The sequence below is a fragment of the Vipera ursinii genome, assembly GCF_947247035.1.
Source record: "Vipera ursinii genome assembly, chromosome: 2".
NCBI classification, from domain to species: domain Eukaryota; kingdom Metazoa; phylum Chordata; class Lepidosauria; order Squamata; family Viperidae; genus Vipera; species Vipera ursinii.
Window position 1 is genome coordinate 199,539,459 of NC_139513.1, and position 140,674 is coordinate 199,680,132.

The following is a 140,674-nucleotide window of genomic DNA, read 5'->3' on the forward strand; positions in this document are numbered from 1 at the left end:
AAATGTCTGCAAGCAAACAGCCAAGCTCAGAGAACATCAAGGACTCCACAAACATTTCACTACGAAGTTGAGGAGCTTGTGAAAAGGATTGTACTGAGAGGAAGCAGGAAATTATCCGGCGAAGTGACTGAACCAAAAGATGAACGCTTAAATGATGATAAACATCGTTGGTATGCATCATCTAGTTCTTAAAATTTCCCTGGGGAACTTAAAAAAAACAACACTCACCAAGAATTCTGCTTCTAAACCATTTGGTTAGATGGCTGAGAAGTGGGAAAAAAATAATGAGCCCAAGAAACATGTATGACTGCAAGGAAATAAAGAGACACAAGTTTACTGACTATTTTTGCATTATTACTACAATGGCAATAAGTAGAAAAGGATACATTTCCATTTGTCCTGCTTGCCACGTATTGTGTGTTCCATAATTATTGTGTGTTCCATTTAGCAAAAATGGGTTTTAGAGGAACACGTCATCACAATGAACAATACTGGCAATTCAGAGTCATGTACTTTACAATTCCTTACACAGGACTCATCAGCTAAACAATGTCGGCTGGCGACCCCCAGGGGGAGGGCCTTCTCTGTGGGAGCGCCAGCCCTGTGGAACCAGCTCCCCCCTGAGCTTCGGATGGCCCAAGATCTCCGGTCCTTTCGCCGCGGCCTCAAAACACTCCTTTTCTCACCTGGCTGACCTGGACTGACAGGGATTTTAATTATGTTTTTAATTTTTAACTCTAACTTTTAATTTATTTTAATTTTAATTTTAATTTATTGTACAGAGGCCTTTAATTTTAATTTTTTATCTTAACTTCTGTATTTATTATATGTTACTGTTGTTAGCCGCCCTGAGTCCTTCGGGAGATAGGGCGGCATATAAGTCCCAATAATAAATAAATAAATAAAATAAATAAATTTCAGTGCTTATGGACCTCTTAAGCATACATGTCCCTGAGAAAGACAGCTGCTTCTTTTATGTAGTCTGTATAAAGCAACAATTCTTTCCAATATAATAATAAGGCAACTTTTTCTTGCAATTCATAAAGAATCCTAATAGCAAGGATGATCTTCAAATGCTTTACAGAGCCACAAGAGAATTACTCTCACATGAAGGAAAGCATCAAAAGGCTAGAATAACTCCCAAGTCTGAAACAGTAGAAAAACTGTAATGTATAGATCAGGGATGGGGAATCATGGCCCTTTCATGACTTATGGACTTCAACTCCCAGAGTTCCTGAGCCAGCCATGATTCCCTACCTCTTGGAAAGACCCTCAGCACATCTTATATAATCACTAAATTTAAGGCCCACCACAACATTTGGGAAACACTGTTCCAGTTCAATGAACCTACCAATGGAAAGAAGAAAAATGAAAAAATGGCAGCCAAAAAGCTCAGCGTTGGTCCTCTCAGGATGATCTTTAAGATATGGTATTTATAAAATGCCTTATTTTCAGATTCCTGTATCTGATGATTCAATAGATACGAATGTCTGAAGCCATATAATACAATCATCACCTGCAAAACAAGAAAAGCAGAGAATTGTTAGAAAGAATTTTTAGAATTTTTAGAATTGTTAGAATTTTTTGGCTGTAAATTCAAATCACAGTATGGGTGCTTGGAAGATTTCCCTTGAGCTCCAATAGGGATATGCTGCACTTTGGATCCAAAGCTGAATATTTTGGAGCAGATGCAAATACACATACCATACTTTTTGAGGCCTTCTTAAAGAAAGCAATATTACTTTTCTGGGCTTACAGAGCAACTGTGTGCCCACCCATGTCAAAGCACCTTATTGTAGCATCCTTAACTTAAACTGGGAGAATGATGGCTCAGAGATTAAAGATGTTGAGGTTGTCAGCTGACAAACTGACAGCCTGGGTTTGAGACCCAAGCGCTGCACAACGGGTTGAACTCCTGTTAGTTGCCCCAGCTCCTGCCCACCTAGCAGTTCAAAAGCATGCAAATGGGAGTAGATAAATAGGTACCACTTCAGTGGGAAAGTAACAGCATTCTGTGCTCCTCGGAATACAGTCATAAAACCAGAACACAGTTACAATGGTTGTTATGTCCCAGGATCATGTGATCACCATTTGCAACCTCCCAGTCAGCTTCTGACAAGCAAAGTCAGTGGGGTAAAGCTGGATTCTGAATAAGTTTAATGACTGTGGTGACTTGCTTAACAACCATGGCAAAGAAGTTGTAAAACTGGGTGGGACTCACTTAACAACTGCCTAGCTTAGCACTGGAAATTAGACTACCTGAACGTTCTCTCACAAAGGAAAATAGTGTTAATCTTGTAATTACTACCCATCTCATTTTAACTATGGTTTACTAAACTATGCAGTGCAGGTAGTCCTCAACGTACGACCACAACTGAGCCCAAAATTTATGTTGCTAAGTGAGAAATTTCTTAAGTGAGTTTTGCCCCATCTTATGACTTTTCTCACCACGTTTGTTAAGTGAATTTGTTAAGCAGTTCTTAAATTAGTAACATGGTTGTTAAGTGAATCTGCTTTCTCCATGGACTTTGCTTGTCAAAAGGTCGCAAAAGTTGATGATGTGACTCCGGGACACTGCAACCGTCATAAATGTGAGTCAGTTGTCAAGCATCCAAATGTAAATCACGTGACCATGGGGATGCTGCAATGGTCATAAGTGTGGAAAATGGTCCTAAGTCACTTTTTCAATGCCGTTGTAACTTTGAACGATCACTAAACGAACTGCTGCAAATTGAGGACTACCTGTACTGAAATATAAAACAACTATACCTGGATAACACCAATTACAACAGCACAGCTACTAAAGATAAAAAGGCCAAATGGTTCCTCAGGAAAAGACGCCATTAAGGAGAACTGCAAAATAAAAAATTAGATTCTTTCTGTATTTCAGAACATATTAAAGCAAGTGGTTAATCTGAGATCCTAGGACCAAATCTATCTCCCCAAATCCCTTTGGTGACTCTCCATGCCTTGCCTGCTTCAAATCAATCTGCAGAAAATTGGTGGCAGGAGTTGCTGTTGTTACATACATTCCATGTTTGGCTTATGGTCACTCACACAACCAGTTGAGCCCTGGTCAATTTCAAGAAACAACAAAACTTACTAGTAGCAATGTATATTTGCTCTTTCTCACACCCACACTTACCCAGGTCCATCACAACTAGCCACTTCATAGTACTTTACAGTCCTCTCTCAGTGGATTATAGGGTCAGCATATTTATTTATTTATTTATTTGTTTGTTTGTTTTTATAAACCGCCCTTCTCCCGAGGGACTCGGGGCGGTGTTTTACCGACCCTGGAAGGAAGGGAGACTGGGTCAACCTTGAGCCAGTCAGGATCCAACTCTTGGCAGTGAGCAGAATTAGCCTGCAATACTGCATTCTAACCACTGCGCCACCATGGGTCTTATAACTAAAGTAATAGGCTGTTAGGCACTAGCCAGAGGGATGGAAACTGCCAATTCTGGATCCAAGGATGACTCAAAGAGCAGGCTTCGGGATCTCTTTTATTCCCCCCCCCAAAGTCCTTGCTTTGTTGATTCACAATACTGTCAGGTATTCTTGCCTTGTTGATTTTCAAGTCAGGTAGCTGTTGATGGGGCTTAGATTTCCTATCTGCTCAGACCCAACTTCCTTTGTCTGGTTCAGATGCAGTTTTTTTCCCTTTGTTTTCCTTAACAATTTAGTTCCTTCTTAATTACCTCCCCTAAGCGATCTTTTAGACAAGATTCCTGGCTTACTCCATCTATAGGTATGGTAGCTTCAGCCTAGTCTCATATGATCATTTTGAGTAATAAATATAAACAAATTGTAGTGTTAGCTCTATAGTTTTTAAACATCAAAGAAAAAAATATCCAAATTCCATTCCAAACATAGGCAGTACGTGTGTGTGTGTGTGTGTGTGTGTGTGTGTGTGTGTAATACTTGTTAACTATTTAGATTGCCTTGCTAGGCCCCAAAGATGGGGCAAATCTTTATTTCCTGTTTTCAGCCTATCTTGAAGGCCATCGAACAGGCAGTAGTCACACCGGACAGCTCATATATTTATGTAAATTACTAACAAAGAATTAAGGGAGACTGAAATGCATTTCAAACTTATTAGTTTTCATCAGTCAGCCAACACATCACACACACACACACACACACACACACACACACACACACACACACACACACATACATATATATATATATATATATATATATATATATATATATATATATATATAAATTATAACTGTACATTATATATATTATATACATTATAACAATATCCATGCTTCAGATCCACCCATTCTACTTATTCTTCACTAGCTTCTACCTTATGGAATATTCACCAGCAAGTAATATGTGAAGCCTCCACCTTGTTGCAATTCTGGAAACAGTTCAAAGGTCTTCTGCTGCAATTTGTGTTTGATCCCAGATGATTGACTGCGGGCGCCTCTTTCGATTTTATTTGGGTGTTATCTTTGCTTTTTGTGGTTATTTTCTGTTTTGGGTTTAATTATTTATTACTCTGCTTCTATGTTTTCTTTTTGTCTGATGTTTGATACCTCCAAAGTCTGATCCTACTAGATCAGATAAGGTAACATCTATAGTTAATTCATGCATACTCTTACCCATTGTGGCTCCTTCATCTTCAAAATGCATCCTGTGTTGGATCAGCAGGTTTAACGTTTTACATCTACTCAGTTGATGTCAGATGTATCAAATATTGGCTCAAGATGCCAGCATGCTCCTAAACTCTATTAAATAGATCACATTTGCACAATGTATTGAACTACAAATCAGCACCTGCACAGGTGAAAAACACAGCTTGCGTGGTCAGTTTGTGGTTCAATGCAATGTACAAATCTGGAAATTTGGTAACCAATCCAGGCAGCAGTCTAAAGATGTGACATAGAGTGTTTACTTACTGTATATGGCAAAAAAGTAATGCTCATCATGCATGCCTAGGAAAAGGGAAAAGTGATTTAGCAGATGAAAAGAAACCGTCTCCTGTTCACATATACAGTAATTCAATTATCATTCTGTGGAGTCAATCAATCAATCAATCAATCAGAATAGAGCTGGAGTGGACCTTGGAGGTCTTCTAGTCCAACCCCCTGTTCAAGCAGGAGACCCTACACCATTTTAGACAAGTGGCTGTCCAGTCTCTTCTAAAAACCTCCAGTGATGAAGCACCCACAGCTTCTGAAGGCAAGCTGTTCCACTGGTTAATTGTTCTCACTTTTAGAAAGTTTCTCCTTAATTTGAGCTTCTCTCCTTGATTAATTTCCATCCATTGTTACCTATCTTTCCTTCTGGTGCTTTGGAAAATAAGTTGACCCCTTGTCTTTGTGGCAGCCCCTCAAATACTGGAATACAGCGATCACATCACCCCTAGTTCTTCTTTTCTCTAGACTAGCCATACTCCATCTTAGTTGCTCTGCTCTGCCATTTTTTTCAAAGTCTCAATATCTTTTTTTGCAATGTGGTGACCAAAACTGGATGCAGTATTCCAGATATGAATAATCTTACTGTTATGGCTTAGCATCCTACACTAGACCGTTGATCTGCTGAAAAATCCTCATTCTGAAACTACCTCACTTTTGATTTCTATACTAAGGGAAGGAATGGGGTGGAGGAGCAAGTCATTTTCCACACAGAATTCTGAGACTTGGCTTCCATGGTGTTTTTTTAAAAATTATTATAAAATCCTACAAATGCCGTTTTTATGTATGTATTATGTATACTATTAATCACAAATTAACATATAGTAAAAAGACAAACAGTATATTCTGCTTTCCAAATCTTATTCCCTTCATACCCAAATGGCCATTTTGAAATGATATGACTTGAATTTAAAACCTCTCCACGTACATCAGCACATTTCATTTAAAAAAAATTGAAAACTCAAAGCCCCAAATACCAACACTGTATCAGTACAATGATTTAAAAATATCAAGCTGCATTTCATCCCTTATTAAGAGCTGGGAATATCTATCATTAAAAAAATAGATTTAGGATTTTTTTTAAAAAAAATCACTCACCAAATTTGCAAGGGCAAGTACATCATCAATGAGTTCAACCACCTGAAAAAGTCTGGAGGAAAAACAAAACAAAACTATTGTCTTATAAAACAGATCCACAAAGTTTTGATTCATAACTAAACTCATTCAAACTGACAAGTCTTAAACTTGGTGATAGTTATCAAATATTCCACTGTGTGGCCAAAAATGGAAACAAGAAGAAGATGCAAAGGAAACGGCCAGTGAAAATTCAGGAATTTTAAAAATTCCTAAAATGCCTTTAAAGTCAGCAAATTAGACATCCTCAATTCCAATCATCAGGAACATCAAGACTTTCTGGTGAAGTCATCCAATGCATTGCTACTATTCTTGCTTGTTCTGTGATTTCAAGAAAGGAAAACACACTGCATTTTTTTTCCTGGTATGTCTTACCTCAGGGGTCTTCAAACTCTGACCTTTTATGACTTGTGGACTTCAACTCCCAGAATTCCTCAGCCAGCATGCCTGGCTGAGGAATTCTGGGAGTTGAAGTCCACAAGTCATAAAAGAGCCGAGTTTGAAGACCCTTGTCTTACCTTAAAGGAATTAGTATCTCCTTCCTATGTGAGTTTGCTGCAAAACACAAGGGTAATTCTCTGGAATCTTGCTTTCTCTCTCTCTCTCTCTCCCCCTTTGGCATGTGCAAAGGACTTATTATCTTACTTAAGTTTATCATATTTCACCTATAATGAGTTTCAGATGAGATAGCAGCAATCTTTCTCTATTTGTCATTTATTTATTGACCTACTCTGAGTAGATAAAGCCTTCTAGTCAGTGCTGGAGGCTGCCTGGAAAAGATCTTTTCTTACCAACATTTTTGGAAGTGGTTTGCTACTGCCTCCTTCCTGAGAGAGAGCTGGTTTTGAGCCCAAGGCATGACTCCTGATCATAAGCCTGGTGCTACAGTATAACCACTACATCAAACTGGTTTCTTCACTTAATTAATACAATAACATAAAAGAGAATTCTGTCTCTTCTGAAGAAGGAAAAGGAATCAAGTACAGATGTTGGCAGTAAATCAAGCAGATACTAGAGCAACTGTCATTGCTACCATCTGAGAAATTATTATTCTTCCTTGATTTTTTTTATCTTGTGTCTAGCTGATCTTGATTGGTTTTCATGTATGAACTGGTTCAATCAACAATGCCATCTGCCCAAAAGAATATGAATGACTGCATCTGCATATTAAGGTACATCATCATATCTCTGCTTCTGGCTACACATGATCCACAAATTCACTTGTTATGGTCTGAAAATCATGGTTAATGATTTATTATTACATGTCAAGAGGGCCAATAGAGCAGGATCAACAAACCAAAGTTTAATGCAAGCTGTGACAACTTGAAGGGTGATAACTCTTATATCCTAATGAAAGATTTGGAGAAGTACTTCGTGATTGCTTCCTTGAGAACTGGGATCCTGATGGAATTTGTCTGGGTTCTTAAATGGCATTATTTTGAAGACAAGTCTAACTGGTTGGGAGAGGCAAGTAAGCTCACTAATAAGGCTGAGTGTAGCAAATTTTGCAAACCAGTCTGTAAAATTCGCTTGGCAGTAATTTCAGCATGGAGCAGAATTGTGTAGAAAGAACAAAGTGGATCATAATGAAAGAAGAATAAATGAGAATTAGGTCAAGTGAGATGCCCATCATCACATCTACTTTCTTTGGCCACACAGACTAGTTATTGGTATCCTGTTGTTCCATTTCTAATAACTTCCGTTAGGTTAAAGGCTTCACAGATGTACAGTATCTAAAACACTCCAAACTGCATACCTGACATGAGCTGCCCAGGCAACTGTTACTATCAAAAAGGTCATCAGATAAACAGCAATTTTGGTGGCTAGCAGCTGCTGGACATTTTCTCCAAGTTTCTGGAAAAAAGGCACAACCTTCATCAAAAAGCTGACAAATTGTTCTTCTTCCATATGACACTACATAATTCCTTTTCAAATAAACAAATGCATGAAAAGGTCCCTTCCAGGTCTTCTATTCTATTCTATTCTATTCTATTCTATTCTATTCTATTCTATTCTATTCTATTCTATTCTATTCTATTCTATTCTATTCTATTCTATTCCATTCCATTCTATTTTAATTCTAATTCTAATTCTAATTCTAATTCTAATTCTAATTCTAATTCTATCCTATACTTTTTAAAGCAATGAATGTCTCTCCTCAATTGTTCCAAGGACATAAAGCTACTGTAACCTAGCTCACAAAATACAAAAATCAATGAATAAGAACTCATCCTGCCTGTAATTACTGGATAATATTTTAGGAATCACAAACTGGCTTATAAACTGTGTTTTCATTTTCAGGAACTGCAAATAAAGCTTATTGTTAATGATACACCTCTTTTGTTCAATCCTGTGTTATCCCTATGCTTTGGAAAGCAGACTCAAATATTCAGGGCAATTTCCAAATTATTTTATTTATACCTTGTGTATATACACACATATGTTTATGTATTTTATACTGTTATTCTACATTTATATTCTCAATTGCTAATTATAATTTCTTCTTGTCATGTATGCGTAGTTGAACAGGCTTTTTAGCATATTTCATATAATATTATCTTTTTGCCATTTGTTTGGTCTGTATGTATTTTTCTTAACTATCCTGGCATTGTCAATTTTGTTTTGAACATTTTGAATATTTGAATACCAATTTTCTTGGGCTGCTAAAAGACTGTAATAAAGTTAAATAAGTAAACAATATTATTTAAATTCTCTGCTTAAAATACCACACTCTTGTCTTTCAGCATCTGCTACCTTTTCTGTACAGTACTTTGAAATCTATATCACAAAATGCCCAATCTCCTGAAACAATTCTTCATTATATATTCAATTCCTGACATGCTCAGCCATGAACTCCTTGACATCCAAATTCTCAGTCCCCTTCCTAAGATTACTCAAATTTCTCTCAGGAATTTACAAAAGTGGTCAAGAATTAGGGGGAAGAAAAATATGTTGTAATCTATTGTTCTTTCCTATTATTCATAATAGACTTTCATCCCCCCCCCTTTTGGGGGGGGGGGAAAATCAGAACAGCATATATCAATGAGACAATAAACAAAGTTGGTTTCCAGGCTGATGATAACAATACTTACAGATCTCCCTTTGGGCTGACAAATTATGGCATTTTGTACTGCACCCACTAGAGCAGACATGTCAAACACAAGCCCCAATTTTGTGGTGGTCATCTTTGCTGAAATACATTCAGTCTTAGCTCCACAAGGCCATCTGGAAACAGTGAGGAACCGGCCCCTGCCGCATCCGCCCCGCTCCCTGGGTGCACGCTAGGGAGGTATCACCCTTCGTGAGGAATGAAGAAATGCACCATCACCTGGAAGTGGCCCTGCCTACTTCGGGCAGGCTAGGGGCTGGGCAGCGTTGTGCTTCTCTTCAGATTTGTGCCACCCAGCTCAGCCTCTCGGCACTGTGAGGAGAAGGCCATGTGCTGGCCACTTCCAGGCGATGGTACATTTCTTCATTCCTCATGAAGGATGACACTTTCCCAGCTGCGTTTATTGCCTGTTTTTCTCCCTCCCTCATCTCAAATATTTTCCCATCACTCTGTTCGAAGGAAGGAAGGAAGGAAGGAAGGAAGGAAGGAAGGAAGGAAGGAAGGAAGGAAGGAAGGAGAGGGAGGGTCTGAGGGAAGTCCTGCCTTAGTCCTTCCCTGCTGCCCTTTCACCATCCCCTTGCCCTCTCCTCCTGACCTAACCTGGGTGGTCTCCCATCCTATTGCTAAGGAAGCTTTGGATAGAAACCCGGGTCTCCTTACATGGAGAGGAAGTGGGCCTCCCTCTTGACGTTGCCCTCATACCCATTATGAGCAACCTGGCTAAGGACAGCAAGCACAGCAGCTGGGCACCTCCTTGGGGAAGTGGGGGTGGGCTTAGGGCTGCGGGTGCTTGAGGGCTAGGCTGGGCATTTGACCTCCGCATCACTGTCCAGCCTCCCCCACCACATGGCCTGAGAGGAACAGTGAGGCTCCTCCAGTGGACCATGCCTTGGCACTTGCCCCAGTCCCATCTCCTTCTGCCAGAGACCCTCAGATTTGTCCCACTCCTGCCCAGGCCCCCATAGGCACCCTTGACGCGAAGAATGTAGAGCTGGCCATGCTCACCCAGTAGGTCACACACACTCCAGCCACGCCCAACAAAGTAGGCCACACCCACACTGGCCACACCCACCCGGCCCCTTAAGGGTAACCGCAATGCTGATGTGGCCCTCAGTGAAATTGAGTTTGACACCCCTGCACTAGAGGCTTCACAAATCAAAAGAGGCTGAATTTCAGTGATCAATAACATCATGCTCCACTGTTATAACAACCTTACTGGAAATTCAAACTGCAACTTTAGTTATTAAACAGAATCAAAACTGACCTCTATGTAGAAATATGAAATAAGCAGTATTAGTACCTGGTCTGGATGTATCTTTGTATGTGCCACAGGTAAAATCTGAAACAGAAAAAATCATATAGCTAAAGTAACGTACAAATTTTAATTTGCAAACATGAAATATATGTGCAGAAAACATCTGTGCTTCTGAAAAGAAATCAAAAGCAGAAATCGTGCTGAGTTACTTCCATACCTTTCCAATGAAAAAAAAATTATGGAATATAATATTGTTTGGCAAGGATGTTGGACTTCATTGGAATTGCTGAAGATACTTAACAGTAATTATTTTCTAAACTGACAAAGCTCAATAGCTGAATTACAAAATAATATGAACCCATTTTTGAAATGTGCATTAAAAGATTTTTAAAAGAACAAAATTAACACAAACTAATAAAAAAGCAGAAAAGCAATAGAAAAGACTTTTAAAAATGTGTTTTGACCATGCAGTCCAAATATCAGCCTAAATTAAAGCCAACAATATTCCCATTGAGCACCTAACAGGTGGTATGTGACCATCCTAGAAAAGTAGCGGGGGAGGGGAATGAGCTGAACCGGTGGCACCGCACAAGCCTGAGCGAGAGATGGCTGGAGCTGCAGGGCTGTCAGGGCTCAGTGGAAGTGGCAGGATCAGCACCAGGCTCCAGTTAGAGCTCGGCGCTAATCCTGGCGCTTCTGCTGAGCCCAAAAGAAGAGCAGTTCAGCTGGAATGTTACAGCATCTCCAGGGTCTTGTGATTTACATTCACGTACTTGGCAACTGATTCATATTTATGACAGTCACAGTGTCCCAGGGTCATATGAAGTGACCAAAACCTGCTGCAACTACCCAGCAGACGGGGGGGGGGGGAATAAAAACCAAATACCACCCCACCCCACCCCCGCTGCCAATCCTCAACAGAAATGCTCACAATGAAAACCTCGGACAGGAGGAAGAGCGTCACCGGGCGGGCAGGCAGGTGTCTTGCTCGGCTGTGGCTTGGGGGGTAGTTTTTTCAGTGCCATCATAACTTCGAACAGTCACTAAGCGAACTGTTGTAAGTCGAGGACTACCTGTACTTCACTTTATTCCTTTTTTTTGGGGTCATCAAGTTTTTGACATCTTGCTAGGCGAGTGGTGGTACTCGCATGTTGCCATGTCCTAAAAGTGGTACAATGGGTGAAAAGGTTGAAAAGCCCTGCTCTAGTGGACTTCACCATGCAACATGTGGGATCTTTGTTAAGTGAAATATGGCTTGGTGATCTAACCCAAGTGCTTGGATTCACATACAGTATGGGTTCTCAAAACCTAAGTTGGGCATGATGATTTATTTACAAGCCTCTCCCTCTGAGCAACAGACACAGTTCTCATCTTTGTAAATGAAGATTGAAAACAAAAGCCAGAACATAACATCACTAAGAGCAGGGTCAATGTGCGACAGTCTGGGACAGAACTGAAGATAGCATTGTTTAAATATCTACTGTGAGTGAGAAAGCTGTATAATCTCAGGTCGGTTACCAGCTCTGTCTCAGCAAAAGTCTCACAGTTACAATGAGGGTAAAGAGGAAGATTTTTGCGTAGTATATGGATAGTGCTCGACTTATGACAATAATTGAGCCCAAAGCTTACGTTGCTAAGTGAGAAATTTGTTTAGTGAGTTTTGCCCCGATTTTACAACTTTACTTGCCAGGTTTATTAAGTGAATCACTGCAGTTGTTAAGTTAGTACAACGCAGACATTAAGCGAATCTGGCTTCCCCATTGACTTTGCTTGTCAGAAGGTCGCAAAAAGCAATCACATGACCCCAGGGGACTCCACAGCCATCTTTTAATATGAACCAGTTGCCAAGTGTCTGAAATTAAATCATGGAACCGTGGGGACATAGCAGTGGTCACAAGGGTGAAAAACGGTCGTATCACTTTTTTTTCAGAGCTGTTGTAACTTCGAACAGTCACTAAATGAACTGTTTGTAAGCACTGCATCACACTGTGCTTCCTGAAGAAACGGAGGAGAGAAAGAGACAAAGCGATTTCTTTTATGATCGACGGAAGCTAACCACCGCTTGATGCACTGCAGGAGAAAAGTTAATATTTTGCAGTGGGTGCATCGCAGCAAAAGTTGATACCTCCCTTCCCTCCTACCCACGCACCTACCTACCACCTCCTAGGATCTTTATCGGCCGTTATCTTCCACCTTATTTTACATTACTTATAAGCAGTGCTTTTTTTGTAAAAGAAAAAGGTGCCGGAACTCACACGTCATACAACCCCGCCCTGCCTACCCTACAAGGTTCCATCCAAAAAAGCTCAACCAAACTCAAGGTATGTATTTTCCTGGGGGAGAGCCAGTACTGGTACCGAAAGTTCCTTTACACACATAGGACCTCCTATGGCAGGGGTCTTCAAACTTGGCCCTTTTATGACATGTGGACTTCAACTCCCAGAATTCCTCAGCCAGGCACGCTGGCTGAGGAATTCTGGGAGTTGAAGTCCACATGTCATAAAAGGGCCAAGTTTGAAGACCCCCGTCCTATGGGAAACGAAGGCAGCGGCGTGTTTTAACCCCACGCCAGTCATTTTCATGGTTCCCCCGTGTGGATTCATTTAGGTCTAATGACCTAAGGAAAAAAAGCCCTGCTTATAAGACAGGGCAGCCGCCAGAATAGACGTTATTTTCTTTGCATTCGCACGACTGAGGGATTCAACCGAAGTCGCTTGCAACGCACAGGGAGGGAAAGGGAGAAGCCGCCTCAGCCACATCAACCCAGCTCTTTCGGCACGCCGTCCTGCCTGGATCGAGTTACACGCCCGTTGAACTCCTGCCTGCCGGGACGCAGGGCTCCTTTTCCCAACGCGAGAGGGCTTAAAAGCCTCGCCGGTGCGCAGCGGCCTCCTCCACGCTTACCATGACGGTGGCGATAATGGAGAAGAGCGCGTCGCTGTACGCCAAGAGCCGCTGCGAGGCTTGGGTGCCGCCGCCCAGCTCGCCCAGGGGCCGGTCGGGGCGAAGCGGCGTCGGGGCGAGCGGGGCACGTCCGCCCGCTTCAGCCATCGTCCTTCTGATTTTCGGAGGACGGGCAGAAACCGAGCCGGCAGCCACCGGCGCCGCCGCTTCCGCTTTCTCGTCTGCAAGGCGCCCGCCCTCCAACCGCTCCGCCTGGGCTTTTGCGCGAGGAGGCGCTGCCGGCCTTGCACATCGGGGAGCAGGGAAAGAGAGAAAGCGCGGGATTAAATTTTTGCTCGTGGGTCTTTGCTTGCTTGGACGAGCGGCTCCCTCTTTCGGCGACGGTTTCTTCTTGCTCGCGGATTGTAGTTATTTCATTTTTTTAAAAAAAAAAATCTGAAACCAAACCTTTGGGCGGCTCACAACCCAAGTAAAAACAACAACAAACTCAAAAATATTTTCAACGGTGAAATTAAAACCAGCCCACCCAGCCCCTAAAACATTGGCAAGGATTTGTGACCATTTGGTAACCCTTGTCACAAATCTTTTTTTCAAAAGACAACTTCTTGGGGTTGGTTTTTTCCCCCCCCTTGAAAACGTTTCGTTTCTCACCCAAGAAGCTTCTTCAGTTCAGCTTCTTGAATGAGAAGCGAAACGTTGTCAAGGAAAAAAACCAAGAAAGTCCAGTTGTCTTTTGAAAAGCACCTTCTGTCCTGGATGGCTGAGAATCTCCATAAACAATCTCCTGTTGTTGTTGTTGTTGTTTTCTTCTTCTTCTTCTTCTTCTTCTTCTTCTTCTTCTTCTTTTCTCTCTCTCTCTCTCTCTCTCTCTCCCTCCCCCTCTCCTCCTCCTCCTCCTCCTCCTCCTCCTTCTTCTTCTTCTTCTTCTTCTTCTTCTTCTTCTTCTTCTTCTTCTTCTTCTTCTTCTTCTTCTTCTTCTTCTTCTTCTTCTTCTTCTTCTTCCCTCTCTATCCTCATCCTCATCTTCTCTTTCTCTTTTCTCCCCTCCTCTTTCTTTCCTTTTCTTCCCCTTCCTCTTTCATCTCCTTCTGCAAATCCAATTCCAGTCCTTCAGTCTGGCAACCTTGGCTGACCAGAGAAGCTGATGAAGACTGGCCCAGGGTGGATGGGAGATCTCCAAAAATGTTCGGCACCTACAGGAGAGGCTGGGAAATTAGCAAAATATCCCAGAAATAAAGACAACCAGACAGCATTTTCTTATTGCTGCCAAGAAGACAACATGGACGTATCTGTATTCTCATCAAGAGTTGACCCTGACTGGAAGGAGACTTATGTGCAGCCAGGTCTTTTCCCATTCACATGGCCTCTCTAAACAGCTGAGTGTGGAAAGATGAAAAGAAGTAACAGCAATATTAACATGAAAATAAAATATATTAATGAAAAAACAAAATGAAATAAAATAGCCTTGCTGTTTAGCATTGAAACTGTCACTCTGAGGCCATCATATTCTTCCAGCCATTTATCTGGGGGTGGGTGGATGGGTATATAAACAGTTTGAATGGATCCATCCCATATTCCAAGAGAAAGCTACTGCATTCATAATGCATGATGCCATTGCTAAGTTGCATTCTTAGTGATGTGATCAGAGAAAACTGAACAGTTCAGAATTTAGCTATGAGCAGTTCTCATTACAACCCAGGTAACATCTCTACTCCATGAACTGTGCTGGCTACTAATCAGTGGTGGGATTCAAATATGTGAACAACCGGTTCTCTGTGTGGATGCCGCTTGCAGAAGTCCATTCTGGGCCTGGGCAACAAAAAATTAGCTACCAGTTCTGCTGAAGTGGTGCGAACTGGCTGAATCCCAGCACTGCTACTAATAGGATTTGAGGTGCAAATCCAAGTGGTGGATATAAAGTCCTATAAGCCATAGGTTCTAGTTATCTGAGGGATTGCTTGCCTCCCATGAGTTCTACTCATCCTTTAAGAGCAGAGTTAGGATCTTCAGGTCCCATGGACTATATATATTCAAATTACCTCTATATGAAACTGGAAAAACTGGCTATTCCTCCCGATTGGGTGTTTGTTTGTTTTGGGCTGCTATTCTTCTTTTCCGATATTATAAATATTTCTTGCCTTTTTAGTTTGTAAGCCATCCAAGTTTCATCTTTTCACATTATTTTTATCTTGTCCAAACAGAATATGGGCGATTATTGTGAGCCCCTCAAAATCACTTAGGAGATGAGCAGCTTCTCTCTCTCTCTCTCTCTCTCTCTCTCTCTCTCTCTTTCTTTCTTTTTTTCTTTTCTCTCTCTCTCTCTTTCCATCTATCCAATTTATTTGCTGACCATCTCATAGTTCGGGCCACTCTGAGCGGCTTACATCAAGGTAAACAAACAATAAATTTAAAAAAAATGTGTGAGTAGGGCCAGACAAAGCAATGCAGAGAAACTATACTGGATTCTTGCACCTAGCCATTTTGGGTGATGTCAGACCCAGCCTATCCACTCTCTTTGTCTGATTGGTAGAGCATTTCCCATTGGCTGCAGGTATGTTGAAGGGAGATGAGGGTGAAGTCAGATGAGAAGACCAAAGAGGACACATCTTATGCCACATCTTATTGGTTTATGGCATAAACCAATCAGGAAACATCTTATTGGTTTATGGCATAAACCAAACAGGAATCAATTTGACAGGGATTCACAAAAGAGGCGGGGTAAGGGTCAGCAATGTGGGAAGGTCAATTTTATGCAGAGGCAAAGTAGGTTGCATCTGTTAAATATATATTTATTTTATTTAATAAATATTTTAAATACGTAATACATATGTGGAAACAATTATATTTAATCAGGTGGCTAGTCTTCAGCAGACACTAGGGACACTCCGGAATAGAAACTCACTGGTAATGTTTAGCTGGCCATTCTCTTTCACCTCTATCTACCTCACAACATTATCGTTTGGGGAAAAGTAGGCCTACACTGTCTTGAGCTCTACTCTGAAAGGTGGATATTAATGTAATAAATAAGATTTTCTCTCAGTCAAACAGGAAACAGAATGAGAGCCCCAAACCATGTCACCTGAGAAATTATTTTTTTTATTAAAGAGTTTTAAAAAAACAACATTTTACAATATATCCCCAAATCCCCCCCACCCCAAACCCGCCCACTTCCCCCCCCCACTTCCCAGAGCTAAATACAGGATTATAGTTACAATAATCATATTCTAAATAAAAATTATGCATAATATACAATTAACCAAATTCATAATGTGCTTTAACTCCCCTTTAACATAACTACAAACAAAGTACCAATAACAATATCCCACTAAAATCTACTCATAAGCTAAATGGAACTTTTTAGTCCCATATTTGTTCTGAATATAATCTATCCATCTCCTCCAAACTGAAATATATCTTTCCTGTGAATGATCTTGCAAATAAGCAGAAATCTTAGACATTTCTGCAAGATTCGAAATTTTAAACACCCATTCTTCTATAGTAGGCAAACTATCCTTCTTCCAATATTGTCCCACCAGTAACCGTGCTGCTGTTATCATATTCAACATCAACTTAGTTTCTTTAACATCACAATCTACAACAATACCCAATAAAAACAATTGCGGAGAAAACTTTATCTTTCTCTTAAAAATCTTTTGAATGTTCCACCAAATTTTGATCCAAAAAGCTTTTATATTTCTACAAGTCCACCACATGTGAAAATAGGTAGCTTCTAAACTACCACATCTCCAACATTTAGACTGTAAATTAGCATACATGTTGGACAACTTCTTGGGATCCAGATGCCATCTATAAAACATTTTATAAAAATTTTCTCTTAAGTTTTGAGCCTGAGTAAATTTAGCATTTCTGACCCAAATTATCTCCCAGGTGTCCAACGAAATTGGTTCCTGAATATTTTGTGCCCACTTTATCATACAGTCTTTAACCAGTTCCATTTCCGAATCCAATTCAATTAAAGCATTATATATCCTCTTTATATGTGCACAATTTAAATCTCTAATTTGTTTTACTAAATTTTGATCTGTAATTGTGATGCCAACCTTTTGATCTGACTTCCACCTCGCTTTCAATTGGGTATATTGAAACCAAGAGTAACTTATGTTTTCTTGTCTTAACTCCTCTAATGATTTAAGTTGCCAATCATTCCCTTGCAATCTAAGTAGTTCCTTATAAGAAACCATATCCATACTCACTCCCATAGATACGCCCTCTATCGCGTGTCCAGGAATTCCCCAAATCGGTATTTTATAATTTAACTTATAATAATACTTTTTCCAGACACGCAATAAAGCACTTCTAAGAATATGGGATTTAAAAGCCCTGTCCACCTTCTTATCGTAAACAAATATGCATGCCATCCATATACCAAATCCCATCCCTCAAGATGAAGTATTCTCTTATTAGTTAAATTAAGCCAATCACTAACCCACGTCAAGGCAACCGCATCATAATACAATTTCAAATTCGGTGCCTTGAGTCCCCCTCTTTCCCTGGCATCTTGTAAAATCTTAAATTTAACTCTTGGTTTTTTCCCCGCCCAAATAAATTTATTAATACCCTTCTGCCATTGATCAAGGTTGGCATCCTTTTTCAATATAGGTATCATTTGAAACAAAAAGAGAAACTTTGGTAGAACATTCATTTTAACAACTGCAATTCTTCCCAGTAATGATAATTGTAATTTTTTCCAATTATTTAAGTCCCTTTGTACCTTCAACCATAGTGTTTCATAATTATTCTTATACAATTTTACATTTGAGGCTGCAATATATACTCCTAAATATTTAACCTTTTTCACTATTTCAAAACCTGTTAATTTAGATAACATATCCCTTTCACTCATAGATAAGTTCTTAGATAATATCTTAGTCTTATTACTATTCACCTTGAACCCAGAAACCTTACCATACTGAGTTATAATTTCCATCAAATCTATAACCGACTGTAACGGTTGGGATACTGTCACAACCAAGTCATCAGCAAAAGTTCTCAATCTATAATCATTCTGTTTTATTTTAATTCCCTTTATCATAGAGGACTCTCGAATTTTAATTAATAAAATCTCTAATGTTAAAACAAACAATAATGGTGATAGGGGGCATCCCTGTCTTGTACCTTTTTCAATTTTAAAGGTCTCTGTTAATCCCCCATTAACTATAATTTGTGCAGTTTGTTGTTGATATATAACTTTAATAGCATGTAGAAAACCTTCTCCAAAATTCATCTCCTCAACAACTCTCAATAAAAATTGCCAATTCAATTGGTCAAAGGCTTTCTCTGCATCCAAAAATATCAATGCTGCGGAGACTTGGTTGTTCTTATCCAAGTATTCAAGCAAGTTTACAATTTGTCTTACGTTATATTTCATATACCTCCCAGATAAAAATCCTGATTGATCACTATGAATCATTTGTTTCAAAACTTGCATTAATCTATTAGCCAATACTTTAGCAAAAATCTTGTAATCTGTATTTAAAAGCGATATAGGTCTATAATTTTTAGGTTGAGTAAGGTCTTGATTCTCCTTTGGAATCAACGATACAAAAGCTGTCCTCCATGATGGAGGAACTACACCTCCAGTCTGAATTTCATTAAACAAAATCTTTAAGGGTTCAATCATTTCAGGCAACAACTTTTTATAGTAAATTGCTGTTAATCCATCTGTTCCCGGAGCCTTGCCCAATTTCAACTGTTTAATAGCTAAAGAAATTTCTTCTGATGTAATTGGGCAATTCATCTCAAGTTGTTGTTCTTTTGAAAGTCTTGGAAAATGAGCTCCCTGTAAATACTTGTCTATATCTAAAGTTTTTATATTTTCTTTAGAATATAATTTCGAGTAAAAATCTAAAAAACTCCTCTTAATCAAATTTTGTTGATAGACTTCTTTTCCTTTATATTCTATTTTATCTATAGTACGTGATTTCTGTTTTTTCCTTAATTGATAAGCCAACCATCTACCAGGCTTATTAGCGTTGCAAAAAGTGTTGTGTTTGGCATAGCACAAATTAGTTGCTACTTGATCAGCCAGTAGCATATTAAATTGTTCTTTCAATAAATGTATTGAGATCCTTAAATTATTATCCAATAGATTCAAAATAAACTTTTTCTCCTTAGTTTTAATCTCTTCCTCAATATCTAAACGTTTTTGCATTTGCTTACGCCTATAAGCATTATTCATATAAATCAAAACCCCTCTCATATAGGCTTTACTAGCATCCCAAACCATTTCCATCGAGTTACCTTTATGCATATTTGTAACAAAAAATTCTTTCATATGTTCTCTACATTTCTGCAAGAACAAGTCATTTGTAAATAAATTCTCATTCAGCCTCCAGGATCTTCTACTAGCATCTTCAGCAAAGAACTCCAACCAAACAGGACTATGGTCAGACATTGTCCTAGGAAAAATCTTAAAATCTTACCTCACAACATTATCATTTGGGGAAAAGTAGGCCTACAAACACTGTCTTGAGCTCTACTCTGAAAGGTGGATATTAATGTAATAAATAAGATTTTCTCTCAGTCAAACAGGAAACAGAATGAGAGCCCCAAACCATGTCACCTGAGAAATTAATGTACAGTATCTGAAAGTCTGTTTGTGAAAAACTAGTTTACATATCCCTCTATCCCATTTTTTTCTTTTCCTTTTCCTTGTGTCTCATCAAGAGATTGCAATGTCTGATGTATTCCAATGTAGTTAAGTTACACTGGCTAACTAAAGTGCACATTGACTGACTTGGAATTCCTGGTTCATTTTATAGCTCTGACTGATACTATCCAAATAAAAAAGTGAAAGAGTGAAGTGTGTCAGAATTCTATTAATTCTTTTTCTTCCAGCCTCCAAAATCACTTTAAATGATGCTTGAAGCACATCAAGTTATCAGTATGATGATGCAATTTATCTGGAGGATATGACAAGCATTTTGTGAGTTTGGAAAAAGTATTAGTCAAGGGCAAACAAACAGCTACTTGGTGCAAAACACTGAATCACAAATTAACTAGCCAAACATAATCTGCCCTAGTTTGTTAGATAAATTCAGTCTATAAATTTACAATTCAGTATATCATATCAGCTGAGAAAACTGAGTTAACTAAATAAACTGTGGTTCAATTAACCTTCAGCTTGTCCTGTAAACCTAATCAAAGTGTTTATATAATACACTAAGCCAAATTTTCTACATTTTGGTGTAGAATGTTGTGTCTATCAGGCTAATTTGTTGATTTGTTTTATTAAAATTATTTTGTGATAGTAGGGAAAAAACCTGAAGCAGTGTATCAAAAATTATATAACTATAATTTATTTTAACTTATATTTATATAATTTATATTTATAATATATATATATAATAAAACAGTGAACACAGATTAAAACAAGGTAGTTTTACCTCTTGAAGTCTGTTGATTCTTATCTGGCTTCAGTTTGCTTTGACAGTTAGTAAATCAGATTCATGTGTATAAGTAACATGAAATAAACATGAAATAAACGTTCAGTGCTTTTGAAGAAATTTCTTCTGATTTCTTGTACCTGACATTATATAGTTAAATGGTTAAACACAGGCATTGGCTACCAAGCTGCAAATCACACCATTTTTTTTTATTGGACTGAACCATTACCCGTAGTTTCCCCGCACAATACTACTTTCAGAATATAAAACTGCTGAAGAGACTGGATTATACCCTCCTCTAGTTTCCTTTATATAGGACACACCTTATGGGAGATAAGTGAATATTTTAGTCACAGCATAAAATGATACTGTTCAGAACCTGTTTAACAATTTTAACTTTTTCTGTTAGTATGTTAACTGAGCATTCCCCATGACACTAAATTTTCTGTGTCATTTTTCTAAGGTGACAGGTACTGTATATGCCGGATACTATTTCCAAGAATGTCGGTGGATAAACAGCACGCTTTGTACCCACATCGACTATACAGTGAGTTGCCTAGGACTGTAATTTACTACTAACTTCACTGGATTAAATTACAAGACTTGCACTGTGTTTGTAACCTTGGAGCAGCAATGGCATAAAATCAAGCAGGCTGTCTCCTCTGAGAGCAAGGAGATGATATAGAAGCTGAAGTCTAGGGGATAATTTAAGGTTTGATTTGGTATGACGATGGTCTGGAGGCCATTAAAGAGCCTTCATTTTCCAAAGCACATAACATGATATTAAAACTGCACTAATGAATTTGAGACTAAGCTGCATTAAATTCAGTGGGGTTTATATGCATGCAAATCTATATAGGATTCCACTGTAATTCTAACAGTTCAAAGGCATGACTTTATAAGGTTAGAAGACTTTCTAAATTAACCCATCTACTAAAATTGATGTTGTCAACTTGATACCTTTATTACTATGTCATCATCCTGGGCAGCTTGCAATATGAATTTCTTAGAATTATAAAATAACAGAATTTGAAGTGGTCTTGCAGATCTTCTAGTCCAACCCCATGCTCAAGCAGGAGACCTTATACCATTCTGGACAAATGATTATCCAATTTCTTCTTGAAAATGTCAGTGATGTAGCATCCACAACTTCTGGAGGCATGTCACTCCACTGGTTAATCATTCTCACTATCAGAAATTTCTTAGTTCTAGTTGGGTCACTTTTAAAAATCTCCTATCCATTACTTCTTGGTCTGCTCTCAGGTGCTCTGGAGAATAGGTTGATCCCTTCTTCTCTGTGACAGCCCCTCAAATATTGGAAGACTGCTATTATGACACCCCTAGTTCTTCTCTCCACTAGACTAGACATACCCAGTTCCTACAACCATTCATCATATGATTTAGCCACCAGACCCCTTATCATCTTTGTTGCTCTTCTCTGCACTCTTTCTAGAGCTTTACAATCTTTTTTGTACTGTGACCAGAACTACCGGTAGATGCAGAATTCCAAGTGTGGTCTTACTTGTGCAGTATAAAGCCAGTTACTATTACTTTCTGTGACCTTGATGCAACCTAGGACTGTATTAGCTTTTTTGGCAACTGCAGCACACTGCTGGCTTATGCTTAAGTGGTTAGGGTTGTTTTAAATACATCCTTGTTGTGTTGGTTTTAGTGTTAATATTTGTTACTGAGATGCTATCAAATTCAAAGGCAATTTGATGGACTGATTTGTAATTATTCCACTTTTGGTTTTATACCATACTTGAGAAAGGTGCATTATTGTTATAATCATGTTACTTCTAGGATCTGAATATAGAAATGCAAAATTAGAGCAGCTGCATAGTGAAGCTGTTCCTGCTGCAGTGCTCCATAGATATGTGTATGTATGTATGTATGTATGTATGTATGTATGTATGTTACATCTTAGACATGAAGCCAACTGGATGACTAGGAAGCAGGCCAGAACTAAACCACTTCCAAAATCCTTCCAGGTAAACTGCAGGATCTAGTCTAGGAGGAAGTCAGGAATCAACATTGACTAGAAGGAACCAATATATTGTTCTGTCCCACCCTATGTACATCCTTGTTACTTCACAAAGACAACCCCTCTTTTAACAGTAGGCTTGAAAAATAAACCCTTTTTGAGTTACAGACCTGATAATTGTCCCCCAAAACAAAAGCAACAGAACACTTTTCCAATGGAGACCTTGTTCAAAAGCAAAACAGCATGAGTCAAACAGGAAATAACTCACAGGCAAAACAAACAGACCATGATCTCTTGACACTGAAGTTCTTTGCAAACAGTTGTCTGCAGCAACCAGCCCTGCCCACACATTCCCTTTTTGTTAAGCAGCCCCTAAGGTGTGGCTTCTCACTGCTTTCTCCTTCTCCCCTGGATTCACCCCATTGCCTTCCTCTGTCCTACTCGTGTGACCTGTCAGCATTTATGAGCATCTCTGAGGTCTTACAGCTGTGCTTCCTCCAAGTCCAAGCTCAGCTGGCTCTCAGCTTGAGCACGAGTGGAAGGACCAACCTCTTCATTAGTTTGTAAGTCCTGCAGCTCATCAGAGCCTCCCTCCAACTCTGATGGCTCTCCAGGCCCCTCCTCCTCCTCTGATTCCCCAGACTCAATTAACGGAATCACAGGCTGGCACGGAATCACAACATATATATACAGATAGTCCTCAATTTACAACAGTTCATTTAGTGACTGTTCAAAGTTATAACAACACCGAAAAAAGTGAATTATGACCATTTTTCATGCTTACAATCATTGCAGCCTCTCCATGGTCACGTGATCTAAATTCAGATGCTTGGCAACGTGCTTGTATTTATGACGGTTGCAGAGTGCCATCGTCACGTGATCATCTTTTGTGACTTTCTGATAGGCAAAGTCAATGGGGAAAGCAGATTCACTTAACAACTGTGGCATGGAAGCTTGTAAAATGGGGCAAAATTCACAACTCTCTTGCTTAGCAACAGAGATTTTGGCCTCAGTGGTGATTGTAAATTGAGGGCTTACCTGTATTGGCTTCATGCCTAAGGTGGGGCTAGAACTCACAGTCTCCTGATTTCTAGTCTGGTGCCTTAACCACCTGGATTTCCCTCTCACTTTACCATTCTATTGAATGGGGGGCACAGTGACGTTGTAGAGGAGGAAATCCTTCCTCTACTTTGTTCACATTGATTCCAATCTTCCTTGGTCCTGCATATATTGAGCCAGATTTGGAAAAGGTGAGAGACGTGGGAGCATGGGAAATGTCAGCTGATCAATTAGCTTCCTTAAGACCAGCATAGCAAGACTCACTTAGGCATCCTAAAGAACTGCTTAAAGCAGATTGCCTTTGGCTTGCGTTATGGCCACTTAAGATCTATTGGTTCAACAACAGTTTAAAGTTATGATGGCACTGAAAAAGGGGGATTTTACAATGGGTCCTTGTAATTTGCATCTGTCACAGCATCCTGGTTGTTAAATAGTGGGTTCTTGGGTGCAGGAATGACGACGCGAGGCTGAGTACAGGATAACTCATACTTTTATTTCTTGCTGGAACTGTACTGAAGCAAGGGCTGCAACCAGCCGCAATATATAGTCTAGCCCCTAGGCGGCAGCCAATAGGTTTGAACCAACCATTGCCGCCTGGGGCTAGCCAATTGCAGGGCAGGAGACAGTTAGTCTGGGTTGCTGGAGAGCCGTTAGCTGCTCCAGCAACCCATGTGGTGTAACACAAGAGCCCAGTACATAACACTGGTGATCACACGATCATAATTTGGACCCTTGGCAAAGATCTTGCAATTCAGGTGTTGCCATATCCTGTTCTCAACGTGACTGTTGGTGACTGTTGTTTCCAACCTTCTCCGCTGGCTTTCAACAAGCAAACTCAGTAGGGAAGCAGGTCACAAACGGGTGATCTCATGATCCGGAGACTTGCAACTGTGTGGGATTCACCTAAGGACCTTCAACTGGGATTGCACAAAACAGAGCTGCTGCACCAGCCAAGCCTTACCTAATTTCCAGCTGACAATCTACACTCCTCCCTGAATTTAATAGCCCGAGTATAATTTGCCCGTTTTGCACTTAAATGTCATTACTAGTGCCTGCCACCGGCAAGCTTTCAATCTTCATCCTGTACTAAAAGTAAAACCACCTCCTAGCCCTCCTGTAGTGAATGTAAGTTGCTTAAAACCTTCAGTTGGCCTCTTCACCCTTTTCTGGAGAACATTGGAGAATGTTTGGATTTACATGTTGGATTGTTTTGTCGGTGGTTATTTAGTACGTGTTTTACAGGTTGGGTCATTCTTGTGTGTTGTACAGCAGTGGCCCCCAATCTTTTGGGCAGCAGGGACTTTTCCACAGACCAGAAGGGACATGGTTTCTCATGCTGCCTGCATCCCCCACATGGAGCTTCACTTGTTTGCGTGGCGTGCTTTCTGGCATGCCGTGGTCCGGTGCCGGTCCATGGAAGTGGGTTGGGGACCTCTTGTACAGTATTTTTTGTTTTATTACGTGGGCTGCTGGAAGTCCTTGGTGATTATGGTAGCATTTACTTGTTAAATTTATACTCTCCCTTTCATTCACTGTCTTAATTGACATATACAGGGCTTCTTCCTCATGTTTTTTCCCCACCACAATCATCCTAGGAAGCATATAAGGTGAGCAAGAATGATTGCCCTGAGTCACCCAAATAAGCTTCATTCGCTGACAATGGATTTGAACCTGGCTGTCCCTATTCCTAGTTTAGGAGTAGGCAACCTCGGCTCTTTTAGGACTCATGGACTTCAACTCCCAGAATTCCTGAGTCAGCTATGCTGACTCAGGAATTCTGGGAGTTGAAGTCCATGAGTCCTAAAAGAGCCGAGGTTGCCTACTCCTGTCCTAGCCAAACCTTATTTTAGTCTAGCGCAGGGGTCGGCAACCTCGGCTCTTTTATGACTCGTGGACTTCAACTCCCAGAATTCCTGAGCCAGCATAGCTGGCTCAGGAATTCTGGGAGTTGAAGTCCACGAGTCATAAAAGAGCCGAGGTTGCCGACCCCTGGTCTAGCGTGTTGGGCGAACTCAAGTTAACAGGCAGCAAAAAGGAAAACAGACGAAAAGTTGAGTTCTTTCTGGTTTAAGTACTGTGCGTCCTATGTCCGATGTCCGTCGCGCGGGAGCCTCCGTCCTTTCGAAGAAACCAGGCCGCGAGGCAGGAGTTGCGAGAGTTCTCCGCGTGCCGAAAGTCCTCGTGATGACGTCACAAGCGTCGAAGCAACGTCGCGGAAGCAGACTCGGGCGCGGTGAACATTCTGACCCAGCAGGCAGGAGAGATAAGAACTGGCCCAGCACACCGGAAAGAGAGAGGGGCGGGGGAGGAGGAGGAAGGCGTGGGTTAGAATATTGAGCAGGGCGGGTCAGAGCCCTTGGTGGGCGTGGCCCGACTGGAGGCATCTTTCGCGCTCCGTGGTTTCGCTAGCTAGGGGCTTTTAAACAATTTTTTATGAAAGGAATCGTTTCCTAGAGGAGACAAGTGAAAATCCCGAAACTTTTTCCTACTTTGACAATTATATTATCTTCCTGTACTTTATGAGAGCAAAGACAGAACGCTTTTCACGTCGTGGTCTTTTTTTTAACGCCCCCCCCCACCTAGAATATAAAGATCAAGTGTTGTTGTTTTTTTATTTTTAATTAAATTATCATGAAAAGGAAAAAAAAATATGTATGTGTATATGTATATATGTGTGTATGTATGTGTATATATGTATATATATGTGGATCTTTGGTATATATATGTGTGTATATATTTGTTTTCTGAGGTTTTCGCGGGTGTTTGTATGTAGATCTTTGGTCATTCGGGTTTTTCCCCACGTAGAATTGAAGGTATAAGAGCAACGTTTCGACGATATCTGAAGCCACCAGCCTGAGGATGACGGATGAGATTTCGTCGAAACGTTGCTCTTATACCTTCAATTCTACGTGGGAAAAAACCCGAATGACCAAAGATCTACACACACACACACACACACATGTATGTGTGTGTGTATGTGCGTGTATATGTGTGTGTGTATATGTGTGTATGTCAAGGGTAAATCGGTATTATGGCCCTACAGTCCTGCCAAAGAGTGGCATAGACGCAAGACAATGCTGTACTGAGCTATACTGGACTAGGGCCCACTATTAAGCTTTCTTAAATTAAAAGGTGAGCGGAGATATAATGCAATATATCTTTTAGAATCTACCTACCTACCTACCTATCTATCTATCTACCTACCTACCTACCTACCTATCTATCTATCTATCTGCATAGTATACGCAGATATAAAGTAAAATCGATTTCTTGCTTCCGAGTCCAAATGCAATGCCCGTGCTAAAGTGCAAAGAGCAGCGGGACGTCTGCTGCTCCCTTTAAAATCTTGACTGTCGGAAGGGCCAAAGTCCAAGAACGACGTTGTCAAACACTGGCCGTTTTTGCTTTGACAGACGTTGCCCTTCGACTGAAAGCCAAGCGGGCTCCGGGGCCACTTTCGAGAAGGCACCGGACGTGCCGCCCGGACAGCCATTCCCCTCTCCACCTACCTCTTGGCGAAGGCCCGGCGGGGGAGGCGGAGCGACCTGAGAAAGTGGGCGGGGCCCCGGCTTCCTGCTCTGACGAACAACGTTGGCGGAAGTGGTTGCGGTGCGGGCTGGAGGAGCGGGCGAGTAGAGCGGCTGAGTAAGGGGTATAATTGGCGGCGGCAGGCGGAACCGGCCGGGCTCGGCCGGCGCTCTCCCACCCCCGGCCGGCGCTCGACCTCCCAGTCCCGGCGGAGCCGCCATGTCGCTCTTGCAGTCGGCGCTGGAGTTCTTGGCCGGGCCCGGCTCCTTAGGGGCCGCCAGCCGGGACCAAAACGATTTCGTGGGGCAGGTGGTGGAGATGGGCGAGATGAAGCTGCGGATCAAGAAGGTCATCGCCGAAGGTGTGTGGGGCAGGAGTGGGGGCGTAGGAGGGCTGGGAAGCGCTTCGAGTCCCCGGATCGTGGGAACGCCGTGAACCGGTGGTCAGGCGGCTCTCACCTTCTTCCTCCTTCCCTCTCCAATCTCTTTTTTTTTCCCCTTGACTTTTTCTGCGTTCTTGCCTTTTCCATTTCAGTGCCAGGAAACATACCATAAGGCATCCCGATGAGCCAGGATGCTAATCAGCCAATATAAGAAAAAAATCAGTATTGTTTTTACCCCACTTTCCATTTTTATTACTTTTCGTACCAAATAAATCCCTATGGCATGGTATAGAAATGGAAAAGAAAAAAGACCTCGATTGGGGAAGGTCTTAAATTTGTCGAGAGACCTTGGGAAGAAAAGGAAGACGGAAGAACGGTCTTTAAGGGTGTAGCAAGGCCAGCAGCAGCCTTGTGTGACAAGTGTGACATTTATGGGAGGGAGGGAGGGAGTCTTCCTGGCAGAGAGACATGCCAGTGTGTTAAATTTTCCTTAAGCTGTGGTTAAAGGGAAGGAGCAGGAATAAATAAAATAACAAATAGTCTTTATCTGATACTGATTTGGTGTTAAGGTATTGTGGTTTGGCAGATATGAGTGACCTTTTTTTTCATTTAGGATTTTTCACATTCCATTGTTGGGAAGATGCTATTGCTTTCCATAGCTATCTGAAGAGTTGTCAGTTTTATGCATTTGATTTTTATGCATTTGATCCTTTTAAGATCAGTTCAAGGTCTAAAATTTAACAAACAGAAATGTTGCTGTGTCTCACAGTGCTGCCTGGACATATTTACGGTAATGTTTCTGAAAAGAGATTTCCTCATTTCTCCCCATGAAATAAGTACAATAAAGAAGAATCAACCCAGAAGTGGGGGTCATAGCAGATGGAGCATTTGCAAGATGCTAGAAGTTTTGGCATGCAAGAGTTTACATATATATTTACATCTGTATGGCTATTTAACAAGATATTTGGTTCCAGAGGACTAACATTCAGAATCATCTCAAACATATATTACTGGTGAACTGGGAATGATATTGTGTAACATGTTGTGGTTTCTAAACATATATACATGTGTTACATGAGTAATACTGACAAATGATCAGCTATGTATTTTCCCAAACTGTGATAGAGGCGAATGTAACATTTGTACTTGTATTTTGTCCATCGTTGAATTCATGTTACCACAGAGTATTGCGCTGTTGTTTCTAGATTTGTTGGGAATAATTATGAATCTACTTAGTAGAGATTTTGTAACAGTTTTAATTCTTCCACTTTAACCTCTATCTTTATCTCTATCTAGCTGGTCTGTATGTTGTACATCTTACAAATGTATTATTTGGTTTCAAGAAATACTGCTTTTTGCTGAATAGTGTGTGTGTGTGTGTGTGTATGTATGTGTATATATATATATATATATATATATATATATATATATATATATATATATATATATATATACACACACACACACACACACACACACACACACACACACACACACACACACAGAGAGACTATAATTTCCCTTCTCCTCCCTCCCATCTTTTGGGGAAAGTGACACTCATGATTCTTTATGCTGTTAACTTTCTGCTATTCAAAAGCTGCCATCAAAGGCTAAAATATTCTTTGGTCTACTCTACAGGATAGGATTCAAAGGCTTAACCTGTGCTATTAGTGTTACTGTTCATTTGAGGATAGATTTACTAGATTTGTGAAGCTTTTTCTGTGAAAGTATATTGTTTCATGTGGCCAAAATCCTTAAGCAGAAAGTTAATGGAGTTTGGTGAAGTTAACTATTAAATATATTGAAAGGGAAGGTGCCTTGGTGACTCATATGTCCAGTTCTGATTTCTTCCTTCCATCCCTCAATGGATATGTTGTTTCACTCCAGTTATGCAACCTACTGAGCAAGTCTCACTGAACATTTTAAGGTAGTGTGTGTGGGATATGCATCCATAAATTATTTGAAGATACGGACAATATTTATGAAATATGCTGTGCTGCAGGGCTTAATTAATATAGACTTTGAAAATCCTCTGTTGATAAAAGATACAGTCCCTGCCCAGGGCTAAAGTGAAAGAGAATAAAGTTGAATGGTGTCAATATTCTGTTTTTACACTGAGTATTTATTTTGGTGAGGTCTTCAGCTTTCAAGCATTCTTTTCCCCAGAATTACTATTTTTTCAACCACCATGCTTTTAAAACTAAAATATTTTTATTTTTAATTGCCATTGTATACATTTTTAGGGCATTAGAAAATGCATAGTCACTGGAGAGGTGAGTCTTACGAAACAGGGATGCTATTGGACCCGCATGATTTGCCTATTCCAGGCAGTAAATAAGACAGCAAACGATCATATTGTTTCAGAATCCAGGTCTTAGAGCTGAAATGCACACCCATCTAGGTTTTATCTGAAATATGTTGGTCGATAGCTTTGTTCAATTGTGCTTTGTCCAGCCTCAACTAACCCATAAGGTGATTCATTGGTTTTTGCTTAGCATATTGTATGTACCAAGTTACTGTGATTTGTGAAACATGGTTTATGGGTTTGTTTCAGATATTTATCTGAATTCAACTACTGTTAAGTAAACCACATATAAGTATAATATGTGATCTCAGCTAGGACATGTTCATATCTTGAATGTTATATATTTCAAAATGAAATGAATTTTAGCCATGAAAAATATAGCAGAACTGGCTGCATATATTTGTGTAATTCTGAAAGCAGTACAAAGAAGTTTGCATTAATGGGCTTAGATCTTTATGCCTTAATACAAAAGCTCCTTTGATTTATTTTCTTTATTGGTAGAGTGCACTGTTATTTGGTAGAGTGGTCTGTTTTCATCAGGATACTAATTTACTGTTTAAATGCTGTCCCATGTAGGAGTTTTGTTTTTGAAAATGATAATTGTTACTGAATTTTACAGATATAAAAATTTAAGGAAAAAATAAAATACAGTTTCCTACAAACTAAAATAAAAGAAAAAAAGTGCAGAGGGAAAAAATAAAAAGGAAGAAAAAAGATAAATATATAACTAGCTGAAGAATACTGTCCAAATCATTCTTGTGTTTTACCGTTTGTGTGTCCATTTTAGTTATGAAGATATCAACTGGTTTCATTTGTATATCCAGTGTGACATCTTTTTCCATATTCTTACAGCTTGTCATTTTTAAATCCACATCCACCATTCATTTATCCTCTTCTATCCAATCTTTTAAACCCATTTTATAGTGGCATGCAATCTTAAACGTAATCTCTGATTGCATTGCTCCCAAATATCCTTAAATGTTTCCCAAATTTAAATATTTTTCTCCCTTCTATACTAGTGGTTCTCTTCTCTTTTAATTATAATTTTTCATTCTTTTTGGTTCCTTCTCTAGTCCTATGCTTTTCTCTAATCCAGAATGTTTTCCCATGGGAATATTTCTTATACTTAATTTCTAAATGCTCACATATTTTTAAATTAAATTTCAAACAACACACAAGGAAGTTTATTTTGTAATTTATTTCAAAATGTAATTTCAAAACCAACCCACCTCTTTGTAACATTTCCCAATCAGTGTTCTAATCACCCTTTTGCTTTTTTACTCTATAATATTTTTTTAAAAAAGTCCTTCAACTTGTATAAAAATTATTTTGTTAAAGATTCGTTCAACCTGGTGTAATGAAACTTTGTCTTTTTGACAATTCTTACTATCCAAAAAGCTGTCAAGCAATTTCCAGAAGCGATTAAGAAAAAAAAAACACGTATGCAAACCCAGTGTAGTTTTGAAGATACCAAACTGTGGCTCAAGCAAAAATGGCTTTTCCTCAGCTCTAAAACTTTAAAACTCACCAGAGACTGCTGTCTTTTAGTCTCCCTGTGAGGACCCACTGTACGGAGTGCATGTGGACAATCCCAGATCCTCTCCTTTATCCGGGGAGGAATTCCAAGGAGCCGATCTGTTTGCCAGCTCCTTGTCCTGTCACAGTGATTAGCTCTGTTCTCAGCAGAGCCATCTTCAGTCACCATTGCTTCCTCAGAAGTCCTATGTAGGAATTTCCTGCTTCCAGTATTCCAGGATAGGGGAAAGATTAATCCTCCTCTGATGGATTTAAAACAATAAGGAAGCTTCTTATTTGAAGCTTCATATTGAATAGTACATACTATATTGAATAGTAATGTTTAATCATGTTTTACAATTGATTGATTGATGGATTGATTATATGCTGTCAAGTTGATGCCAATTCTTGGCAACCACCGAGATAGATTTTCTCTGTGATGATCTGTTCCTAATCCTGTATTTCAGGTCTTCCAACAAGTTTAATGTTTAATGAATAAAAAAAAATAGTTGGCTGGGGTGTACACTAAACCTTTGCCATTATTTACAAACCGCAATGCATATGGAGGCACAACATACTAAAACAAAATTAAACCACATTAACATGATGTATGAATGAACATAAGGCAAATATTGTTCCTACAGGTGCTACTGTATGGCACTGTAATATTCATTTATCTGGTTATATTTCAACATGTGGATTGATTGAGTAGTAGTGAGTTATTATGTGTAAAAATTAAATGTAAATGTAAATGACAAATTTTGAAGACAGTAAATAAAAATTAGGTGTGGTGGAACAATGTAACCTCCTATAGTCTTGTTTTAGACACTGTTGCTTTAATGGTATCATCAATCCACTTGAAAAATGCTTTTTTGTGTGTACAGAAACAAGCCACAGATAATACAAAAATGTTTTAATTTTTAAAAGAATCCTGCCTTCGACTTCTGTAACGTATGAAAAATTTACTCCTCAATTTGAGTGTGGCTCAGTGGGTTAGGACGCTGAGCCTGTCGATCAGAAGGTCGGCAGTTTGGCGGGTCGAATCCTGAGTGCCGCGTAGCAGAGTGAGCGCCTGTTACTCGTCCCAGCTTCTGCCAACCTAGCAGTTCGAAAGCACGTAAAAATGCAAGTAGAAAAATAGGGACCACTACGGTGGGAAGGTAACAGCGTTCCGTGCACCTTTGGTGTCTAGTCATGCCGGCCACATGACCACGGAGACGTCCTCGGACAAGCGCTGGCTCTTCGGCTTTGAAACGGAGATGAGCACCGGCCCCTAGAGTCGGAAACGACTAGCACGCATGTGCGGGGGAACCTTTACCTTTACCTATTATGAATTGGATTATATTTTAGAGGACTGTACATTTATTTTATTTATTTATTTTATTTTAATTCCATTTATATCCCGCCCTTCTCCGAAGACTCAGCATTTTTAAAATACATGGAGGTATACCAGAAGTGTATCATTTTTTTTCTCCTACAACTTTAGGATGCTCGTGACCATTGGGTTTTGCTTGTCTTGGAAATTTGAGGGACAAAATATAATAAAAAACACGTCAAAAAGTCAAGAAAGACTAAGCCAAACCTAAATGAATTACTTCTTGTAGCACTGTGTAATATGAACCAATCTATCGTAAAACTATAATGAGTTTGTTTTAGCTCAGCATGTGTGAAATCATGTTACATTTTGTTAATCATAGTTATGGCTTGTTAACTGTGTTATGAATACAATGAATGCAGATACACTACATCTTACACTTTTATTAATAGCTGCTGTTTGTACATTTTCTTTCCAGCAAATTGTCACAATTTGGGATTTCCCTTGGGTTATGACAAAAAGTTAGCTGTAGATATGGTTTGCAAATCAGCCTTTAACCCTAATGCTTGCAAGTAATGGATAACCATAACCTCTATTAGGGCTAATAGATATAGAACTTATATGAATGATAGAGAAATATTATGGTTTGCATTACATCTGTAGTAGGCATAATTATATGCTTTGACATACTACTTTTCTGAAAATTATTTATAAAGAAACCATAATTCATTGGGAAAACAATAATTGAGACTCTAATATGAATTAAGATAGTTAGAAATGCTACCCTTACGATTTATAAAGTTCTTCCAAAGTGGTAAATTGCGAGGAATGGGGGTGGTGTGTTTATCCCAGGAAACCTTAAAATTTTCACAGTTTTAAGAGAGAGAGGTATTAAATTGGCTGATAGAGGTTTTTAAAAATAATATATCTTAAGATTTTAAGGACGATTTCTATGCTAATGTACAGAGGCTCAGCATGCAGAGGATGTAACACTGATTATTAAGATGTGTCAGGAGCACCAATTAATACCTTAATGATAGGGTATTTCAGTTTTGTGGTGATGACTTGCAGTGCTTCAAGAATTACAGTGGACGGACAGAAAAAAATAATAGCACCGCATGTAAACATGGAAGTGTCTTCTATAAGTGAGTCTGGCATTTGGAATCTGGCTGTAAGCAGAAATTCTGGGTTGCTGTCAATAAGTTCAGACATGTACGTTGTCAAATAACTGGCTGGTCTCTTAAAGAATTCATGACTTTATGAGAGGTACATATCTCTAGGGTATAAATTCCTCTTTCTTCAAAAGAGCTGGAAAAACCTTCAGATTCTGCCTAAATGTGATTGAAGTCTGTAATATACTGTAGCCACCTTCTAGATCTAGAAAGAATAGCCCAAATGCAACTGGATATTTTCAACTCCCCCCCAACATTTTTTTTTTACTTTTAAACTAGCATACTGTCCTTTTGAACCAACAAAGGGGAAGACGTTGTGCTAAATCAGGGGTCTTCAAACTTGGCAACTTTAAGACTTGTGGACTTCAACTCCCAGAATTCCTCAGCCAGCTGGTTGAAGTCCACAAGTCATAAAAGGGCCAAGTTTGAAGACCCCTGTGCTAAATGGTTTCCAAACAAATGGAATCTTTCTCTTGCTGGGGTTCAGTTTTAGCTTGTTTATGTCATCCAGTGTCTTCCATTCTTCAGTCGCTAGGCAAGGAACTTCTATGCACCTCTAGCCTACTCTGGGATAGAACATACATGGAATATCATATGCATATAATTGTAAAAAGGTAAACATCAATGTTTCCATGTCAGTTGTGTCCGTGTCTGAGCCTGTGATACAGTGCTCATCTCTGTTTCTTGGCCAATGGAGCCTGGGTTGTCCAAAGACATGTACCGTATTCCAAATCCACATATAACAACAACTTGTACAGTTGTTGTTGTTGTTGTTGTTAGTTGCGAAGTCGTGTCCGACCCATCGCGACCCTATGGACAATGTTCCTCCAGGCCTTCCTGTCCTCTACCATCTTCTGGAGTCCATCTAAGCTCACGCCTACTGCTTCAGTGACTCCATCCAGCCACCTCATTCTCTGTCGTCCCCTTCTTCTATTGCCCTCAATCTTTCCCAGCATTAGGCTCTTCTCCAGTGAGTCCTTCCTTCTCATTAGGTGGCCAAAGTATTTGAGTTTTAGCTTCAGGATCTGGCCTTCTAAAGAGCAGTCAGGGTTGATCTCCTCTAGGACTGACCGGTTTGATCGCCTTGCAGTCCAAGGAACTCGCAGGAGTCTTCTCCAGCACCATAGTTCAAAGGCTTCAATTCTTTGGCGCTCAGCCTTTCTTATGGTCCAGCTTTCACTGCCATACATTGCAACTGGGAAGACCATTGCCTTGACTATACGGATTTTTGTTGACAGGGTGATGTCTCTGCTTTTTAGTGTGCTGTCTAGATTTGCCATGGCTTTCCTCCCAAGGAGCAAGCGTCTTTTAATTTCTTGGCTACAGTCCCCATCTGCAGTGATCTTGGAGCCAAGGAAAATAAAATCTGTCACTACCTCCAATTCTTCCCCATCTATTTGCCAGGAATTGAGAGGGCCAGATGCCATGATCTTGGTTTTCTTAATGTTTAGTTTCAACCCAAGTTTTGCACTCTCCTTCTTCACCCGCAACACCAGGCTCTTTAGTTCTTCTTCACTTTCTGCCATTAGAGTGGTATCATCTGCATATCTTAGGTTGTTGATGTTTCTTCCGGCAATCTTAATTCCAAATTTTGATTCATCTAGCCCTGCCTTTCTCATGATGTGCTCTGCATATAAGTTAAATAGGCAAGGCGACAGTATACAGCCTTGCCGGACTCCTTTCCCAATTTTGAACCAATCAGTGGTTCCGTGTCCAGTTCTCACTGTTGCTTCTTGGCCCGCATATAGATTTCTCAAGAGACAAATAAGATGGTCTGGTATGCCCATCTCTTTAAGGACTTGCCACAGTTTGTTATGATCCACACAATCAAAGGCTTTAGCATAGTCAATGAAGCAGAAGTAGATGTTTTTCTGGAACTCTCTAGCTTTCTCCATGATCCAGCGTATGTTAGCAATTTGATCTCTAGTTCCTCTGCCTCTTCGAAATCCTGCCTGTACTTCTGGTAGTTCTCGATCCACATACTGCTGGAGTCTAGCTTGTAGAATTTTAAGCATAACTTTACTAGCATGAGAAATGAGTGCAATGGTGCGATAGTTTGAACATTCTTTGGCACTGCCTTTCTTTGGAATTGGAATGTAAACTGATCTTTTCCAATCCTGTGGCCACTGTTGAGTTTTCCAAATTTGCTGGCAAATTGAGTGTAGTACTTTTACTGCATCGTCTTTTAAGATTTTGAATAGCTCAGCTGGAATACTGTCACCTCCACTAGCTTTGTTGTTGCTCAGCTTTTCTAAGGCCCACTTCACTTCACATTCTAGGATGTCTGGCTCGAGGTCAGTGACCACCTCATTGTGATTATCAGGGACGTTAAGCTCATTCTTGTATAATTCTTCTGTGTAATTTTGCCACCTCTTCTTAATCTCTTCTGCCTCTGTTAGGTCCCTGCCATTTTGGTCCTTTATCATGCCCATTTTTGCATGAAACGTTCCTTTCATCTCTCCAATTTTCTTGAAAAGATCTCTGGTCCTCCCTATTCTATTGTTTTCTTCTATTTCTTTGCATTGTTCATTTAAGAAGGCATTCTTATCTCTTCTAGCTATTCTTTGGAATTCTGCATTCAATTGGGCATATCTTTCTTTTTCTCCCTTGCCTTTCGCTTCCCTCCTTTCCTCAGCTATTTGCAAAGCTTCCTCAGACAGCCATTTTGCTTTCTTGCATTTCTTTTCCTTTGGGATGGTTTTGGTTGCTACCTGTTGTACAATGTTGCGAACCTCTGTCCATAGTTCTTCAGGCACTCTGTCTATCAGATCTAATTCCTTAAATCTATTTGTCACCTCTACTGTATATTCAACAGGAATATGATTTAATTCATACCTGACTGGCCTAGCGCTTTTCCCTTCTTTCTTTAATTTAAGCCTAAACTTTGTAACAAGAAGCTCATGGTCTGAGCCACAGTCAGCTCCTGGTCTTGTTTTTACTGACTGTATAGAGCTTCTCCATCTTTGGCTGCAGAGCATATAGTCAATCTGATTTCTGTGTTGACCGTCTGGTGATGTCCATGTGTAAAGCCGTCTCTTGGGTTGTTGGAAAAGAGTGTTTGCTATGACCATCGTATTCTCTTGACAAAAGTCTATCAGCCTGTGCCCTGCTTCATTTTGTACTCCAAGGCCAAACTTGCCTGTTATTCCAGTTATCTTTTGGCTTCCTACTTTAGCATTCCAATCCCCCATGATGATAAGGACATCATTTCTGGGTGTTAGTTCTATAAGGTGCTGTAGGGCTTCATAGAACCGGTCAATTTCATCCTCTTCAGCACTGGTGGTTGGGGCATAGACTTGTACAGTAGTGGCCAAAATTGTGGAAACCTTTTGGGAAAAGTGTACATTTGAGGTTTGATGGCTAATAACACTACCTTTTTTGGAGTAGTACCATAAAAGTATATATCAATGGAAAGATAATTTAACCAAGAATGTAATGCAACAAAGTTTGTTCAATTATCTGTATTCTATGAAAAGTTATGGCCAAATAACCAGAAAAAGGAAGCACAACTTGCTTAGGTTGAAATCAGGTAGCTTTCCTTCATCTGATTGTAGCCAATAAGTGTTTAGAGAGCCAATCAGGTGTCATCTTGTTTTGGCAATGAGCCAATCAGATCACAGTAGGGTTCAGTTATTGATGTCATGTATTGAAGCTGAGAAGCGGAAATTTGTCAGTATGTTATGTGATCGCTATATCAAGTTGGTTGGGTTTTCTTGTGTTTTTTCATTTAGTGAACTGTAAAACGTAATAAAATTAAAGTAATGTTGCAAGGAGCTGACTGGTCACCCAGAAAGTGATATAAAATAGTATTATTAAGTGAACAAGGCTACAGTTATAAAGAAATTAGAAGAAAAATTGGTGGAAACTTAACCAAAGGTGGCATTTCTAAGTTTCTGAAGAGCTATAAGAAAATTCAGTCACCACAAAACCACACTGGTAAAGGCAGGAAAAGGTGCACAACAGCAAGTGATGATAGAAGAATTAAGAGACTGTGCCTATTTAACAGAAGAAAATCATCTGGGTGTATACAAGATGAAATGGCGCAATGCAATGTGAAGTTGAGTGCAAGGATTGTTCGGCGCCGGCTGCCACTTTTATCTCTCAAACAAAGGTTGAAAAGACTAAACTAAAAGGCTAAAACCCATATTACCTGGACAGAGGAACAATGGGATGGTGTTACTTGGAGTGATGAGACCAAGATCTCCCTGTTTGGTAGTGATGGCATAAAACAGTAAGGAGAAGAATCGGAGAAGATTTGCATCCTGATTGCATTACATGTACGGTGAAATGCCCAGGCAGTGTTATGATCTGGGGTTGTATTACGTCAAAAGGTGTGAGCAGAATTTGTGTGATTAATGGGAATGTAAATGGCCAAAAATACATTAATGAAATACTTGAGCCCAAACTGAAGCCTTCCGCACATGATCTTTTCCAAGACAATGAAGCGTTTATATTTCAACAGGATTCAGCTCCATGTCATGTTGCTGCTATGTGCAAAAAGTGGTTTCAGGATAATCATATATCACTGCTGGAATGGCCTGGGAATAGCCCAGACCTTAACCCAATTGAAAATCTATGGAGCTGACTAAAGAAACTTGTTAGTCAGAAGCGACTCAGCAATAAAACCAAGTTAATAGAAGCAATCATTCAATCTTGGTTTCACATTATAACAGCTGCAGAACTAAAGTACTGGGAAGACGTTGTAAGGCCATAATTCATGCTAAAGGTTACCCAACAGTATTAACTGACATGGTGATAATTTTTGTATATCTCGTATTTTCTATGGTGATAATTTTTGTATATCTTGTATTTTCTATGGTGATAATTTTTATATATCTCATTTTTTCTACGTGTTTCACTTTTCTTCTTTATAATATTCTACCAAGGTAGTAAGCGCAAACAAATACATGGACTTTACTATTCTTGTTGCCATAGTATTGGCCTGAAGATGAGTTCATGCTTCTGTTTAGGGAAACTTATTGTCTTCTCCTCTATTGGTGCTATAGGCATCGCTTCATCTTCTGGGATCAACAAGCAAGGAGAGACAATTCCAAGGCATTTACGTTCAATGCTGTTCGTGAATTCCAGAAGTCTCTGAGATGCATGGTTGAACTCTTGCAATATAACTGGAAAATCCCTAGAACTTTGGAAAACAGTCAGATCCACAAGGTGGCTGAGACAACTAGTCTGCTGAGCCCCCTCCCCTTCCTCCCTTTTGTAGAGATCACAGGTGCCAGTCATTTGCATGACGGTGACCTAACCATAATAAAGAATAGTGTGGATTTGTTAGCTGCACAGGGCAGGCCCATGGATGCTGTGAATTCCTGAGCCTTCCCAATTTTCACTTCACTTCCTCAGAATTGAAGCTCCCCAGTAGCCTTCTCCCAGAGAACATTTACCACTATGCCTGTGACAAAGTCTAGGAATTCGGGAAGGGCTACTGTTAGATGGCAGGATGGGTGATACACCAGCACAGCCTTTATCTTCAAACGCTGACATTCCCAACCAGGTCCTCTTGGGAACACAGCCCAGGGTTATAGTCAAAGCCCATCAGGGCCGTTATGCCCCACCTCCACCTTTGAAGTCACAGCGGCTGAAAGCCAAATTGGACAGAGCAACACCTCACTCCTGCTCAACTAGTTCTGTCAATGATTCATGCATGCAAGGTTCACTCGTTCATTCCCAATGAGGTCATGAAAATAATACGGTCTTATAGCTTAGTGGTTTGGTATTCACCAGTAGCCAACCTGTAGCTAAGAGTACCGCAGTCTGGGGTTCAAACTCTAAAATGGAGGCATTTGGCACCGGCACCATTTTACTGGTTGCGGCTCTCTGTTAACAATCAGGTCAGAGTCTCAGTTGTTTTCATCTCGCTTTCCTCCTCCTCCTCCTCCTCCTCCTCCTCCTCCTCCTCCTCCTCCTCCTCCTCCTCCTCCTCCTCCATGGAATTCCTGAAGTTCTCCTTAAGGTTCCTTCTAGCCAACTTGCCAAGGAGCAACCTTATTTCCCCTCAGCCCAGTAATGCCAGCTTTCAGTGAAGCAACCATTTGATCAATGGCTACTCCGGCCAGCTCATCCATCTCCCTAATGGTGCACATTCACCAACTTATTTAATCACCTCCACCAGCCATAAGCTGACGCCTTCCTAGCCTTAGTCGCCCTCTGTTGGGTATTCTGTTCACTCCTCAAAACATTAGACAACGCTAATTGAATACAGGTAGTCCTCGACTTACAACGGTTCATTTAGTGACTTCAAACTTACAACGGCACTGAAAAAAAGTGACTTATGACCTTTTTCACACTTAATGACCGTTGCAGCATTCCCATGGGTCACCTGATCAAAATTCAGACGCTTGGCAACTGACTCATATTTACGGCGGTTGCAGTGTCCCGGGGTCATGTGATCATCTTTTGCAACCTTTTGACAAGCAAAGTCAATGGGGAAGCCAGGTTCACTTAACAACCGTGTTACTAATTTAACAACTGTCGTAAAATGGGGCAAAACACTTAACAAAGTTTTCACTTAGCAACATAGATACTTGGCTCAATTGTGGTCGTAAATTGAGGACTACCTGTAATTACCATCTGATTCCAGGTGAATCCTTGAGTATGATCACTGTGGTCAGTGCTACATGATGCAGTGGCTGTCATCATCTTATGCAGTGAGTTTCCTATATTAACAATGCTGTTTGTAAAACAGTATTTGCTGCTGCCAAACATCATGTTGTATTAAATTGATTAACCCAAATTCCAGTGCATGGGAGGTGTGCAATCATTGGAGAAAGGAATTACAATCAAAGAACACTGCATGAGCCTGTAGAACTGGGGTGATCTATATTCTGTGTCTTTTCTGCCTTAATGATACGTTTTATATTTGAACACACCATTATTGTTCTTTCTAAGCGTTCTTGCAATACGTAAGCTGCCATTCTGTCTCCCTGCGGTAGTCCCAAGCAATCTTTCTGTGTATTTGCCCTTATCATGGCTTCCCAGAGACCTGACTTTTGAAAAGTATTACCTTGAAATAGCAGAAATATACCTGCGTTTTGGAATTTGCTTTGTTCTGTTAGATAAAGAATCTGAGCATAAATAAGAAATGTTATTTTAGCTGCCTTACTTTAAAGTTTCAAGTATCTCCGTGTTCTGTAGGTTAAGCTTGTTGTTGTTGTTGTTGTTAGCTGCGAAGTCGTGTCCGACCCATCGCGACCCTATGGACAACGTTCCTCCAGGCCTTCCTGTACCATCTTCTGGAGTGCATTTAAGCTCATGCCTACTGCTTCTTAGCCTACTACAAAATATTGACATTTGAAGTGCCTTTTAATTATCATGAAGAATAATGCAGTGTTCCTAGAAGTAATTCACTTGTAAATAACGTTTTGCTGCAAAATAAGACTTCATTTAGTTACTAAATGGCATATATTACCTGCTCACAGTATCTTAAAGTAGCTTTCCTACAGTTATATTAAACTACAATAGACTTTATCAGCAGCAAGCTATCATTGGCTATACTTACAGTCTGGCACATTTGAATAGCACTAAACCAGGAAAGGCTGCATAGAAAAATACAAATCACTTGATCGGAAGAAAGGGTTGAGAAAAGAGGTGAATCAGACTGTAATGGGAAGTGGGAGGGTTATACCTTTTATTGTTTTGTGATTTGGATTTGATCTGCTTTAGGAAAATAAAGTCCTGAAAGAGATACATATCAATCCTCAGCAGAGGATAGGAATTCTTCAATTTTAATTTGCTTATTCCATAGATCCTACTGCCTTCCATAGCAGAGATACGATTCTGCTGATTTTTTGCATTGATTTTGTTTCCTGCATGCAGAAACTTACCATGAAGAAGCATTTTTGATTCCTGCGATATCCCTTAGAATTTTTTTCCCAGAGTCTCTAAGTTAGTATAGGAACAGCATCTAAAATTTTAGATGCCGGTATAAATTTTATTGGAAACTGCATTCTTTTTCTCCATCCCATTCTCACCTGATGGATGAAACAAATGAGGCCTTTGGTAATCCTAGAAGTGTAACATTTGTTATGGTAAGTTTGTAGTATGCATGTATGACCCGATCACAATTTCAGAGAAGTTCAGGGCCGATACCTATTTAATGATGCTAAACGTCTCTGTATTGTGAGTCCTAAACCATATACATTTTATGGATTGTTGTTTATTATATAATTCCTTGTGTGTCTGTAAAGGTTTAGGTAAAATGAACCACATATTTACTGCAATACAGAAAACCACTACAGTCAATTATATGAACACTAGACAGTTCAAAGTTCTTCTGCTGCCAATCAGTGTGACAATGTGCACGCTGTGCTTAAAAACCGCATTGTTCCCTAAGCAAGAGAATCACAATGCAGGATAATATTTCTGAGGAGCTTATAAACCACAAGTAGCCCTCGGCTTTAAACCACAACGGGGCCCAGAATCTCTGTTGCTAAGTGAGACATTTGTTAAGTGAATTTGCTCCATTTCTTGCCACATTTTGTTAAGTGAATCACTGCAGTTAAGTTAGTGGCCCGGTGAATCCGGCTTCCTCATCGGCTTTGCTTGTCAGAAGGTTGCAAAAGGTGATCGATCACATGACTCAGGGAGACTGCAACCGTCATAAATATGAATCAGTTGCCCAGCGTCTGAATTTTGATCATGTGACCCTGGGGATGCTGTAACGGTTGTAAAGGGTGACAAATGGCCATAAGTCACTTCACTAAACGAACTGTTGTAAGTTGAGGACTCTTGTCATTTACCAGTTTTTTTTACTTCTACAGTACTTATCATGGGAGATAATGAAGTCTATATTTTCCAGATAATGAAGGATATATTTTTAAGAGTGTTTTTACAATGCATGTTAATTATCAAGTTACAATTTAGTTTTAAACATGAGAATCAGTTATGAAGCTTATTAAGGGCTATTGAATAGGCTGGTTGAAATGTTAAAGCTTTTGTGGGATATGGGATGTGTTTTGAATACTGTACCAAATAAGTTTCTGTATCACTAGGCACAAACTTGTAAAAATGGGAAGTGCACCTTCATATAGTTAATGCTCCCTTTTAATGGCAAGTAGCATTCACAGTTTTGTGGTATCGCATTCTCTGTATTAACATACTCACTCTCAGAATGAATGTGTTTGATGTCATAGTTTGAAAGAATATGGTAATTTCTCAGATGCAGAACAAATACGCATTGCGGGTGGCTTGCTTAAGGGTATTATTCCCTCAGAAATAATGTCATAGCTAACGTTTGAATTGTCTGAATTTTAACTGGCCTGGAGAATACTGCTAAAAGCAAATGCCCTACTCTTGTTAAGTTCTTCAGTTACTATATACCACAGTACTCAGAAATATGTATAGAATATGATCTAATCTACATCTAATATGACGAATGCAAGGATAGTGGGTAAGGCTGTGTTTCTCTAGGATTATTTGTTCTGTTGCTTGCGTTCAGGATTTTCTGTGCTATTAAAAAAAGATGGCAAGCTGAATTGGCTGCTTGCTTTAGCAAGCAGAGGTCTTTGAAGGAAGGCGTAGTAGGATAAATTCAGGCGTTGCCTTGAATATATAAATTCTCTTTAGGAAAGGCGGAACAGTTGATCCGTGAACTTGCAAGCAGATGGTTTGGCCTGTTCTGTTTTTAGTATGATCTTTATTGAAAGTTTTGAACAACACGAAAACTAATACAAACTAATATGAAGTAAGGCAGAAAAATGAAAAAGTTATCAAAGAAAAAGCAGATAGTGCATAAAAAAGTTGGGGGGAAAACCCAGAAAAGGAAGAAAAACGATCTAAAGAAATGGCTTCCAACGTTCTTCATAGCAGTTATAAGTACAAATATATTTTAACCTATCTCTCTAAAGTTATTCTTTCTATAATCTAATCAGAGCCATAAATTATTAGTTCACTTTTTTTCCCTTTTATTATACAAAAAGTCCACAAGAGCTTTCCAGTCACCTTTAAATTTAGATAATGTCTTTTCTCTAATCAAAGATGCCAGTGTATCCATTTCAGCAAAATCTGTCAACTTTGTTCCTTCATAGTGGGTAGTGTCATATCTTTCCATCTCTTTGTATGTAGTAATCCGACCGTAGTAATCATATATTGAAGTAACCTTCCATGGCTTTTTACTCATTCCTAAAAATAAAAGTTATGGCTTCAGTTGAATAATGATCTTTAAAATCCTCTGTATTAAAGTATGTATTTTAATCCAAAATTATCAGGGATCAGGGTGGCTCACTTGGTTAGGATGCTGAGTTGACAAGACCCAAGTGTTACCGTGGGGCGAGGGGAGCTCCCGGCCTTTGCTCTAGCTCAGGGGTAGGCAACCTTGGCTCTTTTATGACTCGTGGACTTCAACTCCCAGAATTCCTGAGCCAGCTGGCTCAGGAATTTTGGGAGTTGAAGTCCACGAGTCATAAAAGAGCCAAGGTTGCCTACCCCTGCTTTAGCTCCTCCCGGGGATGTGAAAAGAGCCCCCAGTTGAGCCTTCCCCTGAGCAACAGTGCTGTCACCAGCTAATCCTTTCAGTCCTGAAGCACCTCGATGCTTCTGACATGAGTGCTGTGCAATGTGATAGAAAATTATTTAGCTGTTTTACATGGCCGCCAAGCATGATAAAGTCTCCCTCCATGTTGCTTACATTGCCAACATACACTTGAAATGCTTTTATATATTCTAGGTCGGTGGTGAACCTTTCAGAGACCGAGTGCCCAAACTGCAACCAAAAACCCACTTATTTATCGCTGGGTGCCAGGTTGGCGTGGCCCACTGGGTGGGTGTGGCTGTGATGGTCATGGAAGATTAGGTGGGTGTGGCCAAGGTGGGTGTGGTCACCTCAATGTTGCTCGTGGGGAGGGACACCTGTGGGGGGTGGGCAGGGTTGGGGGAGCTCCAGGAGGTCTCTGGCAGGTGGGGCAGTAGGCAGGAGACTCATCCTGTGGGGTGAGGCGAGGTCGGGTGGGGGTGCCATTGCCATGGAGCAAGGCAAGGGTGGGGCAGCTGCTGCCTGACACCATCGGCCCCCACACACAGAGGCCAGCGAGCGCATGGGGGCCAACGGTGTCCATCAGTAGCCACAGCCTGCCGGCCCCTCGACAGGCACACACTCGGGCTCTGCAGCCTGTCGCCAGCAGTTCAAAGAAGCCACCTCCAAGATGGATGGTCGACCAACAGCTGAGGAGGCGATGCAGTGGGTCGTGCCTGGGAAAAGGAGAGCATGCGAAGCCAGGAGGGACGGGATGGGGGGGGAGGGAAACTAGCCATGCCGGGATGCATTTAGCCACGTGGGACCTCGGCAAATTAGCAGGCGGCTAGTTGAAGAGGGACAGTTGCCACCTCCGGGGCATGACGCGGGTGCCACAGCCTCTGGCACCCGTGCCATAGGTTCACCACCACTGTTCTAGGTGATTTCTCTGGTGTCACGTGCCAAAGATTTTTATAAACAGTCCCTTTTGGATTGTAAGTAACACAATGTAAATTTCAGCCCTTTTAACCGTACATTGTCCCACTGATCCATCGATATATTATAACCAACATTTCAAGTCCACTTTATCGTATGTTCTTAACTTGTTCTTCCCATTTCAAATTTCACTGAAGCTTTTTAATTTTAGCTTTTTGGCAATTACATGTTCTTCAGAGGCACACAACTGTACCTCAAATCCTGTCTTATTTTACTTCATGTCAGGTCCTGTTATCCATATTAAATCTTTCAGTTGGCTGCCTGTTCTTGCCCTTTTAGTTATCATTTGTGAATTGCTACATGGGCCATAGAAACATGGCTGCATATGCAGCTTCAAAGTGAGGTCATAAGTGGATCATTTTTTTATTGTGTTACTGTGAATTCTCTCTTACAAATCTTTCATATTAGGAAGAAGACCAGTACATAGAATGGAAGCAAAAGCTTGTTCCATACATGACCTCCTAATAGCTGGGAGAGCATTTCAACATAGAAAAACGTTAAAAATACAAGCCTGTCAAAGGGCCCCTCTTTGAGGGAGATGGGCAGTTTAGAAATATGAAATCTCTCTCTCTCTCTCTCTCTCTCTCTCTCTCTCTCTCTCACACACACACACACACACACACACACACACCTATCTGACATATGCATTTGTCCTACTGCCTTTTGCTCTTTGCTTGTACCCCTGCCTTTACTTGAAGATGTTTACGCCCAAATCATTGGATAACACAACATTAAGCAATGAATAAATAATGCAAGGCATAAATACAGGAAAATAGTATGTTAATGCATGTTAAAAAAACTTTGGCAGAGAAAAGACAAAAAGTAGGTAAGTTGATTTCAGCTGGGCTGCCCTAACTTGCCACCTGTCCCCTTCCCCAAATATGGGGTGTTTCCAATTTCTACTTTTCCAGCCTTGAGTAAGCTTCTTTAAGCTCTACCTTAGAACCTACTGCACTATCTAAAAACTATATCCAGGCAGCTGAAAAGCATAGAATCAGTAAAAAAAATTAATTTGTTTTAATTTATGCAATAGGCAATGCATACATGGAAAGTAGAGGAGCAAGGCAGCTGTTTTCCAGATGAAGCACAGTGTAATGAGGACTAGCATGCAGCTTGCAAAGGAACTGCTCATGCCTATGACTCAATGCCGTAGGGTTTCCTATTGAACAAGATACAATCTTTTACAGAGAGCAATTTATTTCTCATCCAACCATTAAACAACCTGAATTGTTTTTGAGCGCACAAAGTATACGCCTGTAATAACAAACGGCCCTGCAGGTCTTGTCAACTTTGTTCATGAACATATATAGGTTTGTGAAATCACAGCCTCTGCTGGTTATGCCTGTGGTGTGTCTTTTAAGGAATTGCAGACTCTCAGTGGAAAGTTGAGAGCTGGTTGTTTTGCCAAATCAGTAGCAAGCAACACACTTGACCTGAGGCAGAAAATAACGTTCCTACTGCATGGAGCCCTTATTGTGAATGTAGCATGCCATTCTATCCACACAATGGTGCATATGCTCTCAACATCCAGAGAATGGCTAGTAGTGGGTCATTGAATAGGATTAGGAGAGCCAGGCTTAGTCGTCTTGAACTTCTAAGAGGACCTCAAACACTAGCTGTTGGTGCTGGAAAACAAACTGGTTAGTCATTCATATTTCAAAACGAGGGTGAAAAGACTTTCAGCGTAAGGACTGCCCTATGTTTGCACAGCATGTTGTGGATTGCATGCCCACAGCATGCAAGCATGCGGTTCAGCAATCATGTGGTGAATGTAAGTTGCTTAAAACCTTCAGTTGGCCTCTTCACCCTTTTCTGGAGAACATTGGAGAATGTTTGGATTTACATGTTGGATTGTTTTGTCGGTGGTTATTTCGTACGTGTTTTACAGGTTGGGTCATTCTTGTGTGTTGTACAGCAGTGGCCCCCAATCTTTTGGGCACCAGGGACTTTTCCACAGACCAGAAGGGACATGGTTTCTCATGCTGCCTGCATCCCCCACATGGAGCTTCACTTGTTTGCGTGGCCTGGTTTCTGGCATGCCGTGGTCCGGTGCCGGTCCATGGAAGTGGGTTGGGGACCTCTGTTGTACAGTATTTTTTGTTTTATTACGTTGGCTGCTGGAAGTCCTTGGTGATTATGGTAGCATTTACTTGTTAAATTTATACTCTCCCTTTCATTCACTATCTTAATTGACATATACAGGGCTTCTTCCTCGTGTTTTTTCCCCACCACAATCATCCTAGGAAACATAGAAGGTGAGCAAGAAAGATTGCCCTGAGTCCCCCAAATAAGCTTCATTCGCTGACAATGGATTTCAACCTGGCTGTCCCTATTCCTAGTCTAGGGGTAGGCAACCTCTGCTCTTTTATGACTCATGGACTTCAACTCCCAGAATTCCTGAGTCAGCATAGCTGACTCAGGAATTCTGGGAGTTGAAGTCCATGAGTCATAAAAGAGCCGTGGTTGTCTACCCCTGTCCTAGTCCATTCCCTCAACCACTACAGCCATACTGGCAGTATATAAATCTCATCAGTCCATGAAATAATAAACCCTTCAATAAAGTTGCTCCTCTCATTCTAGGAAACTCAAAGGGCCACAGAGAGAGGCTGGTTTGCTGTACCTGTACCTTAAAAAAAAAGATTTTAAGCTAAGGTGCATAATATGATTCTGCTTGGTTATTATTTACAGAAGAATGGCTACCTTTCCCCAGTGACGCTATACTTAATTTGTTTCCATGTATCAGGGAATAAGTTTCACCTTTTTCATAAGTGATCTGCCAAGCTGGTTTGGCTGTTGTCTTATCCAAAGTAATTTGGAAGCTCCTCCAGTCTTCTCTCTCAACTGAGCACAGGCTGTGGAGGAGTTTGGAAAGCCCAAAGGCCATGTTTAGATCTATGATTGCCTTGCTGGGGGCTTTGCCCCCCAAAACGATCTGGGTAAGAATTAATTATATAGGTATTTTGTACTCTTGGGAATCATAGCCAAGACCTTCAGAGCCTCGTAGGGCTCCAGGTTCCCCTGTTGTAAAGGACTATATAAACCTTTTTTTCTTATCCAAAATAATCTCACTTCTTGTAGAGATAAAAGTATAATCTAAAATTCTTATTTAATGGCACTGAAGCAATCTTAGGAACACAGATAGTGCACTTTCGTAGATAAAGAATTCTCTATTCCTGTATTGCTTCAGCTTTGGTATTTTTTGTTAGCTAATGTCTAAGGTTTGTGTGATGAAGTATGCAGTTAAAGGAGAAGTTGGGGGTAATGTCACTGCCCTGCAGTTTTCCAGGGGAGAAGCAGACTATTCCCGAGAAGGTCCAAGACGAGACTGCACAGTCCTGAACTGGATGGTGCAGGGGAAGAACAGTTTCAAAGTAGTCACACCTTAGACTATAACTTCTGTATTAGCTTAGATCAGGGGTCTTCAAACCTGGACCTTTTATGACTTGTGGACTTCAACTCCCAGAATTCCTCAGCCAGTGGATCTGGATTTGAGTGGATCTCACTGTGTCATCACAGTTGGGCCTCACAGTTTTTAATCATCTCGTTTTCTTTTTAGGTGGCTTTGCTTTTGTTTATGAAGCTCAAGATCTTGGAAGTGGGAAGGATTATGCTTTGAAGGTATTTATCCTTATTTTGGGGGATTTTAATCTTCGGTTATTTTTCTATTCTTGACTTCATTGATGGTGACACTGTGAATAGTAAGTACTGTACAGCAGTTAAGAACAAATCAGTTCCAGAGTTGACTACTTATTAGTAAACATAAAATTTGTGGCTTTGCTACCAAATTCTAAGACTGTGTACTTGATAATTTCTTTGACTATAATTTTAGCAGAGTTGCTTTCAATTAGTATTACTGTGCAGCTATCTCCCCCAATCTGATGCCTTTCATAGGCTTTGGAAGTATAACGTCTGGAATTCCAACAAGTATGTGACTTAACATATCGGGAGGGATGTATAGGTTGGAGGAGACTATTCACATAATATTTAGCTAATAATCATCTGGCCCCCAATTTACTAAGACTATCCGGCAATACCATCTCTGCGTAAAAAGCTTCCATATATATGTTTGGAAATATTCGAGGATTCCTCCTCTCCTATTAAACGGGACGCGGTGGCTCAGTGGGTTAGGATGCTGAGCTTGTCAATCAGATGGTCGGCAGTTTGGCGGGTCGAATCCCGAGTGCCGCATAACAGAGTGAGCGCCTGTTACTCGTCCCAGCTCCTGCCAACCTAACAGTTCGAAAGCACATAAAAATGCAAGTAGAAAAATAGGGACTACTACGGTGGGAAGGTAACAGCGTTCCGTGTGCCTTTGGCGTCTAGTCGTGCCGGCCACATGACCATGGAGATGTCCTTGGACAAGCGCTGGCTCTTCGGCTTTGAAATGGAGATGAGCACCGGCCCCTAGAGTCGGAAACGACTAGCACACATGTGCGGGGGAACCTTTACCTTTACCTCTCCTATTCTTGACGTTCACTTTTCCTGGAATGTCTCCAATTACCTATCTGAAGTGAAAGCAATCCCCGTAAAGTGATCAGGAGAGCAAGAATGATCCATAGCATTTCAAGGGAAATACTTATTGTTGTCATTATTGCCCATCTGAGATGGCATACAGTGAGAATGGCTGTCAATTCATTTCTGTAGCAAACTGGAAAGTAATTAGGGCTGGGAGAGATTGGGTCTACCTCTCTTCATCCAGTACTTTTACCACTTCAGTACTCTGGATCATATAAAATTATACACTGAGCAATGGCCATTGTTAATTTCCATGTCCATATTATCAAGCTTTGCTTAAAGTACCACACTTACAGTGATAAGAAAATCAGTGTTATTGTGTGGGAATTTTTACAATCCTGCATAAAGTCCAGAAAAGTTGCACTTCCATTTTTCATTGGAACATTAATCCTAAGGAAGAAATGAACCCATCCATTGACCAATTAACATATATCTGCTCTTATGCTTGGTTATCTAGCTCAGCGTTTCCCAACCTTAGGAACTTGAAGATGCGTGGACTTCAACTCCCAGAATTCTGGGAGTTGAAGTCCACGCATCTTCAAGTTCCTAAGGTTGGGAAATGCTGATCTAGCTCTTCCTTCTTTTTTTTGTAATATGTGTCCTAAAAGAGTTTTAGACACATAAAGTGTTGAGGATGATACAAGTACCGCATAATAGTCTTGACAGACTAATTCTAAAGACAAGAGGAAATGAAAAAGATTTAGTTATTAATTCCCAGACTTCTAGATCTTTCTCCAGCCTTACTCATTAACTCACTAGTTCAAGCAAATACTTTCTCCATAACTTTAAAAAAATGCAGATGATTGCTGAATAAATAAAAGCACTTCCTTCTTTCCATGCCTATGGGATATTTTTCTCTCAGATGCCAGTTTTACACCAAATCATTGTGGTTTTCCATTTAATACAGCATGATTTTTGCAAATAAGAATAAATATCTTCACAGTGAGCCCTGATGGCATTGCCTTTTGATTTAGAAGAACCCAAATTTATTTATAACTGTTGTTAAAATAACGGTTTTATAATTTGCAAACTACTGACCATGATGAACAGTGAACAGCGTAAATGATATTTGATAATATGACAGCATAGGGTCCAAGGTGCTATTGTAAGAATTGAAACAATAAATATTCCATTCTTCTGTTCTAATTTTGGAACCAAATGTCAAACTAAACTCTGGTTTGAGTAGGAGAGGAAAGCAAGAATGCTAAGCAGAACTAAGTTCTCAATTATTGGTTTGAGCAGGAGAAAACAGGAATGAATGCATTCTACGTAGCAAAAAGCAGCTCAATCGTAGTGTGACGAGCCTGGATTCCTAGCTTAAAGTAACATACCCTGTTTAAAGTTTATGAATGAAATGCTTTAACGTACTCAATATATGAATGTACATATGTACACACAGACACAAACACACACACAGATGACCGTTAGCTGTATATGATTACAGTTAGTCTTTGATTTATGACCAATTGTTCAGGGATCATTCAAAATTACCATGGTGCTGAACAATGGACTTATGACTTGTATTCGAACTTACAGCTGCTGCAGCACCCCTGTGACCATGTGATCACAATTCAAGTGCTTTGTAATCCACCTGCCCTCATGACCAGCTGCAACTGCCGCTACCTTCCTATATTTCATCCCCATCCCACCTTGCTGGGTGCTTTGGACCTACTTCCCACCTAGCCGGGTACCCAAAGGCCTTGGGCCTGCTTCTTGCTCTGCTGGGTACCACATCCTTAATTCTCCTCCTCTGCTCCGTCACACCTTGCTCCATTTACCTCTTCTGAAGATTCTACTTCCTAAAGAGAATCAGCCAATGCACCATGTGGCCTCCTTATACAAAAGCCACCTTGAGCCACTCTGGAAGCGAGTGCCATTTTGGAAGCTGCAGCAATCCTTGGGCCACCTGTTTCCGGGATGGCATGAGGCTCTATGAGAAGGCCATAAGGCACATTGGTTGATTTTCTTTTCGAAAGGCGATTTCCGAAGATCACTTTTCTGAAAGAGCACCCGGCTGATGTGACATGGATTCTTTTACGTAGGCTGCCTGGTGCCATGCCGGAAATGGCTTTCATGTCATCTCTCAGAAATGTACAGTTTTCCAATCCACATGATTTGGAAAATCATGCCCTCCTGAGAGACCGTGCGAATGGCACTTGCCTCCAGAATGTCTCAAACTAGCCTCTGCAGGAAGGTTGTGTGTCTTATTGGACAGGTGACCTTTGGAATTGGTCCTTGATTTGCCTACAACGTTTGTGTGACCTGATAACTTGTTTTTTTATATAATTGTAAGAGAGAGAAGGTTATAATTACTATTGTTTGGAAACAAAACAAACATACAAAAAAAGAGAAAGAAATCAAAATATTCTTTTTTGTGATCTCTTTATTTTTCCTGGCAGAGATTATTGTCCAATGAAGAGGAAAAGAACAAAGCTATCATTCAAGAAGTCTGCTTCATGGTATCCTTTTAGAGACAGGTGAAATCATATTATGCTTGGACTATCAAATCCTGGTTTAATAAGTAAGGATACAAAAGAGGTTTCTTCGCTCCTTCATCAGAGCAAAACTTTCATTTTATATTTAAACCAGAAACTATCTGAACATCTTCCAAACAGCTCAGCATTTGAAACCTGACTTTACCTGTGGCTTAAATATCAATTAATTGTGTTCCAGATTGTTTTGCTGTTGATGTGAAAGGAGAAGCAGAGGAGGCATGGATAGCAAGAAGGAGAGATCAGACGGTCTAAATGGGATATTTTTGATTAAATATATGAAAGAGCAAATTTGTTTGAAGTTGTAGTTGCTTCAGAGAACATATTAGCTCTACGTGCCTCCTAATTTGTGTCAATTATCCTGGTTTGAAACACTTTGGCTTTCTTTTGCCATATTAATCCAGGGTCTTAATAATATTGTTACATCACAAATGCTTTCCTTTGTCCTTTTCTCTCTCCTGCTTTAAATTATGCATAGAACGTGGTTGTGTTCAGCTGACCATTAAAAGCTGATCCTAATGTTAACTGGATAAGCTCAATATAAGCCATGCTTGAGAGCAGGGCAGGCAACAAGCCCAATTGCCAAACTTTGCCAATTGTGGCGGAATGCGGGATTCGTTGAGTTTTCAACATCCCGGGCTGGATGTCAGCACCTGTTTTTGTCCACGGTCTCTCGTTCAGAATTGGAATTATAATCCAACTGAGCGAACTGTAGTTCTGTTGCATGACTGCAAAGAGGTTTTCCAAATAAAGAAGAAACTTTGAAACTTTAACAGAGACACGTTATTCAGAAAAAGCTATCTGGACATCCAAACGTCGTCCAGTTCTGTTCTGCTGCCTCCATTGGAAAAGAAGAATCGGATACTGGGCAAGGAGAATTTCTTCTGCTTACGGAACTTTGTAAAGGTAAAGTTGCAATTTTTGCGGAATCACCTTGGCTTGACAGCCTAATTCACTGACTCTGCCTGACTGGCTCCACTGAGAAAAGATTCGGGCGACGTTTCTTAGAACAAAAACATTTAGTATCAGGAAAGGGTTGCAGGGCTGCTCTGCACTTTGAGCAAAACGTATAGTCTTCATTAGCCGAAATTTGAAACTTAACTCCTCCGTTTTCATTTCTGACTTTTCTGTTTCAAGCAATATTTTAAAAACAGAATGGAGGAAAACATTATTTTAAGTGTAGCAGAGGAATGACTAAGTGACTCTTTCCCACTTTAGGACTCTCAGTTAATGTTTTCATTGCAGATTAAAATTTTCTGACTAATTATTTGGTGCGATAAGATCGAAGAATAAGTTTATCTCCTCCTCCTCCTCCTCCTCCCCCTCCCCCTCCCCCTTTATACTAGTGCCAGACATGCATAATTAAAATAGCTTTTTTTTTAAAGTTCTGGGTACAAATAAAAAAAGGAAAACTTTTAGAAATGTTCTGCATTTCAAAACCTGCCGTTTTTCTAGCCAAAAGCAGAATAGGTACTTAACCAAAAAGTGTTCAGTATTTGGTCTTCCCTGTTTCCCCTTTATTAGATTTTACCCTGCTCTTATTTCTTTATAAGTAAATCAAGGGGGCAAACATGCCTAATACTCCTTCTTCCTCCTATTTCCCCCCACAACAATCCTGTGAGATAAGTAGGGCTAAGACAGAGAGAGTGACTGTCCCAAAGTCATCCACCAAGCTTTCATGCTAAGGTAAGACTAGAACTCAGAGTCTCCTAGATACTAGGCCGGCACCTTCACTACTAACCAAGCCTCACAGCACCAAACCTTTCCAAAGGCTGAGTAATAATTGGAGTCTACTTCAGTACTTGTTTGCAGTCTAATATTGTACAAAATGATGATAGAGTATACTGAAGAAAAGAAGCATGTAGCTGAGGATACATTACGGGAGCCTTGTCTCTCCAGCAAAATCTCAGAGTACAGCTGTAGTGTTACTCACATTTTTCTCCTCCCTTTCTCATGATGTGTGCAGCAGCATACAATGTGTTTGCTTGGCATCAGCACTGTGCTCATCACACCATCGCAGAATGAGCCAAAACACCTGAGCTTCAACTCTTATGTTAGCATATACCAGGGGTAGGCAACCTTGGCTCTTTTATGACTCGTGGACTTCAACTCCCAGAATTCCTGAGCCAGCCATGCTGAGGGGAAAGGGAGAGGTTTCCATGCTGAGCCATGCCGGCTCAGGAATTCTGGGAGTTGAAGTCCACGAGTCATAAAAGAGCCAAGGTTGCTTACCCCTGGCATATACCAAGAAATTAAAGGGATCAGGGGATATTTATGGGCTTTTGTTGGCTGTCATCAAAATTAGCATCCCTGGTACCTCTTCCATAATGTGTGTGATTCATGGATTTTATGTTCATAGGGCAGCTGGTGGAATTTTTAAAGAAAGTGGAATCTAAAGGCCCCCTCTCGTGTGACACAGTTTTGAAGATATTTTATCAGACTTGCCGTGCTGTGCAACATATGCACAAGCAGAAGCCTCCTATTATTCATAGAGATCTAAAGGTAAGGAAGCCAAGTTTTCTTTACTCCTTATGAGATTGAAGAAAGGATACCGTCAGTCAGGATGAGCTTGAATTTGCCTGTAGTAGCGAGAAAGGTGTTGTACAGGTAGTCCTTACTCCTTGACTTACGATCACAATTGACCCCAAAGTTTCTGTTTTTAAGTGAGATATTTGTTAAGTGAGTTTTGCTCCATTTTACGACCTTTCTTGCCACAGTTGTTAAGTGAATCACTGCAGTTGGTAAATTAATAACCCGATTGTTAAGTGAATCTGGCTTCCCCATTGACTTTGCTTGTCAGAAGGGTGCAAAAGATGATCTCATGACCTTGGGACACAGCAGCGGTGATAAGTATGAGCCAGTTGCCAAGCATCTGAATTTCGATCACATGACCTTGGGAATGCTGCAAAGGTCGTAATGGTCATAAGTCACTTTTTTTAGTGCCATTGTAAAATTGAACAGTCACTAAATAAATTTATAAGTCAAAGACTACCTGTACAGAAGAGTAAAAACTCTAGGTTGGGTTGTCAGGTTAAAACATAATGGAATTGTTTAGTGATTATGTTATTAAATTGACATGAACATTGAAGAGAATCATAGAATTATGTTGTTCTTTATGTTGCATGGAGGATGAAGAGCATATACATGTGGCTGAAAAGGTGTCAGGTCTTGAATCTCATTGCTAAAGCATTTAAAATTATCTTGTTCTCAGTAACTTCCCAAATGTTCCTTGGAGCACGGTGTTTCTGCTCAAACACGAACTTAAGGTAGAATATTTGAATTTGAAAGCAAGCTATTGAACCTTAGAAAAATGTTTAGTTTAATGAGAGCTTCGATAATCTTGATGATGTGACCCTTGGTGATGTGAACACAGATATGCGTAAGTAGAGGCCTTTTTAATGTAAGTATGTATAACTTGTCTCTGCAGATTGAAAATATGCTGATAAGTAATCAAGGAACAATTAAATTGTGTGATTTTGGTAGTGCAACAGTAGTGACACATTATCCTGACTATAGCTGGTCTGCACAAAGACGGGCAACTGTTGAAGATGAGGTAAGACACACAGCACTATAGTTTATTTTCAGCATGTTGTGTTCCTTTTTGAAAACATTAAAGGTAAAGATAAAAGTTTCCCCTATCTAATCATAGAGGAACTAAAGAGCCTCTTGATGTGGGTGAAGAAGGAGAGGGCAAAAGTTGGCTTGAAACTCAACATTAAGAAAACCAAGATCATGGCATCTGGCCCTCTCAATTCCTGGCAAATAGAGGGGGAAGAAATGGAGGTAGTGGCAGATTTTATTTTCCTGGGCTCAAAGATCACCACAGATGGGGACTGCAGACAAGAAATTAAAAAACGCTTGCTCCTGGGGAGGAAAGCTATGGCAAATCTAGACAGCACACTAAAAAGCAGAGACATCACCCTGCCAACAAAAGTGCGTATAGTCAAGGCCATGGTTTTCCCAGTTGCAATGTGTGGCTGTGAAAGTTGGACCATAAGAAAGGCTGAGCGCTAAAGAATTGAGGCCTTTGAACTATGGTGCTGGAGAAGACTCTGTTCTGTACCAGCCTGCTACCAGCCCTGCAGAAAAGGCAGGGACAACCCCTCCACAAACGGCAAGAGGCTGGAACTACGCCTGCCAAATTGATAGCTACAAAAGCAAACAAGACACGAACCAAGAAACCAGAGCTTTAAGAAGCATGAACCATCCGAGCGGTTGCCTTCAGCAAACCAGCCCTCCCAGACATTCCCCTTATATAGAGTTTAGGGCGTGGCTTCTCTCTGCCTCCTTCCGAGAAGCCCCATTGCCTTCCTCTGTTTACTCCTAATTGACTGCCTCCTGCGTCGGGCGTCCTTGAACAGGGCCAGCTGTGGGTCATCTTCATCCACACTGTCAGGCTCACACAGCTGGGTCTCCGTGGTGACCAAGTGGGAGGGGCCTGGCTGAGGGCTATCATCAGCAAGATCTTCAACCCCCTCAGCAAGGTCTTCAACACCCCCCTCCTCCTCTGAGTCGTCCGACCCAACTGCCGAACCCACAGGCTGACCCTGAATCACAACAGACTCCTGCGAGTCCCTTGAACTGCAAGGCGATCAAACCGGTCAGTCCTAGAGGAGATCAACCCTGACTGCTCATTAGAAGGCCAGATCCTGAAGCTAAAACTCAAATACTTTGGCCACCTAATGAGGAGGAAGGACTCACTGGAGAAGAGCCTAATGCTGGGAAAGATTGAGGGCAAGAAAAGAAGGGGACAGAGAATGAAGCACTGAAGCAGTAGGCGTGAGCTTAAATGGACTCCAAAAGATGGTAGAGGACAGGAAGGCCTGGAGGAACGTTGTCCATGGGGTCGCGATGGGTCGGACACGACTTTGCAACTAACAACAACAACAACATCTAGTCGTGTCCAGTGCTCATCTCCGTTTCTTAGCCAAGGGAGACAGTGTTGTCTGAAGACATTTCCGTAGTCATGTGACGAACATGACTATATGCTGAAGCACATAGAACGCTGTTACCTTCCCACCGAAGGGCTACTTATTTATCTACTTGCATTTGCGTGCTTTCAAACGAAGTGGGCGCTCACCCCTTGCATGGCGTTCGGGTCTTGAACCCGGGCTCAACGTCATCAACCCCTGAGCCATCGCGCTCCACATTTGAAAACATTATTATATTAAAAATAATTCTTAGTTTAAAAAAGTTAGTTGCGTATCATTTATATAAGAATCTTATCTTTGCTGGTTATCATTGGCCTTTTCAAAGAGTTTCCAGCACTTAGGTGGCTTGGCTTCAGTTGCTACTGAGTATTGCATTATTTGAATTTCTACTCTCTGACCATGCTATTAAATACTGTGCTTTTTTGTTTCATTAATGCTTGCCTAGCAAAAAAAAGATGGATATATTCCATTTGAATACACTCTGTGCCAAAACTCCCATGCTGGGTTTTCTAAATGTATTCCCAGCCAAGCTGCATCTGTTGTCCTCTCTTGTACAGTTCTGCTTTTGAGAACAGCTTTTCAAAGAGTTCGTCTGTTTTTTTGGCAAAGACTGGTAGAAAAGGAACAGGAAATTGAGGTTAGGAACAGGAGATGCAGAGGGGAAAATCAAAGAGTTTTGGATAGGGCTGAATCTCTTTTTCCTTATGTATCCCGCATACTTATAAAAAACTGCTCAAACATATAAGAAGCGTATGTGGGAGTTTTGTTGCCCTGCAAAACCCATCATCTCTTCTTTAATCCTTTAGCTGAGCAGTTTGTGAAGAATCACATAGCCACTTTGATGTAGTAGCTCTCTCTTGTCTACAGGGAGAGTTACATAATCCTTTTTCAGCTGAAGACTGTGTAGCTAAAAGGTTTGCCCTGGGTCAGGACAAAAGCTAAACAAATTTAACTTAGTTGGAAAGATCAAGAGCACCAAGGTGTACCTCTAGTTTAATTGTGATCTTTTTTGTCCAGAGTATATCACAGAATTATAGCTCTTTCTCAAAAGACTTGACTATTGCTGGCTAAATAACTTTTCTCCAAAGACTACAGGAAAGTTGCTTGTTTTGTGAGACGGGTGGCAAGATAAATTAGACAAATAAAATAATTGAGTGTAACTAACTAAAGAATTTCATTATTGTTATGCAAGTAAATTCTTTGGTCTTGCACATGGATCTGCTTTCTGTAAAAGCTAGGATAACTTATGAAAAGACTGAATGTAAAACAGCCTAAGGCCAAAGTTCAACTAAATAAGTGACTTTGATGTAAAAAAAATATATATTTGTGGATTAACTCTAAATCTCTTATTTCGTGTTTACAGGTCACAAGGAACACGACGCCAATGTATAGAACTCCTGAAATTATAGATTTGTATTCAAACTTTCCAATTGATGAAAAGCAAGATATATGGGTATGGATTTTCTTTCTGCATATTGTCCCTATCGATTAGGCTTTCTCATTTATTTAGAGAAAGTCTCCTTCTTCCATTCTCTGATAAGAGTCCACCAGGTAGCTAATACTAATCTGTTACAATGTATGGACACCATTCAGTGCAGATGTTAAAACTGAAATAAAGAGCTGCAAAATCTAAAATTGGCATCTCAAAAAAAAAAGCCCCTAATAGTGTGATGAAAGTAACTTGGGTAAAACCTCAGGGAAATAAGGAAGCAGTAAAATACCCTTAGAGATAGCAATATTCCAAGCGGACCTCTCAATTCTGTTCCTACAAGACTTATTCTGCGGTCTTGCTGCTCATCCTCAGTGAAGCTGCTTAACCTTTCCTAAGGTTTTGCGCAGATCAGAAACGGGACATTTTCTACCTGGAGCTTAAACTCTAAATGATATGACACAGATGGAAAAAGAGAGAAGGGGAGAGAAGGAAAAAGCGTTGCTTTTAAAGGCAACTGGAAGGAAGCCCCCACAGCTCTAATTCAGTAGAGTGGGCCGTGCCAACTCGTGTTTGCTTCTGCTTTCTAATTTTTCCAGAACTGATTTGTTATTATTAAAACGATCAATGAAACCCCATGTAGTTCATTGTGGGATCAGTCCCAGGGGCTCTCTTTCAGAATAACAGAGTTGGAAGTAACCTCGGAGGTCTTTCTTCCTGCTCAGACAGGACACCCTATACCAGGGGTGTCAAACTCAATTACATTGAGGGCCGCATCAGCATTGCGGTTGCCCTCAGGGAGCTGGGTGGGTGTGGCCTGGGTGGGCATGGCTAAAGTGCGTATGGCCTACTGGGTGGGCATGGCCAGGTCTACATTGTTCGCATCAAGGTTGCCTATGGGGGCCTGGGCAGGAGTGGGACAGACCTGAGGGTCTCTGGGCCAGGGCCAAGGCAGTGGGGGCCGTTCCCTCACTGTTTCCAGGATGGCTTTGCGGGCCGCATGAAACCACTTCACGGGCCAGATCTGGCCCCTGGGCCTTGTGTTTGACATGTCTGCCCTATACCATTTCAGACAAAAGGTTGTCCGGTCTCTTCTTAAAAACTTCCAGTGTTGGAGCATTCACAGCTTCTGGAGGCAGGTTGTTCCACTGGTTAATTGTTCTAACTGTCAGGAAGTTTCTCCTTAGTTCTAGGTTGCTTCGCTCCTTGATTAGTTTCCATCCATTGCTTCTTGTCCTGCCTTCAGGTGCTTTGGGGAATAGCTTGACTCCCTCTTCTTTGTGGCAGCCCCTGAGATATTGGAACACTGCTATCCTGTCAACCCTGGTCCTTCTTTTCATTAAACTGGATAATTCAGTATATTTCAAGTATATTTCAGTTTCAAGTATATCTCTCTTATATGCTCCAAGTAAGATGTTTAATTAAAAGCTCCTTAGGAAGCACCAATGTGAAATTATGAAGAAAAGGAAAATGCAAAGGTGAATCTAAGGGTGACAAGATTTTTTCAGCTGAAAATATTCTGATAGAAGAGAATATTATGTATTCCATGAAAAGATTCTACAAGCGAAACCTTTTTCAACCATATCACATAACTATACACAAAAGGACTACCTCACATTATAAAGTTCCTCTCACAGCTTCCACAGTAGCTTCTTTTTGATGATCTGAGGCCACGAAGAAAGGTGTCTGAAAACACAAGAAGCGGAGGATAAAAAGAAGGGCCCTTCTATACTTTGGCTCCTTTGATAGTCCATTTCCTCTGTAGGCTTTAACAATTGCCTGTAAAACACAACTGTCCCATTAATTGACTTAAGTCTTTCAAAAGACTCCAAAACATAGCAACTTTTTAGAAAGCAGTATCCTATTTTTAGGCACCTGTTGGATAATCATTCTTGTCGATGAAGCATTTAACTCTCTTATCAGATGCTGAATTGTCAGATCAGCTCAAAATCTGAAACAATAACAACTTAAAAGGAAGGATAGTCATTGTTACAACTGATTTGGCTAAGCCAGGTGCCTTCAAATCTGGCCCTTTTATGACTTGTGGACTTCAACTCCCAGAATTCCTCAGCCAGGCATGCCTGGCTGAGGAATTCTGGGAATTGAAGTCCACAAGTCATAAAAGGGCCAAGTTTGAAGACCCCCTAGGCTAGGCCTTGAATGATTTAGTCTTGTTCATTTTCTTTTCGTAAATCCTTTGTTATTTCCATGCAGGCCTTGGGTTGCATCCTCTACTTGTTGTGCTTTAGGCAACACCCTTTTGAAGATGGAGCGAAGCTTCGAATAGTCAATGGAAAATACTCCATCCCACAGAGCGACACAAAATATACTGTGTTTCACGATCTTATACGTAAGTTTCAGACAATGACACCAAACACCTGGAGAGGCGGCACAAAAAGCAGGGGAGCTGATGATTTTGTAGAGAATTTTATGGTTTCCTTCTAAACTCACAAATGCATTAGGTTTCTATACCTACAAGTCCATGTGAAAAGCCTCTCTACACCCGCTGTTTCAACCTGCTACTTGAGAAAGTGTTGGACGCACATTTGTTCATCATTCCTGCTTCTCAGTGTCCATGCTAGAGAGCAGTAATGGGAGCCATTACAAGTGCAACCCATTTGAAGAGGATAGACTAGGAATTGCTGGCTTACTCTTAATTCAGGAAGAACCCTGGTACACGCAAAAAGATTGTCTTTTTATTTATTTATTTATTTAGTATAATTTAAATGTGTGGCTTCATTTTAGCTACTTCCTACTGCTGGCATTTCAGAGTTGCATCATAGCGAGGCTCACAACTCCTGTTGGCAAACTTTTTAATATGCGCTGATCTTTTCCTTGCATTGTTTTTTAGGTTCTGCTTTGAGGGTGAATCCAGAAGAGAGGCTGTCCATTACTGAGCTTGTCAATCAGCTGCAGGAGATTGCGGCTGCTAGAAATGTGAATCCAAAGTCCCCTATCACAGAGGTAATAGATCCGGTTTGGTGAAACCAGTTCTCAGCTATGTGGCAAGACGTAGCCTATCCATACTGAACTAAAAAACGCGGGGTAGATTTGGGCTTGGTTAATAGTCAGATGGTAGAATCCCAGGGACCCCAGAAATGTAGGTGAGGTTAGGAAGAAAGCATTATCAAACCACTCTTTTATTTCTGCCAGGAAAATGTCATGCGTGTCTCGAAGTAATCAGGAATTTAACTTAAGGATGTTTCGGTTTTGTAAAAGTCTTTGGTGGCGGCAACAGCCATGTTTTTAAACTGGGCAGCAGCAGCACCACAACCAACACCACCCTCTTTTTTTTTTAAACCTATCCTCTGCAGTAAAAGGGGCAAGGAAATAGCATGACATTGTCCTTGGATGGAACAGAAACAGTAGCCAGCTTTTGGCATTATTGGGAGGATTGCAAAATGTTGGGTATCGACGATGTCATTTTAGAGGGCTTTGGAGAACTGAAGAAAAGAGAAATACTATGATTGGCTTTTGGGAATGGGAACTGCATAATTCCTCCCCAAATTATCCTTTCATTCTGTTCTCTTTCTGCTCCTCCAGGCTAAAATTTCAAAGGCGAAGGAGAAAAGAAAATCGGTGAAATATAGAGCAGACTATATACGCCAGTTCTCCATTTTTGGCTGGGTGGCTGGGCTTAGATAGGGGCCTCGAGTCAAGACTTGCTAAGAGGCCCCTGATAAAATTTTTAGCCGGTTATTTTAAGAGGTTAGGGAGGGGGAGGGAGGGGGGGTAGGGAAATCTTTAACCGGCACTCAGTCTGGTCCTGTTAGAGGTCCTGATGGGACGGGGTCGGGGGAGGTGGCTGCTAGTGCTGGGAATGTGGGGGTGGGGCTTCAAATCCCCACGGCGATAGGGAATGGCAGCAGGTGTTTGCGCGGAGGGCCATATCAACATCTGGGATCGCGCCCCCGCTATCTCCGAGCGGTGGCGCGCTCCGACCCTCCGGTTAGCGCCCTCTTACCCGGGGATGAGGGTGATCAGGCCCCTGAGCTCAGGTTGGTCTATTTTAATGCTAGATCCGTAGTTAACAAAGCTCCCCTCATCCACAATCTGATCAAGGAGGAATGTGCGGATCTAGCGTGCATCACGGAAACTTGGTTGGGTTCGGAGGGAGGGGTGCCTCTCACCGAGTTATGCCCGCCAGGTTTCCGGGTGCTGCACCAGCCACGGGCTCAGGGCAGGGGTGGTGGGGTGGCAGTGGTTATTCGGGAGACTTTGTGTCCCCGGGAGGCCACCATTGTCCAGATGGCCGGGAGTGAAACCCTCCTCTTGAGATGTGGTCCTCGGGTTCAGTTGGGCTTGTTGCTTACATACCTGGCGCCCAGCTGTGTGGCAACAGCCCTGCCTGAGCTGCTCGACACCCTCTCAGGGTTGGCGGTGGAGTTCCCCAGGCTTATAGTCCTGGGTGACTTCAATCTGCCGTCACTGGGGGGGTCGTCGGAGTTAGCTCGGGAGTTCATGGCTTCCATGACAGCCATGGGCCTGACCCAGGTTATTGAGGGCCCAACTCATGAGGGGGATCATACTCTCGACCTGGTGTTCCTGTCTGGACAGTGGTTGGATGATCTGGGAGGGGGTTCTCCGTCCATCACCCCTCTGTCATGGTCAGATCATCACCTCCTGAGGCTGGTTTTCCGTCATGCCATCCCCCGCCGCTGGGCGGCGGAACCGACCAGGTGGTTCCGCCCCAGGCGCCTAATGGACCCGGATCGGTTCCAGAGGGCGCTTGGGCCTATACCTATCACCCTTACCCACAGCCCAGTCGATGCTCTGGTGGAGGCCTGGGAAACGGCTGCCACCAGGGCACTCGACTGCGTTGTACCCATGCGACCTCTGACCCGGCGCAGATCCCGCTGGGCCCCATGGTTTTCTGTGGAGCTCCGGGAGATGAAGCATAGGAGACGAGGTCTAGAGAGCGGTTGGAGATCCAGCCGATCCGAATCCGACTGATTGCAGTTAAGAACCTTTATAAGGTCTTATCTTGCGGCGATAAGGACGGCGAAGTCCAACTACTTTGCCGCCCTTGTCGCGTCCGCAGATAATCGCCCGGCCGCCCTGTTTAGGGTGACTCGCTCCCTCCTTAATCAGGAGGTGAGGGAGGATCCCTTGCAGGGACGAGCCGAGGAGTTTAGTCATCATCTGGCGGACAAAATCGCTCGGATCCGGACTGGCCTGGACTCTGACTGGGCAGAGTCTGATGTGGAGGAATCAGGCGGTCTTGAGCACGTTATCTGGACTGAGTTCGACCCTGTTTCCCCTGATGATGTGGACAGGATCATGGGGAGACTGAGCACCACCACCTGTTTGTTGGATCCGTGCCCCTCCTGGCTAGCTTATGCGGCTCGGGAGGGAACACGAGGCTGGTTCCATGCAGTAATAACAGCTTCTTTGAAGGAGGGTGTCTTCCCTGCCGCCTTGAAGGAGGCGGTGGTGAGACCCCTCCTCAAGAAGCCTGCTTTGGACCCGGCTGTTTTAAACAACTATCGTCCAGTCTCCAACCTTCGCTTTTTGGCGAAGGTTGTTGAGAGTGTGGTGGCGCATCAGCTCCCTCTGTTCCTGGAGGAAACTGATTATCTGGACCCGTACCAATCGGGCTTCAGGCCCGGACACAGCACGGAGACGGCATTGGTCGCGCTGGTGAATGATCTCTGGAGGGCTAGGGACAGGGGTTGCTCCTCTGTCCTGGTCCTATTAGATCTCTCAGCGGCTTTCGATACCATCGACCATGGTATCCTGCTGCGGCGTCTCAGGGGGTTGGGAGTGGGAGGCACCGTTGTACGGTGGTTCTCCTCCTACCTCCAGGGCCGCTCGCAGTCGGTGTTGACAGGAGGGCAGAGATCCGCCCCGAGGTCTCTCATTTGTGGAGTTCCTCAGGGGTCGGTTCTCTTGCCTCTCCTGTTCAACATCTACATGAAGCCGCTGGGTGAGATCATTCGTGGTTTTGGGGTGGGGTATCACCAGTACGCTGATGATACCCAACTTTTTCTTTCCACCCCGAACCAACCCAGTGATGCCCTCTCCGTGATGTCCCGGTGCCTGGAGGCGGTTCAGGTCTGGATGGGGAGAAACAGGCTTCGTCTCAATCCCGCCAAGACTGAGTGGCTGTGCATATCGGCATCTCGGGTTAACCAAGTTATTCCACCTCTAACGATGGGGGGTGAGGTGTTACCCCCCGTTGATAGGGCTCGCAACCTGGGCGTCCTCCTGGATTCACGGCTCAATTTTGAAGATCACATAGGAGCTGTGACCAGGGGGGCTTTTGCACAGGTTCGCCTGGTGCGCCAGTTGCGTCCCTATCTGGACCGAGACGTCCTACGCTTGTGACCTCCCGTTTGGACTACTGTAACGCTCTCTACATGGGGCTGCCCTTGAAGACCACTCGGAGGCTTCAACTGGTGCAGAATGCGGCCACGCGAGTTGTAATGGGGGTCTCCCGATACTCCCATGTAATACCTCTACTCCGCGAGCTGCATTGGCTTCCGGTTGCCCTCCGGGTGAAATTCAAGGTGCTGGTTATCACCTATAAAGCCCTACATGGCCTGGGTCCGGGCTATTTGAGGGAACACCTGCTGCCGGCATCAAACGCCCTTCGCCCAGTGCGCTCCCACAGGGAGGGTCTGCTCAGGGTTCCGCCGGTAAGAGATTGCCGGCGGGTGACACCCAGAGATAGGGCCTTCTCAGTGGGAGCGCCTGCCCTCTGGAACCAGCTGCCGGTGGAGCTGAGGACTGCCTCCGACCTCCGATCATTCCGCCGGGGCCTGAAGACCTGGCTCTTTGAGCTCTCGGGCCCAGACTGAGGAGAAAATTTTTAACTGGGGTTTTTAACAGTACAGGGTGAATTTAATATTTTTAACTTGGTTTTTAACTTTTGTATGGTTGATTTTTAATTCCCTGTAAACCGCCCTGAGTCCTCAGGGAAAGGGCGGTATATAAGTGCAATAAAATAAATAAATAAATTTTTAATAATTTGGCTTAGTGTTTTTTTTCATATTAGTTAGATTATTGCCTCTTGAATGCTTTATTTAGAGCTTTATATTAAAATCAAAATTTGCAGTGATCCTTGTATTCTATTTTTACAATCAACAAAACATATTTAAAGTGACTCAATATTACCTTTTTAGTACAGATTGGCTGTGGGTGGGGAGGAGTGGGAGTTTTATTTATGTTCACTCCTGCTGTGATGCTTTTTTTCCAGCTTCTTGAACAAAATGGGGGCTACGGGAATTATGCTCAGCCTAAGACATCTTCAGCATTGGTGCCACAGAACTCAAAACCTGCTGGTCAGCTTAACAATATATATAATGCGGGTATGATGCTTAATGGAATTTTCTTCATGTACTGTCCAATTCTTACTGTTTCTTTTAACATTTCTGGCATCTTATGTAGCCTTTCTTACAGTATTTGACAGTCTCGATTCTTATTTATTTTAGCATTGCTACTAAACTTTTAGGTTTAGACTTTAAAAAGTTTCCCCAAATTCAGAAGTCCTTGGTAAGAAATAATAGTAATCAAGCTTTGAACAGACTCATGATTTCCTTACCTTCTCATATTGATAACATCATATTTACAGTTGAGTTGTTAGATTAGGAGACCCATTTCATAATTTATTCTTTGGGCCGGCTACACTCTCACACCCCAAACTCCTCCCAAGAAAAAAAAGGAAGGGGAAGCGTTATGGTTCCCACCTTGAGTTTCTGAAGGAAAGTGAGATATAAATCTAACAAACTTCCAGGTTTGGAGTAAATCATGGAATCATAGCAAATCACAGTAGCTTGGACTGTTGGAGTAACGGGGATGGGGGAGAGTGATTCTGTCTGATGTAGAAAATTCAGTCTGATTCCTTCATCCTTCTCTGAAGAAGTAATAAAAATCATATGTAAGTTTTTGAATATTTGTTGACAGTATGAATTTGAGAAACGTTGATTCCTAGAACACAAACTGTATTAAAAAGGAAAGAAAAGCCCTGAATTGTATGTTTCCTGACTTGTAAGCAAAATATAGGAACTTGAGACTACTTTCTATGTATTTGTGCCCTAATGCAGCCGCCCCCAACCTTTTGGGCGCCAGGGACCAGTTCTGTGGAGAGAGGTTTTTCCACAGACCGGAGGGCACGTGGTTTTGTGCACCACCTGCATTCCGCACATGTACACGTGGGGCTTCACACATTTTCAGAGTCCGGTTTCTGGTGCGCCGTTGACCAGTGCCTGTCTGCGACCCGGGATTGGGGCCCCCTGCCCTAATGGGCCTTCAGAATAATTACAATATAATTATAATTAGAAATATATTAATTATACTAGCAATATCTGACCACATTTTACATAGTATTACCGTTGATTAAGAGTTTATTCTTCTATGTCTTTACACTCTTTGCATGGAAGAGATGCTATGCATACATAAACAACAGGGCACCTTAGAGATCAAGAAATGTATGTGTGAATTTGTGACTTATAGTCACTTCATTGGATCAGGTGACTGATACACAGATTAGCTAAATAGAGCACCAGTATTGTCACTGGAATCTATTTATTGCAGCTAATAGGTTTGCATGACTCTGTTTGCTTCAGAATGCGGGGACTGTCTTAGAAGAAGGACCATTCACGGCTTTTTTATTGAATTACTGTACTTGGCTGTTCTTCTTTGTGTAGAAAAATATTGCCTTAATTAAAAGACACAGACTAGGGTAATAACATAATTAAAGACAGTAGCTAAAGTGCCCTGCTGAATTTGTTTTTAAATGGAAATACAATTTAATGCAATTTCTAATGGAAATGTAAGTCTGTTTAGAGGAAAGAATAATGGTGATTGCCTGCTTTAGGTTATAATACTGTATTTTTGGCTTCTAGGGCTGATAGTGGCAGAATGTGACCAGTCTTCTAGTGGGTTCTTTGATATCCTTCGAGGTGGGACCGAAAGATTTTTCACGAATATCAAGGATACATCTTCAAAAGTTATTCAGTCTGTAGCCAAGTAAGTAGAAATGTGGCTGTATTGATATTTCCATTCGCTGTATTACAGTTCTCAGTGCAAAGGGCATTTTATGTGCTACCATTATTTTCCTTTTGGAATTTTTACTTTAAAAGTTACAACCCATTTACAATCTTGTGGACAGGAAGACTAGGATCAAATGACGAATCTCTCATCTGAACAGAGATATAATACAATGTATTTTATTAATTAATTCTTTTTCAGAGAAAATGTTACTGTACTTAGGAATGTTCAAAGATCATCTGTCAAATGAATGAAAAGTACTTATAAGCATGCCTGATTGTGAGAATAGAATTGTTCAGATTTAAGTATCAGAAATATTGATTTTGGGGAAAAAATGGAATTCCAATTCTGAGAAATCATACAGCCAGAATGACCTTTATTCACTAAAGAAAAAATAATAATATAATAAAGTTCTAAGAGTCAGGTCTCTTATGCAAATTAATTTTATTTGTTTACTTTTATTTATTTGTGGTCCAGTACCAAGACAGTACGTTTTAAAGTACAGTATGCCACCAAACTCAAGTCCTAGAGATAATTTATTGTATAAATTACATTCAGTATTCAAATTGTTTGCAAATTTGCTTATAAGTACTTTTTACTCATTTGACAGATGATCTTTGAGCATTCCCAAGTACAGTAACATTTTCTCTGAAAAAGAATTAATTAATAAAATATATTGTAATTGGTCTATGGGGCCTGACTTTTTGGACATCCTTTGTGTGTGTGTGTGTGTGTGTGTGTGTGTGTGTGTGTGTGTGTATGTATATGTATATGGCTTGCCCATAAATACAGTGACCATGGTTTCTTGATTATTATTTTTAAAAAATATTTATATTTCTCCTGTATTATTTTTTACATTAATTTAGGCAGTGAACATATTCAACTTACCTTCCTCCTCTTATTTTTCTCCACAACAGCAACCCTGTGAGGTGGGTTGGGTTGAGAGAGAGCAACCGGCCCAAGGTCACCCAGCTGGCTTTCATGGTTAAGACAAGATTTGAACTTGTGGTCCCCTGCTTTCTAGTCTTGTGCCTTAACCACTAGAGAAGAGGTCCCCAACCATGTGGGTACCAGGGACTGGTTCCATGGAGAGAGGTTTTTCCACGGACTGGAGGGTTCGTGGTTTTGTGTGCTGCCTGCATCTCACGGATAAGGCTTTGCTTGTTTATGCGGACCGGTTGCTGGCATGCCGTGGCCCGGAACTGGTCCACGCCCTGGGGGTTGGGGATCCCTGCACTAGACCAAACTGGCTTAAGTGAAGGACAAGCCTGAAAAAGAGACAAATCTGAAAAAAAGGTTGTAAGGATTAAAAAAAAAGTTTATGTTTGTAACTTCGCTTTACATAGAAAATTTCCAGAGCAAAAGCAAGAAATTAAATAAAATTTAAGGGCAACTTTCTGAAATGGAGGCCTACCCTTTATAATAAAGGACAGGTAGCCACTGTACCTATCAGCCACTGTATCATTTCTGTACTAGTTCGGCAGTAGGCTACTGAAAGAAAGTGGTAACTTTAAATTATTGCTAGGAAAACCTAGGAATCTTAGATCTTGAAGCAGAATTGCCATTGTGAATATTTCAAGTGTGGCATTTCCTTTGAACAGTTTTTTTTTAAAAAAACACACCAGAAAATAAGCCTAAATCCAGTCCCCCAAAATTGATAAGTTTTAGATCAGACATGTCAAACTTGTGACGTTACGTGACGTCACATATCGGAACTTTTTCCCCATTGCCGGAAATGGGGTGGGGGCGGTTTCTTTGTGATGTGTCCGGCCTTTGGGCCGGTAGTTTGACATCCCTCTTTTAAATTGAGGAAAAGATTTGTTAAAAATGCCAATATTTTGGCAACAAAATCTTACCATGGTCAGGTTACTGTCCCTAAATTTCATAATCTGGAAAAAAATAAAACACCTTTTTTTGTATATTATATTACTTATTTCCAACTATGTTGTTGTTAGCTGTGAAGTCGTGTCCGACCCATCGCGACCCCTTGGACAACGTTCCTCCAGGCCTTCCTGTCCTCTACCATCTTCTGGAGTCCATTTAAGCTCAGCCTACTGCTTCAGTGACTCCATCCAGCCACCTCATTCTCTGTCGTGCCATTCTTCTCTTGCCCTCAATCTTTCCCAGCATTAGGCTCTTCTCCAGTGAGTCCTTCCTTCTCATTAGGTGGCCAAAGTATTTGAGTTTTAGCTTCAGGATCTGGCCTTCTAAAGAGCAGTCAGGATTGATCTCCTCTAGGACTGACAGGTTTGATCGCCTTGCAGTCCAAGGGACTCGCAGGAGTCTTCTCCAGACCATAGTTCAAAGGCCTCAATTCTTTGGCGCTCAGCCTTTCTTATGGTCCAACTTTCACTGCCATACATTGCAACTGGGAAGACCATAGCCATGACTATACACACTTTTGTTGACAGGGTGATGTCTCTGCTTTTTAGTGTGCTGTCTAGATTTGCCATAGCTTTCCTCCCCAGGAGCAAGCGTCTTTTAATTTCTTGTCTGCAGTCCCCATATGCAGTGATCTTGGGGCCCAGGAAAATAAAATCTGTCACTACCTCCATTTCTTCCCCATCTATTTGCCAGGAATTGAGAGGGCCGGATTGCATGATCTTGGTTTTCTTAATGTTAAGTTTCAACCCAGGTTTTGCACTCTCCTTCTTCACCCGCAACAAGAGGCTCTTTAGTTCTTCTTCACTTTCTGCCATTAGAGTGGTATCATCTGCATATCTTAGGTTGTTGATATTTCTTCCGGCAATCTTAATTCCAACTTTTGATTCATCTAGCCCTGCCTTTCTCATGATGTGCTCTGCATATAAGTTAAATAGGCAGGGCGACAGTATACAGCCTTGCCGGACTCCTTTCCCAATTCTGAACCAATCAGTGGTTCTGTCTCCAGTTCTTGCTGTTGCTTCTTGGCCCACATATAGGTTTCTCAAGAGACAGATAAGATGGTCTGGTACTCCCATCTCTTTAAGAACTTGCCACAGTTTGTTATGATCCACACAATCAAAGGCTTTAGCATAGTCAATGAAGCAGAAGTAGATGTTTTTCTGGAACTCCCTAGCTTTCTCTATGATCCAGCGTATGTTGGCAATTTGATCTCTAGTTCCTCTGCCTCTTTGAAATCCTGCCTGTACTTCTGGTAGTTCTCGATCCACATACTGCTGAAGTCTAGCTTGTAGGATTTTAAGCATGACTTTACTAGCATGAGAAATGAGTGCAATGGTGCGATAGTTTGAACATTCTTTGGCACTGCCTTTCTTTGGAATTGGAATGTAAACTGATCTTTTCCAATCCTGTGGCCACTGTTGAGTTTTCCAAATTTGCTGGCAAATTGAGTGTAGCACTTTTACTGCATCGTCTTTTAAGATTTTGAATAGCTGGAATACTGTCACCTCCACTAGCTTTGTTGTTGCTCAGCTTTTCTAAGGCCCACTTCACTTCACATTCTAGGATGTCTGGCTCGAGGTCAGTGACCACCTCATTGTGATTATCAGAGACGTTAAGCTCATTCTTGTATAGTTCCTCTGTGTAATTTTGCCACCTCTTCTTAATTTCTTCTGCCTCTGTTAGGTCCCTGCCATTTTGGTCCTTTATCATGCCCATTTTTGCATGAAATGTTCCCTTCATCTCTCCAATTTTCTTGAAAAGATCTCTGGTCCTCCCTATTCTATTGTTTTCTTCTATTTCTTTGCATTGTTCATTTAAGAAGGCATTCTTATCTCTTCTAGCTATTCTCTGGAATTCTGCATTCAATTGGGCGTATCTTTCTTTTTCTCCCTTGCCTTTTGCTTCCCTCCTTTCCTCAGCTATTTCCAAAGCTTCCTCAGACAGCCATTTTGCTTTCTTGCTTTTCTTTTTCTTTGGGATGGTTTTGGTTGCTACCTGTTGTACAATGTTGCGAACCTCTGTTAATAGTTCTTCAGGCACTCTGTCTATCAGATCTAATTCCTTAAATCTATTTGTCACCTCTACTGTATATTCAACAGGGATATGTTTTAATTCATACCTGAGTGGCCTAGTGCTTTTCCCTACTTTCTTCAGTTTAAGCCTAAACTTTGCAACGAGAAGCTCATGGTCTGAGCCACAGTCAGCTCCTGGTCTTGTTTTTACTGACTGTATAGAGCTTCTCCATCTTTGGCTGCAGAGCATATAGTCAATCTGATTTCTGTGTTGACCATCTGGTGATGTCCATGTGTAGAGCCGTCTCTTGGGTTGTTGGAAAAGAGTGTTTGCTATGACCATCGTATTCTCTTGACAGAATTCTATCAGCCTGTGCCCTGCTTCACTTTGTACTCCAAGGCCAAACTTGCCTGTTATTCCGGTTATCTTTTGGCTTCCTACTTTAGCATTCCAATCCCCCATGATGATAAGGACATCATTTTTTGGTTAGTTCTATAAGGTGCTGTAGGGCTTCATAGAACCGGTCAATTTCATCCTCTTCAGCACTGGTGGTTGGGGCATAGACTTGGACTACTGTGATATTGAATGGTTTGCCTTGGATTCGAACTGAGATCATTCTGTCATTTTGAGGATTGTATCCCAGTATTGCTTTTCCTACTCTTTTATTGACTATGAAGGCTACTCCATTTCTTCTGAGGGATTCTTGCCCGCAGTAGTATACCTGAGGGTCATCTGAATTAAATTCACCCATTCCTGTCCATTTTAGTTCGCTGATTCCTAAGATGTCGATGTTCAGTCTTGTCATCTCTTGTTTGACCACGTCCAGCTTTCCTTGATTCATGGATCTTACATTCCAGGTTCCTATGGGGAAAAAATCTTTACAGCATCAGACTTTTCTTTCACCACCAGACACATCCACAGTTGAGCGTCCTTTCGGCTTTGGCCCAGTTGCTTCATTCTTTCTGGCGCTACTAGTACTAGCCCTCTGCTCTTCCCCAGTAGCATATTGGACACCTTCCGACCTGAGGGGCTCATCTTCCAGCGTCATATCGTTTTGCCTTTTGGTACTGTCCATAGAGTTTTCATGGCAAAGATACTGGAGTGGGTTGCCATTTCCTTCTCCAGTGGATCACGTTTTGTCAGAACTCTCTGCTATGACCTTTCCGTCTTGGGTGGCCCTGCACGGCATAGCTCATAGCTTCATTGAATTACGCAAGCCCCTTCGCCACAACAAGGCAGTAATCCATGAAGGGGATTTCAAACTATAGTGGAATGCTTTTTAAAATGATTTTTAGTGTTTCAGTTGTTTTTATTGCATGTTATACTGTCATTTTGGAATTATCCTTAATGCTTAGACTTTAAACTAGCACACCTAATTTACATATGAAAAACAACTAGAATCCAGTCAAATTATTCCCTTATGGATGCTGCATTGCAAATTACATCACCAATGGTGTGTTCAAGGTGGCAGGAATATGAGGAATCATAGCTGAGAATTGCTAAAAACAGGGCTGTCAAGCTAGCTGGCTTTTCAGTTAGAATCATTTCCCAGCCACTAAAGCTCTAGAATCATGCTGTAAGGCTCAAAATAACATCATTAATGGTCCCAAACGCTCATTTATTTGTTCACTGAAGCTATGCTTCGCCTCTAATCTAGTTTGGGATCTAGCTCACATGTTAGATAAGACAGTAGTAACCATTCAAGGCTTGCTCTGTTCTGTGTCGCCTTAGCAACTCATAGTTTCTAAATCATTTGAGGTTGTGTGGATCGTTTCATTTTTTTCTTTCAGTTATTGTCTGAGAAGAAGCGTGGGCATGGGAACAGAGAGTTCAGAGTGACCCATGTGATGTTTGTTTTCAAAAAATGCCAAGATGGGATGAGGAGTAATGAGATGGATTTGCATTTTTTTAAGGCCTGCAGGATTAAGTTGCCTTACTAACATGAGAAGCCCTGGTTTTTTGCTTTTGTTTTATTGAAGTAATTTTTGAATATAATATCTGGTGTGTGAGTGAAATGGAATTAATTGAATCTGTGGTCGTATTAGTCTATTTTCTCCTAAAGCAGAGGATTATTATTATTATTATTTTACATAGTTTTGCATCTGCTCTACACCAGGATTTTCATGGGGTAGGGAAGGTGAATTGGGCACATTTGAGAATTTGAACACCTGTAATGGTTGTCATGCTAAATCTGGCCGATCACAGAAACCCTTGTATGACAGAACATAAAACAAATCCCGGGATTGCAATTACTCGCTATTTTATTTTCTAAATTTGATCAAAGGAACTGTAGGTTATGTTTATAGTGATTGGCTTTGCTACATGCTATTTTCCCATTCGTTTTTTTTTCTAAACTGCAAGAATATATTTTTTTTTAAAAAAACAGATAGGGCAAAGAACTGGACAAAATGCTGGACAAGCTATACAGTAGATCAGCGTTTCCCAACCTTAGGAACTTGAAGATGCGTGGACTTCAACTCCCAGAATTCCCCAGCCAGCATAGCTGGCTGGGGAATTCTGGGAGTTGAAGTCCAGGCATCTTCAAGTTCCTAAGGTTGGGAAACGCTGCAGTAGATGACACACTGTCACATTGGGAGTCAGGTATTAGACCAAAGTTTCCGTCATCTCCAGATCATTGATGCCCCTGCAGATAAGTCAGTGAGGGAAGATGATATTCTAGTAACAAATCTTGAGTGCCATCTTTTCTGTAGTACTCAGTGTTGTTGCTGCTGCTGTTATTTGAAGTTATAATTGCTTCACAAATACCCTTGTACTATGCTGCATTCTGTGTGCTGAAATATTGTTGCCTGGTGCGACTTCAGCATGAATCGATTCCTCTTTGCACATTTGAGGGGCAGAGAACGATGGTTGTTACTTCATTGCTCAAGAGGAAAAGGTTTGTTTATATAGGCTCTGAAGGAGGCTTTGATGACAATTTAACGATCTGCTTAAAAGGATGGGAACTTCTGTTCTTTGGGTAGCAGCAAAGAAATCTATAACAGTATTTCGGTTTCATCGATCTTCTTATGGTTTTTATCTTCAATGTACTGCAAACTTGGAATAAAAGAAAATAACTTATTTGGGTATCCCGAAGGTCAAAGTAAGTACTCATCATAGGATCAGAGAGCTATATGGACTTTTTTTTTAATCTTAGGTAGTCTGGTATGTGACTGGTACCTTTTGAAGGATAACTACTCTATTGAACAGATCAGTGGGAAAAAGAGGCAGAGTTCTCCATCTCAGTGTTAATCCATAGAACAGTTTTCACATAATTCAAAGTCTTCATGCATTTTATGCAAGGAAGAAATAACCAGTTAGACCGGAAAAAGAACATACTTCTTCCTCTGCTGTTCAGCAGCCTAATTGGATGAAAAGTTTATGAGACTGTTAAGTATTTAGCTAACAGCAAGTGCAACTGATTTTTAGGGGGGGGCGTTTTCAGGTCTAGTATTTTGGAGGGATTATGACATCAGATTAGGCCAACCAATCATAAATCATTTAACCCACATACTGTTCCATGATGTCATTCTGTTGCTGGCCTGGAACCAAGACAATGGTTCAGTGTCAAATAGCTCACTGTAGGTTTAGGTTTACCTTTTTTGCTAGTCACTCAGTCCTTGAATGCTAGCAGCTATATACTGTCAGAGGGAATTCTCATTGGGATGGCCTGGAATCGTTTCTTTCAAGCGGGGTCTTTCCTGGGCAAGGTGAAGGACCTCAGGAGATGCCTTGTCATATTTTATGGGTTGATGTCTCAGGGTTTCTAAGCTTTTATATTATTTGGCATTTGGGTAGCGACAGTGGGAAAAACTTTTGACCTCCCACTTTAGGGGGGGAAAAAATCTTACATTTACTACCAGTAGTGCAGGGGTGTCAAACTCAATTTCATTGAGGGCCGCATCAGCATTGCGGTTGCCCACAGGGGGGCGGGTGGGTGTGGCCAGGGTGGGCGTGGCCTACTGGGTGGGTGTGGCTAGAGTGTGTATGGCCTGCTGGGTGGGCGTGGCCAGCTCTACATCGTTTGCATCAAGGGTGCCTATGGGGGCCTGGGCAGGAGTGGGACAGATCTGGGGGTCTCTGGCAGGAGGAGGGTCTCTGGGCCAGGGCCAAGGCAGTGGGGGCCGTTCCCTCACTCTTTCCAGGATGGCTTCGCGGGCCGCATGAAACTACTTCGCGGGCCGGATCCGGCCCCTGGGCCTTGTGTTTGACATGTCTGCAGTAGTGTATTTTAGTTGGTGCTTCATGGTTTGAGCCACAGGATAAGATTTGATGGGGCAAGAACTCAAAAGCGATTGATCCTTCAATATTGACAACCTAATTTCACTCCAATATAGTGAAATTAATTCTTACAAAAGAACAACAACTAGGAAACACAATCAAGGATTTTACTAAAGTGGACAAAGTGATCATTAGTTTCTTTATTGCTCCCGTGAGAATACATGTGCATGGGTATCGTAACACAGTGATGTTATTTCCATTTTATAGGGCATCTTTTATATTTATTCAAGATCTATAGAGTCATATATTATCTCTATATATCCAGCAGGATTAGTGTTCTGTTCTTTCTTAATGACTGTTCTATTATATAATATAGCAAAGTCTGTCCGCTTGCGTATTATATATTAACTTATATTTTGAACCCCTAAATGGGCTTCACTGAAAATAATTTGATTTCTTAGGTAATGATCAGATGTTTTGGAACATTTGCTGGCTGGAAAATCCATAAGTAGTACTCTTAACCTAACTTGAAAACTTCAGGCCAAAGAAGGCTGTGGTATATAATGCGAGATAACATAAATTATTGGATCGGAGTAGATTTTTTTGTATCTGGTGAACATTTATAACTTGACCCAAGCATTCTTAGCTGGAAATAAGCAACATTTTAATTGGTAGAAATTACAAATAAAGAAATGAAAAATTACTTTATCTCTTGGAATATATCACGGAAACACAAGTGCATCCGTCTGGCATAAGCAATATTTGTGAAAATAGCCAACTAAGTTTGGGAAGAGTTGTCAGTATTGGCTCTCACCCACATCGATGGTTCTTGTTATTCATAATGGTATCCATCCAGTTTAATGTGGGCTAAAGCATTTGGGGCAAGGAAAAACAAAAGCAGAATTTGATTTGGGAAGTTCCATTTTCCCCCCCGTATCTTTACTTTGGCTTTTGGGGTGACTTCTGTTTTGTTTTGTTTTACTTTTGGATTTTGTGTGTGATGCTTCTTTCCTTACCCATTTTTCCCCATTGCTTTTCGTCATTCCATACTCATGTTCCTTAGCAGCCCAAGGTAAATATTTCTTCACTACGTTAGTATTTGTACTGTGTGTGCATGCTACAGTCATTATGAAACTCCAAACTTTTTTCTGAACTCTCAGGTTTTACCTGTGCCTTGTGATCTCTGCTCATTGCTTTAACACATGCATGTATGTAGACCTATAACCTTATGAATTAACACATTGTCATTACGTTCTCAGTTACATTTATATTTAGTATCATATTCTTGGTACATGTACAACTTTAGAGTTTTTTGTTTTTTTTTCCATTAGCCCACTAAATTGCTATATCTAGTATTCCTGGCTGTTTTTTGCTCCTCCAGTAGGTACACACATAGTAGGAAGCAGATTACTGTGAAGTATTGTCACTGAAATCCTTGATTTCTGTGTTATTTTTAGGACTTGAGAAAGAATGGGGCTGTATTTTTAGGGGTGTGTGTAGCCAGATAAAATAACCTCTGTGAACCATGTTAAATCGTCCTGTGCGCTCCCACACAGAGGGCCTCCTCAGGGTGCCGTCGGTCAGAGAGTGTCGACTGGCGGCCCCCAGGGGGAGAGCATTCTCTGTGGCCGCGCCTGCCCTTTGGAATCAATTACCGGTTGAGCTCCGGATGGCTCCTGACCTTCGCTCTTTCCGCTGTGATCTGAAAACTTACCTATTTGAACAAGCCGGACTGGTCTAATGGGTTTGGGGTATTTTAATTTTTAATAATTTTTTAATAATTTTTAATAATTTATTGTAATGGGCTAGTTCTATTTAATCTTATTTTTAACTTTTGTATATTGTATTTTTATTGTATTTTTATTGCCCTGTACACCGCCCTGAGTCCTTCGGGAGAAGGGCGGTATAGAAATTAAATTAATAAATAAATAATAAATAATAAATTGAATTAACCTATTCAAACTAAAACCATTTTCTGAAAGGAATAATTCCAGTAAGTGTATTGCAGCAACTGAATTGAAATATGCACACACTATATAATGATCTCCGTAGGGATTGTTACATGTTCAGATCTCCACAAAATGGAAAAAAAAAGTTGTTGCAAACACTAAAGAATGGATAAAAATGGCTCCCTACATAAAACTCTGGCTCTGGTATCCAGGCCCCATGAAAAATTTAAGCTACTGTATAAATATCAAAACTCCCATTTAAGTTAACCATATCTTTGTTACGTAGGATAGAGAAGGGCAATTGATACCCGAAGGGCTTGCTGGTTTCTTGCCCAATTTTGCACATAGTTCTACTTAGACCAAACTAAGAATCCACTGACTTGGACAAATGTGGTTTGTTAGGCGGCCTCCCAAAATTGGTCAGTTATTGAGATTATTAACATCTCAAAATGTGCTAATTAAGATGCTGTAGGCCTAGGCCAGCCTACCGGCTCCTTCCGAATAGTTTCATTTGCAGTGCCCATAATTTCCAGACATTCCCTCTCTCCTTCACCTATGTAGTCCAGGCCATCGTTCAGGAAGAATTTTGCTCAATTCATAGCTTTGCTGTGAAGCAAATTGGCAAGGGAGATCAAGTCTCAGTTGATAGTTGATTAAGGAACAATAGTTAATAGTTGATTAAAGGAAGAGGGAAATCCTGAGCATAAATGTGGAAAGTAGACCTCATATAGCTGGTTAATGGATTTGTCACTTTTGTGTGTGGATGTGGGTGTTTTCTTTAACTTCTCTAGCTTACTGAATCTGTTTTTCAACTCTAAAAAAAAATCTGTGCCGACTTAAATTAACTTTTTTCCTGCATAATATTAGTTATCTTCCAGTTCACTGCTTGAGATTGATTCACAATTATGTCACACTGCATAATTGATCGTTATTTTGTAGACCACTTTCATTAACGCTAATCTGTGTATTGTATGGCCTAATACGTTCACTACAGGTAGTTTTCAACTTATGACCACAATTGACCCCAAAATTTCCATTGCTAAGCGAGACAGTTAGGTGAGTTTTAACCCATTTTATGACCTTTATTGCCACAGTTGTTAAGTGAATCACTGCAGCCAAGTTAGTAAAACGGTTGTTAAGTGATTCTGACTTCCCCATTAACTTTGCTTGTCAGAAGATTGCAAAAGGGGATCACATGACCCCTGTGATGCTGCAACCATCTTAATACGTGCCAGTTGCCAAGCACCCGAATTTTGATCACACGGCTATTGGGATACTGCAGTGGTCATAAGTGTGAAAAACAGTCATAAATCACTTTGTTCAGTGCCATTGTAACTTCAAACAGTCACTAAGTGAAAGGTTGTAAATTGAGAACTACCGTACTATTCTACTTCTGCCTCCTGTTCCTCCTCGTTCCCTCTGTAGCCATTTAGTGTCATTTGTGTAGAGTACAAAAGAGAGTGGAGGATTGCCACCTCTGTACCTGTTGTATCTTGAAGGACTTTTTGCAGTTGATGTAATAGCAAAGGAGCCTATTAATTTCGCAGAGCATTGATACAATCTAGGAAGAGGAAACCTGCAACCCTCAGGATATTTGCCAAACTATTATTCCCAGCATACCTCACCACTGGGCATGCTGTAGGAATACAGATATACTTGTAGTTACCATTAGCTGGACAGATGCAGATTTCTCCCAAAGAGAATATTTTCCCCGCACCCTGCTTGAAAAAAGTTAATTTGATAAAGCCTATTATCTAAGCCTTAGATTCTAAGGCAATGATCAGAATCCTTCAGTTTTGAGGTAATTGTTTTTTTTCTCAAAAATGTATTAACCAGTGTTATTCTAGATTTTTTAGTCTATCTCCCATAGTTCAGATCTTGGAGAATCACATTTGTGACCATCTCTTGGGGATAGAGAGAACAGGTGGTGGGTCTTGTTTGATGAACATTCTAACTTTTAACTCGAGTTCTTTTTAATATATATTTCAGTTATGCGAAAGGAGATTTGGATATATCCTACATTACATCCAGAATTGCTGGTATGATTATTATTATTTTTTATTAAACGTGGTTTTCTTTAACAGCAGATTAAATATATTGAGTTCAGCCCTGACTGTTTTTTTTAAACTTTTTCCCTTCGTTCTCTAGTGATGTCATTTCCAGCAGAAGGTGTTGAGTCTGCTATAAAAAATAATATCGAAGACGTGCGGCTTTTCTTGGACTCAAAACATCCTGGACGCTATGCTGTCTACAATCTGTCTCCAAGATCATATCGGCCCTCCAGATTTCACAATAGGGTGTGTAAAGTAATATTACTTTCCTCCATCATGTTTGGTACGTGGCAGTATTGCCCATCTCATGGTACATCTTCCTTATCTTGGTATGAAAATAGTAAGACCGCGTCTATAGCAGGGGTGTCTAACTCGCAACGTCACCTGACGTGTCGCAACGTATGGTGATTTTTTTTCCATTTCTGGCAATAGGGTGGGCGTGGTTTCGGCATGACTCATCTGGCCTGCGGGCCGGCAGTTCGACACCCTTGGTCTATAGTTTGAAAGAAAAATTTTCAAGCAGACTTCCGACCATCATCAAAGCTCAAACTCTTTTTTTTTTAGCCTGAAGGCTTCATTCAATCTTCTTCTTCAAAGAGAAGAAGAGATTGCCAGTAAAATGGAGGGAGGAGGAATCAAAAGAAGAAAGGAATATTTCATAAACTAAATATATAAATAGACAGGAAGGAGAGTGGATGTGGTAGTTCCTGCTAGATGTTTCCAGAAGATCTACTGAGCAGGATATGAAATTATTTACAGACAAAATAACACATACTCTTGCATATACCTTTGCCTCTGCTAGTAGCAATTCTTAAGAAAGAAACAGCCTGTTGAAAGAATTTGGGTGTGTTTGTATTCTGCCAGTTTTAATAATTTGAAATTAAGAGAAAGACCATTCAAAAACATTAGCAAATCTGTTTCCAAATATTAATGGATTTGGTTTTGTTTAACTTACGCATAAGTTCCAAGTGCATATCATTTTATATATGCATCTTAATTCTGAACGGACATCGCTTCCAAGCTATTTCAGTGCCATTCTATGCTGGTAAAGTTTAGTGACAAACAAAGCTCTGTGGGCTGCCTCAAAGCCTTGGGGTGGAGAGGAGGAATCACACATAAGCTGTGAGTTGACCCCATTATTGGATAAGATCTTGAAACTTGCTGCTAGAAAATGCGATGTGCTTGTAGGGTTTTTCGAGGTTCCCAGGAAGCACACTCTGAATTAGGGATATGCCAAATATTCCCTTTCAGAGACAAAACCTTCCAAAGAACACTCAAGACAGTCTGTTCCTCCTCCAGACTATGCTGATCTGACTTCTGGAGGTTTTTCTGGAAGTAAACATTTCAGATATGATTTTACACAACCCAAACCATCATATTCCAGGAATCCATAAGAGGAAGACTGTTGCCAATCATATCCTGTTTACAAATTTCAATTGGCTACCAGCCCTGTAATGGACTGGGCAACCTTTTATTCTGCCTGCAGTAGTGCTGCTTCTGCCTTGTTACCACGAAAGACCGGTGAAGTTTCAGAATGTTTGAAAATAGGAGCAGCACTGTCAACAAATCAATTAATCTAAAGGAGATTTCAAAAAAGCCAATGTTAGTATGGCAAGTTAATTATATTAACTTCAGTAAGGCATTTGATAAAGTAGATCACAACCTACTACTTGATAAGATAGAAAAATGTGGTTAGATAGCATCACCACCAGATGGATTTGTAGCTGGCTGATAGGCCATACTCAGCGTGTGGTCCTCAATGGAACCGCATCTACATGGAAGGAAGTGTGTAGTGGGGTGCCCCAGGGCTCTGTTCTGGGCCCAGTGCTCTTCAATATCTTCATTAACGATTTGGATGAGGGGATAGATGGGGAACTCATCAAATTTGCAGACGACACCAAGCTGGCAGGAATAGCCAATACTCCAGAAGATAGGCTTAAAATACAGGAGGATCTGGACAGACTCGAACACTGGGCGCTATCTAACAAAATGAAATTCAATGGTGAAAAAAGTAAGGTTCTACATTTAGGCAGGAAAAATCAAATGCACAGGTATAGTATAGGTGGTACCTTGCTCAATAGTAGTAACTGTGAGAGGGATCTCGGAGTCCTTGTAGACAATCACTTCAATATGAGCCAGCAGTGTGCTGCAGCTGCCAAAAAAGCCAACACAGTGCTAGGCTGCATTAACAGAGGGATAGAATCAAGATCACGTGAAGTACTAATACCACTTTACAATGCCTTGGTAAGGCCACACCTGGAATACTGCATCCAGTTTTGGTCACCACGATGTAAAAAAGATGTTGAGACTCTAGAAAGGGTACAGAGAAGAGCAACAAAGATGATTGGGGGACTGGAGGCTAAAACATATAGGGAACGGTTGCTGGAATTGGGTATCTGTAGTTTAACGAAGAGAAGGGTGAGGGGTGACATGATAGCAGTGTTCCAATATCTCAGGGGCTGCCACAAAGAAGAGGGAGTCAAGCTATTCACCAAAGCACCTGAAAGCAGGACAAGAAGCAACGGATGGAAACTAGTCAAGGAGAGAAGCAACCTAGAACTAAGGAGAAACTTCCTGACAGTTAGAACAATTAACCAGTGGAACAACCTGCCTCCAGAAGCTGTGAATGCTCCAACACTGGAAGTTTTTAAGAAGAGACTGGAGAACCATTTGTCTGAAATGGTATAGGGTTTCCGCCTGAGCAGGGGGTTGGACTAGATGACCTCCAAGGTCCCTTCCAACTTATTATTATTATTATTTAAAAAAGATAATAAGTTTTAGGAGAATTAGATAAAGCTAACTTACTGTCTTTTAAAACTATGTCCTAAAGAACCTGGAATGACTTTCCCTCTATGCTTTTGTAGACGCAAGTAATATCCTTGCAATATCGCCCTTCTTCATTTCCCCCCCCCCTTTAAACCTTTCATTCAGAGGGTTCCAAAAAGATCAAAGGACATTTCAGATTTAAAATGGACACAATGTGCAATTTGTTACGGGAAAAACAGGTAGCCGTTGCACCAGTTTAGCACCGTTGTTTCTAGGAAAAGAAAGGGCTTGATCGCATCTGTGGGATCGGTTAAATTGAAGACTTGGCATTTTTTTTTAAAAAAAATTGTGATAATAGTTGGCAGTATATTAGATTTAATAAATCAAAGTGTTCCCTTAACAGGTATCTGAATGTGGTTGGCCGGCAAGGCGTACACCAAGCCTTCAAAACCTTTATAGCATCTGTAAGAACATGCATTCGTGGCTGAAGCAAGATCCAAAGAATGTTTGCATTGTGCATTGCCTTGTAAGTAAGGGATCACGTGATCTCCTTTTGTCACCTTCTGACAAGCAAAGTCAAATGGGGAAGCCAGATTCAGTTAACAGCTGTGTCGTTAACAGCTGCAGTGATTCACTTAAGAACTTTAAAATTCACTAAATAAATGTCTTATTTGACAACAAAAAATGTTAGGCTCAATTGTGGTCATATATTGAGGACTATCTGTAGTCATTTAAAATTCACCGTGAATAGCTTGGGGGCAGAGTATCATAAAACCCTAAACTAATATATATTGGGAAGATCTATACACCGTGACATAAATCTAAGATTTTAATTCAATGCTAAAGATTTAAAATAAGGGGAAGGATGATTATTATTATTTTTTGGTTGCTGGAGTTCAGGCACTGGTGGGGATAAAGAGGGTGTAGCTTTACCAGGCTAGGCTGATTTTAATGTAGATGTATTTTTAATGTCTGTAAGCTGCCCAGAATTACACTTAGGTAAGATGGGCAGCCAATAAAGTTTATAAATAAGTAAGTGAGTGAGTGAATGAATGAATGAATGAATGAATGAATGAATGAATGAATGAATTGTTCTGAAGCCAAAAGTATCCGCTATGTGGTATCCTGGTATGACAATTCTTTTTCTCCAGCCTCTGGATCATTCTTGCCAAACTGCAAAACTGATTTCTTAGCAGAGGAATTTTGAAATCATGATTACCACATGGCAGACACATGAGCAGAAGTAGGCAAACAAAATGATTAGCAGATTGAGGAACCTCCTTTATAATAGGAGTCTGAATGGTTTGGAATCATCTATTTATAGGACTATACATTCCGGAGGGGAAGTTCTTCCCCCATAGTATTAAATCTTATGTCCAATTTGGATTTTCATATATAAATGCAATTCGGTAAGGCAACCCTAGCTTGAATATTGGGTTTGGAAAGTAACCTTGAGACTGCAGACTGTATTTTCTCAATCTACAGACGAGGAGGCCTTTTCTCAGCTATATTAAGTCAAATCTTTTGTTGCAGTCAATGATCAGTAATAGGTGCAATTCAGCCACAGTTTGACGGGGTGGGCGGGGAAGAGAAGTGGGATATAAATAGGTGAGCAATTCACAGAAAAGAGAGGAGATTTTCTTGCCAATAGTTGATGCACATTTTGCTTGATTTTCAGTAATTCCCCTCTTCGATGGGGCTGTGTTTTTTCATAGGACGGAAGAGCAGCATCGGCAGTCGTTGTCTGTTCTTTCCTATGTTTCTGTCGCCTCTTCACCACAGCTGAAGCTGCTGTTTATATGTTTAGCATGAAACGTTGTCCTCCCGGCATTTGGCCATCGCATAAGAGGTACGTTGTTTGCAGAATCAACCTGTTTCCTTAAAGACAAATCGTACTCTTTTTTTTCCTTCAAAATTTGCAGAGTAGTAAGGAGGTGTGAGCAGATCAGCGAAGTGTGTCTTTACAAAGGCATTTGGTTCCTCAGGGTCCTATCCTTTTCGTACAGTCCACAGTGAGATGTTTTTATAATTGTAGTATTGGCATTAATATCAAACAATGCTTAGGTCACTTTCCAATTAAAGCATTCCTGCAAATCCAGCATAGGTGCCAGACCTGACTGGAGTTTTTCATTCCCCCCTTCTTTTTAATTTAATATCCCACCAGTCTTTTCATCGCCCATCATTTTCTGACATTTTGTTTGTTTTGATTGGAAAAAAAATAAAAATATGGCCACAATAAAGTCAAGGCTGTTACATGCAGACTGGAAGAAAGCTAACATCCCCTAACTCATTTGGGTTTTAAACATAGTGTCTGTGTGCCACGAGGCCTAGTAACATAGCAGGAGCAGTGAAAATGTTATTATGGGAATGACTCAACTGTACCACTCTTTTTACCTCATGTCCTGGAGGACTAATGGCTTAACTGACAGCTAACTGTTAATCCCAGATTGATCCAACCACCAAAACAATGTTTAAGGAAATTTAATTCCTGATAAATTGGTTATGGCAGCCTGCAATTTAGACATCTTTCCTTAACCACAATTTGACTTTAGTCTGGGCTCATGTAGCATGCCAAGCTCAACCACAGTAGGCATAGCATATTGTGTGAATCTGTTCATTCTACAAGATAGCGCTGATTTCCTCTTTTCAGCTATTGAGAGCTCCTTTTTCTCATCTATCATTCAGATGCTGCCTTACTTTGCTGATAAAGTTCATGCCTTTTTAAAGGTCATGATTTTTAAATGTATTTAGATTTCGAATTAATTTATTTTTGAGGCTTCTGATACATTTTTCATTGATAAAAAATTCGAACATAGGAGTACAAAAAGAGGGAATATAATAATAAAACTGCAGAGATTATGACAACCCCATAAGCCTTATTACAACCATTTGCTCCTCAAACATTGCTCAGCTGCATATTTAGACCTCTCTTTAGGGCATAGGAAGTAAGTATGATCTAACAAATGAAACATTAATGAAAAAAATATCTTTTTTTGTGAAGTCATTTGTTTCTTAGTATGAGTTTAATGATGCTCGCTTAAATTAAACATGCAAAACACTCTTGTGGTTCAGCCATTGGTCTATAGCAGTGTTTCTCAACTTGGCAACTTGAAGACGTCTCCATGTTGGCTGGAGAATTCTGGGAGTTGAAGTCTACACATCGTCTACACATCTTCAAGCTACCAAGCTTGAGAAACAAGGGTTTATAGCAAGCATGTCTCCCTTTTATGGGGTTATACGAACTGAAAGAAGATGGCTTTATTCTTCCCAGAGTACCTCTGTGTTACAATACTGTTTAACTATGTACAGCATAATAGTAGGAGAAACAATACATGCCGTTGCACACTTATTGATGAGATTGACTATTCTGATATGTATGTTTGAAACTGTATTGCATTGACTTGGCTCATGCAGCCTTGTTTGACTGTATATGTTGACCATGTTCTTACGTGCTCCCAGGTATATTGAATACATGTGTGACATGATGGCAGATGAGCCCATTATTCCTCACAGCAAGCCAATCCTCATAAAGTCAATCATCATGACTCCAGTTCCTCTCTTCAGCAAGCAGCGTAACGGCTGCAGGCCTTTCTGTGAAGTTTATGTTGGAGATGAAAGAATAACCACTACCTCAGAAGAATATGATAAAATGAAGTAAGTGGGATTTTCCGACAGCCACCATTTTGTCTCTTGCGATGATGTGGTGTAGGGTGGGAAGGACATCCATTGGTGCCTTCGTATCTAACTACATCTTTGTGGCTGGCAATGAACTATCAGATGCAGGTACTAATTCATGCAGTGGCTATTTTATTAGATGCTTTATTTGATTATTGTGCAGAAAGGCAGAATTCTTAAGGATAGAAAGAAAAAGAGAAGTTGAAATTTTATCAAGGCTGATGGACTGGCTTTGTTCACTGTTTTCCCCTGCTTTAGCCTGGAGCCTAAGCTGGACATCAGATGAAAAAGAGCCAGGCGGGAGGGGTGTCAGTCTTTCAAGCTTTAGGTGTGACTGGATGTTCCCTTAAAATAAAGGCAGATTTGCCTGAATTTTGTTCTCTTTGGAGTTCAGATATAATAGTCTACCATTCCCATCATCCAGTTGTCATGAAAGCTGAGAGTCGATGGGAGTAGAACTGTAACAACCCTCCCCCATTTAATATTGGCATTTTTACAGCTGGAGTCCAGTGTCAGTAAGCAACAGGAAGTTGTGAATATCTGCTGCAAATATTAATATATAATTTTAGAACAGGGGTCCCCCTGAAATATGCTTGTGCAAGGAATGTTTGTGTTTTTGTGGTTTGTTGATCAGTTCGTAAGGTATTTAGCGAAACTATCATAGAAACAATTGGCCACATAATTTGGGAGTTCCCAAATCGGGTCATGATCCGATTTTGGGTTGAGAGAGAGAAAAGCCTGTTATTTAATGACCCACACCAAAATAAAATTTTGGGTATGGCTAATCTTCATCCTTGTTTACATTTTCAAGACATGCAGGACCATCCCAAAAGCCTTAGCTTTGTCATAAAAGTAGGTAGACAAAGATGGATTTGCTTCTACTAATCTTAGCTTATAATACTATAACTGTATGAGCAATCCTTAAACATTTTTAGAGAGCCAGTTTTGTGAAAACGGATAAAATACCAGGCTAGAAACCAGGAAACCATGAGTTTTAATCCCACCTTAAGGAATGAAGTCAGCTAGTTCCCCTTTCTTAACCTTAGGAGGAAAGCAATGGCAAACCACTTCCCAAAAAAAACCTTGCCAAGAAAACTGCAGGAACTACAGTAATCTGGATAGTGTGTGACTTGAAGGCACACACATACACATAGTTCAGATCGTTTTTAGTTTGTGACCATATCTTTTAATAAATTAAAGCAAATGAATTTTGACTTGGTACACCTGTAGAAGTCAAAATCAGATTAGGGAGTATTTGACTTTTGTATGGCGTGCATGATTGCCCATGAGTCCAGGTGCAGGAGAGCAGATGTGTTGGAATATCGCCATCGGTACTTTAAAAAGGGAGGCAATGAACTAATAAACTGGTAGAATGAATTACAACTGCCTTCAGAGCTTAAAATCTCGTCTATGCTTATCCTCCTTAGGGATTTCAAAATGGAAGATGGGAAAGCGGTCATCCCATTAGACATCACCGTCCAGGGAGATGTCCTCATTGTGATCTATCACGCCAGGTCCACTTTAGGTGGCAGACTCCAAGCCAAGGTAACAATCAAGATGGGGACTCCTGTGGTCATATAAGTTATGAAAATGCCATTGGGCACTTCAGGGTAGACCTTTTTTCTTACCACTTGGTAATATTTAATATTCTATAAATCGAAAACCATTTCTTCATTTTTCACTTCGCTACTTTCTTGAGCTGAACTGATTTTTAAGAAACAAGTTGTATAAGTAGAAATAAAAGCATTATCGGACATTACGTTAACCAACAACAGCTGCTGCGGAAAAAATGTCAAAAGTTAAAGGGAAATTTTAGAGTTAAAGTGCTGTGGTTTTAATCTTTGAGGGCCAGCATTTTTAAAACAAAAATTAAACATTTCAAGAGATACATAAATACGAAGTTTCTGCAGATTGTTGCATAAAATACAGATTATTCTGAATCTATAGTGGTTGAAATGCTTGAGATTTATTCACGACAAGATTTAGTTACTAATTCAGCTTCTTTGTTGGCCAAGATAGTTGGCTGACTTTGATTCCCGCTGCCCTGAGCCTAGGAAAAAAGAGGCTTGGCTTCAAATGCTAGGAATAAATTTATTGACCACAGGAAATCATTGGGATGCAAGATAAACTGTTTCAGAGCCAAAGGCCTTTTATGGTAACACAAGAATGGCAGTCAGAAAATATATGTAATGAAACACTGAAGGTAGCGAGACGAGGATTTGTGTCTTCTGGGTAATGTAGCTTCACTGGCACGTCTTATTCCTTTCTTTTTTTTTTTGTTCCTTTTCAAGATGGCATCAATGAAGATGTTCCAGATCCAGTTTCATACAGGATTTGTACCTCGCAATGCGACTACTGTGAAATTTGCAAAGTATGTTGATCACGCCTCTATAGGAAATACTTCACAACGTTTCTTGTACTTGCTTTTGTATTTGTTTTTCCCCCCCATATATAAAAAAGGTAAAGGTTCCCCCACACATGCGTGCTAGTCGATTCCGACTCTAGGGGCCAGTGCTCATCTCCGTTTCAAAGCCGAAGAGCCAGCGCGTGTCCGAGGATGTCTCCATGGTCATGTGGCCGGCATGACTAGACACGGCGCACAGAATGCTGTTACCTTCCCACCGTAGTGGTCCCTATTTTTCTACTTGCATTTTTATGTGCTTTCGAACTGCTAGGTTGGCAGAAGCTGGGACGAGTAACAGGCGCTCACTCTGCTACGCGGCACTCGGGATTCGACCCGCCAAACTGCCGACCATCTGATCGACAAGCTCAGCGTCCTAACCCACTGAGTCACCGCGTCCCTTCTTCCCATATATAGCCTCCTCCAATACAGTTCTTCAGGCTTTTTTTCAACCTGGTGGACAACATAATTGCTACTTAAGTGACCTAAATACTGGGGGAGCACCAGGCTTTTCTTCTTCACCCATATCTTGGACTCTTGCATGAATGCTGATGTAGCATGAGGCAGAGTTGAGAGATCAAGGAGTAGGAGATGGTTGCAGTCCACAAAAGAGCCTCTTTTCTAAATGCCTTCATACGTGGATTCCACGTTTCTGACTGTGGCAGGCAGTGTGGCTTCTGATCATTTCAAAGTGAAGATAAAATGGACATCAAATGCTGAGCTCGAAGCAAAATTTGAGTTGTTCTAGGTTTGGCCAGATACAGTATATGAGCCAAACAGAAGCAGAGCTGGATTAAGAGAAATTCATATGCATAACAGGGAGAGTTAAGGATGGAAGTAAATAATCCGGAGAGCTAATTTGCCACTCTTTTCTCTAATTCATAGTACTTCTCCTTGTTTCCAATGTGGTTTCAATATCATTGAGCCTGATCACCCCAATTTTGCTCTTGGTCAAGTGCTGATTTTTTTTTAATTTTATTTTAATTCCATTTATATCCCGCCCTTCTCCGAAGACTCAGGGCGGCTTACAAGCTTAGCAGTAGCTTTCATTCTATGTATATGCCTGCTTATTAGGGCTTTCACACACACCCCCAAGCGGCATTATTACAAAGTCAGCTTAATTGCCCCCAACAATCTGGGTCCTCATTTTACCTACCTCGGAAGGATGGAAGGCTGAGTCAACCTTGAGCCTGGTGGGATGCGAACCTGCACTAATTGCAGGCAGCTGGTGTTACTTAAGGAGGCATTAGCCCACTGCTCCACCAAGGCTCTTTTAGCAACTCTTGTTCTAAGATCTGGTTTTTCTTCCACATTTAAGGGACGGTTGGGGAAATGGTCTATTATTTTATGGAAGCCAGGTTCTGTGTCCTATATTTCGTCGTGATTGATTTTTATAGAGGAATAAAACAGTTAAGGTCTCAATTTATGGGTGGGCTGCTTTTGCAAGCCTCATTGAAGCAAATGAAGTTTGTTTAAGGGCTCTATAATTTTGCTCCAAGAGGTTTCCCTCTGCAATTTCCTTGTAAAAAGAAGTGCTTCTGACTAATGTAATATTGCATACAGGTATGATCTGGATGCCTGCGATATTCAGGAGAAGTATCCTGACTTGTTTCAAGTGAATCTAGAAGTAGAAGTCGAGCCACGAAATAAGCCCATCATGGAACGAGTTCCTTGGGATAACTTGAACATTAAAGGTCTAAATCCCAAGATCCTTTTTTCCAGCCGTGAAGAACAGCAAGAGATTTTATCGAAATTTGGTAAGCCAAAGAAATTCTCCATAATCTTCCTTTTCACTCTCTACTTGAGTAGCTTTTTCATTCCCCCACCCCCCGCCACCTTTTAAGCACGAAAGAGGAAGCCAGTAACAAAAGAGCCTATCTTAAATAAGATGTTTTTGTATTTTGTGGGTTTGATTTTTATTTTTATTTTTCATCTGATAGGTAAGCCTGAACTGCCTAGGCAGCCGGGATCAACTGCCCAATACGAAGCAGAAGCATCAACCTCAGAAGCCTCTTCTGAAGGCCCACCTGTCGAGCCAGACTCTCCAGAAAGCAGCTGTGCTGAGGCAAATTTCTTTCATACACTAGACTGGCAAGGTAAAGGGAAAGGATCTGTTACCAGCAAAAGCTGTGTTGACTCTCTTCGTTTTTCTAAACTCTCTTTTTATCCTTCTCTTAGCCTCAAAGTTCTCAGAGCAGATTATGGATGATTGATCTCATCCTTCCCCATAGTCTTATAATCTAAATTCCATGACAGGCAGGAAAGTGGGGGGAGCAGGAAGGAGAGAGAGAGAGGGAGGGGGAGGGAGGGAGAGGGAGGGGGAGGGAGGGAGAGGGAGAGAGAGAGAGAGAGAGAGAGAGAGAGAGAGAGAGAGAGAGAGAGAGAGAGAGAGAGAGAGAGAGATCCTTATTCTTAAATCTAACTAAGTCAGCATAAAACCCCCAAACTAGCTAATGGAAAAGCTCTGCTTTCTAGTGTGCCTTTTGTTTTAAACCACACCTGCTTTGCTTCATCCGTTTATGGTTGCATAGAGAAAGCAAACAGCTTGCTTCCTTGATTCCTCTTGATCATGATGGATATGATTTTCTGAAGAGTTTTCTCTCAACAATCTCCTTGGTCAAACTCCTCACTTCAGTTTCTTTTTCAAGAAGGAGAGACTTCCGCTGCTGGCCATTTCGTTATGTCTGAACATATCCTTCTCTACCCTTTGTAGAGGCAAAAGAGGTCTCTGGAGTTGATGTCAATTGCACTAAGACAGGGCTTTTCAACCTTTTCACCCATTGTACCACTTTTAAGATATGGCAACATCTGAGTACCATCAGTCGCCTAGCAAGGTGTCAAAAACCTGATGACCAAAAAACAAAAGGGGGGGGGAAAGTAATGAAGTACAGGTAATTCTCGACTTACAACAGTTTGCTTGGTGACTGTTCAAAGTTACAATGGCACTGAAAAAAGTGCCCCCCCAAGCCACAGCTGAGCAAGACACCTGCCTGCCCGCCCAGAGGCGCTCTTCCTCCTGTCCGAGGTTTTCATTCATGTGAGCATTTCTGTTGAGGATTGGCAGTGGGGGTGGGGTGGGGGGTGTTTGGCTTTTATTCCCCCCCCTCCCGTCTGCTGGGTGGTTGCAGCAGGTTTTGGTCACTTCACATGACCCTGGGACACTGTGACCACCATAAATATGAATCAGTTGCCAAGCATCTGAATGTAAATCACAAGACCCTGGAGAGGCTGCAACATTCCAGCTGATCGGCGCTTCTTCTGGGCTCAGCAGAAGTGCCAGAATCAGCGCCAAGCTCCAGCTGGAGCCTGGCGCTGATCCTCGCGCTTCCACTTAGCCCTGACGGCCCTGCAGCTCCATCCGTCTCTCACTCAGGCTTGTGCGGTGCTGCCACCAGTTCAGCTCATTCCCCTCCCCCACTACCACTTTCTAGGATGGTCGCGTAGCACCTGCCAGGTGCCAAGGTATCACAGGTGGTATCCGTACCACTGGTTGAAAAACCCTGCACTAAGACACTCTTCCTCAAGTTGGGCAGTCTCAACATGTGGGACTGTAATTCCCCAGAATTCTTGGCAGTAATCACACTAACTAGGAGATTTTAGGAGTTTGCACTCGTGTCAGAAGCACCGAGGGGCTTCTGGGTTGAAAGGATTAGCCAGTGACATCACTGTTGCCCGGGGGACGCCCAGTTGGGGGTTCCATTCCTGTCCTTGGCAGGAGCTGGAGCAAAGGACGGGAGCTCACCCAACTGCACGGCATCACTTGGGTCTTGAACGCGGGCTTCCTAACCTCCAACCCGGCGTCCTAACCACGCAAGCCACCGTACTCTTCTAGGAGTTGGAATCCACGTTTCTGAAGGTTGTGCTAAGACTTGGCAGCCATGGCAATTTGAGGAGTGCTGCTTGGAGCTTTACCACGGTGCCCCGTGGGAAAAGCGGTTGTTGACGTGCAAAGTTATATTCTTCTGAAGTCAGCCATTTGAGTTCAGCAGGTGCCTTTGGATGAATTGTTGTGTTGATAAGAGAAGAGAATCCCATATGCTTTGCTTTGAATTCCTCCGAGAAAGGCATACGAATACAATAAACTTCTTCTTCTTCTTTTTTTTTAAATAAACAGAAGGAAAACAATCTGAAACGGCTCCGGAAGGTCCCTTTTCTCAAGAGAGTCTTGGGTGCGTTGAGGAAAAGAAGGAGAATGAACCTTCCGACGAGGAATTCTCCGCATTCCCCAATGATGGGGAGGATAGGGAGATGCACCTCCTGGAACAGAAAGATGGCAAGCCTTTTTTTGAAGCTGGCTTCGATATACCAGCTGCTCAGGCGGAAGAGACTCTTGAAGAACGTAGCATTGACTTGCTTGGGCTTGATTCAGAGGCTGCTCCTGAACTGCTCCAGCCTCCGACAGAGATGAAGAGTTCTTCCAGCAACGCAGACTTGCTGAACGGACTCTTTGTTAGTAGCACTCCAGAAATTTCAGAAGATTCAACTGCAGACCTCCTGGGTGGAGGAGCGGACTTTTTTTTTGGTGGCCAAGCCCAGGCCTCAGCAAATGCCCAGGGCAACAGCTCCTCAACCGCAGCCCCCACTTCTTCCACAGGTAGGTACTTCCTGCTTCCTTTTCACTACCCCTCTGGCCTGCGGAGCGAGCTAAGTAAGGGAGACGGCCTTTTTGTTTCTTTTGGCGTTTGTGTCAGATCTGTGATGGAGAGGGCGGGGCTTCTAAATGTCACCTGACAAGCCCCGCCTTTTCTGCTGTGCCTTTGTCCCTTTGTAGAGAGTTTCACTTTCAATTCCTTGTGAAGAGGTTTGTTTGTTTGTTTCCCCCCCCCCCCATTAGTCTCTCCACAGGTTTTTTTCTAAAAAAAAAAAAGAAAAATCTGCTCTAGAGTACAAAACGAAATGTTTCAATAGGTGCTTGATCTTGAAAATCTCAGCTTTTTGAACTTGATTTTTTTTTAACGGTACAGTTCTAGCCTTTGTGTTTACAGCACAACAAATCCTCTATAAGTACGTTAGGAGGCGTATGGAGGAGGAGAGAATTGACAAAAATTGCACCGATCATTAATACAGCGATCCTTTGTTTAATCTGTCCATTGTTCCTACTGTTGGTACATCTTGTTACCTTAAAGATAAAAGGCAGGAAAGCGAGAATGGTTTCAGTTTGGCGTAACAGCTAAATTTTAAGAGGTGTGTACTTACAATTTAATGTCATCCAAGAATAATGGAATCAGTTCTAGCGTTATTCTTGGGTACTGTCAAACGGTGGCCGTTGCTGGTAGTCTTTGGTTGCCAACTGCCTTGTAGCATGGTTTTTACCTGTTGAGATCCTGTCCTCTCAGTCTGTTATAAACCAAAGTTTGCCCTCGACAAAGCAGACCGTGCTATTCCTTGTAATAGATCTTAACATCAGATATTTTTTTTATTAATCCCATTTATATCCTGCCCTTCTCCGAAGACTCAGGGCGGCTTACAATCTAAGCGCAAACCAATGTGCTTAGCAATAGCCTTCATTCTATGTATATGCCTGCTTGTTAGGGCTTTCACACACACACCCAAGCGGCATTATTACAAAGCTTAATTGCCCCCAACAATCTGGGTCCTCATTTTACCTACCTCGGAAGGATGGAAGGCTGAGTCAACCTTGAGCCTGGTGGGACTCGAACCTGCACTAATTGCAGGCAGCTGGTGTTACTTAAGGAGGCATTAGCCCACTGCTCCACCAAGGCTCCATGAAGGGCAGATGAGGGCAGCTGTGCTGGCATAGTTTGGGACAAGATTGTATGCGAGCTGTGTTGATGGAAAATGCCCTGTTTATTGCTATATTTGGCTGCCGATGTGGGATGAAAATGATCAGAGACGAGCAGGTTAGTTTTGCTTGAAATGAGGAGTGGTGAGTGGAGCGGGTTGCCAAAATGAGCAGCTTTGCTGTTTTGCGTTCCCAAAAAGCATCACCCTCTCTTAGTTTCTCGGAGCTTTGACCCTTCAAACCTTTGAAGTTGGCAAGGTGGCGCATCTGCCAGATTTCCTGCTGGCCACAGTGTGGCGTTTCCTGCTGGATATAAATACGGTTCCTGAGCCGCTGCACTCAGTTTTTGCTTGACACTAGGCAGTGAAATACCTTCAGGCTGGAAGCTCCTCTTCCGTTTGTTTTTCTTTTTTTCCCTCCCCTTTTGTAGCTTCTTTTGAAAAAAAAAAATCAATAATGCCTTCCCTTCTGACTGGTACAGTATGACTTTTCTACTTCCGTTCGGGTCACTAGGCCACTGGGGTTTATTTTTTTTTGTAAAGGAAGCCCCCGTTAGGTTTCCTTCCGCTGATGAGTTTTGTGCTAATTTCAGTGTGCCAGGCGGGCTTTCTTTTAGTATAAAACTTAGTTGGCTTTTTGTGTGCTTCAGAGGTTGCAGCTGTTTCTTTTTTTTTTTGAGAGTCAAGAGACTTAAGAGGCGGAACGGATACAGATTAAGGAACTATTACAAGAAGACCACTGCTCTTTCTGATTATTAGAAATCCTTTCGTTGTATAATTAAGCCCTAGTAGTCAAAGGTTGCCTAAAGCTCCGTCTTAACTTCTAGAAAGAATTTATCCTTAATATGCCTTGTGTTGGCACTTCCTCAGGCTTGCTATATTTGCCAGAGCAGAACCTTACTTTTTGTTTGCCTTGTTCCTGGAAGCATATCTCAAGTAACACCAGCAATGTTGTGTTTTGTTTTATCTTTAGCTGACCAGTTTGACCCATTCACAGTCAGTGCAGACAGTCCAACTCTTACCGGTCCTGATCTCTTTGGTGACTTTCTTAGTTCAAATGCGCCAACCGTACCTGCTATGTTTCCTTCCACACACAGTGCACCACCTCCTTCCTCTAGCACAGACTTCCTTAATTTGGGTAAGTGGATGTATGACCTGGTCTCCTACTTCCCTTCTCTCTTTCCTTCCCTTTCTCCCCCAAAATGACGTGGCCTGTTCAGTGAAACCTGATGCTCATATTAGTTCAGTTGGATTAGTGTCAAACAAGCGCTTTGATGGCACCACAGTGGAACAAGCTGTCTGTTGTCGATATAAACTTGTGACTCCCAATCTAATCCGGGGAATGTTTTGCAAACTGACGTCTTCTTTTATCCTCAGATTCTTTTGGGACGCAAAGGCCGCTACATTGGGAAAATCATCCCACAGTGTAAAATTTTAAAATATATAAAAAAAATGCTCTCAAGGCTTTGATCTGTTGTCCAGTCAGCTGTCGGAAGGCAAAAATCTTCCTTTTTTTTTGCTATATATCCTCTCTGTCACATGACTGGTCAGGTGTAATATAAAGTTGGTGCCATCTTTTAAGTAGCAGCTTTCATGGTTCTCAGTGTTCTGTTTTGTGTAACTTAGAAATACTGCCGTTTTGCCTTAAAAACAGGACTGGGTGACCTTTCCACAACCCGTGGAGAAAAAAAAAGTGGGGGTGGGTGGGCTGGTAAGTGCTTCAGGAATCACAGGGGGTTGACTTTTGCTTAAGAGTGAAACTGTGGAAGAACTAAAGACATCCTATAAAGTTTTTTATAGGCCCATTTCTGAAGGCCTTTGCCTCATCAGTCATCCTTAAGGGGTTTCTGATTGGTAGTTAGCTATGAAACTTCTCTGTAGCCAATAAGATGGAGCAGGCTTGTTTTGAACACTACAAAGGTAAAGGTAAAGGTTCCCCCGCACATGCGTGCTAGTTGTTTCTAGTAGCTTATATCTTTTCCAGCCTATTGCTTTTAGCAACCAGCTTCTTGTACCGTTACTGCTTAAAGCTGATGCACGCTCTGGAGCTAAACCAATTTGCTTATATGATATTCTGAAGAGTGATCAAAGTCTCCCGTAACTTTCTCTAATTTAAATGTGCCATATTAGACATTTAAGAATATGGTGGTGAATTCTGTAATGAAGAATTGTGGAGTGTGGTGTTGAGGCTCCTGAGCTGGAATCCTGATCTCTACCAGGATGATAACTGTATTTCATTGTCCTTATTTTTTATTTTATTTTTTTGTTTTCTCTGCCTTTTCAATTGCTAGTTAGAATTCTATGGATAGTGGGCGTGTTTCCCCCACCCCACCCTACGGTGTTTACTCCCTGTATTTTGTGCTTCTGAAAATCTTGGTGCTCTTCCATCTACCCCCAGCCAACTAAAATTTTAATCATAGAATCACTGTTAGAAGAGACATTTTAGGGCATTGATCCAACTCCCTTATTCAGTGCACGAAACCAAATTAAACCATCACGTCTATTCAGTATGTCTGTACATTGTTTACATATGTTAAGTGGAGAAGACCACACTACTTCCTTAGGTAACGGATTCCATTTCTTACTACACTGTCCTTTAATTTACAGTAATTATTCCATGTTCTGCACAATAGGACATTATTCCATGCTGGTATAATGTCTTGCCTTGGTTGCCTTCTGCATGATAATCTCATCAGGTATTTGATGAATCTTGGATCATTGCTTTCTGAGTTCTCTTTTCAAGACTTTATATTACCACTTCTCTCAGTCCTTCCTTGTCAGATCTAATTTCTGGTCCTCTTATCATTCCCATTGCCCTTCTTTACTTCATTTGAATTGGTTTCAAACTTTTCAAAAAATACGGTGCATAGATTGAGATGATATCTGACCAGTATGGAATTCTTCCATTTTTCAAAAACGTACATTAATACAGCCTAAAATAGTGTGCAACCACATTATATTACTGTTACTTAGGCTTGGGTTAAAACTGTTTTAGGGATGTAAGAGGCAGCATACAGAAAAATAATATGAGTACAGTTTATTTCTGCTAGGTTGGATATCTAACCTATGCGAACCAGGGATACAAAGTATTAATTAAACTCAGTAGCTCATTTGAGTTCAAATTCTCTGGAGTCTGAAAAGGAGAGAGACTAAATGAATAACAAACAGCTCACTGTATTACAATATAAATTTATTCTCAGTGTTAAGTATCTAGAGAGTTACCTTCTTCATTTATTTGTAAAGAAAAGTGCTAGAGAAGTAGGTGTAGACATCTATGTTGGCTATGATTCTATATCCTTTATTTCCATGTTGGCAACAACACAATAAACTCTGATCTTGAGTTCAACTTTCCAGCACATTTATTTTTCTGAAAAAGTTTATGGTCCTTTTTCATTCTAAAATATAATTGAGAAAAGAACGCACGCTCGTAAGCAGTGAACCATCTTTGTAGTTATTGCTCATTTGCATCAAGCATTGAGCGGGATAATAGAAAGATCTTTTCCTTTTTCTTGGCTAGTTCACAACACTCTTGTGTACGTAAAAGTGTCTGGTGTTTAAAAACATTCAGTGTCTATAACTGTACACAGGAGTAGCTCTCCTTGGATGGAGGTCTGTCTGAATAGACTGAAGAAGAAACGCAAACACAGGAAGTCTTAATGCCCTTTTTGTATTAAGTCTGAACCGAGGTGGCACCACATGCAGTTGTTATTCAGACTCTTCTCCTGATTAAATCTATAAATAACACTTTGTAGAGTCTGGAAAAGATCTCTCTTGCCAGCTTAACAGCACATCTGCTCCCTGCTTTGGATAAAGACGCAGAGAGCTTTTCCAAAATGATTGTGTCATCTGTTAGAGGGATTTAGTAGGCTTGCTATAAGACCAGGTTGGACAATGGCTTTTTGACCTCAGTGAATTCTTGTGTAACCAATATAATAATTTCAACTTTTGTAGCTCTCAGTTTTTTTTCAGTTATCCAATCTACACGGACATGATTTTTTATTTATTTATTTAAAAAAAAAAAAGAATTCATCTCCATTTCTGTTAAAATAGCAGGCGCCTGCTTCCTGGTTATTTACAGCAAATCTTCAGTGTAATAGCCAAGAGGGTGGAAAAGAAAGAACAATAAAGTCAAATGTCCATTAAATTTAAATGGGTATTACATACATACCTGCATAAGTTGATGAACGGGGATTTTCCACCTGCAAAAAATGGCAAATGGGAGTACAATACAAGAACAGAGTTATACAGCAAAGTTTTTGCCTGTTAATCTGTAACCGAGGGTCTTATACAATCCTGAGAGTACGTCTAAATGAATGTTACGAAATATTTCATTTTAATGGTGAAATAACTTTCATACTAACCTTGGACAGAAGCATATAAGGAAATAAAAATAATCTTCAATACAGTTGTCTTTTTCATGCAATGGATTAAGGAATGTTTTCTTATCTTACTTTTGAAGCTGTCCCTAGGTTGACATAAGCTTTCATAACTTAGATTTCTTGAACTAAACTTTTAAAATTGCCAGCCAACCTGGCTGGAAATATTGGGAATGCTGGTCTATCATATATGTAATGCACCTACTTATGAAGATTATTTATCCTTTGTCTGACTTTGGTTCTGATAACCATTTACTATCCAGAGCAGTGGTTCTCAACTTGTGGTCCGCAAACCCCCAGGGGAACACAATGTTGTCACAGGAGATCTACTGAGGCTTGAAGAATTAAGTCTTGGGGTCCCTGGCCATCGTCCTTGACCAGAAAAGATATTTAAAGGGTGTGTGTGGTGAAGAAAAAATTGAGAAACACTGATCCAGAACAAGTAACAATTTCTCCCCCAATAAATAAATAAATAAATAAATAAATAAATAAATAAATAAATCAGTTTCATACTCAGAGTAAACTGAGGCCTTCTGGATATGAACACTGAGAATGGCAGTAGATCTGGTTTATGCTAACTTTGGAAGGTAAATTGAAAACACTAATCCAGCCCAACCAAAAAGCCATTTGCATTTTTTTTAACGCAAATCAGTACTATTAAAAGTCAGTACTAAACGTTTGAGTGTTAAAATGAGAAAAGTGGAACATGCAGAGACCTTGACTTAATTTAGTCTAATTGACCTGAATAGAATGCTGGTAATTGTAGAACTGGAAAATTCAAAATACTGTAAGACCTAGTGTTTGTTTGTTTTTTGCCAGGAAGGGCTTACCTGTTTACTAGTGGAACAGTCGCAAAAGAAACCTCTTATACTTCAATTATAGTTATTTTATTGTGCATAACTTTGTGACACTATAGCTGTTATTCTTTTTTTAAAAAAATTCCATTTATATCCCGCAATTCTCCGAAGACTCAGGGTGGCTTACAAGCTTAGCAGTAGCCTTCATTCTATGTATATGCCTGCTTATTAGGGCTTTCACACACACACCCAAGCGGCATTATTACAAAGTCAGCTTAATTGCCCCCAACAATCTGGGTCCTCATTTTACCTACCTCGGAAGGATGGAAGGCTGAGTCAACCTTGAGCCTGGTGGGATGCGAACCTGCACTAATTGCAGGCAGCTGGTGTTACTTAAGGAGGCATTAGCCCACTGCTCCACCAAGGCTCTTATATTCATGCTGATAAGGAATAAAGGGGTTTTTTAGTCCAACATATCCACTGGAATGGATGCTAGAAATGCTAGAAAATCATTTAAAAGAAAAGAAGCCAAATATAAAAGATAATGTACATTCTTTCTTTGTGTATTTGATGGGGTAGACATCAGGTAAGGCTTTTTGTGGGTGGATGGGGAGGAAGCCAGAAGCAACAATAGCATTTCCTACAAATGTTCCGCTATTCCTAAGGGGTATGTGATTCAAAGTGTGCAATTAATAACCACATTCAGATCTGTAGGTAGTCCTTGACTTACAACCATAAGTTTAATGATCATTCAAAGTTATGACAGCACTGAAAGTAGTACCTTACTATGAGTCCTCAGCCTTACAGTTGTCACAGTGCCTTATGGTCACTGAGATTGCTACTGTTAAGACTCCTTCATAGCTGCCAGCCCCATGTGGCTTCCTGGTTTACTGAGGAAATGAGAGAAATTAAGCAATTGCTTAATTGAAAAATTGCTAAGAATGAAGGTGGTATAAACCCAAAAGTTGATGCAACTGAGAACGAGAATGAATTTATATTCAAACTTACATTATAGCAATGAGAGCAAAGTATCCCCTATAACAGTGATGGCGAGCCTTTTAGAGACCAAGTGCCCCAAAACCACCCCCCACTCCGCCTTCCCGCCCCCGCTCTGCTCTGCCCTCACTCCACCCGCCCTCAGGGTCATCCACGGCCCGCCGTAGATCACCCAGGCGGCCCTGCAGTGCCATGGTGGCCACGCCCTCCACCTGCGCTCCGCAGCATCAGCTGCTGCCTAGCTGCCATGTGCTTGGCTGCACTGCTCCGTGCGGGCTGCACTCCATGCGGGGGTGACTCTCCTCGGCGGGGCTGCTGGTAACGGGGCTGCGGGGGGAGGTGGGGCTGGGGTGACGGCATGCGTGCCCACAGAGAGTGCTCCGAGTGCCGCCTCTGGCACTCGTGCCATAGGTTTGCTACCACTGCCCTATAAGATGCCTCTAGCTTTAATTTTACAAATTCATTTATTTGACCTGCATTGGTGGAGCAGTGGGCTGATGCCTCCTTAAGTAACACCAGCTGCCTGCAATTAGTGCAGGTTCGCATCCCACCAGGCTCAAGGTTGACTCAGCCTTCCATCCTTCCGAGGTAGGTAAAATGAGGACCCAGATTGTTGGGGGCAATAAGCTGACTTTGTAATAATGCCGCTTGGGGTGTGTGTGAAAGCTCTAACAAGCAGGCATATACATAGAATGAAGGCTACTGCTAAGCTTGTAAGCCGCCCTGAGTCTTCGGAGAAGGGCGGGATATAAATGGAATTAAAATAAAATAAATAAATGAATTATATTCCCAGTATTCACTTTAAAAAGAGTATATATATTTATACATTTGTTTTAAGTTGGAAGACTTCCCAATGTCAAACAGAATCTATGATCCTTAAATCAGGCAATTGTGTACATTGAACCTGGGTGCAAAGCTGTTGCTTCTCTCACTGACTGATGAAGCCTCTTTTCGTTCTCAACTCTGTTGTTCTCTTCGACGGAGAAATTGGCCGCATCTTTTTGCTTCGTTTGATTCAGTCTGCATTGAAATGGTAGAAGTTATATTTTCAAAGCAAGACATTTGTGAACCTGCCTGTTTCACTGGAAAAAGTTTTAGCAAAAATCTTGATAGTGAAACGTCTAAAAGGAGAGGCCCTGTGATCTGTAGAAGGGGCCTAAGAGTCAGCAGCTAGCTCTGCAATTGGATTCCGATGACTTTTCTGGCTAATTAAGAGATGTTAAACACGGATCTGGGGTGAGCTTAAATCTGATGTCATGCCAGACCTGTATCTTTATTTTGAGGAAATCTTGTCTGTCGTTTTTAGTTACAGAAGTAAAGGATCTTCTGAGTTGAGAAGACATCTGTTTGTACAGTAGCAACTAGACGTTTGACAGTTGAGGCTAATGGAGACATAATGTGGTTTTTTATAGAATCCGATACCTGCCTGTGTTAACAACATATGTTAGTTGCATTATATATACTTTTATTTATGTCCTTGAGTCAGTTTTTAACCCCTGGCCACTCCCTGGACAAATTCCTGAAATTTTCTTACCTCCTTCCTAGGGGTGTGAGAGAGTGACTGGCCCAAGGTCATCCAGCTGAGTTTGAGTCTAAGGCAGGACTAGAACTCATGGCCACACCATTTCTAGCCTGGTGCCTTAACTACTACACCAACCACTTTATAACTTTTACAAGTGCTTTATAAAATATTTGAGTTGTGAATTTTAACCGTTACCGTGGGCAGGAGTTTTTATGTATTAGACATGTGGATTCTGTGTAGGATGCTTCAGTTGACAAGTCGATTATACTGAGATTGCACTGTAAAGTTTACAACTGTGGAGCACTTCAGATTCACTTTCTAAAAGGTGATTTAATTCCAGGGGGGAAAGAAATACAGCTATTTTATGGCAGACAAGTGCTGGTTCTGCTCAGCTTGTTTCAAAGCAACTTTTGGGGAATCAAGTCTGAAACCCTGCAGTTTTCCAATTTTATTTTATTTTATTTTATTTTATTTTACAAAAACACAATGGGGTGAAAGCCATGCAATGTCTGATAATATGAAGTATCCGCCTTTCCCCATGAAATACGTTTTTGTGCTCTTGGTTTGACTGTTAAGTACTGCCCTTGTAAGACCCAGCCATTGTGGATCCAATTGCATTGGACACCATTTGATTCTCTCTGCCTCCTTCTCTCCCAGTTTCTCGAATGAAGGACTGAGAACTCTTGTTCCCAGCCATAATTATGGCAAAGAACTTAAGTTGAACAAACCTAGCATTGAGTGTGATATGGGAACACTATGACAATGTCTACTTCTTGTTGAAACTTTCCCCATCTTGGCATACATATTCCAGATATGCAGGACTTCTGGAAATTGTAGCTAAACCTATTTGGGGAAGGTGTATATGTGGTGTGCCACACAGGATAAGGTTGGGCTAGGGCTAGGCGGTGTTCATAGTGATGATAAGGCTCTGTTAAGGCCTTAACAAAGCTTTACTTTCTTAATTAGGAATGCTTAAGCTCCTTATCAAAAATAATTTGATAAGATATTCTAAGGCAGGGGTGTCAAACTCAATTTCATTGAGGGCCGCATCAGCATTGTGGTTGCCCTCAGGGGGCCGGGTGGGTGTGGCCTACTGGGTGGGTGTGGCCAGAGTGCATACGGCCTACTGGGTGGGCGTGGCCAGCTCTACATCGTTCGCATCAAGGGTGCCTATGGGGGCCTGGGCAGGAGTGGGACAGATCTGAGGGTCTCTGGCAGAAGGAGGGTCTCTGGGCCAGGGCCAAGGCAGTGGGGGCCGTTCCCTCACTGTTTCCAGGATGGCTTCGCGGGCCACATGAAACCACTTTGCGGGCCGGATCCGGCCCCCGGGCCTTGTGTTTGACATGTCTGTTCTAAGGTTTCAAATATTCAGATAGAAGTTTAAACTGGTGACATCAAGGAGCATTGCTATTTTAATACCTACTCAGAAATGAACAAAAAAAAAATTCCTTTCTTTGACATTCAGAAAACTTGTATGAGACAAGCATGGTCTTTTAGAATGTAGGCCTAAATATACCCATAGCCTATTTGATGGGTATATTTAGGTCTGCATTCTAAAAGACCATGATTTAATACAGAGGGAGGCAAGCTAGCTATTTTGGACTAATCTCACCATGAGCTGGATGATTATAGAGTACGTGTATTGCACCAGATTGTCTACTTCTAATTTAATATTCTTGTATCAAAATAGCACAGTTGAATAGCATTGTAACATTTATTAGCATAGCTGCTAAAGTGATACTATGGTTTGTTTTAACATACAGTAAATATCCTGATTTTGGTGAGTAATTGCCTAAATCCCTTGAACACCTAACTGCGTTTTTTATTTATCTATTTTACAATGCAGTGAACCTTTCTGGGAAATTATAAACAGCAAAGCTTTTGAATACTCATTGGCATGGCTAATTAGTGTTTTGACAAAATCCAACACAAACAGGGATTTATTATTTTTTTTAAAGCCAAGCATAGATGAACATATAAAGGAATACCGCAATCAGTGTGTAACTGCTTGACAATTCCCGTATCTACAGTACAGTTTCTAAAGCACAATCTTCTGTCGGAACAGTGTTTCTCAATCTCTTAAGATGCCTGGATTTCAACTCCTGGAATTCTGGGGAATAATGGGAATTGAAATCTGCCTTTCCTGAAGTTGCTGAGTTGGAGAAACGTTGCACTGGAATGCTAGTGAGAGGCACGGCTTTTTTATTTTCAGGGTTACTGTTTTAATAACAAGAACCCTGCTAGATTAGTTGAGGGATAATATAATTCAGTGGCACCTTGCCATATTTCTCCTGGATGTTTATAAGCACTGTAGGAAGACACATGCCACACTTCCCCCCCCCTTTTGGGGGGTTTTCCCCCCCTATCCCTCTCCTGTTCATGCTTGTTCGTTCATAATTCACTATCCTGTTTAATATAGCAATTAATACCAATACAGCCATTTGATTTAACCTGGTTTGTGAACTTTGGAGGCAAGGAGATAAACGTCTGTGCTTTGGGATGGGGGAAATCAGTGCTTCATATCCTTATTCAGAGATGATGTTTTGTTGCGTGGGCTTTGGAGGATCCCAGCTAATCCTTTCCTCTGTGCGTGTCTTGAACAGGGATCAGATACCATTGGAAAAGTTACCTATTCCTGTTCACCATAGATGGCAGTTTAACCCTTTCAGGCAATGAAAATGTTAGGGTTTTTTTTTCTTCTTTTTTTTTCTTTTTCAGCACCCGTACAAATAGATGGAGAGCAACTGGGCCAGTTGGGTTCAAATCTAAAGGAGAAAAATCCAGTGTCCTAACTGTATTTTCATTTGCAGGATGTTACGTTTATGCAATATATACTGTATATATATATTGCATGCTTTTACTCTGATGTGTGGATTTTGATTTGTGTCCTTCTAGGCAACCTGGCCCCAGAGCCACCTAAAATTACTTCCTCAGCAAGCCAGCCAGACCTTTTAGGGGGTTGGGATTCTTGGACTGACATCACTGTCCCAACACCACCCAAGAAGTCAACTTTGGAAGGTATGGTATGAGGCCGTCGCTTGTATTTTTAGCCACCAAAAAGCAAGCCGGCAAAACTAATTGGACCAGGAGATAGCGCCGGAGAGACCTGACAGCTTTATAATGCAGTGTCTTTAAAGTATAGAGGGACGCGGTGGCTCAGTGGGTTAGGACGCTGAACTTGTTGATTGGAAGGTCGGCAGTTTGGCGGGTCGAATCCCGAGTGCCGCGTAACAGAGTGAGCGCCTGTTACTCGTCCCAGCTTCTGCCCACCTAGCAGTTCGAAAGCACGTAAAAATGCAAGTAGAAAAATAGGGACCACTACGGTGGGAAGGTAACAGCGTTCCGTGCGCCTTTGGCGTCTAGTCATGCCGGCCACATGACCACGGAGACGTCCTCGGACAAGCGCTGGCTCTTCGGCTATGAAACGGAGATGAGCACCGGCCCCTAGAGTCGGAAACGACTAGCACGCATGTGCGGGGGAACCTTTACCTTTACCTTTAAAGTATACCTGCGAGAAACCCTTGGCGGTATGGCCAGGTTGGGATTTTGTTTTTGAAAAGCAATAGCAAGGGACAGCAAGCTTTAACATTAGCAATTGCTGCCCTTCCATTTTGCGGCAATTTTTAGAATATGTTCAGACCTAAATGGTGGTTGCGTAATAAAGGAGAATTGGCAACAGCCTTCACCTAGAATTGTATGTGTTTTAGAACTGAAAATGAAACTTTATTATATGGGGATGTGGAAAATTTTCAGGCATAAGCAGGCCGGGTCAGTTGGCTACCTTAGTCGATATCTTTATGTCCTGCCAAATTTGTTTTCTGGCACTTTTTCCTCATTGTGGTCTTAATAGAAGATGATGGAGGGCTGTTTTTTTTAACTGCTGCTGCAATTTCAGGATAAAACAACAGCAGGCAGGGAAATCAGAGATGAAGCATGACATCTTATTTTGGGTCATTAAAGGAAATTAGAATGAAATGAATCAAAGAGTAGAGAATCATGCACAGTCAATAAAAGACATTGGTTTATACAGCTTCCCTACCTGCAATCCCAAAGAATAAACTGAGCAATCACCCTTGTAAAGCATCTCGGTTAATCCCTGGATGTAAGGAAGTAAATTAATCCAACGCGCCAATCGGATTTGTTCAGTGTCACTCAAAGTTGCATGAGCAAGGTTCTTTCTGAACTGAGATGCTCTTCTCTGATTCGTATTTTCCCTTCTCCTGCGTTATTTAAAACGTGGTTGATTTTTGCCAATTATATCACTTAATCTGCTACCAAAACTGCTTCCACAGCAATCATGGATTGGTGGATCCTATAATATTAAAGAGTGTTTCTGCTTCTGTATTCTACGTGGGGTTTTGGGGGGAATTGTCTTTTCACAAAAAGGAGTCCTAATAACAATTCTGGTCTTGTTGTTCTTAGTTATCCAAAGAATTGGGACACACAGAAATAAATTGCACATTAACTTTCTGAACTAAAAGCTTCACTCACACATACATACACACATCCCTGTATACCAGTTTCAGCTGGTAACTGAGATTATGTTTGAGGTTCATAAGGATGAAGATGGCACAACACAGCCAAGTGATTGCTTGAAGGACAGCAGTTTCCGTACACTTAACCTAATTTGCAACAAAATTTGGCCAATACCAGTACAATACTTTTCTCATATATTTACACATGGAAGCTATCTGTTGTTGGGAAAACAGCACCTCGTTTTGATCATCTTGTTCTGTCTTTATAAAAACCTTTGTTCTGATGCTTTTGGACACGCTACCATCTACTAGACAGATTCTTTTGGTTTTGTGGCTTGCTTTGGGTAGATCTCACATACTTCATCTCTTTTACTTGCCACTTTGTACCTTTTCCACAAAATCACAGCACAAGTCCCTCCCTCTCTCTCTCTCTCTCTCTCTCTCTCTCTCTCTCTCTCTCTCTCTCTCTCTCTCTCTCTCTCTTCCCCCCTCCCCTTCTTCTCTCTCTGCACGTGTAGTTGTGTACTAAGCATCCACTAATATATTCAATCTGATAACTGCATATTAACACAGATTATAATATGGCAACAGTCCAAACATACTTGCAGACTGGGGGACTGTGGAAAAGCCAGTGAATGCTGGCTGTGGCTGGAAAAGATATCAAGCAGGCCCCAAAATGAATAGTTGCTGTTAAAAAAAATAATAATACCGAGTATTTGTATTTACTACTATGCAGGCCCAACTTTCACAACAGGAGGGCCAGCAAGTGGCTCCTTGAGTCATTCCTCCAATCAAGCAAAAGCACAGAATTCTGACCCTTTTGCTGACCTTGCAGACTTGAGAAGTGGACTTCCAGGTAAGTGTCGGTATAACTAAGGAAAAGCCGTAGCCATTACTCATCACTTATTTGTTATTTTTGACTTACAGGGAGTTCAGTCTCCTGCTGCTACTGTTTGTAGCCTTTGCTCCCGTTCTCTTCCAGAGGAGTTTTCCCAGGCTCTGTGAAATAATGCAGTGCTGTTGTTTTTGATCCTTTGCTGCTCCTTTGAGGCCTACCTTAAAAGAGCCTTGGTGGAGCAGTGGGCTAACGCCTCCTTAACTAACACCAGCTGCTTGCAATTAGTGCAGGTTCGCGTCCCACCAGACTCAAGGTTGACTCAGCCTTCCATCCTTCCGAGGTAGGTAAAATGAGGACCCAGATTGTTGGGGGCAATTAAGCTGACTTTGTAATAATGCCGCTTGGGGGGTGTGTGTGTGAAAGCCGTAACAAGCAGGCATATACATAGAATGAAAGCTACTGCTAAGCTTGTAAGCCGCCCTGAGTCTTCGGAGAAGGGCGGGATATAAATGGAATTAAAATAAAATAAATAAAAAAAAATAAAAATACCTTGCCCTTTAATTTCAAAAATTGGAGAGTTGAGTCTAGTCCACCTTTCGAATTGGAATTTGTGCAAAATGTATGGAGAGGGTCAATCTGACAGACCGAAATTGGGTGGGACAGACTGAAATTGAGTTAGAAAAGAGAGCGGCCTGACCTCTCATTGTGCCAACTCTGTTCACCTGTCAACAGAGTCTTTGAAAAGTACTTGGATGAAAGCCGTCTGGAGTCCTCTGTGAAACTGCCCCAGGCTGACTTACTTCGGGAGTCTCTAAAAGAGCAACAAAATCAACTGTGGACAGGTCGTCCTCAACTTACTACCACGGCTGAGCCCAAAATTTATATTGCTAAGCAAGACATTTGTTAAGTGAGTTTTGGCCCATTTTATGGCCTTTCTTGCCACAGTTGTTAAGTCAATCACTGCAGTTGTTAAGTTAGTAACGCGGTTGTTAAGTAAACCTGATTTCCTCATTGACTTTGCTTGTCAGAAGGTCACAAAGGTTGATCACATGACCCTGGGACACTGCAACCGCCATAAACACGAGTCAGTTGCCGCGTGTCCGAATTCTGATCGTGTGACCATGGGGATGCTGCAATGTTTCAGAGTGTGAAAAACAGTCATAAGTCCACTTTTTTCAGTGCTGCTGTAGCTTTGAACGGTCACTAGATGAACTGTTGTAAGCTGAGGACTACCTACATGGCCTGTGGGTAATAATCTGCAGGTTGGAATTACTTCCCGGTGGAGGTTCCCTTTCTCTTTTCCATCCTCCTTTTTTCATATTTCGAGAAGGATTTGGAACCCGTCCAGGAGATACCCAAAAAAAGTTGCCTCTCCAATTAATTCTGACAGTCAGAAGAATCGGGGCTGGATTACTAGATGAACAATTCTTGCCCAGGAAGCTTTTTTTTGCACCATTTAATTTAATCTTCACTTACTCACTAGTTATTACATTTGTTTACTGCCAACTCAGCATAGGACTCCTGATGGTTTTTTTATTAGGCTGTTGTTCTCTTTGTGCATTTTTCCTTTCTGGAAAAAAAAGTAATAAAAATGTAATACTAGTATGAGGATTAGTATTCTATCAGGGTAGGAGACTGGCCTTTTCCAGGTGTTTTGAACAGCAACTCTCACATTCCCTTGCCATTGGCCATGCGTTGGATGAAGCTGTAGTCCAAAACATTGAAAGAATACCCAATTTGGCTAGCCCTACCTCTAAATGTGCTAAGTGTTTAAATATGTCCATGTGCAACCCTTGCTTATAAATATCTGTTGCCAGTGACAAGTCATCCTTTATTCTGAAAAACGAATACCCTTCCTTTGTTCTGTTGTATTCAGGCGACTCGCCTCTTCTCAAATGTGGCCGTGCATTTTGGAGTGTGCCATGATTTTTGTTCGGTTTCTTCTTGGGGTTGCTGGTGGTGTTGGAGGTTACTTACACTAACAGGTGTGATGTCAGTGGCTTCTCCCAGTTTGAGCTCCTCAAGCATTTGGGCCCTCTTGTTTAGCCCTCTTCTTGAAATATGGAGGTTATTTCAACAGCCTTGGTTACTAGTCCCTTCCCTTCACTCTCACAGAAAGAAGGTTTATATGCTTTCCACCATTTAACTTAGGTTTAAAGACCAGCACTAAGAGTTACTGCAGGCCTTTATGTTGTCTCTCTCAAAGCTAGCTTAGACCCCAGGTGGTCCTTACCACCATTCATTTAATGACTCTTCGAAGTTACAGCAGCACTGAAAAAAAAGTGATTTGTAACTGTTTTTCATATTACAGAATCCCCCTAGTTCAGGGGTCCCCGACCCCCTTTCCGTGGACTGATACCGAGCCGCAGCATGCCAGCAACCGGTCCACACAAACGAGCAAAGCCCCATCTGTGGGATGCAGGCAGCACACAAAACCACGCCCACCCCAGTCCGTGGAAAAACCTCTCTCCGTGGAACCGGTCTCTGGTGCCCAAAAGGTTGGGGACCTCTGCCCTAGTCACATGGTCAAAATTTGGACACTTAGCAGCTAGTTCATATTTATGACGGTTGCGAGGGTTTCAAGATCACGTGATCCTCCCCTTTGGCAACCTTCCGACAAGCAGTCTCAGTGGGGAAGCCAGGTTCACTTTAACAGCCGTGTTACTAACTCTTAACAATTGCGGCGACTCACTTAACAACGGTGACAAGAAAGATCATAAAATGGGCCAAAACAGCTGTCTCACTTAGCAGCAGGAAATTTGGGCTCAGTTGCGGCTGTAAGTCGAGGACTACATAGCATATCAGGACTTGGCAGTCACTGATTTTGCAGCTTGGACTATTGAAAGATCCTGTCATACTTTGTCCTAATGGTTTTGGCTCAGGGTGCTGCTTTTGAATTATATTTAAGGTCACCCTTCCTACTAACGTTGCAATAGAGGAGCCCTTGTAAAACTTTCCCTTCTGACTTGGACATAATTTAGATTATTAAAACGTCCAATTGCTTCTTATCTAGGAACAACTAGTGGAGGATTCTCAGCTGGCAGCTTTGCTTCCAAGTCAGCTCAAAAATCAGCGGGGGCTCAGTGGCAAACAAGCAAGCCACAAGCCAGCAGCACTTCATGGCAACCTTCACCCCAGCCCAAACCTCCGGAACAAGCCAAGTTGGGCACACAACCCAAACCCAACTACACTATGAACTTTAGTGTAATCGGAGGACGGGAGGAGAGAGGAATCCGAACTTCTGGCTTTGGTAAGTATGTGGCAATCAGACACACACTGGGCTGTGACCTTTTACTGTGCACATTTCAACTGGCAGCCAATCCCCATTAACTTTAAGGGGACAGGTTTTTTCTTTTTTTATATATATAATGTTTTATTAATTTTCCAATTTTACATTTAAGTATTTAAAAAGCAACATGACGACTGGGTTAATAGTTCGATAACAAAATCTTTAGTACAAATCTCAGGTTACAAATATTTCTCCTCTTTTTCCCTTAACATTTACTGTCTCGTATTCAAGCTAGCACAGTTTTTATTATATCAACTCAGTAAAAACATCGTTCTTACTTTTATCAAATGTTTTTAGCGTATATGTATCTTAATTACATTCAGTCTTCATAAACAATCCCTATCCTGTTATTAATTTTTGCCCAATTTTTAGTTTCTCATCAATATTCCAATTTAATCTTTGATATTTATAATTTTCAGACTTTAGGTAACCAAGATTTCTCTTGTCTCAATTCATAACAAAATGTAATAATATCCAAAATACACATTTTGTCTATTTGAATGTAGTCAGGGTTTTTTTGAATGTCGAAGAGACAGCACAGTTTAATTCCTGATTCCAAGGGTTTTTTTAGGTCATTCCCATAGTCAAAATGAAGTATCCCTTGAAATAGAGTGTACCCACTTCCAAATTCCTCTATTCATTTCCTCTCTTTTAAAAAAAATTTACATCAGAGAGGGCAGCCCCCACTATATGGCTGAATGTGATCTGCATGTTAGATTTTTTTTAAAAATATGCCTCTCTCCCTCTCCCTCTCCCCCTCTCCCTTCCACCCTCTCTGGGTGTAATGAGTTGTCTATATACTTGCTGATATTGTTACGTCACATTTTGTGTTTGTATTATGTTGTGGTGAGCTGCTCTAAGTTGCTTTGGATTTGAAATTTAAATCTAATGAAATAATCTCACTGACTCTACAAAGTGGGCTGGGAGTTATGTCTAGGCCAGGGGTAGGCAACCTCGGCTCTTTTATGACTCATGGACTTCAACTCCCAGAATTCCTGAGTCAGCCATGCTGACTCAGGAATTCTGGGAGTTGAAGTCTATGAGTCATAAAACAGCCGAGGTTGCCTACCCCTGGTCTAGGCCCAGGAAGGCAATTCTAGCACAGTCAAGTTTTCTCAGCCCTGATTGATGAAGCTCTCCAGCTTTCACAGTTGAAGGAGTCTGTATCTAAATTGATGAGCACTACTTTTTTCTTTCCATTAAAAATGCTTGTATTTAACCGATTGGAGGGGCTCTTAAGCTTGTCCAGGGAGCTGATGGGTTGGACGTAACTCAGAGGATTGCCTACAAAACCCTTTTTCATTTAAAGAATCTATAAGGGATACCTTGCACCTCCATTATCCTGGGTAGAGGTAACGCGAGGAGGGTGGGTGTTATAGAGTTCTTTCTGGCCAATAGAATGAAACTCTTTTCTTTGACTGGGAACTTTTCCATCATCCTTCACCCTTGCTCAACATTGATGAGGGCTGCTGACAGTTGAAATTCAACAATACCTGGAGTACTACAGGTTGTCTACTCCTGCTTTAACAGAGGACTGGGCTCTCAGCTTCAGAGCACATCTTCCATAATGGTTGAGCCAAGGTCACCGAGTCATTCTCTGAACATGGTAAAGGGTTGAATGCTGGTACTAATTGCACCAATATAGATCCATTATACTGCCAGTGTTAGAGAAGTAAATGACTATAGTGAGGGGGAAAAGTATTTGATCCCCTGCTGATTTTGTACATTTGCCCACTGAACAAAGAAATGATCAGCCTATAATTTTAATGGTAGGTTTATTTTAACAGTGAGAGACAGAATAACAACAAAAACATCAAATTGATTTGCATTTTAATGAGTGAAATAAGTATTTAACCCCTTCGCAAAACATGACTTAGTACTTGATGGCAAAACCCTTGTGGGCAATCACAGAGGTCAGATGTTTCCTGTAGTTGGCTACCAGGTTTGCACATATCTCAGGAGGGATTTTGTCCTACTCCTCTTTGCAGATCCTCTCCAAGTCATTAAGGTTTCAAGGCTGATGTTTGGCAGCTCGAACCTTCAGCTCCCTCCACAGATTTTCCATGGGATTAAGGTCTGGAGACTGGCTAGGCCACTCCAGGACCTTAATGTGCTTCTTTTTGAGCCACTCCTTTGTTGCTTTGGCCATGTGTTTTGGGTCATTGCCATGCTGGAATACTCACCCACGACCCATTTTCGGTGCCCTGGCTGAGAGAAGGAGGCTCTCCCCCAAGGTTTGACAGTCCATCATCCCTTTGATGCAGTGAAATCATCCTGTCCCCTTAACAGAAAAACACCCCCAAAGCATAATGTTTCCACCTCCATGTTTGATGGTGGGGATGGTATTCATGGGGTCATAGGCAGCATTCCTCCTCCTGCAAACATGGTGAGTTGAGTTGATGCCAAAGACTCATTGTTGGTCTCATCTGACCACAACACTTTCACCCAGCTCTCCTCTGAATCATTCAGCGGTTCATTGGCAAACTTCAGATGGGCCTGTACATGTGCTTTCTTGAGCAGGGGGACCTTGCAGGCGCTGCAGGATTTCAGTCCTTCACAGCGTAGTGTGTTACCAATTGTTTTCTTGGTGACTGTGGTCCCAGCTGCCTTGAGATCATTGACAAGATCCCCCCTGGTAGTTCTGTTCTCATGATCATTGCAACTCCACAAGGTGAGCTCTTGCATGGAGCCTCAGAACCAGGGAGATTGACAGTTATTTTGTGTTTCTTCCATTTGCGAATAATCGCACCAGCTGCTTGGTGATAATCTTGTAGCCGATTCCAGCCTTGCGTAGGTCTACAATCTTGTCCCTGACATCCTTGGAGGGCTCTGTGGTCTCGGCCGTGGTGGAGAGTTTGGAATCTGGTTGATTGATTGCTTCTGTGGACAGGTATCTTTTATACAGGTAACAGGCTCAGATTAGGAGCACTCCCTTTAAGAGACTGCTCCTAATCTCAGCTCATTACCAGTATAAAAGACAGAAATCTGGCTGACTGATAGGAGATCAAATACTTTGTTCACTCATTAAAATGCAAATCAATTTATAATTTTTTTGAAATGCGGGGGGGGGGGTTGATTCTTTGGTTGTTATTCTGTCTCTCACTGTTAAAATAAAGCTACCATTAAAATTATAGGCTGATCATTTCTTTGTCAGTGGGCAAACGTACAAAATCGGCAAGGGATCAAATACTTTTTTCCTTCACTGTAGGAATGTTTACTTAGCTGATGCTATCTAATCAGCGTGCAGCTATGATGAAATCCTTGAACCAAGATTTTCTCAGATCTCACCATTAATTTCTGGGCTATGCTCAGATTCTTAAGTGGAAACATGTAAGCAACGAATTAAGTAACTGATTGTATTGACTTGTAACATCTAGTGGCCTTATAAGGAAGACAGCAGTCTAGTAAGTCACTGGTTTTCCTTTAGTCTGCATCAAGGGAACACACTAATTCAGGAATAAGCCCTGTTGGAAAAAAAAAAGCAAGGAGATATAACAGTTTCCTAAAACTGATAATGGCTTGGTAATGACCAGCATGAGTAACGAATAACAAATCTGTCATTTCTGTGTAAATTTTCTATTAACAGGAAAATGCCTAGCTTCTTTTTTCTTCTTTGCCAGGACACAAACCCAAAGTTTCAGAAAACGATTTTGAAGACCTTTTGTCAAATCAAGGCTTTTCAGCAAAGTCCGACAAAAAGGGACCCAGAACAATTGCTGAAATGAGAAAGCAAGAACTCTCTAAAGATATGGATCCTCTAAAATTAAAGGTTTGTAGCATTTATGCAGAACATTTCCCTTTGCTTCAGATTCTTGCTGTGTTTTCAGCCAAGAAATGAACTGTAAGCCGTGCAGAAGAATTTGCAACATAGGAGGAAGAAAGTGCAATAGGAAGAAGGGTGGATGTCTTAGTGGGCATAAGAAAAAGATCTCAGATTCTGCCTTTAGCATCTTCCTTAAAGGGAAGTCAAATAGCAGAGCCAGGAAAGATCCTGAAAAGCACCTCTATCAGTGTAAGCAATATCCATTGTGAGAAAAGGGACTGGGGCAGGGGTAGGCAGTCTTGGCTCTTTTATGACTCGTGGACTTCAACTCCCAGAATTCCTGAGCCAGCATGGCTCAGCTTGGAAACCTCTCCCTTTCCCCTCAGCATGGCTGGCTCAGGAATTCTGGGAGTTGAAGTCCACGAGTCATAAAAGAGCCAAGGTTGCCTAGCCCTGGACTGGGGGATGTAACAGGTCTAGGATTGGCACAGGTGGGGTTCAGCCAATAGGTGCATCGACAGGAAACACAGATGTGTAAAAGCTTCTGTATATTAAAAAGTGGTGAGGTTAAGCGGAGATTAGCCCGGTGCTATAATAGCTAAGCGGAAGCAGTTGTGAACTCATCAACAGTAAAGTAGGTCGGTGGCTATTAGAAAGAGAGTATTAAATCATTGCATATGACGTCGTTAGGTAATCAGTATTGCTATGTGTGACAATACAAGGAAAATTATGTCCATTAAACGTTGTGCAGCATTTGGCTTAGGTGAATTTCCCTCCTTCCCCTTTCCTTTGCCAGCTTCTAGAGTGGGTTGATGGAAAAGAGAGGAATATAAGAGCTTTACTATCTACTCTTCACACTGTGCTTTGGGAAGGTGAAACCAAGTGGAAGCCAGTTGGGATGGCAGACCTGGTTACCCCCGACCAGGTGAAAAAGTACTATAGAAAAGCAGCGCTTGTCGTTCATCCAGATAAGGTGAGTGTCTGGCAAATACTCACATGCGGATAGAGTAACGTCGTTCACACGATTGCTAATTACAGGTAGACCTTAACTTGCAACCGGTTGTTTAACAGCCATTTTCAAAAAAAGATGCTAATGACTTGTTTTTGAATTATGATTAACCCTCCCTCCCCCCCCCCCCCCCGCTGCCCCCCAACTGCTGTTGTCAAAAGTTACACTGCATCCTGCTCTCTGCTGCTATAACTGTCATTGCTTTGGGCGTGCAAGTATTTAAAAACAAGCGTACTTTGCTTCCCCCAAGAAACGGAAATCGTAGTGGATCACGGAAGGTGCTGCATCAGATCTTCCTAGTTTATGGAATTGTGCACAAAGGTAGGCAGGTTGCTGTCACCTGTCTTGTGGTGATTTTGCTTCAGGGAGCAAAGTTTCTTGACCATAGGTAGCCCTTAACGTAAGAACCTTAATGGAACCTGCCCATTCCAAGGTTCCCAACCAGATGTGAATGATGGGTTTTGTTTTTTGTTTTTGGCAAAAATGCCATATAGGTGAGCTCAGTGGTGGGGTTCAGCCGGTTCGTACCAGTTTGGCAGAACCGGTAGCTAATTTTTTGTTGCCCAGGCCTAGAACGGACTTCCCGGAAACGGCATCCACACAGGAAACCGGTTGTTCACGTATCTGAGTCCCACCACTGGGTGAGCTAGTTGCCAAGTGCCCAAAATGCAGTCACATAATGGGAGGAGGGGGAGAAGGCAGCTGTGAGAACATTGGAACTGGATCATAAGTAATTTGGGTGAGGGTCTGTCAGAACTTCAAAGGGTTGTAAGTCAAGGTATACCTGTTGACTGTTTCTGGAACAGAAAGGGGAATTCATTCAGGTACAGTAGTTGTGCTAAGTGGCATGTGGTTCCATATTGATATCTGAGCTCAAAACCATTCTTGTTCTTCTCTCATGGGCAATTGGGTGATAGATGTCCCACTGAGAAAAAACCCAGTTCAGAGTTCATTCAGTGCACTCATCCTTTTTTGGAAAAAATAAATTAAATAGAATTGTGAATATAGGAGCAGTGTTCAGATAGTAATATTCCCATGGGTTTCTTCTTAACTCCAGAAGTAAAGCTAATTATTGCTTGTGATGCAAGTTTAACCTTTTACAGTTGGACAGTTGCATTGCGATTCAGTGTTTTGTTTTGTTTGTGTGTTTACAGGCTACGGGGCAACCTTATGAGCACTATGCCAAAATGATCTTCATGGAGCTGAACGATGCGTGGTCAGAATTTGAAAACCAAGGCTCAAAATCCCTTTTTTAAGAAACTCCCTCTTGCAAGGGAGTTGATTTCGAAAATGCACTGGCAGCAAAACTGAATCTCGAGAGCTGCAGTGCAACCTCCTAAAGTTGGAGGAGTGGGGGCAAAACAACTTTCCCTGGTCTTGCACAATTTTAAACTGTACACGCAGCATCACAGTGTGTATTGTAGGCGATAAAATGTGAAACTTCGCAAAGATGGCATTCCCATCAGTGCTGAGAAGTTTGTGTTGTGGAAGTGGCAAGTTTCAGGCTATGTTAGAGAAGGTTGAATGCACCAGTAATTCTAATAATGGCTGCTGGCGTGAGCAAAATTTTGCTAGTGGGAACGTCATCTGTTTTGAATCTTTTTTTTTTAATTTTCCATTTGAAAAACACAAAACCTCAATTTGCATTTTTGTTTTATTTCCCATGTAGTCTTTGTGATATCTCCCCCCCCCTTTGTCCCCTTTTTGCCTTATTTAAGTGCTTTTGTTACCCTATAGTCTGTGAGATCACTCAACATCATTTTTTCTCGGTTAGAGGTGTACATTTTTCTTCTGTATTTTATGTAATCCTTCCAATGATCATTCTGTAAATAATTAAAATAGTTTTCTGACAACACCTGTGTTCCTTACACTGCATCAACAATTGCTTAGCCAAAACACTTCCAATTGAAGAAAGAAGTTGGCTTGGGTAAATCTTGGGTTTGTACTACTTCCTTTAAAAAAACAAACAAACTTGTAAACTAAACAAAAGAAGCAGAGCTCAAGGCCTGTGTGCTCTTGCCTTATTTGTTATAATATTCTTGGAGGCAAGACAGTTTAGGATAAGGTGTTCAACCAGAAAGAGCTCGTGTGAGTTCTCCCTCTTGCTTGCACTGGACGATCGACACGCAACTTGCCGGCAGGTTGACACATGCACAGATGGAAGCAGAAGTTCAGTCGGTTACAGTTTTGGTTTGCATTTGATTAAATGCATTTGATTAAATGATTAAATAAATGTTGCATCTTTAATGGCCATTTTGAAGGAGGATGCATACTTTGGCTAGCCATTGCTGACTTTTGTTCATTATTTCTAAAGTTTGCAGAGTCTGGAGGTTTGCACATATGGATATGTATGATCTTCAAGACTATTAATATGTATAATTAGACGGATTGATGGATGGATGGATATTATTAGATAGATAGATATTATTTTATTATTATTATTAGATAGATAGATATTATTTTAGAGACAACCCCTCTATTTGATGTGCCCTTTAGAACACTTAGTTCTAAAACTGGAGGGAAAAAATCACTTTGGGGCATAACTTGACTGAATAGTGTAATATAGTTCGATGTTGTATCAGATTAGCAGCATGCTCAATCAAGATTTGGTCTCCGAGCAGCATTAGTAGCTCCCAATAGAGAATCTAGTTTGCCATTCAGATTTATTCACTGTTTTATGGTATTATGGTTTGTTTTGTGTGGTTGGGTGACCGCTGAGCTGAAGCTTGGCATAATCAACTGAAGGGCTGCTTTATTTGTGAGCAACTCCTGAACAAATTTAATTTAAAGTGCCACGTCTTTTTCCCAGCCTTAGAGAACCAACTCGTATTTGGGGGGAAAAGAACGGCAGAAGTGTGTAGATGAAAGGCCCTATTTAAAAAAACAAAACTAAACCTCCATGTTGGTGTCAACCTGAGAAAGATGTACAAAGTCAAAGCAAGAAAGTGTGGAAAAGTTTTGAAATTCTCACAACTACTTGAAACCCTTTTTCCCCCTGAAGAAAATGCAGTTGGCTTGCTAAAGTGGGCTTTTAGACATGATCATATTAAGCTGAAGACCCTAATGTATAAGGCAGGGGCAGCGGAAATATGGCTCTTTTTGTGTGGTTGTATTATAGTTTTGAAACATCTTGCCCCATTGGCTATGTTAGCTAAGGCTGGTGAAAGTTGTAGTTTAGCAATATTTAGAGCATCCAACCCATTGGGAAGTTTCTGTAAATCCATAAAAACTAAGATAAAGTGCAGAACTAGAGTAAAACAAAGCCCTCTTGTAAATTCTTTTAGGTCTCTAAAATAGACCTGCTTGCAACTTAATCTTTAATAACAGGAAACACTCGGTGCAGCTATTTTTAAAGAAAGGCAGATAGTTAAGGGTTTTTTTCCCCTCTCCAAATAGTTATTTCACTGCTTTACTGAGAATATTCCAATTTGAGAGAAATTGGTGTATTAACAGATCAACGTTACAGTTATCCTGGTTTGGTGTTCCAAAAACCCCACCTTGATTTCTTGGGAGAAAAATGGTTGAAAGGAGGTAATGTAATTCCTCTAAGTAATTGCTAGATTATAGAGAACAAGCTGTCTCTTATTCTTGGAATCTCTCATGCTGTTAATTGTGTACAATCTTGGCCATTCCTAAAACACAAAGACGGGTCTACTGGGAGTCGAGAACACCTGCCCGCCCCTTAATTGCTAGTCTGGATCTCTACTAGAATCAATCTAGTAAAAGGATCTGAAGCCCTGTGAACTCTGCTGTACACTGGTGACACATTTTATACAGTCAGCACTGCAAATTAATCTACTGGCTAATGTACTCGTAGTATCCAGGATTTTTTTTGGTCAAACCTCATTGGATACTTAGTCATAACCACAGAGTTTTGCACTAGATTCAAAGGGTTTTCCATCCCTTTTGAAGCCTTTCGTAAGAAACCTATGTGGGATGTTTTGCTGCTGTTTTGCCCTCCCTTGTTGGAAGAAACTTTAGTTTTTATCTGTGTGTGAATGGCTTGCCAGTTAAAATACACATCTATGCCCAGGTCATCCCCTACCATAAAATATAGTAAAACCATATCCTCCTGGGAATTCTTTTTATGGACAGATACCAGTGATATAGGAGGGAAATCTATATGGATGTAGGTATTATATTCAGGGAAGGGACCCAATTTAAGGTTTCAGGACTGTACTGGAAAGAATGGAAGGACATTCTACTTTCTTTCTCCCCCTCTGAAACTCAGTCAGGAGTAACTAACTAAAAATTTTTAAAAAGCTATTGAGTGACACTTAGCTCTAAGCCACGTTGAGCTTAGGTGTGACCCATTCAGTGGAACGTCCGATATGTTTAAGATGTGCCAGTAAGAGTGAGAACTGCAAACTTCTCAGCATAATCCACTCCAGCTAAAACTTTAGCTTTCACGACTCTTCCAGGACCATTTTGGGTTGCAGTGACCTCTCCTTCTGACCACAAAGTGGTAAAGTGGTTTGCCTATAGACAGGTTCTACTGCATATCTTTCTAGAGGGCAAGTATTCAAGCTGTATGAAGAGAGTACAGATCACATAACTTACTGCTCTAAGTCGCCTTGCAAATTAGTCCTTTAAATGGAAATTAGGTTGCTGTGATCTTCAGAGAGAGACCACATTATAGATATTTGAAATAACCATTTGCTGTAGGTCTGTCAATATGGGTGGTACTTTACCATAAAACGTAAGAGGGGAAAAAAAGCCATGGCTTTGCCTAGAATAATTTGTAATCTACATTTCAAGAAAGGTATCTGAGTTAATATATATATGTTATATATGTTATATATGTTTTATATATATATATATATATATATATATATATATATATATATATATATATATATATATATATATATATATATATATATATATATATATATATATATATGTTAAATGCTTGTTAACTATTTAGATTACCTTGCTAGGCCCCAAACATGGGACAAATCTTTATTTCCTATTTCAGCCTAACCGAAGGCCATCGACAGGCAGTAGTCACAACAGTGACAGCTCATATTTGTGTAAATTTTTTAGATTGCTAACAAAGAATTAAAGGGAGACTGATATGCATTTCAAACTTATTTGTTTTCATCAGTCAGCCATACCCTTCTGAGATTCAAACCTGGGCTGATTGCACATTAGGCAGTTGTTTTTACCTCTAGGCCACAAGCTCATATATATATATATACACATACATACATACACCGGTGCAATCTTAAATGCAGCTACTATACTACGGTTGCCTCCTCTGATTTATATGAGATATATACATGTTGTGGGTATTTTAAGGGCAATGTAAGAAATCTAGCTTACACCAACTCAATTTTGGTAGCCCATTTCACCTGTTGCCTACTCTCAGTGGCAGCAGTTTGGGGACTTTTCAGTCTTGTCTGATTTCCCATGACTTGCACGATCCCTGCTTAACGGGAGACTGAGCTTAGAAACATAGGAAGCTGTTCATACGTAATATCTTTTTGCTCAAAAATCAATTTCGTAGGATTTCAGTTCGTCCTGAACTGTTCCATGGGGATTGTGAGACCCGTAGCTGGGACTTTTTACAGAGTACGCATGTGCTCTTCCACTGAGCCATGGTACACCTTTCACGGGTTTGTATCTGATATTATTACGCCGTAGCAGGGGGAACTGTTCCAGTTCGAGAGGAGGTTTAGCGGATTGTCGGCTGTGAACATGCCGAGGTCTCACTCAGTTGGAATTTTAGCATTTTGGCCGAAGGGTTCTGGTTGGAATGTCAAAGCTGCTCTTTCATTCAAGTTAATGGATAAGTCCGTAGGCCTGTCTTTGTTGGGTTGTTTTTTTTCTACCCTCTAGCCTCCATTGAAATCAATCGAAACCATGCTATCCCCCAAAGAGGATTTTAAGTGTTCAGAAAAATAATACCGGTTGGCTGGTTCTGCTAACCGCTTTAGAAATTCCATTCTTTACTTTTTTCCCCCTATTTTTTTTTAAGAAGACATTTCAGTGTTGTGAAAGGCACCAGTACACAGCACATTATTTGACAGATTTATTGCAGCAATTCTACAGAAGACTTCCTCTGGGGTGGGGTGGGGGCAGGGGAATGTTGCTTTCTCACACAATAATAGTAGTATTTTCTTTTTATGGCATAGAGATGCTTTTGTGGTCTCCCGTAACCATGGAAGCATTGCTAGGAATACCCTGTGAAAATACGAATCCCTTTAAATCAGTGGTGCTTGATTCTTTTTTCACGCCCTCAATCGGTGGTTTATTGCATTCTCCTTTAGCCAATTATATTTTAGGTACAACTATGATAAATATGTTGCTCAATTAGCCATCAAAATAACATTTTCCTCTTTTTTTCTCCCCTATATTGCAACTTGCAAATATTTCCTCTAGAGTAGAGTTTTACAACCTTGGCGACTTTAGGATAGTTGAGCGGGGAATTCTGGGAGCTGAAGTCCGCCCATCTTAAAGTCACCAAGATTGAGAAGCATTGCTCTAGAATTTAATCCTCCAGTCCAGATTTGAGCATAACCCAAAAAGGTAACTGGAAAGGTTTGAGCAATGAGATTTTTAAAAAGCGGGCTAAAGAGGGCGGGGGGGGGAGGAGGAATCAAGCCTAGAGCAATAAAAATTAGGTCCGGCAGCCTCACTTGGGGAGCAAGGGAAACTCTGGTTTCTGCATCTTCTTGTGAACCTTGGATGGCTTTTGCACCTGAAACCTCAGAATAAAGTGTTAAAATTATTGATGGAACTGTTTTTTTTATGAAGGATCCATTTCCATTATTTTTAAAATTTTAAAAAAGAGAACTTACAGGTGTTGTGGACATTACTTTTTTTTCCTACTCTCTTGGTGAATGTACTGTATATTATGGAACTGAAGAACAGTGAATGAAGATCCTGCTCATTCTATGATTTTTTTTTTAAAAAAAACCCCACATTTTTGTGTTTTAAATTGTCTGTTTTGCTGTTCGTGTGCATGGGGGGTTTGGATGGCGTTAACAGTTTGGATAAAGAGGTGGAGGGGGGGAAATAGAGATTTTTGTTGGTTTATTTTCACTGTGGTCCAAGTACTTTTGGTAATAGTTCTAATGAAAAAAAAATGTATAAATGTGTACGTACATAAATCGAGCATTGTTTTAAGGTCATACCTTGTAAAACAATTGTGGATAATCAGTGTGACTGTTTTGCTCATAATGTACTGAATCAAAGTCTTTTGCTTTGAAATGGCCATGTTTCAGTCATTTTTTTAAAAAAAATCAAATACAGCTTTTCGTTTTCATAGTTATAAAGAGTAGGTGGCTCTTTTCTTCTTGTAGTCCAGTCACATTCTCACAGGGTTGGTTCTTTCTATAGTAGGAGGACCCCAGGTGCTGCCCTTTAATAAAATCACACTGTAATCTTGCATCGGAAAAATCAAAACCCTTGTTCATTACTGGCATGATAAACATGTTGAGTTAAAAACAGCTGTTCCCATCTTCTGTTCTGATCAGTCTGAAAGTATTCTGAGCTCAAAATCGGCCTTGCCGAAGTTTAGAATTCCTATTTGAGCTCAGAATAGAACATTGCAAGCTTGGAGCCTTTCCAGAATGGTCAGGCCATCCCATTTTGAACTGGAAACGTTGTGCACACCCTTCCAGCTCATACATATGCCTACCTGGTTTTATTTCACACCTGTTTCTCAATGAAGAGTGACTGCCTCTGGACCCACTCCTACCTCAAGACCTGGGCAAGGTTTGTAGTTTCAGAATTTAGCAAAGGCAAGGAAGGGAATACATGCTAAAGGTAAAGGTAAAGGTTCCCCCGCACATGCGTGATAGTCGTATCCAACTCTTGGGGCTGGTGCACATCTCTGTTTCAAAGCCGAAGAGCCAGCACTTGTCCGAGGACGTCTCTGTGGTCATGTGGCCAGCATGACTAGATGCCAAAGGTGCACAGAGCTCTGTTACCTTCCCACCGTAGTGGTCCCTATTTTTCTACTTGCATTTTTACGTGCTTTTGAACTGCTAGGTTGGCAGAAGCTGGGACGAGTAACAGGCGCTCACTCTGTTACACGGTGCTTGGGATTCGACCCATTTGTAGTTTCAGAATTTAGAAAAGGCAAGGAAGGGAATACATGCTAAACATAAGCAAAGTTCAACTCTCAGTAAGGAGATGTTCTTCCTGTTGCTTTCTAATATAAATATTGGAGATCTTCTAAAGAAGGTGGATATAGTGATAAATTCTAAGATCAAAGCATCTACATCAGGGCTCTTCAAACTTGGCCCTTTTGTGGAATTCAACTCCCAGAATTACTCAGTCAGCATGCCTACATACTGCGGTGTACAGTATATTTTTGAAACAGTTTACCACAACATATAGTGAAAGTGTCCATTTTAGATTACTAGAAGGGAAATCTATCTACAGCATCTCATTCTTTTAAAATTACTTGTAGTCCCAGACTAATCAAAACACAAAGCTTCAGTTAAGTTGGTGCACACCTTCAGCTATGAATTGTAAAGAAAGAACAAACAAATCCTAATGGTGACCATTCAGATTGTTCATCCTCCAGTCTTTCCTCCTAAAAGTTCGCCAAAAGCTTGAGAGAAACAGATTATAATGTCCTCCTTTTCAACAGGACAAACTACGTAGACCAATGTTTTTTAACATTGGCAACTTTGTGTGGACTTTGACTCCCAGAATTCCCCAGCTAGTATGTCTTGCCAAAGTTGAGAAATACTGGCCTAGAAGACTGACCCAGGTCTTTTTCTTAACTTGTAAGTGGACGAAAGGTATTCAGTGGTGGCACTGACGGCACCTCACTTACAGACAAAGGCGAAGACAATGTCAGGAGTTAATCAAACTGAAATTGTAAAAAGACAATTCTATACCTCAAGGGTTTATTTTGCTACTCCAGAGAGTAGGGAACAGGGAACTCAACCAACATCTAGAAGGTTATAATTCCAGATAATCACGGCAAGCTGATGGGAAGGCAGCAGTGTCAAAATTTGCAAGATGGAGGGAGGGGTCCTGGAATTGAAGCCTCCTTTTGTATCTGGTGACATACAGAAGGATCAGGATTTTGAGATGCCCATATGGTGAAAGATGCTGGGAACTGCAGCTCGGCAGCTCTTAAAAGGACTTCAGTAACTCTTGTTCTCTTAATATCTCCTTTTTTTTCTCATTCCCGCCACCCCCAATTCTTACCTTTTTTTCACTGGAAATATGGTTTCATAAGCCTAGTTACTCCCTTTTGTTTCCAACAGATGAACACATAAAAACAACCTCAGGAATTTGAAATTGGAAAGTGTATTGTAGTTGCTTTCCTATTTCTATTTACTATGTGGGGTCCTTGGTGCTCTCTGGGCTTAGTTATTTTCTGCAGATGTTTTGTTACCCAAAGTACTATGTTTCCCTGAAAATAAGACCTGGTCTTATTTTTATTTTTGCCTCCAAAACAAGCACCAGGTCCTTTTTTGGGAGGTGTCTTTTCCGTGGTCATACCTTGCGGCGGTGGCACCAACAGTCCACTTCTGCGGCCACTCGCCGCTACTTGCACACATTGCCCCGGCCTCCATTTCACCATCAGGGGCCATCAGGAAAGGCCTCTGCAGCTGAGAACTGAAATGTCTGCAACAAAACAAGCTCAGAGAGCACAAAGGACTCCTTATTTCAACCCTGAGCTAGAAATATTCTCATTTATTGGTATCTGCTATATATTCTTTTTTTTTATTGAAAAGTTTTACAGTACATTTTATCTTTAACAAAACAAAACAAAACCCCTCCCAACCCCCTCCCCTCTTCCCAACCCTCCCCAACACCTACCTCCCTCCCCCTCCCCCCTCCCCGACTTCCCAGAGCTAAATACAAGGTATAAAAGTAGAAACAATCATAATCTACCATATGCAAGCAACAATAAGCTATTAAATCTATCGCACTTTAACTCTTATAAAATGACTACAAGCAATATAAATATCACATCAATACTTATTCAAATGCTAAATGAAACTTTTTAGTCCCATATTTATTCTGGATGTAATCAATCCTGCTATATATTCTTATAAATGCAACATCATATTCTACATCAACCAGGAAAGTTTGGCCTGATACATGTCAAGGCAAAATCAAATGTAATTCATTCTTGGAAAGTGTCCAGATATGATGATGGTAAACATTTACAGAAAAAGAACTTTTGCAGATTTTGCTGAATCCTAAAGTATACAAGCAATAAAAAAAGGGAAACGGGGTAGAAGAGAGAGAGCACTTAAATATTGAAGGTTAAGAATATCTTAAAGGTCACAAAATGTTGATAACATCAAGAAGATCAATGGAAGAGGAGAATGAAATTGAAACGAGGAGGCCTGAACTGGATGCCTTCCATCTGCAACGTTTTGCTGTAAACCTCACTTGGATTCAACTAATTTCATTCAAAACCAGTCATTGCATTCTGCCTGCCTTCCTTTTCCTGTCATTTCATGGTGCCTTAGCCAGGCTTCCAATACTCATTTCTAATCTCTCATGTTAATGCCCATTAGTTGGATCCTGTCAATTTCACTATGAATTTCTGTAACACTAAGTGATGTTGGCATCCTTTCTGGCAGCAGCTAATAGGTTATTTGACCTCAGGTTGCTCATCTCTGGCTGCAGGTTCCATCTGTCTATCTTTTTTACTGCTATTTTTTTTAATGGATGGAGAGAAGGGAGGCAGTGGTTCCTCCATTTCAAAACTGACCTTGGTACTGCGTAGAAAAGCATAAAAATAAGAGTGGGCAGATTTATGAACCAGAATTAAGAAACAAACTCTGTTTCCTGAAAGTTCAGATTCTCTTTGTTTTATTGTTGGAGGTGGCTTTATCCCAGCAATTCCCAACCTGTTGATCTGGAGATGCAGATTCTGAAATAATATGGCAAGGGACAACAGTTTTATTCTGTCACCGGAATTAGTGCTTTTATCCAACTTCTTAATGGCTAGGCTTTCACTTAAGCAAGTTCCTGTTCTCTGTCTCTAAACTAGCAACTTAAGACACCAAGAATTAATATGTTGCCAGGCATCTTCAGTCATCTATGACAAATTAAGGATTTAATGGCTGGGTTTCCACACTGCTCAGGGTAAGCCATAACATGGTTAGCTTGGTTTGATCTAAATGTATGCTAGGAATCCAGCCCCATTTTAACCTAATGCTGTGCTCATGACCAAAATGAAATAGGATGGGCCGAGAGATAATGACTGAGCCGAAATCCACAATGGGATCCATAATTATCTGGAACTTGAATCCTTAACTATTATATCAGAACTAGCTATCTTCTCCCCATAGTATTATTCAAATGGACCAGCATCCTTTGTTTGTAGCTTTCCTCCCTCTGGTAGCACATCTTATTCTTCTGTCTCAAAAATCAGAGCTTGCTCATCTTGGTAAGCATAGGACAGGCAGATCCAGGAAAAGTAGACAGCTGGAATCCTATTTAGCCACGGGTGTTAACATTCTGTGTCAATTCATAATGTACGTGCACATGTGTTTACTGTGATGGTGAACCCAGTTAATTGTGATTTTCTCAACAAAGTATTCTTAAGCAAGATATACTTTAATAGCGCTGACTTCTGCCCCAGCACTAAGAATAAAGAAAAAGCCCAGTGATAGCCTACATGTAGACCAGTCAACATTCAGTCAGTGTTCAGTCCTTGGCCTTGCCATGTCAAGTTCAGAAACCAAAGTGAAATGTTGAAAAATCCTGCTAGGCAATGTTGGCAGCTTCTGCCAAGGATAGCTTTTGAACCCATATGCTTTCTGTTTGTTCTTTTCTAATCCAAAGGAGACTATTTCTGAATCTATTACAGTCTGACAATTAGGTGGGCTGCCGAACCTTTAGGTTGATGGAATGATATCACCACATGATAGATAGCAAACTATTTCATGCAGCTTTCCCTAAACAGTGGAAATTGGGAGACATACAGGGAGGTGGAAAAGCTACTGTTTCCATCCTTAAAATACCCAGCCACACTTTCAAAAATCACTCCATAACATTCACAAATAAAACAGCGGAAAACTACTGACAGGAGGTGAACAAAATGCTCAGACAAAGCAACTCCAGGATAACTGCATAAAAGGCCAACGTTCAAGCAAATAATCTTATATCCAGAAAAATCTTACTAGCAAAAGAACACTGAACAGATTTTGTGAATCAACAGATTGTGAAATTTAAGGTCAAATTGTAACCCATCAAGATGAAAACAGAAACAGCAACTCCTGTCTTTCCAGAGATTTTGAAGAAGTAAATCTTGTCATCGCATCTTGTGTGTTGTTTATTGCCAGATGTTGTTATACAGAGACACACAGCAGCTTATATAAAATATAACACCAATAAAGCATTTACTGTAATACGATAAAAAATATTACCCCAGCAGAAATCTTCAAATTATAAAAAGAGAAAATAATGATGGCTTGATTGACTCAGGAGAAGGCTGTGTACAGTCCTATTATGACTGTTAAGAGAAAGGATACTTCTGATCTGAGGTATGGAATACTGTAGTTACCATGACTTGTAGCCATTAGTAGCTTTGTCTGCCATGAATTTGTCCAAGTCCATTTCAAGCTGTCCAAATCAGCAGCTGTCCTACATCTTCCAATCCCACAGTTTAACTATGCATTGTCTGGTTTTGTCTGTTCAGTTTGCTCCTGTCCCTAATTACTTTAATTATCCTTCCTGCAGAAGGCACAACTAGAACTGCACACAGTATTCAAGTTATAGCTGTCCCATTCTTTTGTTGGAGACCATTCCGTTCAGTTTATTTTTGACCTCTTCCATAATTAATACAAAATTTGCATTTACATAACAAAGCTGACATTACCCAGTATTAACCCCAGAATTATTTTTTTCCCTGCTCAATCACCAAGAGCTCAAACCTGATCAGAATATATGTGGATTTTTTTTTAACCTCAGTGTGCCTCCCATTATAATTAAACTGCATCTGCTATCTCTTCACCTTACTTAAAAATAAATCTCATTGCAGGGGCTTTGTGGGGGACATGCCTGTTGTTGTTGTTTTGACAGCAGTGGGGAAGTGGCTTGCCATTGCCATCTTTTGGGATTATCTTCTTAGCTTCCCAGTCTAGTCTCCACCCCCACGATTTGGTAACCTACATTCCAAACACAACACTGTCTGACTACCATTCATTCTAAGATCACAAAAACCAGCTGGGTGGTGCTTCTGGCTGCAGGACAGAGCCTTGGTGGAGCAGTGGGCTAATGCCTCCTTAAGTAACACTAGCTGCCTGCAATTAGTGCAGGTTCACATCCCACCAGGCTCAAGGTTGACTCAGACTTCCATCCTTCCGAGGTAGGTAAAATGAGGACCCAGATTGTTGGGGGCAATTAAGCTGACTTTGTAATAATGCCGCTTGGGGGTGTGTGAAAGCCCTAACAAGCAGGCATATACATAGAATGAAGGATACTGCTAAGCTTGTAAGCCGCCCTGAGTCTTCGGAGAAGGGCGGGATATAAATGGAATTAAAATAAAATAAAAAATAAAATAAAAATAAAATTTTTAGAGTTATGCATATTCATGTGGGGTGTGTCTCCTTGTATTGGAAAGTGTGACTGCTGTGAGTAAATCTGCATAGGATTACATTATATGTAACCTGAACATTACATGAACACTTTATCGAGAACTAGTTTCCTTTTTAAAAAGGGGGGCATTTTGATAAGAAAGGGAAGCCATCTATAACTCACAAATTTCTACTCTCTTAGGTGTTTTTATTTTTTGGCTAGGAAATTATATTATATTATAAGCCCACTTTAGACCAGGGCTTTTCAAACTTTTCACCCATTGTACCACTTTTAGGATATGGCAACATCTGAGTATCACCAGTTGCCTAGCAAGTTGTCAAAAACTTGATGACCAAAAAAGGGGGGGGAGGAAGTGATGAAGTACAGGTAGTCCTCGACTTACAACAGTTTGCTTAGTGACTGTTCGAAGTTACAATGGCACTGAAAAAAGTGCCTCCCAAGCCACAGCCAAGCAAGACACCTGCCTGCCCGCTCGGCAGCGCTCTTCCTCCTGTCTGAGGTTTTCATTGTTGTGAGCATTTCTGTTTGAGGATTTGCAGCAGGGGTAGGGTGGGGGGTGTTTGGTTTTTATTTCCCCCCCCCCTCTGCTGGGTGGTTGCAGCAGGTTTTGGTCACTTCACATGACCCTGGGACACTGTGACCTTCATAAATATGAATCAGTTGCCAAGCATGTGAATGTAAATCACAAGACCCTGGAGATACTGCAACATTCCAGCTGATCGGCGCTTCTTCTGGGCTCAGCAGAAGCGCCAGGATCAGCGCTGAGCTCCAGCTGGAGCCTGGCGCTGATCCTGGTGCTTCCACTGAGCCCTGACAGCCCTGCAGCTCCAGCCGTCTCTCGCTCAGGCTTGTGCGGTGCTGCCACCGGTTCAGCTCATTCCCCTCCCCCGCTACCACTTTTCTAGGATGGTCGCGTACCACCTGCCAGGTGCCAATGTACCACAGGTGGTACCCATACCACTGGTTGAAAAGCCCTGCTTTAGACTAATAGATCTGGGAGATAGTAAGCAATCAGTGAAATGGTGAATTTGATGATAAAATATGCTAGATTCAAGCTAGAGTGGTGCTGTTCTTATTTGTTCTGAAAGAAAAAAAATTGCTGCTGTCATTTACCCACAACTGATGGTATTTGACTGAGGTTGCAGATGTAAATTTTTACTGATTAGTCAAGAGACCATATTAACTGAAACCACAACTGTCACATAAAAACCAGTAAACCAGGTTAAGTAGTATATTTGGTTGTGGGTATGGGAGATATTGAGGAATACCGTAAAAGGGTTAACAGTTGACTTGGGTGTCCAATCCCTTCCTTTGCATTTGATGTCTGAACTGATCTAAAACTCATTAGAAACCCTCGGTAAACACAATTAGCCATGCCTTGGAAACTAATCCTCTTGATATCAAGGATAATGTGAATAGGTCTAGCAAACAGAGGAGAAAGGCAATTGTTTTTAATTTCAGTGCAAATGTTATTTCTGGGAATTTTGAAGGGCACCAAAGTCTTCAGATAGTCAAAGAGCAGGTGATTCTTAGCCATAAAGGTTTTCTGTCATACATCACTGCAAAAGAATTCAACTCTGGAAGGTCATGCTACCACTTCAGTGCAATGGCCTAGTTTGCACATAACATGAAGTTCAGCTTGCTTAATATTATTTTTCTAAAAACTTAACCAGAGTTGGTTTACATACTATGCTACACACAAACCAAACAAGCCTTTTTAGGGCTTAGCTGTGATATGCAAACTCAAGAATTCTATTATCCTACAGCACAGGTCTGCAAACTTGGCCCTTTTATGACTTGTGGATGTCAACTCCCAGAATTCTGTTACCCTACTGTGCCCAGTTCCATGCTAACATATACATGTGGACTGCAAAGGAGAACAGATTGTACCTTGAGAAATAAATAGCTATAAATATCAATGAGACCAAGGTGATGCATACTATAAACCAGTATTTTTCAAACTTGGCAACTTTAACGTGTGGACTTCAGCTCCCAGAATTTCCCAGCCAGCATGCTAGAGGAATGTCTCTTATAAAACTGAAAAGTAGAATGGGCATCTTTGCATGATGCCCATTGTACAATGTTGTTGTTGTCCTTCATCCTTAACTTTTCCTCCAGTCAAAATGTGCCGTAATTTCTCCACTAACACAGGAAAAGGAGGGAAGGAGGGAGGGAGGGAGGATTTCAATATCAAAACCAAGCATTTTAGTCCCATTCTTCCATTAGCTCAACTGCCTTGCCCTTTCTATAAACAGCTTCTACTTTGAGCTGCAGAGAATAATATTTCTGAGAAACTTGTCAATCACAAGGACAGCCCATGGGAGAGTGTGTGAAGCTTCCATTGTTCAAAGGTCTTCCATTCTTTCAGAAATTGATAATTGCAGCAAAACTGCATTGCCATCTGTAGACTAAAACTGGGGCAGGGTGGGAGTGATCAGGGAGAGCTTGTTCTGATTATCCTGAAATCTGCTGTCAAATTGTTCGCAAAGCAATCATTCCAAATGTGTCCACAGTTTCAATAGCAATGAAATGGAAATGACAAAATGATATGGATCTTAGGATGTGTTGGAAAAATGAAACATCTTTCACTGAGACAGTTGGGGATTTACAGATTTATGCCTTTGTCCTAGAACTGAAATTATTACATGTTCAATTCAGAATCTAGAAATCTGAAATTATGAAACTCAAAATAATGTATAGTATGTACTTTTGCACCACAGATAAACGAACCCATACTCTATGTTTTCCTGGGAACTAAAGTTCCTGTAATGGATCATGATAATTTGAAGAATACATTTCCCAAGTTACAATTCCTAGGACATAACAGTTGGATATAAATTTGAAATGTGACTGTGCCTTGAATGACCTAAGCCTCATTCCTATGTTATCAATACCATAATTAGGGTTATCATTGAATGAAATAGATTTGACTTCATTAATCAGATTTTTTTTAAAAAGGCACAACACAGATGATGTTTTTTTTGAAAAAGCCCTGAAATTTTTTTATACATCCATCCATCCATCTATCTATCTATCTATCTATCTATCTATCTATCTATCTATCTATCTATCTATCTATCTATCTATCTATCTATTTTATGTAGCACCCGATTCACAAGTAGGCAATTCTGGCTGGCGGAACAGCAAAATTAAAGCCATTATCATTGACAAATATTAAAAACATTAAGAAAATATAAAAACAGCTAAAACAAGAATGATAGACAAAGCAATATTAATAGTAATGGAACCATCTCATTAGTTCACCCATTCCATAGGATCCCCAGGCCTGCTGGTATAACCAGGTCTTGAGGGACTTTTGAAAGCTTGGAAATGATGAGGCCATCATCACCTTGAGGGGAGGAGATTCCACAGCATGGCCCCCATAGCAGAAAAAGGCCTTCTGCTGAATGCCCACCAAATGCAGCTTCCTAGATAACGGAACCCCATAATATGCCCATTATAATGTATTGGCATAACTGTTTTAATCACTTGCTTAATGTCTCACCTAGATTTCTGTATTGGTTTCTGTTACTGAAAGCCAGACTGGCTGTCTCCAAGCTGATAATTAGGCTTGGGGTGGGAAACTGTTACTTAAAACCTATTGGTTGCTGCCTAGAGGCTAACAGTATAAATAGCTGTGCAGCAGCCATTAGGGCTGCTTCTGTTCTGAGTTAATAAACTTGTTTGCTGTATTAACACTGATATAACACCCTTTCTGTTAGATCACGTGGGACAGGCAGATGAAATCAAGGACAGGTAGTCCTTCAAATAACCTAATCCCATGCCATATGAGGCCTTCAGGGTCAACACCAACATCTTTTTTTTTCTTTTACAAATTTCCCCCCCCCCCAAGGTTAAAATATAGAAGCGACAAACTAGCAATTACCAGACACTAAAAATAAAAATAAAGAACTATGTGTAAAAAAAAAAGATGAATGTATCCTGACATTAAACATAAAAAGTCCACCTTGGTTGAATGTTGAAAAATATACCAAAAACATCTGATGTGTTTTCCTCTCCTTACATAGCAAGTCAAAAGTAATAATAATCTTTCCCATCTTGAACTGGAGCCAGAAACAAACTGGTAATCAATGTAGCTCATGCAGCAGTGGTGTAACTTATATTCTGTCAGAGACACACATACCTGCTCGTGCTGCTGCATTCACACCAGTTGAAATTTCTGGATACTCTTCAAAGCAGAAAAAGTTATGACTACAGTGCTGACCATTTTGATCTACCTGAACCATAATAAACGCAGCCGCAACAGCAATAACAATAGTAATGTAACCTTAACACAATGTCAACATTTACTTTGCAGCCATCTGTGAATTTTTATTTCCCTTATAACAGGTTTTGTGGTGTGTGTATGTGAGTGTGTTTGTGCGTGTGTGAGAGATATGAAACAGTGATATAATACATAAATTAGCATATGGCTTGGTTGGGTTAACCATCAGCTGGCTTCATCGATGTAAACCACAATATAATTTGCTTGGGTTTTGTCTTACTATATTGTGTGAATCCAGCTATTGTGATCTGTAGATCAGGGTTTATAATCTTAGGACAGTATGCAAACACAGCCAGTTTAAGGCTATTCATGAGACAGTGGCTTAGTGCAATGTGGGGAGGCAGGCTTTGAACAGTAATTTTGCTGATTATCAACAAGCGCTGAAGTTGCAACTACTCCAAATTTCATTTACAAAAAACCTTGCTGGCATTATTGTTTTCTCTGCTCTCAGTCGATGCCCCCAGGAGAAATTGTGTTTTCAAGTAATTGCTGCATCTCCGTGCCAGAAATAAAGTTATTATCTGCTCACGGAGTGTTCCAGGTGTGTCACAAACAGCTTGGATATGAGAATAGTCAGTGACAGCATCCTTGATATGAAATATTGCCTGGCAGAGTGTTCTGACATCTTTGGCTCTTGCTAGCCCCAAAATCACTACACACACACACTTGACAAGCCTCAAAATGTTATCTGAATGATAAGTTTATCTCACAACCCACTTGTTATTTTTTGATGATGTTTTTTAGTTGATCTGTAAGTTTCTTCTGTTTCATATTAAGCCGGCACAAGGCTTGGGAAAGTGCTTATTTTAGGAGAGAACGCTCTGATAATTCAGCATGGATACAGAGTGGAAGGCAAAGAGTGGGGGAGAAGGTTTATTTCAAACAGGCCCAGATAATCAAACACTTCTCTAAATTAAGTTAAGCTTCTTCTTTTTATCTTAGAGGACTGCTGCAATGTTCCAAACAATACAGGGTACTTTGAGCAACATGATGTCCCAAGGTGACAGCAGTCCTCAAATTCCTTTGATGGAGCCAATGGATTAACCACTACTGTAAAAGTGTAGTCAAATCTTTTCCTGACCTTTTGAGGGACTTAATAGGCAGAAGATATCCCTCGACTGTTGAGAGCTAAAACTGGTAATCGGCAGTGGGAAATAGTATTAAAGAAGTTAATCAAGTACAGAGATACATCATAAAGTAATATTCAGTTGACCGTGTCATCACAGAACTACTAGGTTCATTAAAGTTATTTTCAAATATTGGGATTTGATTCAGAATATACCTTGGTGCCTCATTCAAATCGATGATGGCTTTCAGCTGCACTAAGAGTATTTCTCATATTGGCTTGTAAAAAAACCTTCTGTTCTTGTGGAACACATGGTTTCTGTATTTGGATGAAGGTTCTTCAAGGTCATGTTCCTTACAAACAAAAGGTTTATTGTCTTTACTCTTTGAAACTCAAAACAGTTGTCTATCTGTAGATCAGTTGATAGATCCTCTTTTCCATCTCTGATCTTTTACATCAGGGCTTTTCAACCAGTGGTACGGGTACCACCTGTGGTACATTGGCACCTGGCAGGTGTTACGCGACCATCCTAGAAAAGAAGTAGTGGGGGAGGGGAATGAGCTGAACCGGTGGCAGCACTGCACAAACCTGAGCGAGAGATGGCTGGAGCTGCAGGGCTGACAGAGCTCAGCGAAAGCACCAGGATCAGTGCCGCTTTCCAGCTGATCAGCGCTTCTTTGGGGCTGTCAGGGCTCAGTGGAAGCACAAGGATCAGGGCCAGGCTCCAGCTGGAGCTCGGCGCTGATCGTGGCACTTCTGAGCCCAGAAGAAGCACCGATCAGCTGGAATGTTGCAGCATCTCCAGGGTCTTGTAATTTACATTCAGATGCTTGGCAACTGATTCAGATTTATGACGGTCACCGTGTCCCAGGGTCATGCAACCACCCAGCAGATGGGGGGGGGGAATAAAAACCAAACACCCCCACCCCACCCCACCCCTGCTGCCAATCCTCAACAGAAATGCTCACAACAATGAAAACCTCGGACAGGAGGAAAAGTGCTGCTGGGCAGCACTTGGCTGTGGCTGGGGGGGGGGCACTTTTTTCAGTGCCATTGTAACTTCGAACAGTTACTAAGCGAACTGTTGTAAATCGAGGACTACCTGTACTTCATCACTTTTTCCCCTTTTTTTTTTGGTCATCAGGTTTTTGACACCTTGCTAAACGACTGATGCTACTCGGACGTTGCCATATCCTAAAAGTGGTACAATGGGTGAAAAGGTTGAAAAGCCCCGCTCTACATTGTGTTTGAGGTCTTGAAACGGTTCCACAAGGGATTTACCTGGAGGAGGGGAGAGATGAGAGGGGAGAAATCCCTCAGACACATTCCACCATCTTCTCCTGCCTCAGTGTTGTTTTTCCTTCATCATATACAGATAGCCTTTGACTTACCACAGCTCATTTAGTGAATGTTCAGTTATAACAGCACTGGAAAATGTGACTTATGACCGCTTTCAGTTACGACCTTTGCAGCATCCCCATGATCATGTGATCCAAATTCAGATGCTTGGCAGGTGGTTCATACTTATGACCGTTGCTGTGTCCCAAGGTCATGTGATCCCCTTTTGTGGCCTTCTGATGAGCAAAGTCAAAGGGGAAGCCAGATTCACTTAACAACTGGGTCACTAACTTAACAGCTGCAGAGATTCACTTAACAACTGTGCCAAGACAGGTCGCAAAATGGGGCAAAACCCACTTAACAAATGTCTCACCTAACCACATAAATTTTGGGCTCAATTGTGGTTGTAAGTTGAGGACTTCCTGTACATGAAAGGTATTTCTTCAGAGGGGCATTCAACATTTTAAAAAAATCCATACATCCATACTCACTCGAAGTATTGTACATATTATAATCTTGTATTTCCTAACTATGGATAATCAGTTATCAACTGGATACAATTGTGGATGTTATGGGGGGAAAAGGAGGGAAGGCAGAAAAATTCAAAACAAATTCCAGTTGTCTTGCTACTGCTTCTAATGGCAGTAATGAAGCTGAAGCAGAAGTAAGAAATGGGAAAACTGTATGATCAGAACTTCATCAACTTTGGTTTTACATGGACTGGTAGCAAAAACAAATAAAATGCACTTGTGTGCTGAATGTGAGCGATGGATAAATTATTAAGGTATCTGGAAACCAAACCTCCCAACCTGAACAGTAAACATCCTGGGTGTTTCAAAAGAAAATGTGCAAAACTTCATGAGAAGAAAACAGCATTTCAGATAGTTGTGTATAACAACAAGAAAAATGTCCAAAGTTTGAATTGGTTTGGTTAAAACCAGGGCTTTTTTTGTCATAGAACACTCAGAACGGCGTTCCGGCACCTTTTTTGGATGGAACCTTGTAGGGTAGGCAAGGCAGGTTGTATGACATGTGTGAGTTCCGGCACCTTTTTCTTTTACAAAAAAAGCACTGGTTAAAACATACATTTCCAAATAATTATGACATTCAATTTTTATTTTTTGTACATGAGAAATATTAATTACGCATTTGCAACAAACAGTTTACTTTACATTTTAACACCATTTTTCTATCATTAGTGTTTTGTCTCTTGATCAGGGGTTTAACTCACAGATTCCGGAATGGGACAACTTGCCACAGCCAACTCACTGTGGCCAACTCATCATGGCCAACTCGCTGCAGCCAATTTGTTGTGGCCAGTTTGCTATGGGACAACTCAACACGGCCAAATTGCCACAGGACAACTCGCTGCAGGGCAAGAGTTACACTAATATCAAAATAATAATAATAATAATAATATAATAATAATAATAATAATAATAATAATAATAATAATAATAATAATAATAATAATTTGGAAGGGACCTTGGAGGTCATCTAGTCCAACCCCTTGCTCAGGTAGGAAACCCTATACCATTTCAGGCAAATGGCTGTCCAATCTCTTCTTTAAAACTTCCAGTGTTGGAGCATTCACCGCTTCTGGAGGCAGGTTGTTCCACTGGTTAATTGTTCTGACTGTCAGGAAGTTTCTCCGTAGTTTTAGGTTGCTTCTCTCCTTGACTAGTTTCCATCCGTTGCTTCTTGTCCTGCTTTCAGGTGCTTTGGAGAATAGCTTGACTCCCTTTTCTTTGTGGCAGCCCCTGAGATATTAGAACACTGTTATTATGTCACCCCTCACCCTTCTCTTCATTAAACTACACATACCCAATTCCAGCAACCGTTCCCTATATGTTTTAGCCTCCAGTCCCCCAATCATCTTTGTTGCTCTTCTCTGTACCTTTTCTAGAGTCTCAGCATCTTTTTTACATCGTGGTGACCAAAACTGGATGCAGTATTCCAGGTGTAGCCTTACCAAGGCATTGTAAAGTGGTATTAATGCTTCACATGATGTTGATTCTATCCCTGTTAATGCAGCCTAGCACTGTGTTGGCTTTTTTGGCAGCTGCAGCACACTGCTGGCTCATATTGAAGTGATTGTCCACTAGGACTCTGAGATCCCTCTCGCAGTTACTATTGTTGAGCAAGGTACCCCCTATACTATACCTGTGCATTTGGTTTTTCTTGCCTAAATGTAGAACCTTACTTTTTTCACCATTGAATTCCATTTTGTTAGATAGCGCCCAAATATTGGAATAGAATCATTAAAGAAAGGATACCAAAGGAGGGACAAAATGAAATAATAATAAAAATTAAAATATTTTTTATTTATCTTAAATTATTAAATTGAATTGTGGAATTGTCCCATAGGGAGTTGTCCCATAGCCAGCTGGCCATGGCAAGTTGTGCCATGGCAAGTTGGTCATGGCAAGTTGGCCCTGGTGAATTGGCTGTGGCAAGTTGGCCATGGTGGATTGGCCGTGATGAGTTGACCATGATGAGTTGGCCATGGTGAGTTGGTTGCCACAAATTGTCGTAGATACCACAGATTTGTGGTCTCAAAAGGTTTTACCAATCCCTGATCTATATCACTATAGGGAAGTTCTCACTTAACTGAAACTGGAATTTCTGTCACTAAACAATGTGGCCATAAAGTGTGATGTCACATGATCACATGGATGAGTGATGGCCATCCCATCAGTCCCTGATGCTATTGTTAAATAAGGACTAATGACCACAACTTGCAGCTTCCAGTCGGCTTAAAACAAGCAAAGTCAACAGGGAAGCCAACAAGAAGTTGCATGTCACAGTGATGACAAGCTTTCCTAAGGCAGTTTGCAGGCATGCTGGCAGGTAGCTGAGTGCTATGGAGTGTAGAAGGGAAGTGGGTGGGTGCTATGGTGTAGTGGAAATATGGCTAGACAGGCTGTGCTATGGATTGTGAGTAGGAGGGTGTGTGTGCTGTGACTGGGCATGTGCTCATACTCTATAATGGGAGGAGTGGAAAAGACTTGCCACCTTACTTGCTGGCTTCCCCATTGACTCCGCTTGTGGGAAGCCACCAGGGAAGGTCACTAATGGTGGTCATGTGATAACAGGACACCGCAACTGTCATTAAGTGTGAACCGGTTGCTAAGTGTCTAAATTGTGTTCGAATGCAACTTTGAAGACCAGTTGTGAGCACGACTCATTCACTACCGTCACAACTTACAACAATAGCTGAATGAGTGGTCATTGACCAAGGACTTCCTGTAAGCATCTGTATCATTTTCTATATGCCACTGGAAAATTTAAAAGATTTGGCAAATGTTTGTGGAATATTAGATGTAAGAAATAACAGGACAAAATAAGAGAATTGAAAGGGACCCTGGAGATCTTCTAGTCTAATTCTTTGCTCAAGCAGGATACCTTAAACCAGGGTTGTCAAACTCAATTTCATTGAGGGCCGCATCAGCATTGCGGTTGCCCTCAGGGGGCCGGGTGGGTATGGCCAGGGTGGGCGTGGCCTACTGGGTGGGCGTGGCCTACTGGGTGGGCATGGCTAGAGTGTGTATGGCCTACTGGGTGGGCATGGCCAGCTCTACATCGTTTGCATCAAGGGTGCCTATGGGAGCCTGGGCAGGAGTGGGACAGATCGGAGGGTCTCTGGCAGAAGGAGGGTCTCTGGGCCAGGGCCAAGGCAGTGGGGGCCGTTCCCTCACTGTTTCCAGGATGGCTTCACGGGCCACATGAAACCACTTCGCGGGCCGGATCTGGCCCCCGGGCCTTGTGTTTGACATGTCTGCCTTAAACACTCAAAGAGCCACTTGGACCTGTTTCCCAAGAAATAGAGGCTTTTCACTCCCTCCCTCCCTCCCTCCAATCTTCTGCTCACCTAGCAAGCTGGCTGGCTTCATGTTCTCGGACAAGGTGACACACATTCTTATTGGGCTGGCTCTCCTGCCCTGCTTTCAGCTGCTTCCTGCTTCCTGTGGAGACCCAGCAAAGGCAGGAGCCCCACCCAATAAGCTCGTCAGCTTCTCGGAGAACAGTGTGAGTTTTACACACACAGAGAGAGAGAGAGAGAGAGAGGGAGAGAGAGAGAGAGAAGGAAAGTGCAAGTGCCTCTCTCTGTCTCTCTCTCTTTGCAAACTGGGAGCTGCAGGAGAAGGCTGAAAGAGCCACATGCGGCTCCAGAGCCGTGGGTTGCCGACCTGTGCCCTATACCATTTCAGACCAATGGCTGTCCATTCTCTTCTTAAAAGCCTCCAGTGATGGAGCACCTACAACTTCTGAAGGCAAGTCGTTCCACTGGTTAATTGTTCTCACTGTTAGGAAAGTTAGGTTGTTCCTCTCCTATGTTAGTTTCCATCCATTGCATCTTTTCTTGCCTTCTGGTGCTTTGGAAAATAGGTTGACACACACCCACTTCTTTATTTTATTTTATTTATATTTTATATTTAAATTTATATACCGCCCTATTCCCGAAGGACTCAGGGCAGTTTACAGGGAAAATTAAAAGTTAAAATATGGCAGCCCCTCAAATATTGGAACACTGCTATTCTGTCATGCCCTCCCCCTAGTCCTTCTTTTGGAGGAGGGAGCAAGTGATTTTACGGAAGTAGAAAAGACAGAATTTGCATTGCAGTGTCATGACATACATATTTCACAAGTTTGTCCCATTGATGGTTAGGAATGAATGCCTGTGAAGGCAGAAGCCCCTTAAATGGTTATAGCTGACTATTTTTGAACCTTCATTGGCAGCTTATAAGGATACATCCCAGCTTAAAAGGATAAGATTCTTCTTTAAATAGAGGCTAGATGGGATAATAAGATTAAAATAAATGGTCTTAGTGAAGTCCCTCACTTTACTGCATCACTCCAATTACTTTAT

At 41.2% G+C, this 140,674-nt stretch overlaps 2 protein-coding genes across 5 annotated transcripts in view; one reads left to right on the forward strand and one right to left on the reverse strand.

Moving 5' to 3' along the window:
- TMEM175 (transmembrane protein 175) overlaps positions 1-13,566 on the reverse strand; it is an 18,335-nt gene extending 4,769 nt beyond the window's left edge. Inside the window, exons 1-8 of one of the 2 annotated variants that reach the window (XM_083353748.1) lie at positions 13,337-13,566; positions 10,478-10,516; positions 7,825-7,922; positions 6,033-6,084; positions 4,917-4,952; positions 2,770-2,853; positions 1,352-1,516; positions 229-307 (exon numbers count right to left, since the gene is read on the reverse strand). In XM_083353748.1, coding sequence (XP_083209874.1) covers positions 229-307; positions 1,352-1,516; positions 2,770-2,853; positions 4,917-4,952; positions 6,033-6,084; positions 7,825-7,922; positions 10,478-10,516; positions 13,337-13,483 — 700 coding nt within the window. In that variant the 5' untranslated portion in view covers positions 13,484-13,566. Of the gene's footprint in view, positions 1-228; positions 308-1,351; positions 1,517-2,769; positions 2,854-4,916; positions 4,953-6,032; positions 6,085-7,824; positions 7,923-10,477; positions 10,517-11,505; positions 11,536-13,336 lie in introns of those variants that run through there. The other variant, XM_083353749.1, reaches the window with a different exon arrangement.
- Positions 13,567-27,402: 13,836 nt separating this feature from the next.
- Positions 27,403-117,437, forward strand: GAK (cyclin G associated kinase). 3 transcript variants are annotated; one of them, XM_083353720.1, is made up of 28 exons: positions 27,403-27,674; positions 49,017-49,078; positions 52,375-52,434; positions 53,259-53,373; positions 54,827-54,969; positions 55,895-56,020; positions 58,762-58,851; positions 61,042-61,177; positions 61,679-61,791; positions 66,026-66,137; positions 67,674-67,797; positions 79,872-79,921; positions 80,031-80,179; positions 83,103-83,225; positions 84,415-84,548; positions 86,159-86,353; positions 87,802-87,919; positions 88,666-88,745; positions 90,339-90,532; positions 90,716-90,871; positions 92,890-93,369; positions 95,491-95,655; positions 105,104-105,226; positions 107,420-107,539; positions 110,535-110,771; positions 114,431-114,579; positions 115,370-115,546; positions 116,737-117,437. In XM_083353720.1, the coding sequence occupies exons 1-28, from the start codon at positions 27,533-27,535 to the stop codon at positions 116,836-116,838; spliced, it is 3,975 nt and encodes a 1,324-aa protein (XP_083209846.1). In that variant the 5' UTR covers positions 27,403-27,532; the 3' UTR covers positions 116,839-117,437. The 3 variants fall into 3 exon arrangements, with proteins under 3 accessions (XP_083209846.1, XP_083209847.1, XP_083209848.1); XM_083353721.1 differs by lacking the exon at positions 105,104-105,226; XM_083353722.1 differs by lacking the exon at positions 95,491-95,655.
- The last annotated feature ends 23,237 nt before the right edge of the window (positions 117,438-140,674 follow it).

What these genes read in the sequence shown, in the direction of transcription:
- GAK (XM_083353720.1), top strand. Translation starts at nt 27,533, where the DNA reads ATGTCGCTCTTGCAGTCGGCGCTGGAGTTCTTGGCCGGGCCCGGCTCC. An exon ending in CAAAGTCCCCTATCACAGAG is followed by an intron (nt 61,792 to 66,025) that starts GTAATAGATCCG and finishes CTTTTTTTCCAG; the next exon opens with CTTCTTGAACAAAATGGGGG. An exon ending in GTTATTCAGTCTGTAGCCAA is followed by an intron (nt 67,798 to 79,871) that starts GTAAGTAGAAAT and finishes TATATATTTCAG; the next exon opens with TTATGCGAAAGGAGATTTGG.